General features: G+C 43.7%; 2 protein-coding genes across 2 annotated transcripts; both read left to right on the plus strand.

Annotated features, from left to right (window-relative positions):
* Positions 1-5,090: 5,090 nt before the first annotated feature.
* On the plus strand, positions 5,091-24,441 carry LOC137554780 (leukotriene B4 receptor 2-like). The gene is made up of 3 exons (XM_068271524.1): positions 5,091-5,267; positions 5,347-5,419; positions 22,811-24,441. The coding sequence occupies exon 3, from the start codon at positions 22,828-22,830 to the stop codon at positions 23,911-23,913; it is 1,086 nt and encodes a 361-aa protein (XP_068127625.1). The 5' UTR covers positions 5,091-5,267; positions 5,347-5,419; positions 22,811-22,827; the 3' UTR covers positions 23,914-24,441.
* Positions 24,442-31,803: 7,362 nt separating this feature from the next.
* LOC137521778 (leukotriene B4 receptor 1-like) lies at positions 31,804-97,245 on the plus strand. Its single transcript, XM_068241507.1, has 3 exons — positions 31,804-31,923; positions 59,414-59,535; positions 95,947-97,245. Exons 2-3 carry the CDS (start codon positions 59,524-59,526, stop codon positions 96,979-96,981), a joined length of 1,047 nt encoding a protein of 348 aa, XP_068097608.1. The 5' UTR covers positions 31,804-31,923; positions 59,414-59,523; the 3' UTR covers positions 96,982-97,245.
* The last annotated feature ends 46,934 nt before the right edge of the window (positions 97,246-144,179 follow it).

Below are 144,179 nucleotides of genomic sequence, written 5' to 3' on the forward strand. Positions count from 1 at the left end.
CTTAAAAAATACTTTTGTTTTAGAATAAAAGTACAATCCAGCCTGCTGTAGCTTGTATTTGTGGGAATTTTCAAACCACAAACACACAGTAGGCTGCAAATAAATAAGCAGTAGCTAGCTAAGCTCTCTCTAGTCCTATCACATCCGCTAACTCTTCCCAACAGAGGCTGGTGTGTCAGAGAGCTAGTCTTATACTCAGAGGGCTGTCTGTTGTCTGATTATATGAATCCTGGGTCAATTGTGCTGCTAAGAATCATGGGAGGCCTAATATGGGTAGAGAAGACATTACTTTTTTTATCAATTTTTGAATTTTCATGCTAAGCACATGTCGAATATAGCAGGTATTTTCGAAATGTAGTATTTGGGTGAAAATATCGTACTTTCCCTTTAAATTTCGCTATTAGGCGAAAACGCGAACATTTCCAATCATTTTCACGAAAATTTAGCGAAATCAAAACTAGGATTTTTGATGCAAAAATTTGCAAGCAACACTGTCAAGGATTCACACCGGGGTGACAGGTGAGACTTTAACACTGCACATGGGCATAGGAGGGACAGACATACACTTGAGGGGACACCAGCTGGGGGTTCCTCAGTCATTGGGATATGGAACACTATTACCATCATGCACCCAATCGAGCCCTTACAACTGAGATTTTATCACCTCTTACCTGCCTTAACTTTTGTCCTGAGTTTTTCACAGGATATATTTTCACACTTTTACACCCCCAACAAACAAGAAAATACTCAAAATGAGCTATATATTACTGTTGGCCTTCTTTCTAGTATTTTTCAATTGTTCGGTGCTAAAACGTTTTCATCTTCTAAGATTACAAAAATGTTAAGAATGTTCTTCTGGTAGAAAACTCAGGAGAAAGACCAAAATGCAACTCGATTTTTCTCCTGAGTTTTCTCCCAGGAGATAATTTTTCAACTTAAAGTAAGTTCTTTTTAAAATAATTTCTAAGCACTTTGAATTTTAAAAAAAGTACCAAAACTAGGTGTAAAGGTACTATCAAAGTTGTTTTGATTATGTTCTTGCTTGCTGGTGGTTTAAAGGACAGTATATTAACAAGGTTTGAAAATCTCACCTAGGAGAAAGCACAGGAGAAAAAGTCTATTGCTTGTGGGCCAGGGTAATTGAATAGGGTTCGAGGGTTTACAAAGCAACTTTTCAGCACCTTGCAATTGAAAAAAGTGCCAAAAAAAGGTTTAAAAAAAGTACTATCAAACTTATTTTGAGTATTTTATTGCTTGCAGGTGGCTTAAAAATATCTCCTGTTAGAAAACTCAAGAGAAGATGTAATTTAAGAGGCGAATATATATGTAAAGTACAAAATATTTTAGGCAAAGTATGAAATGTCTGTTTCTGTTACGTACTTTGCCTAGGCATTCTATAGAATGCCTAAGACAGGTTCGGGCAAAAGTGCGAAATGTCTGGGTTTTTAGTTACGCACTCTCTCTCTCCTCTCCTGTTATGTCTGCATCTCTCTCTTTCTCTTCCTTACTTTAGTTTTTTTTTCAGTAGTGCTCTCTTGTCTGTGCCTCTGCTTTGCTTTGTCAGTCTCACCAATGAAAAAAAATTAAATATTAAATTTTAAATTTTAATATTAAATATTTAATTAAAAATTAAAGTCTCTTCTTTAGTCTATGGGCTTGATTCACAACGCGGTGATAACTCAGTTATCACGCCTAAAAGACTTTAGACGTGATAAGCCGTGCAAAGCTAAGTTATCACCGATTTTTGCTGCTCTTCGCGCGAAGCTCCCGCGCGCAAAGTTTTGCGTGCGCAAACGCACAGGCGCGCGCGCAAAGTCCCATAGGGTTCAATGGGCGCTACGGAAAGTTTTGCGCGCTGAAAATTCGCGCGAGTTTCTTCTTATCATGCCTAAAGTGAGTTTAGGCGTGATAAGGGGCTTTTCACAGGCGTGCAAACACTTTGCACCGCTTTGTGAATCAAGCCCTATGCCTCTATTTTCTCACAAAAAAAATCATGCTTATTTCTTGCTGCAAGTAAGAGGATTATATCATGACTCTAAACTTTTTTTTTTTTTTTTGCTGCATCATGGCCTTCCCTCACTAGCCTTCAGCTGCCAAAACCCAACTGCCGTTCCCCCCCTTCCTGCACATGATGTCCAGCTTTTTCCTCTTTCCTGCTCATGGGCTCTCTCCTGGCAGCACCTGAAGGCTCCTTCACAGCAGCACTTTCCACATACAGTAAATATCAACATGCATGCACCCATCATCACTAGCCTCACTGACAGCGTAGGTATTGCAGCTGTTACAGTCAAAGAAAAAAAAAAAAAGCAGGCATTCTGTAGAGAATCGGGTATTCTACACTTTGCCTAGGCAAAGTACGTAACGAAACAGACATTTCGTACTTTGCCTAATCGCTTCAGGCATTCTATAGAATGCCTGATTGCGTACTTTGCCTGTAAAATATATATTATCTAATGAATTATCTTGTTTGGCCCATATTCAATTAACTTTTACTACTAAGTTTTCTCCTACATTATATTTTCATACCTTATCTGTAAATTGCATTTTAAGCCTCCAGCAAGCAAGAAAATACTCAAAATATTTTTGACAGTACTTTTTCATCTACTTTTTCATTTAATTTTCATTTCTCCTAGGAGAAATCTTAGTAGAAAGAAAGTGAATTGAATAAGGGCCTATCTGTTCATCTCCTGACCCCTCCTTAAAGAGACTCTGTAACAAATTGTTTATCTTTATTTCTTCTATGCTATAAGTTCCTATGCCTTTTCTAATGTGGTCTGGCTTACTGCAGCTTTTCCTAATTGCACAGTAGCTGTGTTATCTCTGTTATATGATCTAATCTTCTCTCTATAGTCGGCACAGTCAGGCTGAGGCAGTCAGACTGGAATGTGCAGGGCTGCTTGTGATTAGCTAGAAGCTGTACACACCCCCTGCAGGCTCTGTGTGACTAACACACTCTGCTTAGCTGAGCCTATTAGAAGCTGGTTAGTTTGTTTGTAAACACTGCCTAAAACTGGCAATTACAAGCCAGGTTTGCAGCAGAGAATGGCAGAAACAGCACAGAGGGGACCAGGAGCACATAATGAATAGAATGGTATGCTTTTTATTGTAAGAATTTCAGAGTACAGATTCTCTTTAAAGCTGAGGTGAAAGTAAGTAAAGGTGCGTACACACGCCGGACTGGAGGCAACGGCGGGTCCATCGTTACCTCCCGCTGGGTGGGCGTGCCAACGACAGTCCGGCGTGTGTACGCACTGTCGGCGGACTGATACGGCTGCTTCTGAGCGATCCGCTGGGCAGATCGCTCAGAAGCAGCCGTATCAGTCCGCTGACAGTGCGTACACACGCCGGACTGTCGTTGGCACGCCCACCCAGCGGGAGGTAACGACGGACCCGTCGTTGCCTCCAGTCCGGCGTGTGTGTACGCACCTTAAGTAATGCTGGGGATTATCTTATCTTCCGCACGTTTGTTTTATCTTTTTCCATTCACCTCTATCAGGAATCGAGCGGCAAAAAGATTGAACGGAGATCGGACATGTCGGAAATGATCTATCTAATTATCTATCTGCCGCAGAAACGACCCGTGTATTCCCAGCCAGGGCCGGTTTAATGCTTGATACACACCATGCGTTTCCGCGTCGAATGCGTCCGTCAATACGCGTCGATTCAATTAATTCCGAGCATTTCCGAACGCATTTCGATGTATTTTAGGTCGATTGCCATGCAAAGTACGGCAAATCGACCTAACAATCCATCGAAGCTTGAATCGGACATGTCGGAAATAATCGAATTGATGCGTATCGACGGACGCATCGAACGCGGAAACGCATGGTGTGTATCCAGCATCAGCAACAATGGGGCCCCAGGGCAAAATAAACCTGCCCCCCCCCCCCCCAACAGATACCCCGGAGCAAAAATTGGCATTAAGGGACCTTTTTTGCAGCTGGTATAGTCAGGGTTTGAGGCCCCAATCGGTCGGAGCGCCACATTCTGGCTACCCCAGCCTGCATGGGGGACAAGGGGTTAAAAAGTTTCAGGAGGGGGGACCCCATATAATTTTTTTTTAAAATTCCCACACTCTAAACATCAAAAGAAAATTGTAAAAATAGGAAGAAAATGCCAGGGATCTTCATACAGCCATATTGCGGCTGTATAGCGATCCCTGGCCAAAGCGCTGCGGCTGCATATGGGCCCCCCGGAAACCCCGTCAGGAAATGTATTGCTCTTTCTTTTGATGCATGTAAAATTACACTACCGTTAGGTTTGCTACTAAAAGTGACATTTACCGCATTTAAAAGTATACTTTTTTCCTTCGAAACTTTAAAATCGATTTTCTCAAAAACTATAAGGTCTTTTTGAAAAATTGTTTTTCCTCTTATTCCCAATGACCTCCTTAACATATCCTGCAAATTTAGGGTTTCTAGAATTTAAGGTGGATTTGCTATTAACCATTAAAGTCGGCTGGTTTTTAAATGTGTATTTTTTTTCCTTTAAAACTTTAAAATCAATTTTCTCAAAAACTATAAGGTCGATTTGAATTTTTTTTCCTCTTGTAGCCACTGGGGGCCCCTACAAGCTCTGGGGCCCTGGGGCAGCTGCCTCCTTTGCCTCTATGGTAGCGCCGGCCCTGTTCCCAGCATAATGTAACATCATTCATGAGATAAGTTTGGTGAATCAATCCCATATCCTGTTGTGAAACTTCTTATACACTATTTAGTGTTTCTCTTTGTCTATAGCCTTGGTCTAACTCTATTCACATGAAAAGCAGCACTTTATTAATCAGCTGAAAGGAATGGTGTTTCAGGCACTGTGTCCTCCCCAGTGTTCTATAAAAGTATTTTGTTTTATCAACGTCATTCAGCCATCCGAACGTCAGGGAGTGACATAGATAAGAGGGCTGGAAGCTGTGGCAAAGGAAATCATGGTGAAGACTGAAATAGAAAACATGCATATGTTTAAATTAAAGTAAACACATGTTGCAATAAAAAGAAATGCCTATGCTTGTGTTCTCAGAGACTCTGGGATGAATCTGAAGAGATTACTGTTGTATGGCTTGTAGTGAGAGGTGATTGGAAACATTCTTCTCCAGGCTAAGTATGAGCTGGGCGTGACTCTTATCCAGCATGTCTTAACTGGAGAGGAGGAAGGATAAACCAACAGGGAGTAACTCATGGGCTGCAGACCAAGAAAGAGACAGCCAAGGCAGACAAGTATTGAGATGAGACTAAGAAGTACACAGCAATAAGACATACACGCAATGAATAGGAAGAGTAAGTCTGCTTATATGTTTGTATAAAGCTTTATTTAATCCCAGTTTTCCGTACTATCCAGTACTCTGTTTTATTACAGTGAGAGCGAAATACCACAGGACGATGGTCTCTATCACTTCAGTCTGCACAGCTTGAGGCTACCTCAATACCAGGTGGGTATGCATGTGTGCTGAATTCTCTTTTGATTTGGGAGTGGAAGCTAGGGGACATGTGACAGCACTTATGTCAGCCTCAGCATGTGGTCTTCAGAGGATTGTGAAATAGCTAGGATGCAGGGAGTGGAATAGTGCCTAATGCGCCAATATGCATGTCTGTTACTCAATAATGTATTAGGTCTGTCTCTATGACTGTGTCTACCTTTTAAACGTAAACCGAAGAGCTACAAAAAAATGTAATTTGTATATCTATGCAAACTGCATTTGCATCTGTGAATGCAGAAACAAAACTCAACAGGCAAACCAAATTGACAGAAATCATGCCGCTGCTTGTCTCATCTTATCAGTGGTGACACTGACTTGCTGTGCGCATCACGTGGTGTGCTAGTGTTTTAAAAACATGCACAAATCAAATTCTGTCATTCGCACTAACAAAGTATGGCTTACTGCTGTGATCAATGTAAAACACTTACCGGTATGTATTTGGGAATAATTGATGAGATCATGGTTTAGGAAATTAAGCGAAATATGTTGGCCAATAAATTATAGCAAATGACTGATAAATCTCAACAAATGAATGTGGGCCCTTTTCCACTAGCTGCATTTGCTATCACTTTTTCAGATCACCACAATTCACCGTGATTTGCTTCTTGAAAAAGCACCCGAATAATCAACACACTGATTTTCATTTTCCACCTGTGTGCTTAGATTTTTGGCAGGTCGCAAAAGCAATTTATGCTGCATTTTCTGTGTGATTGCGATCGGCCCATATTAGTTTTTTTTTTTTGTATAACGCCAGTAAAAGCAAGCTTTTTTAAATGATGAAAATCGCAGTTAGTATTGAAGCGCATTTGTGCCTCTGATCGATCACAGTTTCACTAGTACAGTACACAGTACAATCCCAAAGCACAGCAAGCCTATAGTATATAAAGCATACAAAACAATTCTGAATTTCAGGTCATAAATTCCAGCATACTCTCTTCACAGAAACCTAGGCAAGATTATTAGGAGAGGTCTTATCTAGAGATAGCCCGAATGGTTTGCCGGCGAACGGTTTCCGGGGGAACTTCCGTGGTTCGCGATCGCGGAGAACCGCAAACTTTTCCGGAAGTTCGGTTCGCCCCCATAATGCACCATTAGAGTCAACTTTGACCCTCTACATCACAGTCAGCAGGCACATTGTAGCCAATCAGGCTACGCTCCCTCCTAGAGCCACTCCCACCCTTATAAAAGGCAGGCAGTGTCAGGCATTGGACTCACTCGTGTGCCTGCAGTAATTAGAGAAGGGAGAGCTGCTGCAGACAGAGCAGACTCTCATAGGGAAAGATTAGTTAGGCTCTTGTAGGCTTCTTAGCTTGCTCCTTGCTGATTCTTATTGCTAAAAAAGAAAACACCCCACAACACAACAGCTCTTTTGAGAGCTAATCTTTTTCTTGTGATCTATTTTTTTGTGTTTTTTTTTTTGTTTTTGTGTGTCCCACTGACACTTGTGCTGCATAGACAGCCTTGCTAATTCATACTGTGTGTGTGCCACTGCCAGCCAGGCCCAGCACATTCAGTGACTACCTGTGTGTGTGACAGGCAGCTGCACATTGTAATACCCAGTACTGCATATACCTACCTACCTGTTGTTCACAGTGCACCCACCTACCTACGTGAGCGCACGCAGTGTCACTGTGTCTGTCCAGTACCTGTTTGTGTGTGTGTGTGACAGGTGCACATTGTAATACCCAGTACTGCATATACCTACCTACCTGTTGTTCACAGTGCACCCACCTACCTACGTGAGTTGAGCGCACGCAGTGTCACTGTGCCTGTCCGCTACCTCTCTGTGTGTGACAGGTGCACATTTTAAAACTCATTACTGCATATACGTACCTACCTGTTCACAGTGCACCCACCTATCTATGTGAGCTGAGCGCACGCAGTGTCACTGTGCCTGTCCGCTACCTGTCTGTGTGTGACAGGTGCACATTGTAATACCAATCACTGCATATACCTAACTGTTGTGTTCAGTGCACTCACCTACTTACGTGAGTGCACGCAGTGTGATATACCACTCCGTGCATACCTGTTAACTGCACCTGTGTGACTGCACATTGATTTAGTCAAGTCAGTGCATACCTTTCACTTCATCCCCCCCAATATGGACACAATGGACAAAACAGGCAGAGGTAGAGGCAGACCCAGAGGAAGACAACCCGGCATGTCTGTGCGAGGTCATGTTGATGCGATTTTGTGCGGCCCTCGACCAAAGTACAGTGCTCAGAAGAAGGCATTTCCCATCAAATCCCAAAATTATCAGGACGTGGTTGACTATTTAACACAGAACACCTCATCTTCCGCAGCCGCTGGTGGCTCATCTTCCACAGCGCTACAACAAGCACCACATCCATTGCATTTGACACTTCGCAGGAGTTAATTGGTGGGGAATTAACTGATTCATAGCCATTACTGTTACAACCAGATGAAGGCGCTAAGCAAGTTACACCACCCCATATGTCTAAATTAGGCGGTGACACAATGGACGTAACGTGTGAAGATGATGAAGTACCTGCTGTTGGTGCAGTTTTTGAGGTGTCCGAGGCAAGCAAAGCTGGGCAGGATGATTATGATGATGACGATGATACGGATCCTACGTATGTTCCCAATAGAGGAAATGAACAGGAGGACAGTTCAGAAGGGGAGTCAGAGAGGAGTAGGAGGAGACGAGCTGCTGAAAGAAGCAGGGGGAGCTCATCGTCAGAAACAGCTGGTGGCAGTGTCCAGCGCCATGTATCGCACCTATGGACAGCCAGCCAACATGCCCTTCAACGTCAGCTGCTGATGCCACCATAGTGCCATCACCCCAGGGGGGCTCAGCGGTTTGGATTTTTTTTCATGTGTCTGCCTTCAGATTGGAGCAATGCCATCTGTTGTCTCTGCCTCCAAAAATTGAGCCGTGGAAAAGCCAACACATTTACGTAGGGACAAGTGCCTTACGAAGGCACATGGAGAAAAGGCACACACTGCAATGGGAAGAGCATATTGTTATTTTTGGTCACTACCTCGGGACGTGCATGCCATGCCTGCTGCCTTCCTTGGATGTGTGGTAGCCGTTCCTGCATCTTTGCCCACAGCGTGCCTGCTGCCTTACTTGGATGTGTGGTGGTGGTAGCCATTTCTTAGACTCCAACTCCGGACCAGAATCGAATCAGGTTTCCCCGGCCATTACCCGTGGTCACTCGCAATGGCAGACTTGCCCTCCATAAAAGATTCTCGTTGCAGGTACTGAACAGCAAGCAGAACAAGTACTGTATATTCCTGCGTATAAGACTACTTTTTAACCCTTGAAAATCTTTTGAAAAGTTGGGGGTCGTCTTATACGTCGGGTGTCATTGATGCCGGGTGATACGCCCTGTCCTGTTACCGCCTCTCAGATCTCCCTGCTGAGGGAGCGCAATCTATTCTTCCATACCACTCTGATAAACAGGTAGACAAGGAGAGCTGACCAGTCTACTTAAGGAGAGTTGACCAATGCAACAAGTCAATTGACTGTATACTGTTATATACTAGGTAACACATACAGTACAGCACCAGTATCTGTTCATACACAGCACCAGTACATGATTTTTTACATTTTTATTTTAATTTGGTGTGCGTTGGAAGAGGGGTAGTCTTATACGGTGAGCGTATCCCAAACTCTATATTTTAACTGGAAAAGTTGGGGGGTCGTCCTATACGCCCAGTCGTCTTATACGCCGGAATATACGGTATTTAAAAAAATAGATGTAAGCTTTAACAATGGTAGAGAAAGTACTGTTGAAAGTTGATAAGGCAGTCAGACATTACCTGACATCACTGAGTGAGGAAGAGCAATCTCGCCATGGTGCACACCAGCTGTTTGCGGTGCGTTACACAGTGAGTTTGGTGTGTCAGTGTGAAGCAGTACTCTAATTACACTCCCTGATTGATGTATACACCTGCAAGATGTTTTAAAGCACGTTAGGCCTGCAATTTAGCATTCAATGGGCTTGATTCACAAAGCTGTGCTAACTGTTAGCACGCCTGTGAAAACCCCCTTAGCACGTCTAAACAAGCTTTTCGCGCATAAAACTTTACGCGCGCAAAACTTTATGCGCGTAAAACTTTACGCGCGTACTGCACAGAGCGAAGGGCGCTCCGCGCGAAGTGCCCATTAAAGCCTATGGCATGGTTTTTTAAACCTATTTTTTTTTAATCATGTAGCTAGCCTAGCACTAGCTACATGATACCCTCCTCCCTACCGATCCCCACCCACCCTTCCGATTGCCGCCGGTGCCTATGCCGTCAGGAGATCCCGTTCTAAACGGGATTTCCGTAAAACTTTGCGCGCGTAAACCGTTGCGCGCGCAAAGTTAGCACACGATCTGATTGAGAAATCCGGTGCTAACCTACTTAGCACCCTGGTTAGCGTGTCTAAAGACTTAAGACGTGCTAAGTAGGTTAGCACCGCTTTGTGAATCAAGCCCAATGTGATTTCTGCCCTTAAAACGCTGCTTTGCGTCACATCCAGATTTTTCCCCGGGACTTTTGGCGTCTATCCCACTCCGCCATGCCCCCCTCCAGATGTTAGACCCCTTGAAACATCTTATCCATCACTTTTGTGGCCAGCATACATTTTTCTAGTTTTCAAAGTTCGCCTCCCCATTGAAGTCTATTGTGGTTCGCGAAAGTTTGCGCAAACTTGCGCGGGAGGTTCGCGAACCGAAAATCGGATGTTCGGGCCATCTCTAGTCTTATTTCTGTTTTTGCTTCTACCTGTGCTGCTGTAGAGAGCTTATAAACCATGAAAATACTACAGCTAGACAGTTATGTATTTGTACAATATTAAATTTTAAACACACTTAAGTCTAAGCACAATAACACTAAGCTTCTTGCACTATGAGGGTCTGTGACTTTCAGGGAAGATAAGAAATACAAGTCACTGACTGAGAAGATTAACCTCCCTGGCGTTTTAATTATACGCAGCCGCAAGGCTGCGCATGGTTTTTTAAACCTATTTTTTTTTAATCATGTAGCTAGCCTAGCACTAGCTACATGATACCCTCCTCCCTACCGATCCCCACCCACCCTTCCGATTGCCGCCGGTGCCTATGCCGTCAGGAGATCCCGTTCTAAACGGGATTTCCTTTAAGGCTTTCCCCGTCGCCATGGCGACGAACGGAATGATGTCATCGACGTTGTGTCATCATAGGGAGTCCCGATCCACCCCTCAGTGCTGCCTGGCACCCCTAGCGTCGGGTAGCGGCGGATCGGCAGCGAGCGCAGCAAACGCGCAGCTAGCAAAGTGCTAGCTGCGTGTTTGAAAAAAAAAATTATTCAAATCGGCCCAGCAGGGCCTGGGGGAGGTTAATGATGAAATATTTAAAGTAGAACATATGTATTAGCTATCATATACCAACTTGTCAAGTGAGAAGTGTGGAGAGATGTCATCGTTTATCACCAGTTTATTGCAGATTCTGGCTTTATTGCTGATCTTGTTATGCTACTTTCTCAGTAACTAGCCTGTAGCAGTTATGCAGAAGATCAAGTATTTAGAGACTAATCTATATACTTGATCTACATACTTATCTATCACAGCTAGTTAAATTAGTACTTTTAGAGGGTGTTTACTTTAAGCACTTCTGAAGACTCTTAACAGTTAAAATTGTTGAGTTTTTTCTCATTACATTTTTATATGAAATCCAGACCAGGGGCGTTCCCATGTGTTTTGCAGAATGATTTTTTCAGATAAATGTTGCGCAACGCTAACATTTTTGATACTAGCATTGTCTGGGAACTGAAAATCATTCCATATAGCTTGTTGAGGCTTAAGATCAGACAGACAGTCTATTATTACATACCATTCTTATCAACCCTTCCAATTGTCCAGCAGGTATTTAATCCAATATTAACTACAAAACAAACGAAAAAACGAACATCATGGTTTCAGGTACAGCCAGACCAAATATTCTATTGGACATCATAGAAACAGGGTCAAAATGATACCTTTTTTTCAAAACCTGTCAGATTTATAACATCTACAGTAAGTGACAGGGACGTAGGGAAAATACATTTTTAGTGCATCTAGGACACATGTATTTTAAATGTTAAATTTTTTCATGATAGTAGTCCTTTAAAGCAAACCTAAACTGAAAATAAACGTATGAGATAATTAATTCCACGTGTAGTATTAATGATAAGTAGAACATCAGTAATATAGAACAGAGTCTCATATTTTTCATTTTCAGTTTAAAATCTGAATTGTTTACACTGAATTCTAAGCCGTAGTCATGATGTAATGACCCTTTGAACTTTCCAGCACTGTTATCAGCAGTGTGTCCTCATCCAAACAAAAGTGTGTTGCCTTCTACTTACTTTTCAGGGCATAGAGTTGTATATAACTTGCTTTTTACTGGCTCATTTTCTCATTTGCATAGATAGTAAAATCAATACTAGTTGCAATTCTGTAAACAGAAAGTTTTCTAGGATTCTGCTAAGTAAGATATTAGATGATTTCTTTTGTGTTTGGTACTAGGCCGCATTTATTTTAGATTTTACAATATTTCGGTACAGTGATCCTTTGCCAAGTTAGTCATGTGATTTGAAGTAGTTCTGCTCAAGCTATTCAAACTGCAAAGGAAGTAGAGAGAGACTGAACTCTCTGTGGACACTGCAGCCAATAGCTATGGGGGTCTGGGGTGCAGAAAGTGGCTGGTTTGACCACTTGAGGGCCGCAGTGTTAAAACACCCTAAAGACCAGGCCATTTTTCTGTAAACAGACTACTGCAGCTTTAAGGCCTCGCTGCAGGGCCGCACAACACAGCACACAAGTGATTTCTCCGCCCCCTTCAGCCTATGAGAGCCGATCCATCTCATGTGTCCCAGGGGGACAGCCATGTCACACGGCTGTCCCCAGTACAGCGCTGCCTTAGATTGCAGTGCTGTAAAGCCTAATTAGACGACGAGCGGTGATCGCCGCTGAGAGACTGAGGGCGGAGCAGAGCTCCGCCTTCCAAGCGGTGATGCGCACGCATCGGAGCACGTGATCTCCTGCTAGCCCCATTGACAGCCGTTCACACCCTGGGACTGCCGCCGCGTTCACGCCAATCGGCTTGGATCGGTCGGAAAGTAGTTAAAGGTTCTGAACCAGATGTAAGTTATTTTATATCAGCTAAGTAGAAGATTCTAAAAAGAAAAAAAAAAATAAGCTCTGGAATTGAATACCTGCAGAAGATTAGGAAACTGTTTGTGCCAGGAGTTGGGTTTTAAACGGTACCCAAGGTGATATGTGACATGATGAGATAAAGGTGTATGTACAGGGCCAAACATATTAATAACTAGGCAGTGTTCCTTTTTTTCTGCCTGAAAGAGTTAACCTTTAGGCATGTAAGTGACAGTTTCTCTCTTGTAGGAACCTTGCTGGACTATAGCATAATCCTTGCTGATAAGCAATTACAACCACAAAACATTTTCAAGCAAAGAACAACTACAGTACATGGGATAGATTAAAAAAATGGTCAATAGTTCATATATTTTAGCAGCTGGGAGGAGGTTAGGCATAATATGTATTGCTGGAACATATAATTGTGTGCTGGAGCTCTTTGGAGAACATAAGTGATACTGAAGACCTTTCAGAGAAAAGAAAAGCGTGTGTGTGTGTATGTGTGTGTGTGTGTGTGTGTGTGTGTGTGTGTGTGTGTGTGTGTGTGTGTGTGTGTGTGTGTGTGTGTGTGTGTGTGTGTGTGTGTGTGTGTGTGTGTGTGTGTGTGTAAAGGGGCGGGGGCATAAACAGGGAGATACAAATGCATAAATATATACAAATGTTTTAATAGTTAGTCAAATAGAGAAAGCAAGCCATACCGGTAGGCAATGGACCGACCAAAAAAGTTCCCCCCAAAACAGTGGATGTTAAAATATCATAGGACATTCAGATTTCCTTGCCATGGCTGTGAAGCAAAGTGATAGGTGGATTGTGAGAGTTGAAAGCCTAGGCTACCAAAAGCACAAAATTGCATCCAATTTGTACGCACAGAATCCTGGGTCCAGAGATGCATTTAGGTGAAATGGGACCCTTGACAAGCAACTACGTTGGGCTCACCCTTGATGGCAACTTGGTTTATTTGATAAGATTTAGTGGTGGCTACTAGTGTCAACCAGGCCACTAGTCTCTCTCTAGGCCCTAGGCATTTGCCTAAGGTGCCTTGTGGATGATCCAGCTCTGCCATATCACACCAGAGAGCGGTGAAGCAGAAATATCTGATGTTGCCACTATTTGGTCATTTGGATATAATGTTTTACCTATTTTTTTAAACTCCTCTTTGTACACTCCCTGTTTGCGCATGCTCCTGTAGTTATTACTGCTGACAAACTTTATGGCCGCAGTACATTTTTTTTTAATAAACACTGTAATCCATCTGCAGTCTCAAAAGAGTGAGTGGGACGCATGAACATATTCAGTACAGACTATCCCAGCTTAATCTGTGCAGAGAGCCTCAAGAGAACATGGTTTCTGTACATAATAGTGGCACTGTGGGTTGGGCAGGATGCAATCATATCCTGCCCAGAGATCACATTTACCACATCAAACTAAGCTGAAGGATCACAGTTTGCAATCCTTTGGCTTAAAGCAAATCTGAAGTGAAAATAAATATGTGTAGTACAGATCACAAATAGAACACAGGTAGCAAAGAGAAAGTCTTCCATTTTTTCCGGTACAGGAAGAGTTAAAACACTCGAGTTGTTATCTATGCAAAAGTGTTTCTCTGAGCTATTCCCCCACCTTGTTCAAACTCAGTCCTGTTTTCTATACAGCTTAAACAGCCAAGAAACAGTGAGAGGCAGCTTGAGATAAGGTTTTACTGCAGGAAAGTTTTAAGAGTCATTAGCTCTGTTCTGTTTTACAGTCTAAAATATAGAGTGTGGTTTCTAAACTGCAAGGGCTTGATTCACAAAAGGGTGCTAACCTAGTTAGCACGCCTAAAAGCCCCTTAGCACGCCTAAAGCCCTTTAGGGCGTGCAAAGTTTAGCGTGGTAAGTTAGCGCACCGGGTGCACCATTTCGGGCGCACCCAGTGCGACGTTTCATGCACACTGTGCAGAGCTAAACTTTGCACACTGGCGTGCTAACACTTAGCACGCTTTTGTGAATCAAGCCTATGTTTTTCGCGCACCATGCAGCGCTAAACTTTGCGCGCGATCAATAAAAGCTTTGGGCATGCTAACTACTTAGCACCTAGTTAGCATGCCCAAACCTTTTAGGCGTGCTAACAGAGTTAGCACCCTTTTGTGAATCGAGACCCAAATATGACAGAATGATGCAATGCTATAAATAAAGCTGAAAATAAAAATACGATGTTCTATTAATTATCCGTACTATACATACAATTCATTATCTCATAAGATTATTTTCGCTTTAGGGTCACTATTTAAACATATGTATTTTACGTTTTAAAATATGGTGGTTAACCAAAAATGGTTGTTTTAAAACCTCCTATTTGTGCACTAATTAGGGCAAATAGGATGTTTAATAATGTAGGTTTATGTGGCTGAAATGCATGCTCCCACACGTGCGCGCACACGGGGGCACGCGCATGCTAGTTTTAATCTCTCAATAGCGGGGGTTTGAAGTGGTTAAACAACATATAGCATGAAAAAGATCTCAGCAGATATCTGGAACAGCAGTGCAGAAATCAGGGGACTCTTGAACAGACAGGAAACTGTCACCTGAAACAATCATGAATGATCGTTTTGAGCTGCAAAAGTGTATTGGTGTATGTAGCTTTACTTCATCATGGAAAATCCTGATAAAGATGAGCAGTCATTGCTATATGACTGCTCTCCGATATCGTATAGGCTGGCTTGGCGGCAAACGTACACCTAGCATACAAGGACACCAGGTTTGGCACAATCATCAGTGACAGTACATTGCTACTTATATGAAGGGGAACTAAAGTGGACCTGAACTCTTGCACATAGAAGTAGGAACAGTCACTGTGGGGGAACCACGGAAGCTTGTGTGACAAAGACGATACCAGGAGCAAAATAGTGCAGTATCGTAGGATAAAATTAGCTCAATATAAGGCCCCGTTCACACTTGCGTTTTGGCATGCAAACGGACCGGATACAGATCGTATCAGGACCTGATCCGGATTGGAACCGTATGGTTCCGATCTGGATCCGATCCGAATGCGGTCCGCTTGCATCAGGACTGCTTCAGGCTGCCATCCGGATCCGTGGGGGGGAAAAAAAAAACAACAACAAAATACCTTAAAATTTTTTGGGGTCTGCAGAAGGTGCACCTGGTGCACCTGTAGAATCAGGTCCTCCGCTGTAGGCCTCACCTCCACCTCCGACATACTGCCAAAACAGCTCCAGCATGTGTGTCACTGCTGCTCCACTCCAGATATGCTGGGCCCATGTGTCCCCATCCGAAATAGCCGCTATAAATCCTCATAGGAAGTGGGGTAGAACGTCCGGTGTTGTCTCCAGTGTGTTCTGTGCTTCCGTTTCCCATTGGTTTTCCATATCCGGATGGTGCAGTCAGGCTCCGGTCCGGGTGCGTGGGCCGGACCAAAAAATAGCGCATGTTGGAAAAGTGTCCGGAGTCCGGATCCGGTCCGGCTCCGTACTGTACGGAACGGACACGTGTGAACGTCCGCATAGCCTTTGCATTGCTATGCGGAACGTATGTTCCGTTTGTACAGTATACGGTCCGGATCCGATCAGGCGGATCCGGACAGGGAATGCTAATGTGAACCGGGCCTTACAAGAGTAGTTATACTCACAAAGGTGGGTTACAGAACCTGCAACCACCGTATATCGCCTACGGGGAAAACACGGTCCCTGCTCGGTACTCCGAGTCCTGCCGGGACCAGTTGGTCGCTCTCCTGGGGTCCTTATTAGCTGTGGATGGCAACACACTAGTGGGAAGGACACCTCCAAAGAAGTTGTAAGGGGCAATGAAGGAGGGTGGAGGCGCCCAAAATAAATATCTCTCAGAGTATACGGTAAATACAGAAATAAATACATGAGGTATCTTACTTCTCCCGTTGAACCAACCCAGAAAAACAAGGGTTTAGATCAGGTAAGGTTTATTCAAGCACAATTAAAGAAGACAACACGTTTCTCGGGTCTCTGCCCGCTTCCTCGGGTATACTCTAAGAGATATTTATTTTTGGCCGCCTCCACCCTTCTTCATTAAACTCTTGCACAGGACAGAAGGAAAACATGGAAAACATAGAAATGCACCCTGTATGTATTTAGAGAATTGAACCTGTCTAATTCCCCCTCATTTGTGAATAATCTAACTGTAATGTGATCTCTCAGTTTCAGCTCAGGAATCTCCTCTGCCATGGCAGAGCGACTAATTTGTAAACACAGGATGTTAACTCTTTGTCTGTTTCCATGAAAGCAGGAAGTAGACACACAGCAGATTTATTGAAGGATTTTTATCAGCTGTAACAAATATTATTTAAAAAAAAAAGTTATTATCCTGTTGCTCATCTTTTAGAGCAGAGAGGAAGTTCTGGGTTCAGGTCCTCTTTAACATGGAATACATTAAACACATGTGGTGAAATAAGACCCGAGTTTGTTGAAAGTAATTTGTTACTAGGGAACAACAGAGATTCTCATTGCTGATCTTGTTAGGAAGATGCTAGTTACATGTTCTGTTTTTTTTTATACAATAAAAAATTAGAATTTTCATTGTATGACAAAGACAGAGTAAGAACATATACAAGGTTGGTTTACTCAAAACACTGACAAAACAGTTGGCCCTAATTGCATATTTTGACATAAACACAGCAACAAGCGAGTCTTATAAAATCATTGAAAGGAAACGCAGTCAAATGAGGCAACACTACAGGGATTTCAAACTCACACAATACCAGACCCAGATAGTTACTATACCAACCTTTCTGAGCTATCCGTGAAAGGTTGGGCCTGTAATCTTCTACATTCTAACCAAGGTTCAAAGACTTGTATATATCTAAGCATCCAGTACAATACTGGTTATTCTTTTATTTTGCATGGTCATAAGAATCTTATCCAGTATCATTCCTGTTGGAAGGTCCTGCTTTCTTCATTTTAGAGAGATGTACCAGCTGACCTGAGTAGACATGCATCTTATGGCCCATACTCACGGGTTACAATTGTCGCCGCAACCACGTGGCGCGCGCGTGTTGCTGCGACAGGTCGCCCGTGAGTATGGTGCGCGCACCCCGAACCGTCGCTCGTCGCTGCTGTCGCCAGGCGATAGGCGCGGTCAATCGCCCGGCGACAGTTGCTGCCGCAACTTCGCCGCAACTGCCGCTAGTCCGCGTGTGTATGCGGACTAGCGACAGCAACCTCATAACCGATACACGGAGCTTCCGGGGGGAGGGACATCGGCGACAGCTTCCGTCGCATCACTCGTCCCTCTTCCGCAGTGTGTATGCGGAGGGACCTGGCGACGAGCTGTCGCCGAACTGTTGCCCGCACCCTCCCGTGTGCCAGCCACCAGCTACATTTGTAGCTGGTGTGTATGGGTCATTAGGAAGGTCAAAGTGAGGTTAGAATGGGTAACCTACATGGTTAATGGTTAGCAGAAAACAATGGGTCTGATCCAATTCACTTTTTCTTCTAAGTTTTCCCCTAGGAGTTAATAAATGCCTAAAGTAAATAAAAAATGCTAGTTCAACTTGCCTTGGGATTCTTCCAGACTAGCCCCTCGAAGCCCTCCTAGTCCTTCACTATCATGCCTCACCTCTATGTTCAGCAGCAGTGCCCTTCTGAGAACTGGCTGACTCAGCATTTGCGGCCCCAGCTGTGCATCCCCTTGAGCGTTCTATGCATGCGCAGTAGCAATTTTTTATGCTGTGCAAGTACAGAATGCTCTTGTCCATGGGTCTGTCAGAAAGACACTGCAGCTGAAGAGAGGATCGCAGAATGATGGTGAGTGCACAGAAGTATTGCAGGGGGCTGGAAGTTTTATCACTTTACATTCCCTAATCTAAAGACATCCACAGCTATAATTACTAGGTAAATCCCAGGAGAGTTGATCCAGGGATTTATCTGACTGACATCTGGAGTCAGGAAGAATCTTTTTCCTTGTAAGGCTAATTGGCCCAGGTCTTGTAAGGTTTCTAGTCCTCACCTGGATCAACTGGGATATGTGTGGGTTCAGGATGGTGGGTTTTTTGTTTTGTTTGTTTTTTTCCCTTCTAGTTGAACTTGATGGACGGATGTTCTTATTTAACCAAACTAACTATAACTTTTGCACACTGCAATTTAAAAAGTAACAAAAGTAGGTCAAAAAGTACTGTAAAAATTAGCATTTTCTTGTTTTCTGGTGGTTTAAAGGGCATTTTATTTATAATGTGTAAATATTACCTAGGAGAAAACTTAGGAGAACAAGTGATTTACATCCATACAAGTTACATTTTCAGAGGAGACTATGTACAGTAAACCTATTGCTGACAGGGTAATTAAATAAAAAAAAATTATTTGATCTACTCTTTCTTGGTTATGTTTCTTTAAAGTTACCTGAGATGTAAAATACTGCAGCATTTATACCTGCCTAGGGGGTGTTGGTTAAGGTTAGGCATCGATAGTGGGAGGGAACAGTGTGAGAATAGGCTTGTTTAGCTATAGTAAAATATTGGTATTTAATACGGATATTTTACTATCGTTTTTTTCACTTTAATAGTAAAATGTCAGTAAATTTGCAGATATTCTACTATCAGGACTAGTGCTGTGCTGACGGGTAGAAAACCAACCGAATCCGTGATTCTAATGAAGCTTAACTGTGGTAGGTGTGTGCATGGGGGACAGGGGGTTAATTACCCAGATGACCGTGCGCTTCTATGCGTATCAGACGTTCACACGCATCCAATGGGACGCATTCCATTAATCTATACCACGAACTTCCTCCTTCCGGCCTAATGCCCCATGCACACACCTGCCGCAATTAAGCTTCATAAGAATCACGGATTCAAATAATTTTCTACCCATGAGCCCATCTCTAATCAGGACTACTGGGCACCCAAATTTGCAGGCTAATTTTTTTACAGATGTCTCCCCTGCTTTTCCGTTGTCTTGCTGTGATCTCCTGTAAATTGGCCAGTTGCGCTTTGTCACGCATGGGTGTACTACTGCGCAGGTGCAGGGAGCTCCCGGCAATAGGAATAGTGTTGGGCGAACACCTGGATGTTCGGGTTCAGGAAAGTTCGCCGAACATGGCCGCGATGTTCGGCATGTTCGGGCCGAACCCCGAACTCCCCGAACATCCCGCTTTTGGGGGCCCTATGGGGTCGCAGGCATAAGGGGGGAGCATGCCCCGATCGCGGGGGGGGGGCGGAAATTCCCCCCACCCCCTCCGCTAGCGCTCCTCCCTCTGCCCGCTTCCCCATACAAAAGTTTAAGGAAGTAAAACAGTACTGGTGGTAGTGGGTGGCTGGCAGTGGGCGGCACTATGAAGTGAGTGACTGAGGAGGAGGAGTCCGGAGAGTGACGCGTTGAGGGAGGCCGGGCAGCGGGCGGTTCAGCAGTAGTACCGTACTACTGCTGAACCGCCCGCTGCCCGGCCTCCCTCAACTTTTGTATGGGGAAGCGGGCAGAGGGGGGAGCGCTAGCGGAGGGGGTGGGGGAAATTTCTGACCCCCCCGCGATCGGGGCATGCTCCCCCCTTATGCCTGCGACCCCATAGGGGGGCAGTATTCGGCCGAACAGGGCCCTGTTCGGCGGCCATTTAGTAGTTCGGGGAGAACCCGAACTTAAAAGGCCGAACACCATCAGGTGTTCGGCCGAACGCGAACATCACCCGAACAGGGTGATGTTCTGCAGAACCCGAACAGTGGCGAACACTGTTCGCCCAACACTAAATAGGAGCACGATGGGGGGCATACTAGTGTTCCGGATTATGAACGATTCCGAATCTCCTTCGTGAGTCGAATCATCCAAATCATCAAAATGAGTGATTCGGATCGCAAAAGGGGTGGAGCCAGGAGCAGCACGCCCCCCTCTCAGCGGGCAGCGGGGTCCTGGAAGCAGAGCAGAGATGGATCGCTCTGTTGCCGTGACGTACATGCGCAGTGGAGCGCAGTTGGCCAATTCACCAAAGCTGACCATGGGACAACGGTGCAATCCGGGAGTACAGAGAAGGAGCCCTTGGCCTGCATGGGGCTGGGGGAATCTCCAGGTAAGTATGAATGCATCAGTAGTTTACGTCTCAGGGGACTTCAGCCTAAACAAACATACTGTCATTAAGTTACATTAGTTACTGTATGTTAATTAAAATAGATAGGTAATATACCCCTATTTTTCGGATCATAAGACGCACTTTTTCTCCCCCAAAAGTTGGGGGGAAAAGTCAGTGAGTCTTATAGTCCGAATACTAAAATTTGGACCAGCACCAATGTGTCCTCCGTCTCCCTGTGTATTCTACCTGGTGTCTGTTCCTCTGTGTCCTCGATCCCGCTGTGTATCCTGTGCCCGTGTCCTTTCTCCCGCTGGGTATGCTGTGTCAGTGTCTGCTGTGTATTGCCCACCGTCTGTCTCCTGCCTTCTTTGTGTCCGTGTCCTTTGTTCCTTGTCACGCTGTCCAATGTCCGTGGTGTTTTGCCCGCTTACCGCTGTCTGTCTCTTGCCCTATGTCCCCGAGCGCAGACCTGTTTGTCCATACTCAGCTACAGCACATCGCTCCGATGAAGAGGAAGCAGCCATCTACCAATCAGGTGAGGAGGCGCTGCCCCAAACCGCCAATCATGGCAGCTCACTGCTCCTGCTCCCTTCTTAATAGAAAGCGATGGACACGCGGGCGGGAGCAGGGCTCCATCATTGGGGCCAATCACTGCACTCCCTCAGTTGCAGGGTTTGCAGCGATTAGCCCCAGTGATGTCACTCTGGTCCCGCCCTCAAGACCGTGGAGATGACTGCTTCTTCTTCATCGGAGCGGTGTACCGTAGTTAAGTATGGACAAAGGGGTCTGCACTCGGGGACATAGGGCAAGGGACCGACAGCGGTCAGTGGACAAAACACCACGAATCTGGATACGTACGCAGCATGACAACAAGGAACAAAGGACACGGACAGGAAGTCAGGAGACAAACGGCGGGCAATACACAGCAGGCACAGGATACAGGGCACGATCGAGGACACAGAGGGACAGACACCAGGTAGAATGCTGCATTCGGGGACATAGAAAGGGGGAGAGAGAGCAGGGGACAGACAGCGGGCAATACAGCACGGACACAGGATACACAGTGAAACGAAGTACACGGACACAAAGAAGGCAAGAGAAAGACAGTGGGCAATATACAGCAGACATGTACACAGGATACAGAGCCAGGATACACAGCGGGATGGAGGACAGGGGTAGAGAGTACACAGCAGAAAAGACTTGTAGCAATAATGTATGGGATCATATGGGACAGAGGACACAGTAAGAAGGAGATGGGGACACTGGACACAGGGATAGGGGACAAAGGAGGGCACAATAGGTACTTGGAAGGTACAAGGAGGACATAATTGGGGGGAGGAAGGTCTATAAGACACCCTTGCACTATAGATGCACCAGGTTTAGAATATATATTTTTCCCTGGTTTTTGCCCTCTAAACCTAGGTGCGTCTTATAGTCCGGAGCGTCTTATAGTCCGAAAAATACGGTAATCTCTCACCCACCGTGTTGTAAAAGAACAGGCATATGTTTGCAATTTCATGGGAGCAGCCATCTTTTTGGTTGAAAGGAGGTGACAGGGAGCACCAACTGTCCTGTGTACTGATCACCCCTCCCAGCTGCGTGCCCTGGGCTTCAAATCTCAAATTCAAAATAAAATTAAAAAAAAATTGTGCCAAAACAGCAGAAGGAGAAGAACAACAACATCAAAAATCCCATCATGCTTTGCACAGCATCAAGGGAAAAATGCCCCGGCAGTTTTCTTCTGAGCAGCTAAAAATGCTTGGATAAAAAAAAACAAAGTTCTGATGTTGTTAAACTGTTAAATAAACACCAAGGGCTTGATTCACAAAGCAGTGATAACTGTTATCACGCTGTGAAAAGTGCTTCGCGTGAAAGTTCATGTGAAAACGGTTATCGCACGCAAAAAAATCACGTTTGTGCGATAACGCGAATTTTCGTGCGTTAACCTTCCGCGTTCACGTGATACATTTGCATTATCATGCGAACGTTAACGCGCAAATTTTTGCGCGCAGTAACCTTTTTTTTGCGTGGCAAAACGCGCGCAAAGCACTTTTTCACAGCCGTGATAACAGTTATCACTGCTTTGTGAATCAAGCCCCAAGTATTTTCAGTTCTGCTGAGTAGATTTTTAGTCTGGAGGTTCACTTTTAGAACTGAAATCTAACATTACTTGCTTTTTTCACCCTTTCATTTTCTTTCTACTCCATTTAGGTGGATCTGTTTCAAAGATGAACATTTGCGTTAATAATTATGGAAATGACACCATTCTCAGCTCTTCGGCTTCCCGCATCCCTGGTGCAATCTTTTTGGGACTGGCAGCCTGTTTGGGTTTACCTGGGAATGCCTTCATTATTTGGAGTATTTTATGGAAAATGAAAGGCCGGGAAAAATCGGTGACCTGCATCCTGATCTTGAACTTGGCAGTGGCTGATGGGACAATACTTCTTCTCACTCCATTTTTTATAATATTTTTGGCTTTGAAAACCTGGATGTTTGGAAGAGCAATCTGTAAAATTGCCTATTACCTCTGTTGCCTTAACATGTACGCCAGCATCTTTATTATTGCACTAATGAGCATGGATCGCTTCTTCGCTGTCTTTCGCCCATACCTGGCTCAGTCTCTTCGGAGAAGGGACATGGTGTTAAAGGTCCTTCTAGTCATATGGCTTCTAGCAGGTTCTTTGGCTCTTCCAGCTTTTGCCTTCAGAGAGGTGATAGAAAACAAGGACATGAATGCCACAATATGCGAACCTTGCCATGCCACCCGAGCAGAGGCAATCTTTCATTATTCCTTTGAGACGTTAGTGGCGTTCATACTTCCTTTTCCTGTGGTATGTTTTAGCTACATGCTGGTGTTACAGAAGTTGAAATCAAGTCGCTTTGGACAACGGTCACGGATTGAGAAACTGATTGCTGTCATTTTAGTGACATTTGCCATCCTGTGGCTTCCCTACCATGTGCTTAATATCATCCAGGTCACAGCCAATCTTACCTCGGGAAATATATCTGATACACTGGCAAAAATAGCTAAAAAAAGCAGAGCTGGAGCCACTGCTTTAGCATTCTTCAGTGCCTGTGTCAACCCTCTACTTTATGCCTTTGCTGCCTCTGATCTGTTTAAGGTATTTGGAGTGGGATTTGTAGCAAAGCTACTGGAGGGAACAGTGGCCGAAATACAAAAACGAGTTAAATCACAACGTGACCTTGTAAAAGGACTCGTCAGAGTTGGTAGCCGAGGTGAATCTGTGGACCTTGAGATGAGGAATGGTGTAAAGTTAGGGACTTTAAATGGTGACTACGAATATAACTGCTAGTAAAAGCATTTGCAGAGTTGAGGGACAAACAATGATAAATGTACATATTACATAGCTCCCCTTAGTGATCAGAAGTGGCACTGCACACATACTGTATATTCTATTTCTATGACTCAATACGACAGACTACACAGCAAGCTCATGGTGAGTCTGAACTCCTAGGAGTGTGTAAGGGGCTACAAAGGACCAAAAAGCCCTCTTCATTAATATGATATTCATCTGTTTGAAAAGAACAATTTTGAGGAAATCAGTGACAAATAAGACATCAGTCATAAAGGAAAGAAGAGTGCCAAACTCATTGATACACATTTCATAGAAGTCATCTGAACTGGATCTTGGATTGAAAACTTTATTTTAATTTTCCTTTTTTTTTGTATAATCATATGCCAGAGAGTTTATCCTTGGATTGAATCATTTCATCCTTCTCTCTTTCACAGACTTGAAAAAACGTACCGGAAAAGTTGGTAAACATGATCGGCAGCTTAAAATATTATAAAATAAAATATGCAATAAATGTTAAAATCATAACACAGTGGTAACATTTTGATGTCAGAAATTATATTGATTTCACAAACATTTATTTTCATATATCAATCTGGTATTCTTTAAATATGTGTAACCTAAACTAAGCTGTAAACTAATTTGAATCAAGCTAGACCAGGTCAAGGTTCCAATAGATGATTTTATGCCACATACCAGCAAGAACTTCACAACACATAGCTTCTCTGTTTACATCTGTTCCTGCCCAACTGGAGAGTAGAAGCTAATAGTCTTCGAGTCAGGGCTGGATTTTAAATAAGGCACTGTAGGCACGTGCCTAAAAGCGCCTTTTGTGGGAGAGGCGGCCCCTCTGGTGCCTAGGAGGAGGTGGAGATAGCTACCCCCATGCCTGTGGGTGTACGCTCTAGGGGAAGGGATGTAACTACAGGAGAACAGTCCCTGTGACTGCTGGAGGGCACAGTGCTTTAAGGGGACCTCAACTAGTAATTTACTCCCTCCGATAAAGGGGTCCATCCTTCACATCAGATGTATTTGTGGCTACACTTGGTATGGGTGTAAAGATTATGATGGCCACCCTTGTTTTATGACCCTTGCAAGATGGGCCCCCAAGGCTGTGCAGGTCACCAGAGGTAGGCAAAGAAAAGGGTGTGACCATTGGGGAGACCCATCAATTTTTTTTGCTGGGGGCCAAATGATTTGTAGCTATGCCCCTGACCAGAGGGGTAGGGTTTGTGTGCATTTTATGGTGGAATCTGGGAGCCCCTTTTAAAGCGGAGCTGTAAATACAATTTAAGCACAGTGTTCCACTTACCTGGGGCTTCTGCAAGCCCCCAGCAGCCGCCGTGTCCCACGCCGGTCCTGCCCGAGCTGCCGTTCTCCCGCCTCCAGCTCCGTTCCATTCCTAAACTTCAAAGTTGACGCCAGCGCAGCCCTGCCAAGCGTATCCTTTCTTCGCGTTCCCCTCTGCAGTAGCAGGGGACGCGAAGAAAGGATACGCGTGGCCAGAGCCGCGCAGGCGCAGTGGCCCGGCGGCGAAACCGAAACTAGCTGGCGCGGGAGAACGGCGGCTTGGGCAGGACCGGCGCGGTGCAGGACGCCTGCTGGGGGCTTGGGAAAACCCCAGGTAAGTGAAACAGCGTACTTAGATTTTGAAAAATGCAAAGGAGAGAACCGAGAGCCAAATATAGTGTAGTATGTTTTGTCAAATGGAAAGAGTTAAAATAACAATAAGAAATATACTCACAAGTCAGGGTTACCACTAAGGCAACCACTGATGGTGCAGGTGGGGAGAATTATAACCTGACCCCACTCAGGTTTAAGAAGTCGCTCTCTGTAGACAGGAAAAAACGGGGATATACCCCTCCACCAAGGGTGGACTAGATCAATGAAGGAAAAGGAGTAACAGAGGCGCCAGATTAGTGTAAAATGTTTAAAAACCGCTTAAAAGGAGGGGGGTTGGTGGTTACCGCCCTCAGGTAAAGAGTGACCAGCCAATGAGTCATATATAAATGAACAATGAAATTTATTTTAAAATCTCCAGGCAAGCAACGCGTTTCACGGGTCCAAAACCCGCTTCATCAGGTAATCAATTTGGAGACATACATGACTGTGTCAGTGGAAGGAAAAGCGCCTACTGTGTGACACATATATATGACTCATTGGCTGGTCACTCTTTACCTGAGGGCGGTAACCACCAACCCCCCTCCTTTTAAGCGGTTTTTAAACATTTTACACTAATCTGGCGCCTCTGTTACTCCTTTTCCTTCAGCGTACTTAGATTGTATTTACAGTTCCGCTTTAAGATCAAGGGAGCAGCCAGATGTCCCTGCCCCAAAAGGGGAAATGGGTATAGAGTAATAAAAAAACACACTACACAATATACATTGTGCCAGCAATCTTTCCATTTTTGGTACACATGTATACATACAGTAAATAATTCATTTTATGGTATAAATATGTCTTTTTCTTTGCACTCATGTCCTCCGAATAATGGTTTCATGGTACTGGCACAAGTCTTAAAGAAAACCAGGGGCTTGATTCACAAAGCAGTGCTAACTGTTAGCACGCCTGTGAAAACCCCCTTAGCACGTCTAAACCAGCTTTTCGCGCGCAAAACTTTATGCGCGTAAAAATGCGCAAAATGCCCATTAAAGCCTATGGGACTTTGCGCGCGATCTGATTGAGAAATCCGGTGCTAACCTACTTAGCACTCTGGTTAACACGTCTAAAGACTTTAGACGTGCTAAGTAGGTTAGCACCGCTTTGTGAATCAAGCCCCTGTTGTGAGAGGCATATGGAGTCTGCCAAATGTATTTCCCTTTAAGCCAGTTGCATGGCAGTCCTGCTGATCTTTCATGTATTTCAGTATTGTCTGAGTCACACACCCGAAACAAACATGCAGCTAATCTTGTCACATCTTGTCACAAACATCTGATTTGCATGCTTGTTCAGGGTCTATGACTAAAAGTGTTAGAGGCAGAGGATCAACTGGTATTGTTTAAAATTAAATAAATATGCCAGCCTCCATATCCTTCTCACTTCAGGTTCCATTTAAAGGACACTGAAGTGAAAAGAATATGGAAGCTGCCATATTTATTTCCTTTTAAACAATACCAGTTGTCTGGCAGCCCTGCTGGTCTATTTGGCTGCAGTAGTGTTTGAATAACACCAGAAACAAGCATGCAGCTAATCTTGTTAGATCTGATAATAATGTCAGAAACACATGCTCTGTATATGCTTGTTTAGGGTCTAGGGCTAAAGGTATTAGAGACTGAGGATCATCAGGATAGCCCGGTAACTGGTATTGTTGGTTGTTTGAACTTTATTATAATTGCACTATAATTGCATTGCCAGTTGGAGTTTAGTGATAAAATAACAAGCAACCATTTGTGAAGTGACTGGAAAGCAATTGAAGGGAATGTGTAATGAGAGGGATACGGAGACTGAAATCTCCATTCCCTTATGCTTGGTGTGATTTGCCTTCTTAAAACAGAAGGAAACTTGCAATAATTCAGCTTTAAGTGAACATTTGTGGTTACCCACAACGCACCTCTACTGAATATGCAAACTATCTCTTTATGCCCCTGTAAGCTAGGTTAACATCCAGAACCGCTGGTGTATAGCAAGCTTATAGCTTCAAACTTTACACAGCCACATCAACCCCACATGTATGTTTCTCACCAGGCTGTTAAGTTGACTTTCTTTCCTCCAGGCTGACCACACCCTTCTGGTCCAAGTGAATTTGCTGGTAAATCTGATTTCAATAAGTCACAAAGAGCTCTGCTAGTTGCACTGTTCACACAGAAGGTGAACATGACTAGTTTGCCAAGTTGGATTCCTGAGAAACAAGTATTCTGAATATTTTTGTATGGACTAGTTATTTGAAGTGATTGTAATTGAAATCTTGAGTGAAATTAAACCAGACCTTGTTATGTATTCAGAATCCATACTATGCTAGTGATTAAGCTATGATATGATTGTTCTAATTTAGTTTCCTTCACACCCCTCTACCAATTCTGTATGGGCTCACATGACACATGGGCAGGGCCGGATTTAGGGCAAGGCCCCCTAGGCACCACAGGAGCAAGGGCACCAAAGCAACAGTCTAAACAGGTGCAAGCTTGCAAATGCTGCAATGCAGGGAGATCAGGTGAGACAGTACTCTGCTGCCAGCGGCCTGTGCAGCGGCCACCTTGCTCTCTGTGCACGTTTGCATTGCGGCCGGAGGCTATGGACTTGGGCAGCATTGAGACGGAAAGGAAGAGGACGCTTCTGCACTGGAGATGAGCGGAGAAATGAGTGACACTGATGACTGCTGCGGTGTGAAGGCGAGCTGGCTACCTATACTGACGGGGGTTCCGAAAAGCAGGGATTAAGGGAGTGATCTGGCTACCTATACTGGAGGGAAGGGGGAGGGGTCATCTCACTACCTATACTGAAGGGGGCGGCTGGTGACAGTGGCCTTGGGCGGTAAAGAGTACAGATCCAGCCCTGACAATGGGGTATGATGTAGACCTCACACATCGGTGGGCAAACAATGAGCTTGCTGCAGGAGGTTTGTCGCTCAAAGCAGAAAAGATTTAAGATGAAATATAGCAGCAACATAGCAAGTTTGACCCAGCGCTGATGATCATCTGGCTTTTCAGTAAGATTTGGGGGGGGGGGGGCTAGCATCCACCAAGGCCCCCAGACTTTCTCCAGGCCCTAGGCAACTGTGGATGGTCTAGCTCTGGCTCAAACATACAGCATGCATGCAGGGATGGTGACACGCTTTATCTCCACTGATGATCTGCATTCTTTTTGTTGGGGGGGGGGGGGGAGACGTCAGGGCTCCCAGCATACCTGACTCTGATATCGGCGTGGGGGATCACACCAGCTTACCGGGATGGGAGCCTAATTCTGATATAAGGTGGTGGTGATATTTGCTATCAGGTTGTTCTTATGTATTACATAGATGAGCTGAAAAACAGATTAGGGAAGATATTTTGTGAGAAGCATTTGTGAACCAACCACATGGTGAGGTTGATAAGAGATGTGGTTATGTGATTGCCGTCATGTGCTGGCCACTTTATTAAACATACCCTAAGTGCTTGCTGTGGCTGTGTGCTCTGATGTATGCAATAGCATAAATTCTACTTCATTCATTCTCACTATTTTGTGATATGACTCAGATGAGGTATGCAAACTGAAAAACAATTATTAGAAAATACAGTCAGGTTTGCCAGATCACTTAAAGCGGTATGGTCACCATAAAAATCTAATTTCAACAGCAACTGGTCTAAATGTATTAAGTGATAAAGATGCTAATCCTGCATTCAAAACTTGCAGAACTTTTTCTGCTGTTATGATTTGGAGTTATCACATACTTAAAGAGGAACTCCAGTAAAAATAATGTAGTAAAAAAAGTGCTTCATTTTTTACAATAATTATGTATAAATGATTTAGTCAGTGTTTGCTCATTGTAAAATCTTTCCTCTCCCCGATTTACATTCTGACATTTATTACATGGTGACATTTTTACTGTGGGCAGGTGATGTAGCTGCTCCTAGCTGTTTTGGCTGTTAGAGACAGCTGTAAACAGCTATTTCCTGTCTGTGAACCTTGTTACATTGTAACAAACTGCCAAAAGTACCGTGGTCCCAGAGCTTTTTGTGGGAGGGGTTTCAGCACAAAATCAGTCATACAGCGCCCCCTGATGGTCTGTTTGTGAAAAGCAATATATTTCTCATGTAAAAGGGGGTATCAGCTACTGATTGGGATAAAGTTCAATTCTTGGTTGGAGTTTCTCTTTAAGGAGCACTGGCCCTTTAATAGTGAGTGCCAAATAGTTGAATGCTGAGAGTTCTTTTTATCTATAATATATTCCTCCTCTTCCATTTATTTACCTTCCTAGCTTCTTATCTGAAACACCTTTGCTCACTTGTGTTTACAAGCAAGGCTGAGGTGACTCAGCAATTGGAGTAGAAAAGAAAAAAAAACAGTGCAGTTCCTAGTATACAACTCAGTGGGAGTGTCTGAAGACTGGGAGGAGGGCAGCTAATGAATACACAATGAGCAAGAGAAGGGAGGGGGGAAAACAAGAGTCAGGGAGGATATGATGTCAGCATTAGCTTGGCAAAATGGCCACATGATTTTTTGCTTTTCCTTTATAAAATTCACAGGAATCATTACGTGGATAGCACAATACATCTATTATGTAAGTAGAAGTAGTATTTATCTACTTATATATGTGTTTCTTATTTCAAGGTTAGCATGGGTGTCGCTTGTTCTTTAAGGTCCTACTCTACCCCAAATATCTTTTTTTTTAATTGAAAAGAGAAAAACTTGAAGTAGAGTAGGGAAAGGTGTCTGTGATCCTATGAGTTGCAAAATTGCTTTTACATTTTTAATAACTTAATAAACTATTGAAGCAGCTTTTTTCGTTTTTTTTTTATTTATTTTTTTTACCCGAAAAGAAGTACTGACAGCTTTGCTAAAACTTCCAGGAAAAATGTTTCTTTGTTTTTCCCTGTGTTGCTCTTGAGGTGATTCCCCCTCAGTTTTTGTCGTTTGTGGCACCAATGAGAACAAAAGGAAGTGAGTTAAATTCTTTACAATATACTGTCGGCTCAGAAAGCGATAAGAAAACCTGGCATGGGAACGCTACCTTCTTGATTGTATCAAGATCCCAAACAGAAGGGTCATAAGAAAGGAGTAAGGCCTCAAGATCTTCCCCGTTCTCAAACATGCTCCAGCTCAGGCAACGGTTAGTAAATATGCCCCTTAAAGAGAACCTGTAACAAAAAAAGTTCCCCTGGGAGGTATTCAGTTTCAACGAGCAAGCAGGGGCGTAGCAATAGCCATAGCAGCTGCTATAGGGCCCTGGAGCTGAGGGGGCCCAGGTGGTACTTGATGGATTCACTTAACTTTCTTTTGTTCCTCCACTCTCTGACTATTAGTACCCATGGACTATATGCAGTGTAAATTACACGGGTATGTAAATTGTAAATTAACTCATATCCATAGGATGGGGCAAGTGACAGAGTTAAAGAGCCAATATCTGAGGGCCCAATGAAAGTTTTGTTACGGGGCCCGATAATCTCTAGCTATGCCACTGAAATCTATTTCTGTGCCAGATAACCAGTCAATATAAGGCAATTTTCGGCTCAGCTCAGTGTGGATAGCAGCTGAAGCAAAGCAATCCACCCAACACCAGTTACAAGGAGAAGAAGAAAAAAAGAGAATTGTAAAATTCTGGTCACATGCTTACACACAGGTTACAGTGTCAGTAATGGAATATTCTTTCTTGCTGATGTGTTTCCTGGAGATGATGATTAATTTATTTTTATTGGAATCATTTCCCCTATAGCCTAGTAACTATCTGCCTCTACCTGTCTGCTCCACATTCCTCTCTTGGACAATAGCATGGAAAAAGCCCGATTTCCAGTAAATCCTGCCAGAATTCACAGTGTCAGCTTATTTAATCAGTGAGGTGTTGTGGAAGCGGCGCTCGTGACTGGAGATGAACTGTTGCTCTGCGTCTCACTGTACAGCGTAACATTAACAGAAAACCATTGTTAAAGTTGTGTCTTATCCGACTGGTTTGAACACAGGCAAGACACTATTATATCTTTGCTTATCACAGATTACTCAGTCATCAGTAGAGGGTGCTACAGGCTTGAACAAGCACAGTTGGAAAACAGAGAGTTATTTGAAAAAAAAAAGGTACAACAAATAAATAAAACACAACAGGGGCTGAGCATCATCAAATAATGCTTAGCATGAGTTGTAGAAGAGAATTATAAGATTAAAGCTAGTTAGAAAAACTCCTCAAAATTACTAAGTTCCCTTGAAGCTTTGGGAAAAGTAGTGTATTAATGCTCACTGGAATAGGAGGGAGGGCGGAGTGGGGAGCAATGTGTACGTTTCTGATTGCTGACTATCAGCAGGGCACGGCTAGTCGTGTTTTTGGCTCACCATACAGGGATCTCTTCAAACACTACAGACGTTACAGGACATATTGCCAAAACAGTAAGTATACCTGATACATAACATTCTTAGTTCCTGTGCCATGATGACAATAGCATGTTTCATAGACAGTATGCTAGATAAGGGGAGGTTGAGTAAGCGTGTATTGTTTTGCCTTCCTTGCTCTTTCACAACTTTTAAGCAATATCTTGCAGTAATCTTGACATGTGGTGTGCACTTTTTCTACAACCCCTTGCTGGCAACACATCTGTTGCTTGTAAAAAAAAAAAAACTTGCAGAAGGAAATTACTTCAAACTAACAAAGGTGTGATCTACACAGATGAATGTGAATAGATATTAATAAGTGCTATAGATTAAACATTAAATAGAACGTATGACTAATTATTTGGAAACAGAAAAAAGAGTGACTAAGAAGTACTGTAGGCTTTTCTGTAATATTTCTAAATTTAAACGTTCCAGTAAAGTTGCCCAATTTCCATGTTCTTCATTTTTTGTTTTTTTCCCTTTATATTGAATATATCCTTTAATATCTGACAGATAATATAATTCAGTGGGACAAAGAATATGTGAAGTGCAAAGTACAAAGCTCAGGAGTGTATCAAATTCATACTTTTTCTTTTAATGAATTAAGTCATTATCATAAAATCTTCATAATGCTTGCTTACATTCTTACATACAGTAATAACAACAAAACATTTGTGAAGCGCTTTTCTTCCATAGGACCTAAAGCTACAGGAGCTCAGGAATATAATTTATATCTTACAAAATGATGCAAAAACTGTCAATATCAATTTTAAAGTGTCTAATCCTTACTCCTGGAGATTAATAGGTTTTTGACCGACGTGAATAGGAGCTTTGGCTTTTATTTCACAAAAGTATATGTTTTCTTAATGTGAAAATCGTGCATCTCAGCAGGGATTTTAAAATGTCTGTAGTGCTAGGCAACAATGGTAAAAGAAATGATTTTTGTATATAGATCTCAGTATAGCCCTCTCCCTCCTGCAGCCTCAAGCATTGTACTGCTCACCACAGTACAAAGCTATAGAGCCTTGCTTGTGTGACACAAAGATAAAAGTGGAACACTTGAGAGCCCCTGATAGTGTAGTATATTAGTACAGAATATTTGGTGAAATGTTACTCACAAAGCTGGGTTAACACTAGGCAACTACTATGACAGCAGGTGGGAGACTCTGAACCTGACCCCACTCGGCTTAAGATGTCCCTCTCTGTAGATGATAAAAACAGGGGGGGGGGGGGGGGGGGTAACACCACCCACCAAGGGTAAAGTGGACTACTAGTGTAGCCCTTTTCAGGGGACAAAGTGTTTTTTGTTATTTATTTAACATGTGTATTTATGTTCGCGTCAGCAGCAAAATTTTGCCTGCTGCTAACATAGGACTTGGTAACGGGCAGATTTAAATAGGCGCATAGAGACAGTGCATGTGGACATATCGTCGCATGCACTCTTGCAGGTCGCCTAGGAACCAGGTACACAAAGCGGGGAAACTTCTAGAGGGAGTGCGAGCGACATTGCGAGCGGCAGCGCGAGGGGGAAAGTGCGCGACAGGAGCATTTCCTCACAGAAAGTGTGCAGTTAGGCGGTGGAGAGCGAGGGGAGAGGAGGCACACCATGCAGCAGCAGCAGTTACCTCAGGGTGGCAGAGGCGATCCGGTGTGTTGGCTAGCAGCTATCCAGGTGCAGAGAGGACACCATTTATAAAGAGGAATGGTATAGGCAACAGCTGGGAAGCAGAAAAGGGACAGAGAAGCAGATCCAAATGTAACGCAGCAAGTCAGAAGTGACAGATGAGTATGAGTATTGCTACTTGAAAGTGCCACAGTCAGTAATCAGAGCAAAAGTAAGAAGGACAAAGAGAGAAAGAATTCATTGACAGATGGAACGTGACAGTTAAAGACAGAAATTATGAAACATTTTTCTCTGATTAGAGTGGCGAACCAGGTCTGCCTGTCTAGTATGAACTTAAGGAAACAGTAACCTTTGAAATGATGAACAGTTTAATTATACATTATAACACTGTTTATGTCTGAGAAACTAAGACTGTGTCCAGGTTACATCCCAGTATATCTTGAACTATGTTGCCATAAATTGCCTGGCCTCCTTGCGAAACCCTCAGTTGAGGTGTAGCTCAGCCGCCAACTGTTAGTTTGTTTCTGAGACACTTTTTCTGTTGAACAGTGTCAAACCCTCAGCCCTATGCTAATTGTAGCCAGTCAGTAAAGTTGATATACTTTCATAGATGCTCTGCCAGAATGAAAATCCTATTAAAGAAAAGAGAGAGAGAAATCTACCACAAGGGAACCTATCAGTAAGACACAACATTGTTTTGGTTACTTACCAATAAAAGGAGAGATTGTGTAGCTGAGTCACCGTGGAAACTGTTGAAGGAGAGGAACTACAGTTAATAGAGGGTAGCATCCAATAAAGAGGAGACGTCACCCAGTTGTTTAAATCCAGTTGTTATACTGGAATCCAGTTGTTCTGTGGAACGTCATCTTATGTGGAATCTAAGCAAAGCAAGGAGGAGCCTGTGTTACCCGACTTGAATATAATTGATTCCTAATTTATTTTATTTATTTATTTATTTTATTTCTCTTATGTTATTTATTTTATATTTATTTTGTTAGTTTTTTATTTTCATTTCACACAAGATGGAGCTTCTATGAACTCACCATACTCCTAACGGAATACCTTGGGGTGTCTTCTTTCTAAAATGGGGTCATTTGTGGGGTTCCTATACTGCCCTGGCATTTTAGGGGCCCTAAACCGTGAGGAGTAGTCTTGAAACCAAATGTCGCAAAATGACCTGTGAAATCCTAAAGGTACTCATTGGACTTTGGGCCCCTTAGCGCACTTAGGGTGCAAAAAAATGCCACACATGTGGTACCGTCGTACTCGGGAGAAGTAGTATAATGTGTTTTGTGGTGTATTTTTACACATACCCATGCTGAGTGGGAGAAATATCTCTGTAAATGACAATTGTTTGATTTTTTTTTACACACAATTGTCCATTTACAGAGAGATTTCTCCCACCCAGCATGGGTATGTATAAAAATACACCCCAAAACACATTATACTACTTCTTCTGAGTACGGCGATACCACATGTGTGATACTTTTTTGCAACCTAGGTGCTAAGGTGTTAGGCCCCTTAGGTGCTAAGGGGCCTAACGTCCTATTCACAGGTCATTTTGAGGCATTCGAATTCTAGACTACTCCTCACGGTTTAGGGCCCCTAAAATGCCAGGGCAGTATAGGAACCCTACAAGTGACCCCATTTTAGAAAGAAGACACCCCAAGGTATTCTGTTAGGAGTATGGTGAGTTCATAGAAGATTTTTTTTTTGTCACAAGTTAGCGGAAAATGACACTTTGTGAAAAAAAAACAATACAAATCAATTTCCGCTAACTTGTGACAAAAAATAAAATCTTCTATGAACTCATCATACACCTAACAGAATACCTTGGGGTGTCTTCTTTCTAAAATGGGGTCACTTGTGGGGTTCCTATACTGCCCTGGCATTTTAGGGGCCCTAAACCGTGAGGAGTAGTCTGGAAACCAAATGCCGCAAAATGACCCTTGAAATCCTAAAGGTACTCATTGGACTTTGGGCCCCTCAGCGCAGTTAGGGTGCAAAAAAGTGTCACACATGTGGTATCGCTGTACTCAGGAGAAGTAGTATAATTTGTTTTGTGGTGTATTTTTACATATAACCATGCTGGGTGGGAGAAATATCTCTGTAAATGACACATTTTTGATTTTTTTTTAAACACAATTGTCCATTTACAGAGAGATTTCTCCCACCCAGCATGGGTATGTGTAAAAATACACCACAAAACACATTATACTACTTCTCCTGAGTACGGCGTTATCCCACATGTGTGACACTTTTTTGCAGCCTAGGTGCGCTAAGGGGCCCAACGTCCTATTCACAGGTCATTTTGAGGCATTTGTTTTCTAGACTACTCCTCACAGTTTAGGGCCCCTAAAATGCCAGGGCAGTATAGGAACCCCACAAGTGACCCCATTTTAGAAAGAAGACACCCCAAGGTAATCTGTTAGGTGTATGGTGAGTTCATAGAAGATTTTATTTTTTGTCACAAGTTAGTGAAAAATGACACTTTGTGAAAAAAACAATAAAAATCAATTTCCGCTAACTGTTGACAAAAAATAAAATCTTCTATGAACTCATCATACACCTAACAGAATACCTTGGGGTGTCTTTTTTCTAAAATGGGGTCACTTGTGGGGTTCCTATACTGCCCTGGCATTTTACGGGCCCAAAACCGTGAGTAGTCGGGAAACCAAATTTCTCAAAATGACTGTTCAGGGGTATGAGCATCTGCAAATTTTGATGACAGGTGGTCTATGAGGGGGCAAATTTTGTGGAACCGGTCATAAGCAGGGTGGCCTCTTAGATGACAGGTTGTATTGGGCCTGATCTGATGGATAGGAGTGCTAGGGGGGTGACAGGAGGTGATTGATGGGTGTCTCAGGGGGTGGTTAGAGGGGAAATAGATACAATCAATGCACTGGGGAGGTGATCGGAAGGGGGTCTGAGGGTTTGGTCGAGTGATCAAGAGCCCACACGGGGCAATAGGGCCTGATCTGATGGGTAGGTGTGCTAGGGGGTGACAGGTGGTGACAGGAGGTGATTGATGGGTGTCTCAAGGTGTGATTAGAGGGGGGAAATAGATGCAAGCAATGCCCTGGCGAGGTGATCAGGGCTGGGGTCTAAGGGCGTTCTGAGGGTGTGGGCGGGTGATTGGGTGCCATAGGGGCAGATTAGGGTCTAATCTGATGGGTATCAGTGACAGGGGGTGATTGATGGGTAATTAGTGGGTGTTTAGGGTAGAGAACAGATGTAAACACTGCACTTGGGAGGTGATCTGACATCGGATCTGCGGGCGATCTATTGGTGTGGGTGGGTGATCAGATTGCCCGCAAGGGGCAGGTTAGGGGCTGATTGATGGGTGGCAGTGACAGGGGGTGATTGATGGGTGGCAGTGACAGGGGGTGATTGATGGGTGATTGACAGGTGATTGACAGGTGATCAGTGGGTTATTACAGGGAAGAAGAGATGTAAATATTGCACTGGCGAATTGATAAGGGGTGTCTGAGGGCAATCTGAGCGTGTAGGCGGGTGATTGGGTGCCCGCAAGGGGCAGATTAGGGTCTGATCTGATGGGTAACAGTGACAGGTGGTGATAGGGGGTGATTGATGGGTGATTGATGGGTAATTAGTGGGTGTTTAGAGGAGAGAACAGATGTAAACACTGCACTTGGGAGGTGATCTGATGTCGGATCTGCGGGCGATTTATTGGTGTGGGTGGGTGATCAGATTGCCCGCAAGGGGCAGGTTAGGGGCTGATTGATGGGTGGCAGTGACAGGGGGTGATTGATGGGTGATTGATGGGTGATTGACAGGTGATTGACAGGTGATTGGCAGGTGATCAGGGGGGATAGATGCATACAGTACACAGGGGGGAGGGGGTCTGGGGTGGGGTCTGGGGAGAATCTGAGGGGTGGGGGGTGATCAGGAGGGAACAGGGGGCACTTTAGGGTTAAAAAAAAATAGCGTTTTTAGATAGTGACAGGGAGTGATTGATGGGTGATTAGGGGGGTGATTGGGTGCAACCAGGGGTCTGGGGGGTGGGCAGGGGGGGGGTCTGAGGGGTGCTGCGGGCGATCAGAGGGAAGGGAGGGCAGGATCAGTGTGCTTGGTGCAGACTAGGGTGGCTGCAGCCTGCCCTGGTGGTCCCTCGGACACTGGGACCACCAGGGCAGGAGGCAGCCAGTATAATAGGCTTTGTATACATTACAAAGCCTTTTATACACTATCCGTGCGGCGATCCGGGTGCTAGTAACCCGCCGGCGCTTCCGAACGGCCGGCGGGTTACAGCGCGGGGGCGGAGCCAGTCGCCAGTGGCTGATCGCGTCACGAATGATGCGATCGCCGCATAACCACGCCCGCCGCCGCCACCGCCGATGGGCGTATTGCGGTCGTTTGGGCCCAGCCCTTGCCGCCGCCCATCGGCTTAAGGCGGTCGGCAAGTGGTTAAAGTAAGCCAGAGATGAAGCACCCTCATGTATTTTACCATATATATCAGTGGGAACATTAGAGAAAACACCTACCCTGCTCTCTGTTTCATCCTTCACTGCTCAGCCTGCTTGTTGTCAGCCCTGATAAAATCCCTGACTGAGCATTCAGTTTGGCTTTGCTCAGGAATCATTATAGCTGAGTCTGTCTTTTCTGATGTCTTTTCAAGCCCAAACCTGCCCCCTTCTAGCTCTGCTATGATATATATGGTAAAATAAATGAGGGTGTTTTGTCTCTGGTGCACTTTACATGTCAGAAGGCCAATCATGAAAAATACTCTACAAATGATGGATAATCAGTGGAGTGAGCAAAGAATGTGGTGGGTGGGTTTGGTTTGTTAACAACCCGACAGCAGCATTTTGTAGTAACTGTAGGAGGTTGATTTTCTTTATTTTAAAGGTCCATGTAGAGGTAAAAAATTACACTATACTTACCTTATAGCTCACCCATGTCTCGCAGGTTCTCCTCTGCACAAGGAAATCTCCCATGCACCGGGATGGACTATAATGAAGTTCCAGGTGATACAACTGAAGCGAGTGCATGCTCTAATAATTATTCTAACACTTGTATAGTGCTTTTCTCCTGTTGGACACAAAGCACTCAAGAGCAGCAGCCACTAAGGGCGCGCTCAAGGGGCCACCCTGCAGTGTTAGGAAGTCTTGCCCAAGGACTTCTTACTGAATAGTTACTGTCCCTAGCCAGGATTCGAAACCCTGGTCTCCCACATCAAAGGCAGAGCCGTTAACCAGTACACTATCCAGCCACTATATCACTCCACATCACTGGAGATTGTCATTATAAACAGCCTCGGCAGACAGAGAATTACTGCTGTCTCTTGCTTGGCCCCAATAAAAAAGTTAAACTTTATTTAATAAACATTTCACCCAGACTAAGTCAGCGATGTTATAAACCTCCCCCTCCCAAGCACTTTTAACTCTTTTTCCACATGTAGGCTGGTATTTCTGAGGGAAATGTAAGTTTAGATGCTTGGGGCTCCCCTGAGCAATATATGGTCACCAGGGGCGTAACTAGAAATCACTGGGCCCCCCTGCAAAACTTTGGATGGGCCCCCCAGCTGTCGTTGCTGGAGGGGGAAGCGATAATGGTAGCCCAAGATGAGGGGGAGGGGAGCTGGGCCAAAATCCCAGCTGTTGTTTGTGCCGGCTGCTCCCCCTTCCTGCACTGTGCCCCCTCCTGCCCTAAAAATGGCCCTGGAGGGCCCCAGAGCCAGGGACCCCCTTCAGGCTTTTCCTTCTAAGGGCCCCTCTGTGGCTGCATCCCTTGCCGGGGCTATTGTTACGCCCCTGATGGTCACCACATGGTCTATATGATTAGAAGGTACCATACAAACGGGTAGGAGCAAAGCCTTCCCCCTTCACAGAACCCCGTTTTTAATATTATTTACAAGGGGATCATCCCCATCTTTTGCTCAGGTAGGTGGAGGGGGGGGGGGGGGTAACTACTGCCACCTGTGTGATGATTGCCCTCAGATTTATGGTGGAATATGAGAGCCCCCTTTCAGTGGCGTAACTAAGGGGATTGGGGCCCTGGTGTGAGTTTTACATGGGACCCCAAGCACTCCAACCAAGGACAGCTACAGTGTCAGAGAGGTGTAATCAGAGTGAGAAAATAGCTTGTTACCGGTTACCACTATTCAATGCACACATAGAGGTGTTCATTATCAGCATGGCACCAATACAAAGCTAACAAGGTGGATGAAGGAAGGCCCTTAGTGGGCCACTCTGGCCCAAGGGCCCCCAGTGCGATCACAACCTCTGCATCCACTATTGCTACGCCACTGTCTCCTTTAATAATATAGGGGGTCAACAAAAATCTCCCCACCCCCAAAGTAGAATGAGTGTAGGTATACGTTAGTACCCCTTACACAATTCTACAAATAATTAAAAGTCAAATAAAGAAATACTGAAAAAAATACTTAATGTAAATAAAAACTATTTTTTTTTTTTTTATGATCCCAGCCATACCATATCCACAGAAGAACACACACATCTCACATGTCTCACATCAGTATCCTCAGAAATGCAGTTCCTCAGAAGGGGACAAAGAGACCCCATCTGCTAGAATAGGAGACCAGGATCCCTACACTGAGTCTAAGGGGAGAAGGGAAGGGGAGAAATATGCCAGAATTCAGGCAGAGTGGAATCTGATAATTTTTGCTCATCCATATTTAACAATTTCCTTTCAATCAGACCATGCTGTTAAAGAGGAGCTGCCAGCCATACTAGCTCAGAAAAAAAACATATACAGTATAAGTAGATAAATACTTGCTCTACTTACATAACACATTGCACTGTCCACGTTTTGATTTTAGCGATTTTTCTACAGTAAAAAAGAAAAATTCTTTCTTAGCATTTCCCATATTAACTATGGCTATTTTGGAGCCAATCCTGACGTAATTTCCTCCCTTACTTTCCTCTGCCTGATTTGCCCGCCCTTCACTATAGAAAGTGCATTGTCTCAGCATGAGAAATATTGGCCAATCAGAGAGGAACAGAGGTGTGGGAGGTGAAAACAGGAGGGAAAGAGGCTTCAGCCAATCAGGCTGCATTAGTTAAGTCTGAAGGGAAATAGAGATGCAAAAAAGGACAACCCAGCATGCCCTGCAACTTCCTTTTTGTGTACCAAATTTTGTGTGTACCAAATAAGAGTCAGGTAAACTGAGCAATGATCATTTATCAACAAGAAAAGTAATAGTGATTTTAACTTTTGGATTGCCTGGTTAGCAACCCTATTACTTGTTTACCAGATAAAAATAAAGAATTGATTTTTTATTTTATGCCAGACAGTTACACTTAAAGGTGTTTCTATTTATCTGATATTACCTCTGTGAGGTGCCTGGCTCTTCTACTGACCACATATACTATTGCTCTGTTATTATTGCCTGATGAAGCGGGATAAAACCTGCGAAACTCGTTGCATATTTGGAGTTCATAAATAAAATATATTGACTGTCTTTACTACAGTGTGTCTACTTGGAGGAGGTAAGTCCACCACTACCTCCTCTATTTACCAAGCATTTGGTTTTTTAGGCTCATTTAGCTTTCTTTAATGCTTTTGGCGCTTCTGTTCTCCTGCCTAATTCTCACGGTAGTCGCGTGCACAGATGATGCAAAGCCTTTACCTCCGAAACTTCACTGCACATGACATGGTGTATCACATTGAAAGTCCATACTCACAACCTCCCAGTGTCTTTCTGCATTTAAGCGGGAGCTAAGCTCTGGGCCCAGTATCAGCACAGATGCCCGACATCTCATGTCACCTCACTCGCGCTCCTCGCTGTGGTTGTCTCACGCTGTTCCGGTGCAGTCCGTGGCTTGGCCTGGCTGTGTTGTTGGTGAGCGCTCACGTGTGCCAGCTAAGCCACGCCCACTGACACATTTCACCCCGCCCACAAAGCCAAAAGGAGAAAGGACTCATTGCAGCAATAGAAACTTTTATTCTCATTCACTATATGTCATAATTCCAGGTGTGGCTACCTAACATGGCACATTCATAGGCAAAGTTTAAGCTTTGTCTATCTTTTCCTCTTCATGAAATCCTCATCTGTTGCAAAAAGATTTTAAACAATCAACAGTGATCTTTTTTCATTCATTTTGCCTTTCATGCCAGCCATATCACATAATAGATTTTGTCCTCTTCACCATATCCGTGTTATTCCAAAAAATAAACCATATTCAAGTCCAAATTCAGACCATCTGGGATTCTAGTCCGCAGACGGTAGATCCACATTGCTTCAATCTTACACAGATCATTTTCAATATCACCTCCTCTATTGGACACTTTTTGCTTGATTATACCCTTTTAGCAGCCACACCCAGTTATGTAAGATAACTAGGGGCACGGCTGCTGCAGCCGGCTATACTCAGGTTGCCTCCCACACTGTAAATGCAAAGAGGTGGAGAGAGCGATTGATATTTACTTGATCCCGACGCATGATCAGTTCTCCTCTTCCACCAGCAAGCGGTGCTTTAATGCTTACATCATCCTCTGGGTCCCAATCACATGATATGACGTGATCAGGACCCGATGAAGGATGTCACTGTTACAGTGCCACTTGGTGGTGAAAGAGGACAGCCATTCCTGCGTCTAGATGAGGTAAATATCAAGCGCTCCCTCTGCGTGGTGCCGCAGCGCACGGAACAAAAATAAAAGACAGAAAGACAGGGAAAAGGTTAACTATGCATTAGCTATAAATGCTGTAGGTTGGAAGATAGACCAGTTAGATCAGACATTGAGAAGATGTTGCCAAGTTTGTCATTATTTGTAGATGGTATACTCGGATTCTCACAAGATGGGTTGCAGAGATTGTCCGTTGTGCGAAACGAATGGCTTGTTTTACTTCATCCTTTGCAGTCACTAGTGATGGAAAGGAACACTTCCTCTTGTGGAATATTGCTTGTTAGTTAGTTAGTTCGTTTTAGCCGAAGATCTAGGAAATGTTTGCCTTTGGTGACTGCACTTGAACTAGGTACTGACAACGTCCCTGTTCTGTTAGAGAACTGTACAGGTCCCTTATCAGATCATGCTGCGTGCATGGACATCAATCAGCTATGTGATGTGAGTTTTGGGGCACTACATCCAATCTTAGCCATGCAACCATATACATTAACAGGACACTAATTTGTTTGGTTGTACCAAATGTTTGGTTACACATGAGCATCTTTTATCCAGTGTTGCTATTTTCGATTTTGAGGAAATATTCATGAAAATACATAGTATTTTTATAATCTGGTCAAAGAAAATATTTTTTTTCCAAAAATTCATGAGTAACGCAAAAATCATTATTTTTTTACCGCAAAATGTGCAAAAAGCGCAACATTTGTTTCTATTTAGCAACATTTGCAAAAAATGTGAAAAATTTCAGAAACTAATTACACAATGTTTTTTGATGGTATTTTCGCTCGAAAGACAAATTTTACATTAACCTATTTTGGTTTCTGGACGTAGAAACTACGTCCAGAAACCATGTGCGCTACCGCGCGCCCCCGCGGCCGATCGCGCGCGTGCACGCGCACTCCCGGCCGCGGATTCGGTAGTCAGGGAATCAATGTATCGGACTATGAAGTCCGATCACTGATTCCTCTCCCCCGCTGAAAAAGCGACAGCTTCTCTCGGAAGCTGCGCCTTTTCTGGCCATTCACTGCCTGATGCGCCACTCTAAGCGTGTGTTACGCTTAGAGTGACGTCATGTAAACAAACTCATTGCCGCCATCTTGTGGCCAAAAAGTAATACTACACCTGAAAATAAAAATGAATTAAAATCAACACACATTTACATTATAAATCTATTGTTTACCCCCCACCCTCCCAAAACTACCCAAATAAAATGTTTACTATAAATAAAAAAAACCATTACATTAAAAAAAAAAAAACATGTAAATATTTACCTAAGGGTCTAAACTTTTTAAATATCAATGTAAAGATGAAATATTTCTATATTTTTTTTATTTTAAACTTGTTAATAGTGATGGATGCAAAATGGAAAAAATGCACCTTTATTTCCAAATAAAATATTGTCGCCATACATTGTGATAGGGACATAATTTTAACGGTGTAATAACCGGGACATATGGGCATATACAATACGTGAGTTTTAATTATGGAGGCATGTATTATTTTAAAACTATAATGGCTGAAAACTGAGAAATAATGAATTTTTCCATTTTTTTCTTATTCTTCCTGTTAAAATGCGTTTACAGTAAAGTGGCTCTTAGCAAAATGTACCCCCCAAAGAAAGCCTAATTGGTGGCGGAAAAAACAAGATATAGATCAGTTCATTGTGATAAGTAGTGATAAAGTTATAGGCTAATGAATGGGAGGTGAACATTTCTCTCGTGAAAACCACGGAACCTGAATGGGTTAATTTCGTGACAGTAATACAAAAGGAATATCTGCATTTTCACTCATATCACTGCAAGGGTGTAGCAATAGCCATAGCAGCTGCTGTGGGGCCCTGGAGCAGAGGGGGCCCATGCAGTACTTAGATTGACCTTTTTTATCTCTCCTTGCACTAAGAAGTTGAATTCTGCCAGGAAAACTTTTATTGCTGTAATTTGAGGTTATAATTTGTGGTTTACTATCGACAGAAGCAGTCACTTCCATGCCCCGCCCCCAAAATTAATTCTTTCTGGCAGCAAAATAAAACAAGTAAAACATCCTGGTTATTAATACGCTTTGCACTGCACATACACCTGTTTATCTCATCATGTCATATGTTGCCTTGGGTACTCTTAAATGTATTCACCAATAACTTTCTTGTGCTCCTCCACTCTCAAACTTTGTCTCAGTGCCCACTGATTATGTGCAGTATTGATTACATGAGAATCTAGGCTGCCCAATTAACTCACATCCATAGGGTGGGGGCAGGTGGCATTGCTGAAGCATGCCTACAACTGAGGGCCCCAGGAAAGTTTTGCTATGGGGCCCCATGATCTCTAGCTACGTAACTGTATCACTGTTTTTATGCGTGTTTTTATGCGTGTTCAAATGGAGTGATGTCTTAGTAGTACCATTACTTTTACTTTTTTTACTCTGACATTTTGCATCTGCTGAACCCTTAATTAATGGCTCACTGCCTTCTGCTGCAATGGGAAAACAATGTGCACTCCACTGTTTTAGAGAATTGTTTATATTAATATAAACTTCCATGTGCTTGGTTGGCTAACATTCCTCCTCTCACTGGATTCTGGGGATGTGTTGTCTAATTTAGAACCATAATAGTCACTTTTCTGACATTCTGCTCCCATGGTTGGATCTATTCCCACCACCCTGTCCTCTACTAATCTATTTTTGGTGATTAGTGTTTAATCATAAATTTAGTATTTTCATTCTGTTTTTATTTTTCACAGAATATTGTTTCTTGATTTAAAAAAAAGACTCTGAGTGATCTTAAAATGGGCATACTACTTGCTTTATGTAACTGAATAAACTTTAAGGGCTTGTTCACGCTAAGGGGGGATTCGCCTTTTTTTAAGCACTGACGATTTTAAAAAAATCGCCCCAAAAGCTCTTGTGTAATGATCCCCTATGAGAGTGTTCACATCTGAGCTGTTTGATTCCGATCCGCTCACAAAAGCGCTGCCTGTACCATTTTTGGGGCGATTTGCCTCAATGGAAGGTATAGAGAAATCGCAAAACGCTTGAAAAATCGCTTTGTATAGCGTTTACCCCAGCGCTTTTAAGAATAAATACATTGGGCTTGATTCTCTAAAGAATGCCAACTGTTAGCGCACCCATGCTAAATAGTTAGCACGCGAAGTGCCATGCGTGTAACTCGCGCAAAGATACGCGCACGGCACTTCGCATGCTATTTAGCATGGGTGTGCTAACAGTTAGCACTCTTTAGTGAATCAAGCCCAATGTATTTATTCTTTTCTGGGTCAAAGAGTTCACTTCCTGACTTGCATCAGGAATTGAACAAACAAATCGCTCTGCAAAAGCGCTTAGAAAGGCACTTTACAAAAAAATCGAAGCGTGCAGGTAAGCGTTGGCATTAGCGATTTTGATTTTAGATGTGAACAAAGCCTTACAGGGATATTTTTTGTTTCTATTTCAAGCTATCATGAAGCCTTGCATGATAGCATAAAATAATGAGAATATTTTCATATACAGGATCTTCTCAAAAAATTAGCATATTGTGATAAAGTTCATTATTTTCTGTAATGTACTGATAAACATTAGACATTCATATATTTTAGATTCAAATACACACAACTGAAGTAGTTCAAGCCTTTTATTGTTTTAATATTGATGATTTTGGCATACAGCTCATGATAACCCCAAATTCCTATCTCAAAAAATTAGCATATTTCATCCGACCAATAAAAGAAAAGTGTTTTTAAAACAAAAAAAGTCAACCTTCAAATAATTATGTTCAGTTATGCACTCAATACTTGGTCGGGAATCCTTTTGCAGAAATGACTGCTTCAATGCGGCGTGGCATGGAGGCAATCAGCCTGTGGCACTGCTCAGGTGTTATGGAGCGTCTGCACCCTCATTACCAGCCGTGCAGACTTGAAATCAGGAGTGCTACCCCTCGGGCAACCTGGTCCGAGCGAACTCTGCTGTCCGCCTCCATCATGATGCCCCTCAGTTTTTCTCAGCCTTCTCTCTCTACTTTCGTGGACAATCGGTAGCACCTGTCTTGTTGGGAGCGTGTCGCTGTGTAGCGTCCAGTGCCGGAAATGGCAGCGCTCATATCAGCTCTCAGGCTGCTCCTCCAGTCCCACTCTTTTCTGTTCCTGCTATCAATGTATGCTTTGCTATGTTTGTATTATGTTAACTGTACGTGTATGCTGTAATGCTCTGTTTGTATTATGTTAACTGTACGTGTATGCTGTAATGCTCTCTGTTTTGCATTTTGTTTTTTACTGTTTATATGTATGCTTAACTGTATGCAATGCTGTACTCTGCTTAATTGTACACACAAGCTGTAATGTTGTCCTATGTATGCTTGTCCCCTGTCTATGTATGTACCATGCTTATCCGTATGCTGTTTCTTGTCTTTTTCATCGACGACTCTGTATGGCCAAAACCAATTCCGGGTACAACCCACTGTTGTACTTGGCGATAATAAATTCTGATTCTGGTTCTGATTCTGATTCTGGAGGCCCAGGATGCTTCGATAGTGGCGTTAAGCTCATCCAGAGTGTTGCGTCTTGCGTCTCTCAACTTTCTCTTCACAATATCCCACAGATTCTCTATGGGGTTCAGGTCAGGAGAGTTGGCAGGCCAATTGAGCACAGTAATACCATGGTCAGTAAACCATTTACCAGTGGTTTTGGCACTGTGAGCAGGTGCCAGGTCATGCTGAAAAAAGAAATCTTCATCTCCATAAAGCTTTTCAGCAGATGAAAGCATGAACCCGCTTTTGAACCAGAAACAGCGGCAGAAGCGCCTGACCTGGGCTACAGAGAAGCAGCACTGGACTGTTGCTCAGTGGTCCAAAGTACTTTTTTTCGGATGAAAGCAACTTTTACATGTCATTCAGAAATCAAGGTGCCAGAGTCTGGAGGAAGACTGGGGAGAAGGAAATTCCAAAATGCCTGAAGTCCAGTGTCAAGTACCCACAGTCAGTGATGGCCTGGGGTGCCATGTCAGCTGCTGGTGTTGGTCCACTGTGTTTTTTTTTTCAAGGGCAGGGTCAATGTAGCCAGGTATCAGGAGATTTTGGAGCACTTCATGCTTCTATCTGCTGAAAAGCTTTATGGAGATGAAGATTTCATTTTTCAGCACGACCTTGCACCTGCTCACAGTGCCAAAACCACTGGTAAATGGTTCACTGACCATGGTATTACTGTGCTCAATTGGCCTGCCAACTCTCCTGACCTGAACCCCATAGAGAATCTGTGGGATTTTGTGAAGAGAAAGTTGAGAGACGCAAGACCCAACACTCTGGATGAGCTTAAGGCCGCTATCAAAGCATCCTGGGCCTCCATAACACCTGAGCAGTGCCACAGGCTGATTGCCTCCATGCCCCGCCGCAGTGAAGCAGTCATTTCTGCAAAAGGATTCCCGACCAAGTATTGAGTGCATAACTGAACATAATTATTTGAAGGTTGACTTTTTTTGTTTTAAAAACACTTTTCTTTTATTGGTCGGATGAAATATGCTAATTTTTTGAGATAGGAATTTTGGATTTTAATGAGCTGTATGCCAAAATCATTAATATTAAAACAATAAAAGGCTTGAACTACTTCAGTTGTGTGTATTTGAATCTAAAATATATGAAAGTCTAATGTTTAGCAGTACATTACAGAAAATAATCAACTTTATCACAATATGCTAATTTTTTGAGAAGATCCTGTATATTTAGGAAGCTTTCACCCATTATGCCTAGCATATAGAAAAGTATAGAAATAGGGAAGTTTCAATTTGTGTGAGAGGAATTACAAAATTGCGCTTCAAAAAAAGGTTATCATTTCATGACATTCCCAAAACACATGGTAGAAATTACTAGGAATTGTTTTGCTTTTGAAGCATAGATCATTCTGTTTCCAACTTATCTAGTACAGTCTAACGGTTATGTAAAATGTGTGTGATGTAATATATTGAAGGACAACTGTAGCGAGAGAGATTTAGAGGCTGCCGTATTTATTTCCTTTTAAACAATACCAGTTGCCTGGCAGCCCTGCTGATCTATTTTGGCTGCAGTAGTGTCTGAATAACTCCGGAAACAAGCATGCAGCTATTCTTGTCAGTTCTGACAATAATGTCAGAAACACCTGATCTGCTGCAGGCTTGTTCAGGGTCTATGGCTAAAAATAATAGAGGATAAACAGGATAACCAGGGAAGTGGTCTTGCATAAAAGGAAATAAATATAGCAGCCTCCATATACCTCTTACTACAATTATCCTTTAACTTTTACTATTCTGTCCCTGAAGGCTATAACACAATTTGTATACTGTAGCTAAAAGTAATAATTTACTTCCACTCATCATAAAGTAAATCGGGAGCATCTCCCTCCCACTTAGTAAATGTTTTGCAAGTGCTCTGAGGGCCCATTCACACTTGCTGATCACAAAACGCTGGCGATTTTGCTAGCGTTTTGCTCTGGCGTTTTTTGTCGATTAACGCCCCAAAAAAAAAATCACCATTCACACCTGGTGATTTTTTCGCGATCACGTTTAGCGCTTCTACAGCACTGAAACGCGATCGCCGGGAAATCACCTGAAAATGGTGCAGGCTACGCGTTTGCGTTTAGTGTTTTGGGGCGACTTGCGGCGATTAGCGCAAATCGCCCAAATGAGAACGGGCCCATAGACTTTTATTACCCTAGCACTTTGAAAAGCGCTAGCGTTTGAGCGTTTTGCAGAAATCACCGTCAAAACGCTCAAGTGTGAATGGGCCCTTATGCTGCTGCAGAGGTTAAGATTAGATGGGATTCATTTTGTATGGTCCTTAGTAAATACATTTCCTTTATGATGGTCCTTTTTGCTGATGAGGGTGGGTTCCAAATTGTTTTACTGAGGCATGTTTGAGTTGTCTCTACTGTAGACACCAGTGGTATGGGGATGTGGAACGCTGTGTCTTTTCAAAGGATTTAAAGATAACACCATCATAGAGGATGTGTACAGTGCTGCTCAGAGCGTATATCAAAAAAGGGCGCCTGGAAAAAAGGGCGCGGGGTGTAGCCGAAATTAGAAGTTTGAATGCAAAACCGTATTTTTCGTTTAAGAGGTTATAAACGATAATTTAGTGCTAAATACGTTAAATAAACGGAAATGAAATGGCAAAATACCGTCTATAACAGTAAATGAATTCTGAAATGAAACGTCAAATAGCGTCTATAGCAAAAACGATATTTACACTTATATTAAGCATAGTACTAGAATGGTAGGTTTTACAGGTATTTTACTACAATTATACCTAACTTTAGGGTCACAGATATCTCTCCTTATCCCTATCTCTCACACCTAGACCCCCCTTTGTGTAAATACACATAATGTAATAAATTGTATATATTACATATATTGGACTATAACTATACCTAACCTTACTCTCATACAGAGCCCTCCCTGTACCTATCCCTAACCCCTAGACCCCCCTGGTGGTGCCTAAACCTAAGACTCCCCTGGTGGTGCCTAAACCTAAGACCCCCCTGGTGGTGCCTAAACCTAAGACTCCCCTGGTGGTGCCTAAACCTAAGACCCCCCTGTTGGTGCCTAAAACTAAGACCCCCCTGTTGGTGCCTAAACCTAAGACCCCCCTGTTGGCGCCTAAACCTAAGACCCCCCTGGTGGTGCCTAAACCTAAGACTCCCCTGGTGATGCCTAAACCTAAGACCCCCCTGTTGGTGCCTAAACCTAAGACTCCCCTGGTGGTGCCTAAACCTAAGACCCCCCTGGTGGTGCCTAAACCTAAGACCCCCCTGGTGGTGCCTAAACCTAAGACCCCCCTGTTGGTGCCTAAACCTAAGACTCCCCTGGTGGTGCCTAAACCTAAGACCCCCCTGTTGGTGCCTAAACCTAAGACTCCCCTGGTGGTGCCTAAACCTAAGACCCCCCTGTTGGTGCCTAAACCTAAGACTCCCCTGGTGGTGCCTAAACCTAAGACCCCCCTGTTGGTGCCTAAACCTAAGACTCCCCTTCTGGTGCCTAAACCTAAGACCCCCCTGTTGGTGCCTAAACCTAAGACTCCCCTGGTGGTGCCTAAACCTAAGACCCCCCTGGTGGTGCCTAAACCTAAGACTCCCCTTCTGGTGCCTAAACCTAAGACCCCCCTGGTGGTGCCTAAACCTAAGACTCCCCTGGTGGTGCCTAAACCTAAGACCCCCCTGTTGGTGCCTAAACCTAAGACTCCCCTTCTGGTGCCTAAACCTAAGACCCCCCTGGTGGTGCCTAAAACTAACCACCACCCTGGTCCTAACTCTCCCTGTACCTATCCCTAACCCCTAGACCCCCTAGTAATGCCTAAACCTAACCATCCCCACTGCACAAAACACGCTAAACACATATAAACAATAATATATTTAATCCTTAAAATACTTCACTCCAAATAACATGAATAAAATAATTTATATATTTGTAATAGAATAACTAGCCTTAAAATCACGTAGAAATCTTAAAATAACAGTAATTTGTAATAGAATAACTAGCCTTAAAATCACGTAGAAATCTTAAAATAACAGTAATATTTAAAGCGATATTTTAGTAACTATAATCAACGCATTAGAAGTGTAAAAACAAAGTTAATACCATAAGCGATGTATTTCTAACACAATCAGCTTTAGAAACGTTATTTAAGCATTATACATATGAAAACGAATTTTAAATGATAAAAGAAGTGTAAACGAAATTTTAGTTGTTATAGTTTTATAAGCGCATTTTTAAAACGAAAAAACTAGTTAAAACCCATATAAGCGAAATTTACAAACGAAAAAATAAGTATACTACAAAGTCTAAACGAACTTGTAAACGATATTTGTTATAAACTTTATCCTGTAAACGAAAACCTTTGTTAACACGATCCCTGTAACCGCTATTTCTCGTGCGCCCTTTTTTCCTGTCGGGCGCCGAATAGCCGATATTTTGCATTGCAGTCTATGGCGGCGCCCTTTTTGTCCACTATCCCTGTGCGCCCTTTTTTACTAGTTCCGCTGCTCAGATACCCCTTTTCAAAATCCGGATTCGATTCCGATCCGGATACCCAGATATCTGATCCGGGTCGGATATCCGAGTTCAAACTTTTGCGATCCGAATCGGATATACAACCTCAGTATCCGGGGTATCCGGCCGCATTCGGATATCCGGATAGCAAAACCAGAAGTGGCCTTTAAATTGCTTTTAAAATGTTTTTTAGGGTAAATGAGGCATGTAGCATCATTTTTTTAAAAAAGAGAAACACTAATTGATGATGTGGGGACTTAAAATTCCCCCCCCCCCCAAAAAAAAAATGGCTGTCAATTAACATCAGGACTAGGCTCCAGACAGCGGTCGTGCAGCTCACATTGTGTCCAAAGTCCAACCGCACAACTGGGACATGAGTGTTTTCAGCCCAGACACCTCCAAAAAAATATGCAGCAATTGTGTTTTGGGTTAAATATGGGTGGAATCAGCAAAGCAGCAGTGGCCTGTGGCACCTTGGCGGACCTGGCGGTGTGAGCAGCAAAGGCAGCAGGAGCAGGGCAATGCAGCAGCAGCAGCAGGTGTAACATCAAAACAAAAAGGTGTAACGTCTGCCAGGAGCATGGCGGATGTGGCACTTGGCAGTGGCACTTTGCACTTGGCACGTGGCACTTTGCACGTGGCACTTTGCACTTGGCACTTTGCACATGGCACTTTGCAAAGTGCCACATGCAAAGTGCCAAGTGCAAAATGCCAAGTGCCACGTGCAAAGTGTCAAGTGCCAAGTGCCACGTGCAAAGTGCCAAGTGACACGTGCAAAGTGCAAAGTGCCAAGTGCCACATGCTAGGGCTTCTGCTGGGAGCTGGGAGCCCTCTGATTGGCTCAATGATGTCAGGGACGTCATCTCCTTAGTTACAGTATCTGGATCCGGATATCCGCGGATATCTGGGTATGCAACCAACTATCCGCGGTTTGCTATCCGGATTTGGGCCCAGGTATCCGGAATCCGAATCCGGCTGGATAGCTGAAAAAAGTTTGGATATCCGGTTTACCCGGATATCCGGAATCTGGGTGAGCAGCCCTGGATGTGTATATATGTCCCCCAAAGCCTCACAAATTTTAAGATGTATGAAATTATAATTCTGGAAATTGATTATTTTCCCAAGTAGGACAGTTTGGTGAGGTTTCAATGGGCTCGATTCACAAAACAGTGCTAACTCAGTTAACACGCATAAAAGTTATGGGCGTGCTAACTAGGGTGTTAAGCAGTTAGCATGCCCAAAGCTTTTATTGATCGCGCGCAAAGTTTAGTGCTGCATGGTACGCGAAACACATAAGGCTTGATTCACAAAAGCATGCTAAGTGTTAGCACACCAGTGAAAAGCTGCTTATCACGTGCAAACTGCCTCTTCATGCGCTAAAGTTTTATGCGCACTACTTCACATGCATAATCAGCCGCTTTGCGTGCTAAGTAGTGTGATAAGCATACTTTGCATGCGAAGCAGCTGATTTTGCACGTGAAGTAGTGTGCGTAAAACTTTACACACGCAAACTTTTACGCGCGCTAAAATAGCACGCGAACAGTAACAAAGCAGTAACAAAACTTTTAGGTGTGCTAACTGTGTTAGCACCGTTTAGTGAATCAAGCCCACAGAGTGTGCGTGTGTATGTAAGGAAAGAAGGGAGGAATCTGCAAGTAGGTCAAAACAGCCCTAAGGAGAACCATAGCATAAGCATGGTTTGGTATGTAAAACTGTAGTAGATGTTCAGGTTGCTTGCTCAGTGAACAGGGGGAGTAACTACGAGATCTAAAGGAAAAAGAATAGATGTCTCCAAATTTAATTTTAAACCAGTGTGCTCTCAAAATTGGTGAACTATTTGGGGGAGTTCATATAATGTTGCAGGGGGGGGCAGCAAATGAAATGAGGAGATGGTCTGAAAAAAGTGAAACTTGCTCTTCTATTAGGCTTATTTTTCAAATTTGAAAAGTTGTTGGTTGCCTCCTGAATTTGGTTTAATTATTAAAATGAAGATACGTGAGGTGAGTGGGCAGTATGCGCTTCTTGGGCTTGATTCACAAAGCGGTGCTAACTGTTAGCATGCCTGTGAAAACCCCCTTAGCACGTCTAAACAAGCTTTTCGCGCATAAAACTTTACGCGCGCAAAACTTTATGCGAAGTGCCCATTAAAGCCTATGGGACTTAGCGCACATAAAACTTTACGCGCGTAAAACTTTGCGAGCGCAAAGTTAGCGCGCGATCTGATTGAGAAGTCCGGTGCTAACCTACTTAGCACCCTGGTTAGCGCGTCTAAAGACTTTAGACGTGCTAAGTAGGTTAGCACCGCTTTGTGAATCAAGCCCCTTGTGTTTTGGGAAATATGAGTAATTATAATTATTTATCTGTATTTTGGTTCCACAGAGAATAATTTGTGAGATTTGCATCAAAACAGTTCTTTCTACACTGTCAACAGGAAGGGTCATTTCATGGTGTCAAAGGCATTATGTCCATCAAAAGCCAGGATTACTGTATGGCCTGAATTATGGTACAGAAATTGTATATTAGTAAAAACAATCTGTGTAATTTAGCTCTATTAGACCTGAGCAGCCCAGTATAAAACAGGATTAGTTAATTTTAATAAGCTTAATAAGTTGTCTGGCTGGCAGGAAGGGACAGATCAGAGCTGTATCCATTACAGGGGGCCAAGCCACCACCAATTAATTATATTAATCATGAGAAAACAGAGCAAAGAAGTCAGGCAGTCACCACCACCAGATACTGTTGAGAGGTGGAGACACTTTAATTAAAAAGCAAAACTGTCTCAGCCACATGGCTGTACGGGATGAGGAGTTGGGCTCTGGAGGCAGTGATATTCACGCAGAGTTCAGTGGAAGCCACGGCACTCAATCCCTTCGACCTTTACTATTTCATACTGTCAGGGGGTCTGTCTGTCAATGGGGTCTGTCATGGGGATCTCATCTTCCAATATGGAGATACTGACTAGTTATGTTAGGTGTTAGAAATACCTGCCTAATTTTTTATTTTAAATACAGGCTATCTTGATGTTACTTAGAGACATATTGTGCCTAGTTGCCTTTCTTTTTTTGGAGAACATTTAAAGAGAACCCGATTTTTTATAAATCATAATAGGACACAGAGGCAGGTTCTGTGCACAATGACATGCCTCTCTGTCCTTCTAGTGCCTGTGCCAGCCCCCCCCCCCCCCCCCCCGGGCTCTGCTGTCCCCCCTTAAAAATAGTGCCAGGCTAGCGACAATCTGCTCGTCGCTAGCCTTACTGTATGTTTACCTTGTATTTGTCAATCAGTGTGCTCCTCCCCAGCTTCATGGCTCCCACTAGTTCAATATTATAGAGAATGGAGCTAGGCACATCCAGTACAAAAAACAGCCAAATTTATTGAAAAAAACTTTAAAATCAGAGGTACAGATGAAGCACCCCATAGGTGGGTGCGAAACGGCTGTTGACCTCTGAACATGCTGTAACCCTCTCTCGTATCTTGATGGTCTGTACCTCTGATTTTAAAGTTTTTTTCAATAAATTTGGCAATTTTTTGTACTGGATGTGCCTAGCTCCATTCTCTATAATATTGGACTAATGTCTTCTGCTTGCTGAGCTGAGAGCACTCTCGTGGGTTACACAGGCAGATCCTGTGCACCACTTCACTCTATGGGCCTTATTCACTATTCGGTGCTAACCCAGTTAGCATGCCCAGCAGCTTTGGGCGTGCTAACCGCGGTGCTCAGTAGTTAGCACCAAGGAAAGTTAATCAGCTCGCACGCAAAGTCCCGCGCACAAAACTTTGCACGCGAAATGTTGCATCCCTGTGCGACGAAAATGGCGCACCTGATGCGACTATAAGGGGTGCGACCTTAACATCGCATAGTGCAATGGTAAGGTCGCACCCAACGCACCCTTATAGTCGCATCAGGTGCGCTGTTTTTGTCACACAGCGGTGCAAAGTCCGGTGCATGCGCAAAGTTTTGTGCATAGGACTTTGCGTGCGAGTACTAGTTAGCGTGCACAAAGTGTTTTAAGGCATGAAAAGGGCGTACGTTAAAAAGGGGCGATGGGAAAAAAGGGCGCCGGGTTTTTAACGATAAACATGGATTACGTTTAAAAATGTATTTCGTTTAAAAGTAATGTTTTTAAACGTTATAAATCATTAAATAATGTGTATTAAATCGGCAATTGTAAAAACGTTAATCTTTCGTTTAAATAATGAAACGCATAATAACGTTTAAAAAAAAAATTACTAAGTAACCCTCCCTGTACCTACCCCTAACCCCTAGACCCCCCTGTTGATGCCTAAACCTAAGACCCCCCCTGTTGGTGCCTAAGTAACCCTCCCTGTACCTACCCCTAACCCCTAGACCCCCCTGTTAGTGCCTAAACCTAAGACCCCCCTGTTGGTGCCTAAACCTAAGACCCACCTGTTAGTGCCTAAACCTAAGACCCCCCTGTTGGTGCCTAAACCTAAGACCCCCCTGTTGGTGCCTAAACCTAAGACCCCCTGTTGGTGCCTAAACCTAAGACCCCCCTGTTGGTGCCTAAACCTAAGACCCCCCTTTTGGTGCCTAAACCTAAGACCCCCTGTTGGTGCCTAAACCTAAGACCCCCCTGTTGGTGCCTAAACCTAAGACCCCCCTGTTGGTGCCTAAACCTAAGACCCCCCTGTTATTTTTTTCGTTTAAAAATAATGTTAAAAAAAAGTAATGTTTTTCGTTTAAAAATAATGTTTGGAAAAAATATTGTACTGGTTTTCGTTTAAAAATAATATTTAAACATGTATAAATCATTAAATAATGTGTAATCATGAGAAACAGTAATAAAACATTAAGTCTCCGGGCGCCGCTTTTAAAACGTTAGTTTTCTCCGGCGCCCTTTTTTCCTACCAGGCGCCCATTAAACGATATTTATTATAGAAGTGAATGGCGGCGCCCGATTTGTCCACTAGCCTCAGGCGCCCGAATTTACTGTTTCCATGAAAAGGGGCTTCTCACAAGCGTGCTAACAGTTAGCACCGCTTTGTGAATCAAGCACCATAATCTGCGTTTCATGGCTCCCATCTGTCAGCAACCGGCCCCATGGCACGCCTGCAGGAACAGTTCCCGACTGGTGGTTTTGACCAGATTGAGAGGGGAAGCAGCCTTATTCAAGCTAACACAAGGCTGTCACCCCTCAGTAACGCTTCTCACTGCCACCACTAGCTGCTGCTAGACACTTCAACACTTCCCACTCTGCTGTGGAGTGGTCTGCACTCAGTCCAGCGTTTTCATATTTGGGTCAGCTTCGCGCTTAGGCCAAATATGGGAATGCCACACACACAATACAATCACACAGTAGCAAGGCACAATCAGGCACTTAACTTGTAATGCAAATTACACTGCAGTCTCTTCCCAGACTATGAGTTTTTGCTAGTACATCAGAAGTCAAACTTATTAAATAAATATTTAATATTCCAGAAAAAAGTGGAGCAGTGCAGAAAGGTAAATATACAAGAGATTTACAAAAAACAAAGGAAAAATTACAAAGACACACAAGACAGTTTGCAAAACATAAAAAGACGAATCAAAACAGAAATTGAACTTTTACCAGTGCAAAGGTCCAACTTGGCCGTGGAAGGACACGAATTCTGATTGGATCAGGATCGTCTCTACCTGTCACTACCTTCAGGAGAAAATGATTTGTGACTGTCCTAGGCCGACTTATATAGTCCGATTTGTAGCCTGGGGGTACAAGTCCAGATATAATTTAATTTCCCAGATTGTGACACCACCGTTCACTGAGCCCTCTGTAAAATCTTTGCTTGCTGTGATACAAATTTTGAGTTTTCCTGTTAGCCTTTGAAGTTTCCAGACGCAGTCAATCTGATTGTTTTTTGAGAACAACAGGTAGCTGTTTACATAAATAGACTTCAAAGCAATGCAACATTTTTCAGCAGATTCAAGACAAAAGGGTGGGTCGTTACCTAATTACCTGTTTCCTTGTTGGAGGCCACAGTGTCCAGAGGAAACTGAATGCCAATGTACTTTACACTGCCATACAGACAATCAAATTAGCAGCTTCCTTCAGCCTGGTGGCAATTATTTCCAAAGCCAGCCGGCTTCTGAACATACATACACATCTGAAATAGTGCACAGCAGATAGAAAAATGAAAAATGTGGCTTCTGTATTATATGCAATATCACAAATGCCTGCTATGTTATGACACCACCTCTGTCCCCTCGCTCCCCGCCTCTGTAAGCTTCCTCCAATCGGAAGCTAAGCCGCGACCCAGTAGTACTTCCTGGGTTGCGGCTTAGCAATGAAGAATGCAAAGGAATGCTGTAGTGCTGTCTTGCAAGGCAACTCCCTGCTTCTAGTGCTGGAGGAGATGAATGGGTAATAGGCCACCAGTGGTCATGTGTCCACAAACTCCATCACCCTAAAAGAAAACAAGCTTTTTATTACTCAGTTATAGTTGTCTTGCTGATGTATTCAGGATTTTGAAGAGAATATTGGAGGAGTTGGGTAAATATCTATTTATATTTATGCAATGTGATCCAGGTAGAGGTCCTCTTTTCTCAATATTCTTCACCTTTTTGTGATGACAGTGGTTTCACAAAAAAAGTCCCTCATTGTGGGAAAAGAGGTTTGAGACTTACCCAAGGCACTAGCTGCATAGAGTTTGCAGGTTCTCCCTGTAATTGCTTCCACATTCTGAAACCATGCTATTTGGTTTGTAGGCTTCCACCAAAAAATTGGTCCTAAATTTTGGCAGAGGAATTTTGCAGACACAGAGTGCAACAAGACTGGGGTGGCTTACTTAGTCCACTCCTATTCAGCCACTACTGATCTGCTTTGTGTACTATGGGCTTGATTCACTAAAGCGTGCTAAGTGTTAGCACCTCAGTGAAAAGTCCTTTAGCACGTGTAAAGTGCCAAATGTTTGCACGCGCAAAGCAAAACATTGCACCGGTGTGCGCGAAACGTCGCACCAGTCACGTGCAAAATAGCCTGACAAGCGTACTTTGCACGCGAACGGTGGGACGTTTCGTGTGCAATGGTGCAACGTTTTCGCCGCTCCAAATAGCACACGATCAGTATCAGCTTTGCCCGTGCAAACTACGTAGGACCCTAGTTTGCACATGCAAAGCTTTTATGCGTGCTAACTGTGTTGGCACGCTTTAATGAATCAAGGCCAGTGGGAGAAAAATGCTTTACAAATGTTAATGTTAGATCATTCATTTATTTTGCATTTTGCTTAAGGACAGCCTATAATCTTCCCAGAATTTCCACAGAGTAGTAGGTTACGACTAAAGAATACTTGTTAGCTCGCAGAAAGCATGGGCACTCTCATTCCACAATTCACATTGATGCCAGCCATGTATCGAGTGGAACAATGGGGAATGCTTTTTTTCTCAGTAACAGTGGAGCCTCACTTTAAAGAGACACTGAAGCGGAAAAAAAATGATGATATAATGATTTGTATGTGTACTACAGCTAAGAAAAAACACATTAGCAACAGAGACATAAGTCCAATATTGTTTCCAGTAAAGGAAGAGCTAAGAAACTCCAGTTGGTTTTTATGCAAATTAGCCATTGAGCTCCACGACTTTCAAAGTCGCAGAGAACTCTGCCAGACACTTGAGATAAGCTTTAAAAAAGACTATAGGCCTCAATTCACTAAGATCATGCTGGAGATAATAAGGCAAGAGAAAACTTACCTCCACACAGTGAGAGTGTTATCTTATCTCTTCATTCCTTAATTTACCTCCTCTGTAGTTAATTTACCTCCTCTGTAGTTATTTTCACACGCAGTTAATGAACAGCCTGTCTTTAACTCTGGAGTTATTTTAAGGATTGAAGAGTTAACTTAAAGACAGAAGAGTTAACATTAGGTTTGCCTGAGGTAAAATGTTTCCTGAATACTACATGCCTTATCACCATGGTAACAACTCTAGAAGAGTTATTAAAGACAGGAGATAAGCTTAGTGAATTGAGGCCATATCTTTTTTTTCCCTCTGCAGGGAAGATTTTCCAGAGCAAGCTAGTGAACTTTTGAACCCATTTAGAATGCTGGTTAGTGTCTAAACTGCAAATATTAGATAATGATGCAATGGTATAAAAAAAACACTATATAACTGAAAATAAAAATATTACAATATTTTCTTTGCTACTAAAATTCTAGTAATTATCCGTATTACACAACCAATGCATTATATCATAAAAAAAAATTGCTTCAGTGTCTCTTTAAGTCCTTTGAGCTTTTACTTTTGTATGTGACATGACTTTACTACTATCACATCTCTTCCTTTTATTTTGACAGATCTGAGATGAAAAGACACACATTGTAAAGTGACAGGCTACACTTGTGTACACTCTTGTCTACTGAGTAACCCACCAGAACCTCCCTATTCATCAGTGTACAAAAGCATCATGTCAGAACCAGTAAGTAAAGGCAATTGTGGAACGGTAAAAACTATTTTAAAAAATAATGCTAAATGTTGAACCAGCAAATTACCGTAACCACATATATGTTTTCAGTGGTCTAATTCTGACACCTGGGGCTTGATTCACAAAAGAGTGCTAACTATTAGCACGGCCGTTTTCGCGCGAATGTTCACGTTTTTGGGCGATCGTGAATTTTCGTGCACAATTAAAAGTTTTCACGCACAAACGTGAATTTTTGTGCGAAATTGTTATCGTTTTTGCGTGAAAATTCGTGTTTGCGCGCGAAACTGATAACAATTTAGCGCCAAATGGTTAATTGCGATCGCGCTAAACAGCAAAAATTTGCGCGAAAACGGCCGTGCTAACAGTTAGCACTCTTTTGTGAATTAAGCCCCTGGTGTATTGTATTGCGAGCAACACAGTGGCACATCCTAAAAACATACAAATAAGTCAACTGGTTACAATCAAATTGACCTTACACTGGAGGCCCAAAACTTAACCAATCTGCCTGTATCCAGATCAATCCTAATAACTTCAAGTATTTCCCTGTCACAGACAGGGTGAGACAGGGATGTCTTCTGCCCCTCTATCTATTCAATTTTGCTCTGGAACTCCAGCTTCAGTTTATACAAATGGACCTCTATATACATGACTTGGTGGTTAACCGCACTGAACTAAAGATACTGGTTTTGCAGATGATCTCTTATTGACTTTCAGACCCTGGAAGTTCAATAGAGACAACTGACAACCTGTGAAGTGGATTTGTTCAAAATTTAGAATCAACCCTAATAAAATAGAGGTTTTAAATCTTGGATGTTCTCCCAGTACAGAATGGCATATTAAGTCATTCTGGAACTACAACTGGCGAGTGAAAAGTATCAGGTATTTCGGAAATAGGATTTGTAGAAATTTAGATTTGCTGTAATGACTTCCTGGTTTAACACATGATCATGACCTGCAAATCAGAGCCTTACAAATCGGGTCCAGTTAAAAATGGCGCGTATGAAAAATGGCGCATGGTGATGCCGCTGTTATTTTTTTGCTGCTTATTGTTATTTAACAATAAACTATAAACATTAATAAACATTATTTAATGTTTAGCTATAACATGTTGTAAGTTCTTCTCAGTGTTGCCTGCTGTTAATCTCATTAAAAGAGAACCTCAAAGCTGCCGTGTCAGATATCAGCCAGATGACAGAGGCTACAAATACAAATGCCAGGGCTCTGCCACTGCCTTGAAAGTACTTTCTTACCCTGTGCATGATGCTCCTGGCTGGTGGCTGGCAGGCAGTGCCCGCAGTCTTGTTGTGCTGGAAGTGGTCAAGCAGCCGATCCCGTGTGGGTGACCCAGCTTACTGCTGCCTGCGTGGCATTCCGGCTCCTGCTGCTGCGCTCTCCTCCTGCCGGCATCATCCCCGTGCTGTGCCAACCATCCTTACCCTGGGATCTGCTTTTCCTAGACAGCAGAGAGGTGGCAGGGCTAACGTGTCTGCTCTTCACCCATCCACTCCTCACGGTCGATTAATTAACGTTAAAGGCAATAAAATGATAATTAGCGATATGCCGCTTAACAATTGAACCTTTTAATTACTTTTTCCTCTGTGCGCCATAATTAGATATTGATATTGCAAAATAACGTTAAGGCTATGTTTTCAATGCGGCGCCATTTTTAAATATCAGTGCTGCTAATTTTTCTCTGACCTGTACAAATCTACCAGCATGCTTTGCCATCCTTTTCTCCTAAGCATTGCCATCCCTACTCATGAGCCTGCCACAAGACCTCTAGCTGTGTAATCTCCAGAAAGAGAAACTTAAATTTGGGCATCTGATCGCCAATAAACATAAATTATTAGTATAATTGATTTATATAGCACCATCATGGTATCCTCTATATCCCTTCTATATCCCTAGCCTGTCCCCAGACTAATTTATACAGGTGAATCGAGAAATCTTAGAATTGTTTTTCTTGTGAAATTCCCAAAAAGTTTGATGTGTCACATGACCCTCTTCCTATTGAAAAAAACAAAAGTTGGATTAAAAATGGCCGACTTCAAAATGGCCACCATGGTCACCACCCATCTTGAAAAGTTTCCCCCCTCACATATACTAATGTGCCAAAAACAGGACGTTAATATCACAACCATTCCCATTTTAACCTCTAGCCGACCACGTCCCGCCAATGGGCGTGGCCGCGGCGGCAGCCCCAGGACCGCCTGAAGCCGATCGGCGTAAAGTCCTGGGGCTCTGTTTTGCAGAAGATTGCGCGCAGGCTGCGCATGCATCTCCTGTTTGGTGCGGAGCGAAGCTCCGCCTTCAGTCTCCGTGTGTATTTACATGTACAGCGCTGCGATCAGCAGCAGCGCTGTACTGGGGACAGCCATGTGACACAGCTGTCCCTCGGGGGGACAAGACAGAGAGCGATCGGCTCTCATAGGCAGAAACCTATGACAGCCGATCGCCAGGATTGGCCGGCTGGGGGGAGGAAGGGGTTTTAGTAAAAAAAAAAGAAAAGAAAATGACAATATTTATTATAAAAATAATAAAGTAAATATTTGTTTAAAAAAAATAAACACTGTGGGGGGGATCAGACCCCACCAACAGAGAGCTCAGGCAGCGATTGGCCAGGCTGCGCAAGGGGTATGCAGCGGGTAGCGGCGCATCGGCGGCGGCAATCACAACAAACACGCAGCTAGCAAAGTGCTAGCTGCGTGTTGGAAAAAATAATTATGCAAATCGGCCCAGCAGGGCCTGAGAAATCCTCCGCGGCGGCTTACCCCGTGTCCAGCACGGGGTTACCGCTAAGGAGGTTAAGTAAAAAATAGCCTGGTCACTAGGGGGTTTAACACCAGGGTCCTCAAGAGGTTAATAAGGTGTATCCATATAAATGGACCACCCTGTACAATAATGTTAAACCCGGGTAGTCTCAAAATATAAAATGGGCATAATGGTAAAGCATGCATTAGCTATTCTCTATGTTATATGTTTATTGTGCATGTTAAAATTATTTTTACACTGCTTCTAAGATACAGTAATTGCTTGCAACACATTAACCACTTAACGACCGCCTAACACCGATAGGCGGCGGCTGGTCGTAAGTGGGTTTCTATGGAAACGGACGCTCATTCGAGCGGCTGTTTCCTGTCAGTTCACGGAGGGTGTCTCCGTGAACAGCCTGCGAGCCTCCGATCGCGGCTTGCAGGCTAAATGTAAACACCTGGGGAAGTAATCCCGTTGTTTACGTTGCATGGCGCTGCTGTCGCCGCAGTGCCGTAAAGGAGATCCCTGACCTCTGATTGGCCGGGGATCGCTGGCATCTGATAGGCCGAAGCCTATCAGAGGCGGTACAGGACGGATCGCTGTCCTGTACCACCTATTCTGAGGAGGAGAGGGAGGGAAGGAGAGGGAGGGGGAATAGCGCTGCAGAGGGGGGCTTTGAGGAGCCCCCCCGCTCGGCAGTAGGCAACGGCGGCGATCAGACCCCCCCAGCAGGACATCCCCCTAGTGGGAAAAAAAAAGGGGGGGGGGAGTCTGATTGCCCTGCCTGTTATCTGATCTGTGCTGCGGGCTGAAGAGCCCACGCAGCACAGATCATCCAAAACGAGCCTGGTCCTTAAGTGGTTAATTCCACAATGTAGTTTCAGGCTTCTTTTACACTGCAAATCGCAAATCCGTTTTATGATTTTCATTGGATGCCAGCAGCACAAGAAGAATAACACAGAAAAAAATCACAGCATGTAGGACTTTTTTTAATCACATCAAAAATCAGAAACGCATGTAAAATCGCTTCAAAATCGGAATTGCATGTAGTGTTAAAGAGCCCTTAGAAATGAACCTTCGTAAAAGTGGCATCAACAGTCCCTGTTTCCTTATACAAGCCGCAATCACACTCAGACATGACACAAGGTGACTCTTTGCTGCCAGGTTGCTGCACCACATGTCAAGCGTTGACACAGGAGGGGCTTGATTCACAAAACGGTGCTAACTGTTAGCACGCTGTGAAAAGTGCTTCCCGCGAAATTTCGCGTGATAATATTTAAATATTGAAAAATTCACGTTTTAACGCGCGAATGCAAATTTTTGCACGCGATAACCGTTTTTTGTGCAAAATCTGTTTTGCACGAAAAAAAAAAACACGCTAAAACGCGCTAAAAGCCATGCTAACAGCTGTGCTAACAGTTAGCACGGCTTTGTGAATCAAACCAGAGGAGTTATGAAGGCTTCTGTTTGGTTGTATTACATTTCAGCTGGTCCTAAAAGGTGCAAAAACTGGCAGATCCATTCAGTCTTAAATGTGTCAGAGCCCTCGCAGGGTCACAGTGGAGGAATCAATATATTATATAGCACTATTAAAGGGACTCCGGCTACCTAGATGACGCGAGGCGGCCAACGTGATGAAGTCAGACGTGACGTATGCGGAAGAGAGAGCCCGACACTCGGCCAGTGTCGTCTGGAGCCGCCCGGAAGCCGCTGGGCAGCCATCTCTGGGAGAAGACCTGAGAGAAGAGCCAGGACGCAGTCGTGGGACCTCCCGACCTACACTGGGCTGCAGAAAGCCCAAGGTGAGTACCATTTTCATTTTTTTTTAGCTCGGAGTCCCTTCAAGTTGATGTTATTAACAGTTCAGTAAATACGATTTTTTAAAAGTCCTGACCTTTACATTAAATCACAGCCCACTCAATAAAAAGTCATACAAGTTCCACATACAAGTTCCTCCTTGAATTCATCCACATTCTTCCCCACCCAGCAATGTCACTTCTCCTTCAATAGTTTGCAACCACAGATCACGTCATATGCCCAGAACTTTACAGAGGGAATCAGATAAGTTCAGAGAACAGAACAGATTGAAACACATAGAGAGATCACTGCACTTGTCTGTTCACCCGAGCGGCCACAGATGCTGTGTCTTCCCATTCACTCTGACGTCACCCTCCTCTGTTAGATGCCTCCTTCACCACTCCAGTTTGCGATATTACTGTAATGCTCTAGCTAGATCTTAAACTCCCTTTGCTTGGAAAAAGAAGTACTCCTACAGTGGAATACTTTAATTTTCGTTAAATTTAAAACATGTTAAAATGTAATAACTATTACAAATTACAGTACTACGTTAAGGAAGTGCTTGTTTTTCTTTGAGAAACACTTTTCTGCATCATTAACAAGATATCTAAAACTGGCATCAAAGAAGTGAGAAAGGAGGCAGAGCTGTTACAGCTGGGAGCTACGTGATCAGCAATTGAGAACAGGAAGAGCAGATAGGCACAGTGGTGAGTCTCTTTATCCATTTATGTCTATTTCAATCTGCTAACAGAGGACAGCAAGTGTAAAGTAAAGAAAATGAGTTGTGACACAATAAATAGATCTCTGCTATATTTCACCAAGGTTGTAGGTTGTATTACCATTATGATGTACTCAAAGCAAAGCACTTAATTTGGTTGCATTGGCTCTCAATTCACTCCCAATTTGCTTGCCACTACCATAGAATGCAATGTTATACTGCGGCTATGGGGTGCCAAGGTGTTTAGTTTTCAGCATGACAGCAGTGACTCCCAGCAAGCGGAAGTGCGATGGCAGTACTGATCGGCAAAAGCAATGATAGTTAAGCAGCATGAGTGTAGTGGTAGGAAGGTTAGTTTTATGCTTAGTGGCACAATGCATAGTGTTAGGTGCAGCGGTAGTTGGCATAATGGTAGGAAGATAAGTGTAAAAGTCATATTAGAAGGATTAGTGTTGGTTGTAGTGGTAGTAGACGTATTAGTGTTAGATGGGGTTAGTGTTAAGTGTAGTGGTAGTAGGAGGGTTAGTGTCAGGTGTGGTGGTAGTAGAAGCGTTAGTGTTAGGTGTAGTAGCAGTAGAAGGGTTAGCGTAAGGTGTATTGGTAGTAGAAGGATAAGTGTTAGGTGTAGTGGAAGTAAGAGGGTTAGTGATAGGTGTAGTGGTAGTAGGAGGGTTAGTGTTAGGTGTTGCTGCAGTAGGAGGGTTAGTGTTAGGTGTAGTGATAGTAGATGAGTTAGTGTTAGGTGTAGTGATAGTAAAACGGTTAGTGATAGGTTTGGTGGTAGTAAGAGAGCTAGTGTTGGGTGTAGCAGTAGTTGAAGGGTTAGTGTTAGGTGTACTGGTAGTAGAAGGGTTAGTGTTAGTTGTAGTGGTAGTAGGAGGGTTAGTGTTAGGTGTAGCGGTTGGAGGGTAAGTGATAGGTGTAGTGGTAGTAGGAGGGTTAGTGTTAGGTGTTGCTGCAGTAGGAGGGTAAGTGTTAGGTGTAGCGGCAGTAGGAGGGATAGTGTTAGGTGTAGCTGTAGTAGGAGGGCTAGTGTTGGGTGTAGCAGTAGTTGAAGGGTTAGTGTTAGGTCTACTGATAGTAGAAGGGTTAGTGTTAGTTGTACTGGTAGAAGAAGGATTAGTGTTAGGTGTAGGGGTAGGAGGGTAAGTGTTAGGTCTAGTGGCAGTAGTAGTGTTAGTGTTAGTGTTAGGTCTAGTGGTAGTAGAAGGGTTAGTGTTAGGTCTACTGATAGTAGAAGGGTTAGTGTTAGTTGTAGTGGTAGAAGGAGGATTAGTGTTAGGTGTAGTGGTAGGAGAAGTGTTAGTGTTAGGTCTAGTGGTAGTAGAAGGGTTAGTGTTAGGTGTAGTGGTAGTAGGAGGGTTAGTGTTAGGTTTAGGGGTAGTAGGAAGTTTAGTAGAAGGGTTGCTCCAGCTCCCCTCCGTCCAGCAAACCCCTGCTGCCACACCTTTCACTCCCAGTATTTTGGTAGCTTCTAGCCTCCTCCAGCACATTCTTTATGTGGAAACTGTCATACTTGAGATATATATCATGGTGTCAAGAAAGGTAATATCCTTGTGAGAGTAGCTTAGCTCCTGTTTGATTGCGGGATGGAAGGCGTTAAAGTTCCTATGGAATTGCGGAAGATCCTCCTCCCTTACAGACCACATGATTAAAAGATTGTCTTTAAAACAGAAGTAGGCCATGGGCTTGATTTGACATGTATCAAGATATTCCTCTTCAATTTTCACCATGAAGAGATTTGCATACTGTGGTGCAAATTGTGAACCCATTGCCACACCCATCTGCTGTAGATAGAGCTCCTGTCCAAAAATAAAATAATTATGGGTGAGAATGAATCTCTGGCTGTATACGTATGCCCAGACCTTGAAGATATTTATGACAGACCATAATACCATAAACATGGTAGGTGTTGGTGTACTGTACAGAGACTATGGGCTTGATTCACTAAACTGTAATAACTCAAATATCACACCTTATGAAAAGATATCACACCTTATGAAAAGATATTACACCTTATCAAAGTTATCACACCTTATGGGAAGATTTCACACTTTATCAAAGTTATCAAACCTTATGGAAAGATATCACACCTTTTTAAAGTTATCACACCTTATCAACGTTAACACGCCTTATCAAAGTAACAAAGCAAGCACTACGAACCCGCAGGGGCTCAGAGCAGGACGGGTGCCATTGCTAATTAGCAGGCATAAGTTTGTAGTGCTCGCTATGCTATTCTGATCAGGCGTGTTGACTTTGATAAGGTGTGATAACTTTGATAAGGTGTGATATCTTTTCATAAGATGTGATATCTTTTCATAAGGTGATATCTTTGATAAGGTGTGATATTTGAGTTATCATGGTTTAGTGAATCAAGCCCTATATGTCCATAGTGGCAAGAATATGTAAAATCCACAAAGATCAGCACATTCAATAGATAATGCAAATCTTCTTGCTTTTTATTGCAAAGGACATCAATAAAGTGTAAAATGTCAAAGCCCTTAAAAGCCAGTTATCTGAACGTATCCTTTTATAACCCATTTATCCCAGTTCTCTCCTTTTTTGAACTTGTCTGATTTGACCATGTCTAATTTCCTCCATAAACTTGTGGGTATATGAAGTTATTGTACATTGCATTATATTGAAGGAGAAGTGACATTGCTGGAATTGGTAGAGTGTGGATGAATTAAAGGAGGAACTTCTAATTGATACAAGGGATTTTTTTATTTTGTGGAATGCAGTTGTATATGTAAGGTATAGTGAAAAAAATCTGTAGATCATTTTATTTGAGATGCTGTAGGTGGCGCTGTGTACAGATATGGTAGTACTCGGTTTACCAATGAGATAGGTACTGTAGATTTGTTCTTAACCTAAATGTGTATGTAAGTCGGAAATCCAGTGTACCCCTTTGTGTCACCCCTGTCTCTCTTTGTCTCCTCTGCACTTCCAGTGTCCCCCTGTGTCACCACTGCCTTCAGTGTTCCCCTCTGTATCCCGTGCCTTATCTGTGTCTACACTGTCTCCCTCTGTCCCACCTCTGTCCCCCTGGGCCTCCAGTATACCCCTCTATGCAGGGCCGGATTTGTATATTTCACCGCCCAAGGCCCGCTGTCATGGGGCTCCTGTGTCTCTGTGTACTCCAATTTATCCTTAGCGTTCAGCCCCCGCTGAGAGAAATCCACCAGACACTGACTCAGATGCGAATATCAAGGATTTATTTGTGACCTTAACAATGGCCACTGGTAACTTCCTCAACCAGTAACACTTTTAACACAAATTTACACTTTCCTTGCACATCACAGGTGAAACATACAATCTTCTCCTCTTCACAGCCGGTGCACCGGCAAAAACTGCGGGATAAAAGGTCAGGTTACTTAAACACATTTATACATAAATTGAGCTATAACAGGTCTTCTTTTACAATCATGAACCACTTTTCAACAGTACCATTCACCGAGGTATAGGGGCTTGGGTAGGGACAGATCTACTGAGCAATTCAGTTCCTATACAGTCTCAGTCCCTTGCTGCCAAGTCCAAGCTATATTGTTCAGCACAACTGGGTGTTGGGGACCCTCTTTAATATGGCACTGAAGCAATTTCCACAGTTCGTTGAATGGTATATGGCATCCAAAATGATGTTCAATTTTACTCAGAAAATCTCTCAGACTCTTGTTCTATCTACTGTACTTTTCAAATTACGGTATCTCTTAGGCACCACTTTCTTTGATGGGGATTCCCAAAATAATAAACAAAAATAAAGAAAGAATCAACTGATCAAAAAGGGGTTAGAGAAATAAAAAGAAAAGAAAAGAAATGACAAAATTGACCAATGCACCCAGCTATACCATCAATATCTCACTTTTCCAAAATCACTCTTTTCTTATGCTATTTTGAACTCTATACTGAATAAGCTCTAATTTTTGGTATTTGCGAAACTTGTATCTCCAACTTTGTTGACAATTTATCTCTGTCAGATGTCATTCTGCTTCGTAAATAACTGAAGAACAAATCAACTGATGAACTGATGACTTATGAACTGAAGCAGGTTGACAGGCAAATGTCTCTGAGTCAGGATCACTGCTAACGGCTGAGCTATATTAGCTCTGAGGGGGCTATCAGAGACTATTCACTTTTCTGGGGACAAAATTTACTCACACTTAATATACTTGGTTACAGTCTCTGTTTCTTTGGCAGTGCAGTATTATCTTGCATTATTAAACTGATTATCATCACAATGTCACTGTTTCTTTAAGGCTTTATCAGACAGGCAGATTTTAGTCACACCACTTTCATCAGAATATGCCTTTCAGTATGCTGGGGTTAACTGTCACTATTCTCAGACAACCTCCACTGAACTCTGGCCCTTTTCTGATCACAACCTGCAGCTTGAAGCTGGCGCAAGGCCTATACTCAACTGGCCTGACAGGATCTCTCTCCTCCTGTGCTCACCTGGATCTTGCCTGCTGTCTCCTCACACGGTCTTCGGTCACTGCTTTGAGCTCTGTCACTCACTGCCCCCACTCTGCTGGTGGTCTGGTTGCTGCCGCCGGGCCCCTGCTCTGCCTCATGGGGTGACTGCTACTGCTGCTCTGCTGGCCTCTGCCTCCCTCGCTCACCGCCAATGACTGACTGACTGACTCCAGAGCGCGATGTGAGGACAACTGATTTTGACCAGTTCCCTCAGGCTGTGTCTCGCATGCTCTGCCCTACTGCGCCTGTGCTGTGTCTCGCTCTGCTCGCGCAGGGCTTCTGGAACATTCCTCTCTTTGTATATGTGGTCGCCTAGCAACCTAGTCTATGCGACTATCTGGGCACCCAGGCCTCTCTCTATGCGCCGTTTTGATTCCACAATGCTAATTCTAAGGCGAATTTTAGCCTAACATGCTAAGTTTACCTTACACATGTAAATACACCTCCACGTTACACTACCCTCTTTTAGACGGTTACACTTGTTTCTTCTGTCCTCCTGTGCCTCTTCCTATTCCCCCTCTTTGCCTTCTCCTGTGCCCTTGAGCCTCCTGATGTCCTCTTGTGCCTCTCTGTGCATCTTCCTGTCCTGCCATCCTGTATTACTGATCCCCATGCCACCAGGGCCTCCTCTCATCTCTGAAGATGTCTGATGCCACTCTGGGAGGCACTCTGCAGTCTGCATCCCTGATGCCTTGCAATTTGATTATAAGAAAGATCAAAACTAGCAGAAACAAAATAAAACAAAAAATGACAATAAGCTCACCATTCTTAATACTCCTGTCTACTGCTTTTTCTTAGGGACAGTGTGAAACGGCTATGTTTTATGGGCACATAAAACCTATGTTAGCGGCTATATACCAATATACAGCAATATGTAGCTATAGTAAGGAAAATTACCCTAAAAGCAGGTATCCTGAATAATTTACTGCATTCTACTATATGTTCATACAGTGTCTTTTTAAGTGAGGCCCCTTTAAAAGGTATTTAAAGTCTGAATGCACATTTCCTTTCCATTTATTCAGGAAACACATTTCCGGTATTAAAACTAAATCATTTCTGTCTAAAGATGACACTATGGTTGGCGTCTCATATGCATCACAGAATTATTTACACACGTATGCTCAAAAGCTTACTCAGGCAAGCTCAAGAGTTTGTTCCCACATGCACATATCTGCCAGTCCTGACCTCAGCTTAAGTACTGATTTTGTTTTTCTTCACAATGCAGCCTCACCTGTTCCCATAGCTCCCAACTGTCCCTTTTTCAGAGGGACAGTCCCTCTTTGGGAGCCCTGTCCCTCTGTCCCTCTTTCCTCCTCATTTGTCCCTCTTTCAGGACTATGTCCCTCTTTTTTTGTAAATATATATATTTCTCTACTAAAAAATGTGTTTAACTGACTCTAAACTAATTTTAAAATGTTACTATGAAGAAAAACGAAACAGGATAGAAAGTACCAGTGTGGTTTGAATTATAAAACAACATATTTTTCTTAGGAAATCTTTATGGTATGTGTGACTAGGGGTGTGATGGGGGCGTGATCTGGGGTTTGGCAGGGGTGTGGCTTAAGTGTCTCTCTTTCTGATCTCAAAATGTTGGGAGGTATGCCTGTTCCCAGAGCCAGTTCTAGACTGTCTGCTGCCTGAAGCAAACTTTTGAGGACTTGGAATGATCACACACCAGCAGACAATTTGCACTGTGCATTGTAGCTGCAGTGGGACAAAAATGCTCTCAGTATGAGTAGGTAGGTAGCCAGGGAATCAGTTGAAAAGGGCACCTGAGCCATCTGTATTAAAAGGGGCCTCCAGGGACTTCAATGTTATTTCTGTAAATCTCAGCTACAAGGTGGTGAAACGGGCGCCTGAATTTTCATTTCGGCTACAAGGTTTTCAATTTGGCTACAAAAGTGCACCCCTTTGCAGATGAGATTTTTGATTCGGCTACAAGGTTTTTAATTTCGCCTACAAAAGGGCCCCCTTTTATAGCCAAGATGTTTGATTTGGCTACAAGGTTTGGCTACAAGGTTTTTGATTCAGCTACAAAAGGGCGCCCTTTTATAGCCAAGATTTTTTATTCGGCTACAAGGTTTGGCTACAAGGTTTTTGATTGGTCTACAAAAGGACGCCCTTTTATAGCAGAGATTTTTGATTCAGCTACAAGTTTGGCTGCAAGGTTTTTGATTGGGCTACAAAAGGGTGCCCTTTTATAGCAGAGATTTTTGATTCGGCTACAAGGTTTGGCTAAAATGTTTTTGATTGGGCTACAAAAGGGTGCCCTTTTATAGCTGAGATTTTTGATTCGGCTACAAGGTTTGGCTACAAGGTTTTTGATTGGGCTACAAAAGGGCACCCTTTTATAGCCAAGATTTTTGATTCGGCTACAAGGTTTTTGATTGGGCTACAAAAGAGTGCCCTTTTATAGCCGAGAATTTTGATTCGGCTATCCAGGTACAGGTGCCCCCAGTATAAAAAGCCAGGTATAAGTGCCTCCAGTATATAAAGCCAGGTATAAGCTCCCCTAGTATAAATAACCAAGTATAATTGCCCTCAGTATAGCTAGCCAGGTATAGGTGCCCCCAGAATAGGTAGATGCATAGGTGGCCCGGTATAGGGAGCCAAGTATAGGTGCCCCCAGTATAAGAAGACAAGTATAGAGTCCCCTAATATAGAAAGCCAGATAAGGGTGTCCCCAATATAAGTAGCCCGGTATAGGCGTCTCCAATATAGGAAGCCAGGTATAGGTGCCATCAGTATAGGTAGACAGGTATGAGTGACCCCAGTATAGGTAGCCAGGTATAGATGCCCCCAGTATAGGTAGTCAAGTATAGGTGTCCCCAGTATAGGAAGCTAGGCATAGGTGTCCCCAATATATTGCCATGCACTGATGAGGATCAAACAATCCGAAACAGTCTGTATGCATGTTGGATTATTATGGCTCTGTACAATTTAACAAGCTGACACATCATTGCATTCCAGCGGTTTTGGAGGTGTGTTTAGCTTCTAAGGGTACAATGGTTAATTTGCATATATTCAGCAGTGGTGCTCTGGGAGACATCTCGAGCTCACTCCAACCTGAATTATCGCAAATTCTTTCTGTTTTAGGAAAGCAAATTTTTGTTTTTCTTAACATCTTAGTAAGGGGGCTTTTAGGACCATTGTAGTCCCTTACACACTCCAATGAGTTCTGGGTCACCATGAGCTTGCTGGTTAGTCTGTACCTCTCGGTTTACAAGCCCTACTCCATAGAGCCAAATTAATCCATGCCATGCACTGATGAGGATCAAACAATCCGAAACAGTCTGTATGCATGTTGGATTATTATGGCTCTGTACAATTTAACAAGCTGACACATCATTGCATTCCAGCGGTTCTGGAGGTGTGTTTAGCTTCTAAGGGTACAATGGTTAATTTGCATATATTCAGCAGTGGTGCTCTGGGAGACATCTCGAGCTCACTCCAACCTGAATTATCGCAAATTCTTTCTGTTTTAGGAAAGCAAATTTTTGTTTTTCTTAACATCTTAGTAAGGGGGCTTTTAGGACCATTGTAGTCCCTTACACACTCCAATGAGTTCTGGGTCACCATGAGCTTGCTGGTTAGTCTGTACCTCTCGGTTTACAAGCCCTACTCCATAGAGCCAAATTAATCCATGCCATGCACTGATGAGGATCAAACAATCCGAAACAGTCTGTATGCATGTTGGATTATTATGGCTCTGTACAATTTAACAAGCTGACACATCATTGCATTCCAGCGGTTCTGGAGGTGTGTTTAGCTTCTAAGGGTACAATGGTTAATTTGCATATATTCAGCAGTGGTGCTCTGGGAGACATCTCGAGCTCACTCCAACCTGAATTATCGCAAATTCTTTCTGTTTTAGGAAAGCAAATTTTTGTTTTTCTTAACATCTTAGTAAGGGGGCTTTTAGGACCATTGTAGTCCCTTACACACTCCAATGAGTTCTGGGTCACCATGAGCTTGCTGGTTAGTCTGTACCAATATAGGTAGCTAGGTATAGATGCCACTGGGTAAGAGGAGGTGGGTGACACTGCAGGGAGGGGGGCCGACATAATTCCTCCTTCCATCTCCATGGGCCCCGCATCTGTCCCCCCTGCTGACCCCCCTGTAGAGTGGTGCAGCGGTGTGGTTTGTAATTAACTCACCTGCTCGCTCGCTCCCTAAATGCGATGCGTCCTCTTCAGCAGCCGGCTGGAGCGGGCATCAATGATGCTGGCTCTAAAAGGAGGGGGTGGACTGAATCCTGCAGCGTTCGCCTCTTGAGATGCCTGGCGCACATGAGGAATAGCCGCTGCGGCAGCTTGATTATTGGGCTCCTGTGTGGATGAGGCGTTTTTCAATATTACCATATGGGGGTGGCTACTATGGCTCGGAGTGTTGCTAATTTGCATGTTAGGGGTGAGTTCCCCATTACATCTGCCTGCTACTGCTGGGCTGTGATAGGCTGTGATAGGCTGAATCCTGATTAGCTGCTCTTTGAGCTAGGGGGGTATTTATTCAAGCATGTTTGTCTGGTTCACATTGATGTTATGCTGCACGGCTTGAAAAAGGGTGCGTAGCCTGAAACAGCGGGGCTGTCGCTGTATTCAGACAATATCATGTTTTTATGATTCAATAAAGAGCTATTTATTATATGGTTTCATCAATTGCGCTCCCCTCTTCTCACCCCACCCCGCATAACGCTGGGAAAAGAGCTGGGTATTCCAAGAAGCGCAGTTGCTGTCTGTAGGGCTAGGCAGCCTTACAACAAGGTGAGCGTGCCATTTGTTGGTCAACTGTCACGGATGCTGTGGTGACCCCATAATTCAAGCTGCACAATCGGACCCAATAGGGTGTTGGTCCCGACTTTTTTCATTTCAAACGGATCGCACTATGTGTTTGTTTTCCTCTTTTTCATGTGAACTGTGTCATTAACGGAAAAATCCCCTGGATCACCTGGACTTGGATGGTGGACAGTGAAGGACGTATTAAAGGGAACTGTTTGTACAAATAAATGTTCTGGGAAGGGGTAGCGCACTCCATAAGCCAATAGTTTTCTAAAGAGCTATTTATACAGACGGTGCTGACTCGCTTGTGGATTAGGACCTCCCAATATTATAACACCCTCAGTAGGATGTTGCCATGGATTGATATAAGGGCTATACCCCTAATAGGACAGAGTCACCTTCTAATGAAATGACTCACAAATTAGAAGTGGAAGTGCAATTAGCCAGAAGTTAACACAAATTAGCAAACAAAGTTTTTGCATTGTGAGCAAACTATGTCTACAGTTCCACTTCCCTTCTTTCAAGGCACTGGAAGTTAATTTACCCATTTCCTGCAAGTATTTACTATAAACACCATGGCAATCAGCTACACAAAAACAAAAGCATGCGATTGCAGAAGCAGCCACTGAAGAGCTTTTGCTTCTTACACACTACAAGGAATACGTTGCGGTGCAATTATTTCTCAATCACACCACAACATTGCGGAAAAGTCGCATTGTACATTGATGCTGCAGTGCATCTGTACACATACGGTACCAACAGTGATGAGCGAAAATGCCAATATTTTTTTTGAATACATTTTCACAAAAAAAAATTTAAATTCAATTTTCAAGCAAAACTTCCATTGAAAACAAATTTTAAAATGTTCTGCTTTTTTGCGCATTTCAAGAATCGTTGCAGTAAAAATATAAATTTTTCAGGTTTTCGTGGTACAAATTTTTGCAGTAAAAATATCATTTTATGCATTTTCATGCTTTTCACCAATTTTTGTGGTAAAATTGGCACCCAGGAGGACTACTGGAAGGAAAGAAACACCCTAAACCGCAAGCTGAGATTTGTCAAATAGTATTATGCGGATAGGCATAACCTCTGCTCAAATGACCAGAGGCGTATCTGGGTAATAGAGCACCTATGGAAAACACTGACATTGCACTCCCTTTAGCGATGTATGGGCAGTTCGACCAGGAGACAGATCTCTCAGTCTCTCTGATCAAGTCTGATCAGAGAGAGATCTGTTGTTTGCCCATACACGGCCCAGGCCGATTCCCAATCACTTTCAGTATGATCTATGAGAAATTAGATGAAGTGAATAATTAGTTAATTGGCTAGTTGGTTAGTTAAGCTACTATATAAACTTAATAAGAATGCATATTAAATAGTTTAGATAATAAAAGTTCTAAGTGAACATAACATGGGCTTGATTCACAAAAGAGTGCTAACTGTTAGCACGGCCGTTAAAAAGCGGAATCGGAAATGCATGCAGTGTGCAAGAGGCCTTAGCACCATTTTGTGAATCAAGCCCAATGGGCGCAAACCTGGGCGTTAGGTGGTTTGCACCCAAACATTGAATAAAGCCCCGCTCAGTGTGCGCGCAGCGCACATCATGGGTAATAGTGCGCATTGCGACGATAACGTCGCACCCACTGCTCTGTAAACGAAAACGGCGCATCGGGTGCCCTAAAGAAGCGCATTGATGCGCCGTTTCGGGGGCACCAGATGCGCCGTTTTTGACGCACCAGGTGTAACATTTACAGGGCAGCGGGTGCAACTTTATCGTCGCACAGCACACTATTACCCACAAGCGGGGCTGTATGTGAAGTAACTTTGCGCCACTGTTAGTGCGCGCAAAGCTACTTAGGGGGCACAAAGTGGCTTTTCACAGCGGCGCTAACACTTAGCGCTGCTTAGTGAATCAAGCCCATGGTGTTATTTAAAATAATAATAGGAATAATGGTTGCTATAAATTGTACAACAGTTGATATAAGTTGATTGTAAGCTTGCAAAGGCAGTGCTCTCTCCTCTTTTGTGTCTTGGAAATCATTATACATTTTATTCATCATGTTATTTTATCACTGTTATTACCAATTCTGTATTTTGTATTCTGTATGTTGTATCATTTTGTATTTTTGTCTCTAAATATGTATCTTGTATATTGGTGTACACCATTGTCTGTATTATTATGTACCTCATGTTCGTTTCTTACTTTGTACAGCGCCACGGAACATGTTGGCGCATTATAAATCAATAATTATAATATTAATATAAATTAAATTAAACTAAAAGTCTAATACAAACAAAGAGGACAATTGATATGATTTAATATTGTTATAATGAAATTCATATACTAAAAAGGTGATCTATTAACCTCTTGAGGACTGCAGTGCTAAACCCCCCTAGTTACCAGGCCATTTTTAGTGAAATGTGCCACTGCAGCTTTAAGACTAAGCTGCAGATCCGCACAACACAGCACACCAGTGATTTCCCCCCACCTTTTTTCCCCACTAACAGAGCTCTCTGTTGGTGGGGTCTGATCGCCCCCAGATTGTTTATTTTTTGTTTTTATAAATATTTTTGTTATTGTTTTTTATGAAAAACAGTATAGGCTTGATTCACAAAGCAGTGCTAACCTACTTAGCACGTCTAAAGTCTTTAGACGTGCTAACCAGGGTTCTAAGTAGGTTAGCACCGAATTATCTGATTCAGAAATTCGGTGCTAACCTACTTAGCACCCTGGTTAGCACGTCTAAAGACTTTAGACGTGCTAAGTAGGTTAGCACCGCTTTGTGAATCAAGCCCTATGTCTCTTTAAACCTATTCCCTACCTCCCTCCCTCCCTCCCCACAGCCAGCCAATTATGGCGATTGGCTGTCATAGGCTTCTGCCTATGAGAGCCGATCGCTCTCCAGTGTCCCAGGGGGACAGCCGTGTCACACGGCTGTCCCCAGTACAGCGCTGCTGACGATCGCATCGCTGTACATGTAAATAGACGGCGATCACGCCGTCTAACAGTCTCCCGAGCGGCAATAGCCGCTCGGAGACTGAAGGCGGGGTGGAACTCTGCCCCCCAAGCAGGAGATGCGCGCGCAGCCTGCGCGCGATCTCCTGCATTAGCTGGCCCCAGGACTTTACGCCAATCGGCGTGACGCGGTAGGAAACAGGTTAAATAGATGTTATAAGCTATTCATCTTGATATAAAGTGTAGAGAGGATATGGTTAACTGACTGGCAATGCAGAAAAAGTGCATTAGTGACGTGTTTGCAAAAGATGACATCTGGCTTTGATCCTAGTGTAACCTGCAATAACAATGACAGCTAAGGGTGCAACAGTGACAACAGTGACGTGTTAACAATTAGTGCCAGAGCAGATCAGTACATAATAAATAACATTAGAAAGCATATTGATGTTCACTAGGAACTTTGCTTATCTAATATATTTAATAAGCATTTTATCAAATCAACTGAAAATTGATGCTGCAATAAGCATGCCCGATCGATGAGTCGTTTGATTTTGGTCCAAAATTGTCCAAATTTATTGATTGAGCACAATCTCTGGAAATTCTCTGGACGATGTGGTTGATTGGGTGTGTGGCGGCAATGGAAAGTAATATCGCAATGAGCGACAAACACGACGGAACCCCTGGCCGCTATCCCCCCAAATGTTAATGTGCCCCCCGGTGCCTGTGCATTAAAATCTCACCTGTTACAGCTGCTGCACGAGTGTCCCGCTGCTCCAGTTTCCCCATTCGCTCCCCGTGTGGCTGCTGTGGCAGATGCAATGTCACAAGGTGAATCCCGAGATTCCATTCTGAAATCGGGAATTGGGCTGAGGTGTACAGGCAACCAACAGATCTCTCTGTGATCAGATTCAATCAGAGAGAGACCTGTCTCTTGGTCATTCCACCCATACATTGCTAGATGTATGGGCACCTCAGGGGCAAACCCAGGATTTTAAAAGGGGGGGATTCCTGAAAGTTCTCCCTCAGCCACGCACAATTTAGTATAATAATATGATAGGACATAATGCTGGGTACACATAATGCAATTTCCCGTCCTACTAACAGGATCTGACAATTATTTCCTAAATGTCCGATCTGCTCCCGATTAACAAAGGGATCGATCAGGAGCAGTTTGGATACAGATAGTAATGAGGACAGCCGACATTGCTAATGAAGGGAGCAGGAGCACAGGGCTATGCTCATACCTGACTCTGTTAAGTTCCCCAAAGCTGCTCTATGCTCTGTACACACACTGCTGCTCTATGCTCTGTACACACACTGCTGCTCCATGCTCTGTACACACACTGCTGCTCCATGCTCTGTACACACGTTGCTGCTCCATGCTCTGTACACACGCTGCTGCTACATACAAAGTCAACTGTAACAGGGAAAGAAAGGGGGAAGTCCTGTGAGCTGCAGGATACCTGCAGATATTCTGGTGTCTCAACTTGTGCCTTTCCCCAGACACTGCACCGGCCCTGGTCTGAGGGGGGATTCTGGGCAGCTGTAACCCCCCTGCGTTTGCCTATGCACCTTTATCTTCAATCCACATGTACCGTATTTTAAGCTTTGGTTTTCTGAAAATGACAATTAATAGATGACTTTACCTGGATATTGATTAAGTGATCCATTCCTTTATATTAATAATATTTTATTAAACATTTATTACAATTATTTGGTAATTAAGGTATTTTGTCAGTTCTGTAAATAATCATGCAAATTTTTAACCATTTTGGATTATTATGTACTCTTTTATTATTGTTTAATGTAATATCGATTTCTAAATAACCTACTTTTATGTATTTAGGTATCATGATATATGAATTGTGTACAGATAGTCCCCGGTTAACGAACGAGATAGGGACTGCCCACTCGTTCTTAACCTGAATCTGTCCGTAAGTCGGGACTACCTGTTCTGGCCCGCTGAAAAAGAAGAATATGGGCAGCGGAAGGTAAATAGAGGCCTACTCACCTGATCCTCGGCGGTAGAAGTTGCCCTCGTGGTGCTCGCAAGGTCCGCAGCCCGTCCTCTCGCTTCCTCCATTGTTTCCCGGCAGCTCCTGGCTTCACATGCGGCGCATAATGACGTAATCAGGAAGAGCCCCCTAGTGGCGGCGCTTCCTAATTGCGCCGCATGTGAAGCCAGGAGCCGCCGGGGAACAATGGAGGAAGCGAGAGGACGGGCTGCGGACCTTCCGGGCACCACGAGGGCAACTTCTACCACCGAGGATCAGGTGAGTAGGCCTCTATTTACCTTCCGCTGCCCATATTCTTCTTTTTCAGCGAGCCAGAACAGGTAGTCCCCGGCGGGCGTGACGTCATGCGACGGGGCGATGGTCGCGGCATTCGTATCGGCGGGTCGTTCGTAAGTCGGGCGTTCGTAACCCGGGGACTACCTGTAAATATTTCCTGGTATGAGATAGTTTCAGTCGAAATAGGTTAGACAGATTGAGAGTGCTTATATTTATGCATTTGATTTATGTCTCACTTTTTTGTGGTTTTATTGACCTGATGAAGTGGGAAATTCATGAGAAATGCTTTGTCTGGCCCTACTTTTGTGCAATAAACTTTTAGTAAATTCAGTTGAGTTACATTTACTACATTGGTTGTTTACCTTCTATGGGTGAGGTAAGCCAGCTTTTGGGTGCCTCCATCTTCCACTTATTGATATAGTAGATTATTTTGCAGCAGCCCTTTGTGGGTTGTCATTTGTTATAACATTAACCCTCCTGGCTTTCCGGAAGAGAAGAAAGAGAGGCACCGTACCTATGGACATCACATAGGCGGTATGCAGTGGGGGTTAGGTGAGGCCTGACAGCCGTTTCGCGTACTAACGCGTCATCAGTTAGTGCCTCTGATGACGCGTTAGTACGCGAAACGGCTGTCAGGCCTCACCTAACCCCCACTGCATACCGCCTATGTGATGTCCATTGGAGCCCAATAAAGGTGTAACATAGGTACGGTGCCTCTCTTTCTTCTCTTCCGGAAAACTGTTACTGCACCTGAGCAGCACGTACCCTATAGCACCAGTGGCTCCAGCCCACCTGCCGCGTCTAGTGCCAAGTCTTTTGTCTTTTGCCTGTACAATTAACCCTCCTGGCGGTTTGCTAAAAAATCGCCAGGGGGCAGCAAATCTTTTTTTTTTATTTTATTTTTTTTTTCATGTAGCGAGACAAAGTCTCGCTACATGATAGCCGCTGCTCAGCGGCATCCCCCCAGCCCCTCCGATCGCCGCCGGCGATCGGTGATCAGGAGATCCCGTTCAAAGAACGGGATCTCCTGGAGGGCTTCCCCCGTCGCCATGGCGACGGGGCGGGATGACGTCACCGACGTCATCGACGTCGTGACGTCAAAGGGGATTCCTATCCACCCCATAGAGCTGCCTGGCACTGATTGGCCAGGCAGCGCACGGGGTCTGGGGGGGGGGGGGGCGGCTGCGGCGCGACGGATAGCGGCGGATCGGCGGGTAGCGGCGGCGATCGGGCACTGCACGCAGCTAGCAAAGTGCTAGCTGCGTGCAGCAAAAAAAAAATTATGCAAATCGGCCCAGCGGGGCCTGAGCGGTGCCTTCCGGCGGCATAGCCCGAGCTCAGCTCGGGCTTACCGCCAGGAAGGTTAATGGTGTGTTATAGCAAATGGCCTGAAATTGCCTTTGTGTCACCCCTGCTACTGTCATTACATTTCTCTCCACAGTTTTCAGCAGGGAAGGTAATCCAAAGGAACTGGAATTTGAGAATGGACCACAAATTGTATAATTGAAGTTTTAATCTTTTCTGCAAGAGAAAAATATTGTGCATAGGAAAGCATCCGTATATTATCCCCAAGCAAATGGGGAGATTCAACAGAAGTCTTGAAGAAGCTCTTTTGACTGCAAATCTTAGTTGTAAATGTTGGAAAGTTTTTACCACCGAGTTCTTTTATGTTTACAGAGTAATGGCACAAGCAACTATACAAGCATTGACAGTTAAGCTGTTACATGGCAGACATACTGTATGTGCACTAAATGTCATGTGGTTGACATACTACTTATCATGCTGGTGCGTGACGAGGTAACGTATAGCTAAATATACAATGACAGTACAATGCGCAGTCTTAGACCGGTCAGAACTTGTGCACAAGTTTCACAATGTCGAGGTAAAAAGTCGTTAAGCTTAATTGTAGTCAAATTCGAGCAGAGTCATACAAGTGTTTCAGATGTCAGTCGTATTACAAGGATCGGGCAGTAACAGAGTCAGGGACAGGCCGAGTCGGTAACGTAAATCATAATATTTATTACTATTTTTGTATTATTATTTTTTTTTACAAGCCCTCCCTTCCCCCAGGCGGCCAATCACCACAATCGGCTGTCATAGGCGTCTGCCTATGACAGCCAATCGCTCTCTTGTCCCCCAGGGGGACAGCCGTGTCCCACGGCTGTTCCCAGTACAGCACTGCTGCTGATCGAAGCGCTGTACATGTAATTACACGGCGGTTTCGCCGTGTAACAGTCTTCCGAGCGGCGATCGCCGCTCGGAGACTGAAGACGGAGCTCTGCTCCACCCACCAAGCAGGAGATGCGCGCACAGCCTGTGCGCGATCGCCTGCAAACTGCTGCCCCCCCATCGGCGTGACGTGGTCGGTAAGCAGTTACATACAGATCCTAAAACCCCAGAAACCACCCCCAATTAGTGATTTCACCTGTGACATCACTTTCCGTCATCCCTAACCCTCCTCCTGAGCCTATAAGGCTCACTCAAACTCGCGCGTGCGCGGTGCGACCTTTGGGTCGCGCGCAAGCGGAAGACACCGCCGGAGGGATGCTGGGGATGCCACCAGAGGACGTCTGCTGCGAAGTCCCGCCGCTCGCCCGAACCACGCCGGAGATGCTGCGGGACCTGCCACCGGAAGGTAAGAATGTTACATTACCCCCCCCCCTCCCGAGGAGTGGTCTCCGAACACTCATTACTGGGTTTATCAGGAAATTTTAGATGAAAATCATTAATCAACAGGTCGGCATGAATTTGAAGGGCTAGAAGCCAACATATTTCCTCAGGGCCATATCCTTTCCAGTCTACTAGATACTGCAAGGAACCTCAAACTTTTCTAGAATCTAAAATGTTCTCCACTTCGTATTCAGTTTCTCCATCCACCTCAACTGGAGGAGGAGGAGCTGAAGGTATGATGGTATTAGCAGCTGGTTTCAGCGAGAGACATGGAATGACTTAACCCATCTCATAGACTGGGGAAGTGTCACTCTACAGTGTAAACTACATTATTCATCTTTTCCTGAATGGGATAGGGACCAATAAATCTAGGGCCCAATTTAGCTGAAAGCTGATGCAGAGGAATATTGCGGGTAGATACCCACACCATATCCTCAGGAGAAAACTCAAACTCAGGAGATTGTGGGCATCAGCATACAATTTCTGACGGGACCCTGCATCCTTCAAGTTTAGCTGCACCTGAGGCCAAATTTGTTGAATGTGAGTGCTCCATTCCTCTAAAGCTGGAAAAGAGGAGTTGGTAGATGGGAAACAAGTAAATTTGGGGTTTTGACCAGTCACAATCCAAAATGGAGATAATTTGGTGAAAGTGTTGGGTAGATTATTAAATGCAAATTCAGCGAATGGCAAAAATTCTGACCATGCTTCTTGACAGTCTGAAACAAAACATCGAAGGTACTGTTCATTGATTGGTTTTCTCTGTCTGCCCATTAGTCTCGGGGTGAAACGCACAACTTGATGCCCACCAGTTCACAAAAAGCATGCCAGAACCAAGAAACAAATTGTACCCCCTGTCCGATACAATGTTCTCAGGGATTTCATGTAAGCGGAATATATGTTTAATGAAAAGTCTCGCCAATTCCTGAGCAGAGGGTAACCCGTGGAGCAGCACAAAATGTGCCATCTTACTGAACCTGTCCACAACCACCCAAAACACCTTCTTCCCATCAGAAAATCCACTATAAAATCTATCAAGGGATGAGACCAGGGTCTGGATGGGATAGGTAAAGGCATGAGATGACTCCGGGGGGGCAGTCCTGGACACTTTACTTCTAGCACAAATAGGACAGGCTGCAACAAAATCCTTACAATCCTTACTGATTGAGGGCCACCATACATGGCATGATAGCAGATTCAATGTTTTAACCTTCCCAGGGTGTCCTGCCAGTTTAGAATCATGAAACATCTGTAGTGTCTGTAAATGTAAATGTAAAGGTACAAAATAAAGACCCGGGGATGTCTCCTGGGGCCTGTCTTGTTGAAACGATTGTAACATCTCAACTAAATCTGAAAATTCCCTCCTTAGGAGAAGCTTCCCGGGAAGCTACGGGTTCAAAGGTTCTAGATAAAGCATCGGCCTTTACATTCTTGGTTCCAGGTTTATAGGTAATTACAAAATTGAACCGAGTGAAAAATAGGGCCCATCAAGCCTGTCTGTAAAGTAGTTAACTTGCATAGTATTGCTTTGTGTTATAATTGAATATTAGTATATTTGACATTTGTTTAACCTTTTGGGGACCACCTATTTGAGATCCTACATCGCACTTGTGGCTGTTCTAGCCTGATGCAGGGTAGGATCTATACCGCCCGCCGTTTCTGCTCCAGACGCGATCGCGCGCACCCGAGAGGAGAGATTACGCTGTCATATGACAGCTGACATCTCCCTTCAGTGATCAGAAGCCATTGGGTATGGCTTCTGATCACGTGATCACTATGATCGCCACCGGATCATAGTGATCACTGTGACAGCTGCGGTGGAAGGGTGGGGAAAAGAGGATCCACTCACCTCCCTTACGTTCCCACGACGATCGGCGCTCCCTTCCGCTATGGCCAGCATCCCCTCTCGCTCTGAAGTCAGTGCCGGGTCCCGGCTTGATGACATCGTCAAGCCGCGACCTGGAACTGAGAGGAGTGCCGGCCGGACTGGAGGGGTCTACTCAGTGGCGTAGCTATGGAGCTCGGGGCCCTGGTGCAAGTTTAACAATGGGGCCCCCCAAGAACTCTATACATAACACTTGATACAGCGCAACAAAACCTGCCAAGGTCATTTACAGTATTAGAGGTGCAAGAAGGGGGTGGGGAACAAATTGTTAATGATTACTACTATTCAGAGCATCTTTAGAAGTGATTATTACCAGCACAGGACCAATAAACAGCTTATACTTTGGTGTAGGAAGGGCCCCATGGGGCCCCTTTTGCCCAAGGGCCCCGATGCGGTTGCTACCTCTGCAACCCCTATTGCTACGCCCCTGGGTCTACTGCGGCTCATTGCTGGAGCCTGGGAGTTGAGTAAAGGTTGCCAGGTACAGGGGGGGACACCTGGCCACACAGGGGACACACAGCCCAGTAAGCCCTAATAGGGATCTGGCTGCCTGACACCCCCAAACACGCCCCCCCATGCAAAAACGCCTGATCCTTAAGGGAGGTTAAGCGGCCGGTCCCCAAAGTGTTAAAGAAGCTTTTGTAATAAGAGGGGAATATGTGGTGTTCATTCATCTGACCTTTAGTTGGCACTGTTATACTTGTTTAAAGACAAGCTGTCAGCCATACTATCTCAGAAAAAAATGAAAACCACATATAAGTAGATGCATACTTGCTCTACTTACATAACATATGTATTGCACTGTCCACGTTTTGATTTAAGTGATTTTTCTACAGTAAAAAAAGAGAAAATCCTTCTTAGCATTTCTCATTTTAACTGTGGCTTTTTTGAAGCCAATCCTGATGTAATGTCCTCCCTTACTCTCCTCTGCCTGATTGTGTATGCATAGCCTGCCCTTCACTATAGAAAGTGCATTGTCTCAGGATGAGAAATATTGGCCAATCAGAAAGGAACAGAGGTGTGGGAGGTAAAAACAGGAGGGAAAGAGGCTTCAACTAATCAGGCTGCATTAGTTCAGTCTGAGGTGAAGTAGAGAAGCAAAAAAGGACAACCTAGCATGCTCTGCAACTTCCTTTTTGTGTACCAAATTGTGTGTGTACCAAATAAGAGTGGGGTTGGTAAACTGGGGAATGATCATTTATCAACAAGAAAAGTAATAGTGATTTAAACTTTTGGATTGCCTGGTTAGCATCCTTATTACTTGTTTACCAGATAAAAATAAATAATTGTTTTTTTATTTTATGCCCGACAGTTACACTTTAATGCATAATATCTATACTGTTGAGGGTCATTGGTTCCTGTTCTGCTCTGGCTAATGACACCGAGAAAAGTCAGGGCTGTATTTAGGGTTTGGGCTCCCCTAGGCACCCCAAACCTATGGCGCCCACCCCCCGCAGGAGAATGTTGGCGGCGCGCGAAGCGCGCTGCGGCGAAAAGTGGGCGTGGCCACAGAATGCAGTGGGCGTGTCCATAACACAGTGGGTGTGACCAATTAAAATTTTCTAGTAAGAGTGCAGCCCAAAGTCGGTGGGGCCATGTTTTCTCCCCGGGTATGAGTAAAGTGACCCTAAAAAAGCAAGTAGGAAATGCGCCCCCCCCCCCCAAACACACATTAGCCAGTGTTCTCTCGCACAAAATAGTGGTAGGTATTAGATTGTGAGCTCCCCTGAGAAAAGTCTGTAACATGACTATGTTCTCTGCAAAGTTCTGCAGAAGATGCCGTGCTATATAAATACATAAGAATATGGTAGGGCATTCGACTATGGCAGGATTAGATTGTAAGCTCCTCAGAGGATAGTCAGTGACATGACTATGTACTCTGTGAAGTACTGCTGAAGATGGCAGTACAATATAGTACAGTAGTATGGCAGCATGGTGCAATAGTGGTTAGCGCTCTCGCCTTGCAGCGCTGGGTTCCCGGTTCAAATCCCAGCCAGGTCAACATCTGCAAGGAGTTTGTATGTGCTCCCTGTGTCTGTGTGGGTTTCCTTAAGACACTCTGGTTTCCTCCCACATCCCAATAACATACGATACAGATAAGTTAATTGGCTTCCCCCTAAAAATTGGCCCTAGACTACGATACTTACATACACATATGACTATGGTAGGGATTAGATTGTGAGCTCCTCTGTGGGACAGTTAGTGACAAAACAATACATACTCTGTACAGCGCTGCATAATATGTTGGCGCTATATAAATAATTAGTATAAGTACAGTATAAAGTAGCCAGGTCTATAGGTGTCCAAATGTAGACATACTATAGGTGTCCCCAGTATAGATAGCCAGGTCTATAGGTATTCCCAGTTTAGGTAGTAGTCAGGGGCATAACTAGAAATCACTAAGCCCCCTTGTGAAAATTTGGATGCCCCCCCCCCCCCCATAGGTGCCAAATAATCATAATGGGGCGTTTCCCCATAAAATAATCATAAATGCAGCAATGTTTCACCATAAAATAGTCGCAATGTGAGCAGCATTTCACCATAAAATAATCGCAATGAGTGCAACATTTCAGCAGAGAATTATCGCAATGTGGGCAACATTTCAGCAGAGAATTATCGCAATGTGGGCAACATTTCACCAGAAAATAATCGCAATGAGTGCAACATTTCAGCAGAGAATAATCGCAATGAGTGCAACATTTCAGCAGAGAATTATCGCAATGTAGGCAACATTTCACCAGAAAATAATCGCAATGAGTGCAACATTTCAGCAGAGAATAATCGCAATGTGGGCAACATTTCACCAGAAAATAATCGCAATGTGGGCAACATTTCACCAGAAAATAATCGCAATGTGGGCAACATTTCAGGAGAAAATAATCGCAATGTGGGCAACATTTCAGGAGAAAATAATCGCAATGAGTGCAACATTTCAGCAGAGAATAATCGCAATGAGTGCAACATTTCAGCAGAGAATAATCGCAATGTGGGCAACATTTCACCAGAAAATAATCGCAATGTGGGCAACATTTCACCAGAAAATAATCGCAATGAGTGCAACATTTCAGGAGAAAATAATCGCAATGAGTGCAACATTTCAGCAGAGAATAATCGCAATGAGTGCAACATTTCAGCAAAAAATAAACACAATGTGGGCAGCATTTCAGCAGTAAATCACACAGTGGGCAGCATAACACCAGTGGGCTGGCTGAGTACCTGGCTGGGCGAGTGGGCAGTGGGCTGGCTGGGTAGCTGGGTGAGAAAGCAGTGGGCTGGCTGGGTACTTGGCTGGGCGAGCGGGCAGTGGGTCAGGTACCTGGCTGGGCGAGCGTGCAGGCTGGGTGAGCAGGCAGTGGGATGGCTGGGTACCTGGCTGGGCGAGCGGGCAGTGGGCAGGCTGGGTACCTGGCTGGGCGTGTGGGCAGGCTGGGTGGCTGGGCAAGCGGGCAGGCTGGGTACCTGGCTGGGCATGCGGGCTGGCTGGGTACCTGGCTGGGCATGCGGGCTGGCTGGGTACCTGGCTGGGCATGCGGGCTGGCTGGGTACCTGGCTGGGCATGCGGGCTGGCTGGGTACCTGGCTGGGCATGCTGGCAGTGGGCTGGCTGGGTACCTGGCTGGGCATGCGGGCTGGCTGGGTACCTGGCTGGGCATGCGGGCTGGCTGGGTACCTGGTTGGGCATGCGGGCTGGCTGGGTACCTGGCTGGGCATGCGGGCTGGCTGGGTACCTGGCTGGGCATGCGGGCTGGCTGGGTACCTGGCTGGGCATGCGGGCTGGCTGGGTACCTGGCTGGGCATGCGGGCTGGCTGGTTGGGCATGCGGGCTGGGTACCTGGCGGGGCATGCGGGCTGGCTGGTTGGGCATGCGGGCTGGGTACCTGGCGGGGCATGCGGGCTGGCTACCTGGCTGGGCATGCGGGCTGGCTACCTGGCTGGGCATGCGGGCTGGCTACCTGGCGGGGCATGCGGGCTGGCTACCTGGCTGGGCATGCGGGCTGGCTACCTGGCTGGGCATGTGGGCAGCAGGCTGGCTGGGCATGTGGTGGGCAGGGGGCTCAGGGCTGACTGGGTACCTGGCAGGGCTGGGCAGCTGGGCCCCAGCGGCTCCTTCGCGTGTGTCCCGACTCCCGGGCTTTTCATGACTCGCCCCCGGCCTCCAGCAGAGTAAGTGACTGTGGCAGCGGTTGGTCAGGACGTGATCCTGAACTCTGCACTCCGCCGCCTGGTCTGGTGACGTCACTAGAGCAGGCGGCGGCATGCAGAGTTCAGGATCTCGTCCTGGCCGGCCGCTACCACTCTGCTGGAGGGCGGGGGTGAGCGAGTTCCCCTCGATCTGTCGGTGCGCTCTCCGCCGCTCCCCCCAACCCCCCCCCCACCCCAAAAAAAAAAAAAAAGGTAAAAAAAAAAATAAGAAATTTAAAATGAAAAAAAAAAAAAAAAAAAAGAATAAATGAACTACAGGTGGCCGCCCCCCCCGAGGACCCGCCCATGGCACCGGCCCACGGGTGCCTCTTAATAGATACGTCCATGAGAAAAGTCCCTGTTATGTAGAGAGTTGGAGAATCCTGTAAATAAACCAAGATTCAGTTATCCTGCCTGCGTTATTATTGAACATGACAAAAGGCGATTTCTCTGGAAAAAATATTAGAATTGTGTGAATAATGGCATGGTCACCTATTCATCTGGACTAACAATTAAACATTTAGGAGGGTGAGTTATTGCTGTGACAGTGGTCTTTGCCTCACATGTTACTATGAGGCATTATATTTAGCACTGTGACATTTGCCTAACATATTAGAATTTATCATCTTTCTTTATAAGGTAATGTATTAAGCTAAGTGACATTTACTACACATTATTGTTACTGTGTGACTGTAAGCTATGATGGCTGTTGTTTTTGCCACATGGTTATTACACCAATCATTTTCAATGCTTGTGTTCAGTCTTTCTACACTATTGCCACTATTTTGCAGCGGTTACATTTTATTTTTTTAAGTGGCCCGTGTCTCCTTTGTAGATTTACATTCTTTACTTAGACATTTTAAGGACCAAGTATTATAGAATGTGTTTTTTATCAGTGTTCTTATAGTTCTGCATAGAGTTTGCGTTTAATTTGCATGGAATTCAGAATTGTTGCATCTCATTGATCCTCTCTCTACCTGCTCCCTTAAAATAACACAATACACATAGACCAGGGATCAGAAGCAGATAAATGACCTTGCCATGACCTGCAGCTAGAATCAAAAAGGTAAATCAGTTAGTAAATACATATATGTTATCATTTCAGAATGAAATCCAAAAATCATTGGAAAATAGTATAACCTTGAAATGATAATACATTTAAAACAATAGCTGCTCTGGAGTGCAATATGGTAGGGCAGTCATGTTTATTCTCTATGCAAATTATAGAACTGGTAGATTATAATTATCCCATTTGCATGTCCAAATCAGAAACTACATTTTAGGCCGTGCTGCAAAAAGTTAATAAACAAAGTATCCACCTCTGCCTTTAGCCGGCCCAACCCTGCCATTTGGAGGTTTAAAAGGAACCTGCCATATTTATTTCCTTTTAAACAATGACAATTGCCTGGTAGTCCTGCTTATGTTTCTGATTATTATTGTCTGAATGACACACCTGGAACAAGCATGCTGGAAATCCAGTCAGACTTGAGTCAGAAACATCTGATCTGCATGCTTGTTTAGGGTCTAATGCTAAATGTATTAAGAGGACAGCCACGCAATGTGCATTGTTTAAAAGGAAATAAACATGTCAGCCTCCACATGTCTCTCACTTCAGGTTCCCTTTAAAAGAGATTTGAATGCTCTGGATAATTGCTTTTGGATGTAAAGCTTATAATATAATGCTTGTTTGCTTTGCTGTAGCATAATATTTTACAAAGAGCCCAGGTGACTCATGTCTAGTGACCTTTACAGTTTGTGTTCCCACATGCCTCTCCTGTCCTAGGGTTAGATAGCAGCAATTGGTATTTCCTCTTCTTTGCATGATGCCCAAAGTGTATGTTGGCTGGCTACAGTACACCAGACTGTTGCTCAGTAGCTCAAGTGGTTTGCTGATTAGCTGGGATGTAATGATGAAGAAACACAGATCTTATCTGCATATGGCAAGCATATGGCACATAATAATTGGCTGGCATTTCAGATTAACAGAGACACTGCAAATCGTGTGCTTTCCCATCCTCCTCATCTACATGCATGGTGGGCAAATCTCCAAGGTGCCTGCATGACTTAAGCCTGTCTCTTCTCCATACACCTCCATCAGGTTACCTGCAGGCTTAATTGATTCCTTGATGTATTGCATTTGTGTGGAAAAAATATATATATCGATTTTGGATTGCAAAATTGCTCATGACAATTTTTAGATTTAGATTTTACCATAATGTTCAGGGTACAGGGTCAAATCCTGGATTTAATAATTGAAAATGCATATCAACACAATCGTGGGAGGACCAAGGACCAAGATAAAACTTGAGGTTTAAGGTTCTTTTCAAAGATTAGGTGAAAACATAGTTTTTATTAATTATTCATTGTCATGATTTCATGTCATGGACTTGACATTGTAGTCTAACTAGCTTATTCCACTTAAAGTGAAACTGAAAGCAAATCTTATCCTGTATTTATACTTACCTGGGGCTTCCTCCTGTCCCATGTGGTCTGTGGAGTCCCTCGCCATACTCCTCCACCCCTATATTCTGCCGCTATCTAGCCAGGTAAACGGGCCAGCCGCATGCATTTATGCCCCTTCAGCACATGCGGGCCTCAGCCAGGCACGCCCCCCTCCCCCCATTACGCTCCCACGTCTGAGAGCTTTCTGCGGGGGTGCGACAGGACGGGAAGCGCATGAGCGGCCGAGCCACACATGCACTGAAGAGCTTGGTTGGCCCGATTACTGGGCCTGGTAGTGGCAGAATGGAGGGGCCAAGGAGGACGGTGAGGGACTCCATGGACCTCATGGGGCGGGAGGAAGCCCGAGGTAAGTATAAATACAGGATAAGCTTTGATCTCAGGTTCACTTTAAGTGGTATAAACATATAATACAAGTAAAACGGAAAAAGTATTAACTTGAAAGCTGTTGAATGCTGTATATAAGTAAAGTCTGGTTCAGCCAACTAATTTCAGATGCCACATAATTCATTCACTATGGTCCACCTGTGTGCAGTCAAAGGGCTCGATTCACAAAAGGGTGCTAACTCAGTTAGCACACCTAAAAGCTTTGGGCGTGATAACTATGGTGCTAAGCAGTTAGCGCGCCCAAAGCTTTTGTTAATTATGCGCAAAGTTTAGCGTGACATTTTAGGCGCACCTCGTGCGTCGTTTTGATCGTCCTAAAGGGCTTTAGGCGTGCTAACGGGTTTTTAGGCATGCTAACTAAGTTAGCACCCTTTTGTGAATCAAGCCCAAAGTGTTACATGATTTATCACAAGTCCATATATGCAATTCTCTTTTTCTCCCAAGTTTTTTCCCAGATGATATTTTCCCACCTTATCAGTAAAATGCCTTTTAAGCCAACAGCAAGAAAGAAAATACTCAGAATAATTTTGACAGGACTTTTTCACCTACTTTTTAGCACTTTTTCAGTTGCAAAGTGCTAAAAATTTATTTTAAACAAAAGATGAAAAATTATCTCTTAAGAGAAAACTTAGGGAAAAAAGTGTCATGAGCACTTCTAAGGGCCATAGGGCTTGATTCACTGAAGCATGCAACACGTTAACACGCCAGTGAAAAGTCACTTTGCACGTGCTAACATGCTTTGCACGTGCTAACTAGGGTGCTAAGTAGTTTGCATGTGCAAACTACGGTGCTAAGTAGTTTGCACGTGCTAACCATGGTGCTAAGTAGTTTGTTCGTGCAAACTACTTAGCACCCTAGTTTGCACGTGCAAAGCTTTTAGGCGTGATAACTGAGTTATCACGCTTTTGTGAATCCAACCCATAGTGTTTGTATAAATGTCTGTATAAATAAACCTGTTCTGAAAGGCTCTGCACGGCCACCAAGCCAAGAACATGTATACCATGGGACACACCAGATAGGTCAGATACAAAGCTGTGGAGAAGCGTAGAGCAGAGTTGGGCTATAAAAAGTTTTTAAAAAATACCAAATTTTCATGATCCCATATAGAATTATTAACACCATTACTACACAATGAAAAAAGTACCACCACTACAAAACTTACAAGAGAAGCCCGTCCATCATGTTTTCACTTCCTGCTGTGACACCTGCTGTTTTCCCAACTACCATCTCCACCTGTGTACCACTGCTTTCACACCTATCATTCCCTTATGCCACCTGCTGCTTTTGCTCTTGGAAGCAACCATATCATGTGTATCCTCGCTGCCACCCCACTCCCCCATTGTTCTGTGCCCTCAACTGCTCAGTCCCCTTTTGTCACCCTATGTGCAGTTTCTTCTGCCCCATCCCTCACTTCTCTCGTTTCTCTATGTGTGCCTCCTTATTTCTTCTTTCAGATCACATATGTGTGACCTGCTCCTGTGATCCATTTCACCTCATTTTTGTGCCTCCTACTGCCTCCCATCCACCTTTTCTTGTGTGCCCTCTGCTACTTACCTTCCTGTTAATTGGTACTTTCCTTCCTGTTAATTACAACTTCCCTTTATTTTAATTTCCCTCCATGTGCAACACACCGCCCTCTCCTCTATTCGGCCTTCTGTTGCTTCCTCTTATCCCATTCTGCTCCCACTGCTTACTCTATAGTGTGCACCCACCCACCTCAATGGCTACCCCATATTTCTACGTTTATGCCATTCTTATGAATCCCCCCTGCTGCTCTCATCCCCTTATTAGTCTCCTGTGTCCATTTCTATTCATCATAAGTGTCCCCTACTGCGATCATCCCCTTGTGGTCCCTCCTTATACCCCATCCCTCCCATCCATAATCGCCTACCACCACTGCATGTCATGTCTTTAGTAGGTAGCTGCCCGATTGGGCTAGCTGGTACAGCACTCCACGCTGGTCAACCTACAAACGAGTGGTGCTCATTCAGATTCCAGATAATACGAACTTTTTCAGCTATCCGACCTCGGATCTGGATTCCGGATTTCTGTGTAAACCCGAAAAGCACTACGAGGATATTTATCCGCAATCCGGATATCCGTCGGATATCCGAATCCAGATACTGTAACTAAGGAGATGACGTCCATGACGTCATTGAGCCAATCAGAGGGCTCCCAGCCTAAGCCCTAGCAACCAATCACAGAAGGGAACCCTGACCAGCCCCTCCTGACCTCATTGAGCCAATCAGAGGGCTCCCAGCTTAAGCCCTAGCACCCAATCACAGAAGGGAACCCTGGCCAGCCCCCCCTGTATATTAAGGAGGGGTGCCATGATGAGAAATCTCATCCTTGCTTGTGACTGCTCACTGAGAGACATGTTCCAGTGCTGCTGGCCTAGCAAGTGCTGTATACAGTGATAAACCTAAAGCTGTTCAGTGATTAACACCTTCACTATCACTACACTATTGTTCTATTGTTTATTAGGTAGCTAGCTTTGCTTTCATTCAGTGACAGTCAGAGTGTGTTCTGCAGGTCTGCAGCAGCTGCTATAGGTCCTGTCCTGTGTGTGTGTTATGCACAGATAAGGCCAGCTGCTGGCCTGCTAATAGCCTTAGTTACAATATAGGTTAGGGAATAGGATTGCTATGTTATTGTGTAGTTAGTACTGCAGTCAGTGCTAGTTAGTTAGTTAGTTAGTTAGAGTAGTACTACTGTGTTAGCTTACTACAGAACTGCTGTGCTGAGCAGTGTCAGTGTGACAGTTAGTGTGCACTAGTGTCTTCTCCTCTGCTGTTTGTCACTCCGTGCTGATTTGCTTTAAAGTCGAAACCCCGATTTTAATAAAGTACAAGTACCCCACATCATGTGGCTGAAGCAAGCTGGCGCTGACAGTGGTCAGGCTCGGAGCACCAGAACCCCTTCTGCCACTCCTGCCGACACTGAGACATGTTCAGGCAGCCAGTCCTCAGTGGCCTCCTCTGCTCCCTACACCGCTTCCCGTGCAAGGAAAAAACTCCGCTAGACCCTGTTGGGCGAGTCTTTCCCTGTTGTTGGCAAGAGGGGGACATGAAGTGGCTGGGAATCACTATGCCTGCCTTACCACCCTTTACCCCCACCACCACAACCTCCTGGCTCCTCCTGATTAACTATTACTAACTAAGCCGCCTGGTTCACAATTTTTTTTACAGCCGTGGTACCACCAACGTTACATGGCACGTGGCACTTGGCGCGTGCCACGTGACAAGTGCCACGTGCCAATTGCCACGTGCCACGTCCAGCAAGCTCCTGGCACATGTTACACCTGCTGCATTGCCCTGCTCCTGCTGCCTGTGCTGCTCCCACCGCCAGGGTGCCACAGGCAACTGATACCACCTATATTTAGCCAAAAACACAATTGCTGCATCATTTGTTGGAGGTGTCCGGCCTGAAAACTGTCATGTCCCAGTGGTGCGGTTGGACTTTGGACACAATGGGCTTGATTCACAAAGCGGTGCTAACCTACTTAGCACGTCTAAAGTCTTTAGACGTGCTAACCAGGGTGCTAAGTAGGTTAGCACCGGATTTCTCAATCAGATCGCGCGCTAACTTTGCGCGCGTAAAGTGTTACGCGCGCAAAGTGCTATGCGCGCTAAGTCCCATAGGCTTTAATGGGCACTTCACGCGGAGCGCCCTGCGCTCTGTGCAGTGCGCGCGTAAACTTTTACGCGCATAAAGTTTAGACGTGCTAAGGGGGTTTTCACAGGCGTGCTAACAGTCAGCACTGCTTTGTGAATCAAGCCCAATGTGGGCTGCACGACCGCTGTCTGGAACCTAGTCCTGATGTTAATTTACACCCAATTTTTATTTTTTTTGGGGGGGGGGGGGATTTTAAGTCCCCACATAATCAATTAGTGTTTCCTTTTAAAAAAACATGATGCTACATGCCTCATTTACCCTAAAAAAAGTTTTAGAAGCAATTTAAAGGCCAATTCCGGTTTTCTATTCGGATATACGAATCCGCCTGGATATCCCGGATAATGCGTTCGGATATGTGCATGTACGCAGATATCAGAAAGTTCGGATTCGGATATCTGGGTATCCGGATCCGAATCAATTCGAATTTTGAAAAAGGGTATCTGAGCAGCACTGCTACAAACCACACCAACACATGGGTGCAGCAGACATGCAGTGATTCCAATGCTTTTCTGCCGCCTGTGTGAGCATAGTCATACTGTCACCACTACACTCAGTATGTGGAATAAGAGCCAAAGCTTTCTGTAGCATCTGAAGAAAAATAGTTATGCTGATGATCGACCATTACTGGTCCATACCTGATAAGAGGCGTTAGGGCACATTCACACAGAATAAAATGTAAATTTCTTCTTAGTACTGTGTTGGACTAATTTAACACTGATGAGACATTGGAAGAGGGAGCCTATAGCATTCTAGCATAAATAGCCTTCCTTGCAAAGTCCAGCTGCTCGAGGCTGATGGGCTGATGCTCCCAATCAACAAAAGCTGAATTCATATAATTCCAAAGAGCTTACATTACATCTTAAGTGAGGCCATTATATCCCCTTATACAGATTATCAGTCAGGGCAGTCCAGTGCTGCTAATCCATTCATACAATTATGTCTTTTCAAAATCCATTACAACGTAATCCCATTTTTGGCAGCCTGCCACATGCAAAGCAAGGGTAGGAACAAAGTTGCTTTTTCATATCTCAGTTTTTGAAGTTCCATACTATGGGCTTGATTCACAAAAGAGTGGTAACTGTCAGCACAGCCATTTTCGCGCGAACTTTAATGATTTCGCGCGATAATTCGCGTTTGCCCTCGAAACCATTGAATTGCGCGCAACAAATCACGATCGCGCGCAAACGCGAAAATTCGCGCGAAAATGGCCGTGCTGACAGTTAGCACTCTTTTGTGAATCAAGCCCTATGTGTGTGAATAGAAAAAAAGAGACCATTTGCTGCAGAGGAAGGGCTCTTATTTTCCTTGTATTATTTATTTCAGTCACTCTATTAAATCTATGCTTTCATCATAACAATTTACATTTGTTTCTTTTCCCATATGCAGTACGCAGGATTTGGACAAGTAACTCCTGGAAGTTCTTCCTTCACAAATGCAACTACGCATGGAGGTGCTCCTCATGGCTACTCCCCGGGCCTCAGCATCGCCGTCCTCTCAGTGGCCTTCATCATTGGTTTCCCAGGCAACACCTTTGTCATCTGGACCATTGTGAGATGCATGAAGAAATGCTCCGTCACCTGCCTCCTTATCCTGCATTTGGCCATTGCGGACATCATTGTCATTCTCACAGCACCTGTATTCCTTCATCTCCTATCCACTGGCAGCTGGGCATTTGGCAATATTATTTGTAAAATCTGTCATTATATTAGCTGCCTGAGTATGTATGCCAGCATCCTCCTTATCACCTCTATGAGCATAGACAGATATTTTGCTGTGGCCAGACCCATGTCTTGTCTAACCATTAGAACAAAAATAGTTTTTAGCAAAATAATTGTTGCTATCTGGGTGTTCGCATGTTTGTTAGCCATTCCTATGCCAATATACCGAGCAGTTGAAACAATTAACACTAAGCAGCAGTGTAAACATATTCACAGTTCTCCCGGAGACATTATTTTTCAGTATATGTTTGAGACTATGACAGGCTTCACCATCCCATTCACCATCATCCTGTCCTGTTACGTCTACATTGGACTGAGGCTACGTAGTGCTAAGTTTCAAAGCAAACAAAAGACAAGCTGGCTGGTCGTCATGATTATAGTGATGTTTGCCCTGTTTTGGCTTCCTTACCATGTGGTCAATATGATAGAGGTGTCAGGTGAAGTGTTCTCATCAGACAAGATAAGACGTACCGCTCGCATTGCCAGACCAAATGTGACAGCTCTTGCTTTCGTCAGCAGTAGTGTAAACCCGATTCTGTATGTGTTTGCCGGTAGTAGCTTCATTAGGACAGCTGGGGTGGAATTCATGGCCAAGCTGTTTGAAGGGGCTGGCTCTGAATTTGGCACTCTTAGGAAGGTTTCCCAGGCTTTCAGACAAAAAAGTCAAGAGGAACCAATTGCTTTGGGAAATACCAATAAGTAAAATATAAGATACCTCATTTGATTGTACAGAGTGATGCTGAATAAGGACTCCTTTCCACTGTCTGTGTTTTGAACCCATTTTTGGATCACGCACGATTTGCCGATAGTAAGGGCACCGCGATTAACATGGTAATTGTGGTGTACTTATTCCACTGGTGTAATGCAATTATGTTGTAGACGTGGCACACCTTTCCCCAAGTCCGGGTGCTGCAACCTGTGGATGCTGAGCCCAAACATCCGACAGTATCATAAGCAGGCAAAAAGGTCCAGGTCAGCACACCGTTAGAAGATGCAAGTTTCTTCAATTTATTGCTTCATTAGCACATGAATATGACAATTGTTTCGGGGCCACAGCGGGTCCCCTTCTTCAGATAGTGCAAACAAACAACTATCTGAAGAAGGGGACCCGCTGTGGCCCCGAAACAATTGTCATATTCATGTGCTAATGAAGCAATAAATTGAAGAAACTTGCATCTTCTAACGGTGTGCTGACCTGGACCTTTTTGCCTGCTTATTCCACTGGTGTGATCCATTTTGTGACCAAGCCCAAACATACTACACTGAACATTTTTCCTGCATAAAATTGTGTAAGTAAGTAATGATCCTGGCTGCTAAAAGTGTACATCAGCTTTAATTGATATACTGCTCTTCATACAGCATACATAGCAAATGTGGTCAGTTAGTGACAAGACAATAAACTCTGTACAGTGCTGCGTAATATGTTGGCGCTATATAAAAACTTGAATAAATAAATAAATATACACAATAAGTACATGCCCTTCACCACAGTGAGGCTGTGGGGCAGTGTTAGGAGCGGACCTGCCATGAAGTCACCTGAATCACGTGATTAAGGTGGCAAAATCTAGGGGGCGCCGCTTGGACAAACAGTTTGGGTCACCTGGCGCCTGCCACCTGGGGGGGATTCTCCAAACTTTGCTTCAGGCAGCAGAAGTTCTAGAACTGGCCATGGGCAGTGTGAGACCAGAGCAACCTGCCTGACGGCTGTCTCATGCCCTGTACATCTTCTGAGGCTCCATGGCCACATCCACAGCGAGGGTGGGTTTCTCTGCTCCCACACTGCTCCACAGCCTCACCGTGGTGATGGCATGTGGCTTATTGTGTATATGACCTTACATGCTACTATGTACACTGTATGAAGAGCCGGATCTATCAAAGCTGATGTACACTTTTAGCTGTGGTCCCGACATTTTGTGTTACTTTCTACAATTTTGTGCAGACTGCTGTCATTCACCCACAGCACACTGTATGTAGCAATGCTCTCACAACATTGTAACTAACTCAGGAATCACAACGTGCCTGCAACTTTATCTTGGAGAAACATTTCAACAACAAAACATTTTTCCTGCATTGCAATTTTGGTCAAATCTTTCTTTTTCTGATGGATATTGCAAATGCAATTGTGAAAGTGCAAATATTGGAAACATGAGATGATCAAAATATGCACAGTGTTAAAAGGGACAATTGTGATTACAGTGTATTTTTTATGCCAATCCAATTTTCAGTTGGAAAGAGGCCTAAATAAAGCATTACCTTCATTTTGACACTTTACTGGTCTGCCAGTTATTTTTTGAGTACTTCAGGGTCCAGGCACTTTAATAGCTCTCCCAACCTGCACTAAGTATCAGAACCTCAAAAATAAAGGATCAAAAACCTAATGAAATACAGAATGAGACCCTAAAATGATGCTTGGCAAGTTTGCAGAGGGGAGGGTATCACATAAGAGGGGCACACTGGAAATAATATACACATAGCAAAACTACTTTATCCACTGACAGCTATGTTAAAGTTAAAGTTAGTACAAGAGCACTGAATTGCTCTCAGACTGTTTCCTATATCTATATATTTACACAGAACTTCTAAAAGAAAATGTTTTAAAATGATGATATAAATAACTATAGTGTAAAGGATGTAACTCATATTAGTAGTTATTTAAAGTACAAAAGTTTTTTTGATCTGGTATTGTAAACCCTATATCCAGAAACAGATCAAAATGTATAATCTAACAGCTCAGTAGCGAGAGCTCAAATGTTACCTTCTGTGGTTACACCAAGACATCTGCAGTTAAACAAATTAGTTGAATTTAGATCACATGACCGGAAGCAACATATTATAGGGACGGGAAAGCCTGGTATGCACCTTCAATTATAAATGGCCAATCCGATTGACCACTTGTACCACCTCCATGTAGTATGAGTGTTTGCCTACACAATCTGCTCATAGTTTTTAATATCTGAACTGAAGGTGTTTTACCATGCTTAAAGAATTAAGAATGATCCAAATGGCAAACGCGTGAACTAATGTTTGCAGACATGCATATTCACCAACCTGCACATCCCAATGTAAACGTGGGTTTGCCAATGAACCATACTGCAAGTTTTTCTGGCCGGCTATCCCTGTGCCTTCATTTAAATGGTGTACCAGCTCACTTACCTCTAAAGGGAGACAGGCTGATGTCACCATAGAGAGAGCTGGATGGTTGGGTTGTATGGGCACGGTGTAGGAGAGCAGCCCTGTGATTGGCTGTAACAAGCAGAGGGCTGCTCTCCTACACTCCACCCATCCAGCCCTCCCATTTCTCAGTGCATTGCTGTTTCTCAGGTTTCATACAGGTGAGTGAGAAGGGGCAGAGGTTATTGGGAGGCATGGACTGTAATGGGCAAAATTCAGGGGAATGTCAAACCCCTGAGCATTTGGGCACAGCAAAGTCTGCAAAAATAAGTTTGCAAATACACCATCACTGTGGAACAACAAACATCAGCCAAATCACAGTCACTTATTAGTAGCTGTAGGTACAATGGGCTTGATTCACAAAAGCGTGATAAGCGTGATAACTCAGTTATCACGCCTAAAAGCTCAGTTATCACGCCTAAAAGCTTTGCACGTGCTAACTAGGGTGCTAAGTAGTTTGCATCCTACTTTACACCCTAGTTTGCAGGTGCAAACTAGAGTGAAAACTACTTAGCACCCTAGTTTGCATGTGCAAAGCTTTTAGGCGTGATAACTCAGTTATCACCCTTCTGTGAATCAAGCCCCATATCTGCTGCATGAGTTCACTGGATTTGCTTTGCCCTTTGTTTGAATCATTTTAATGTCTACAAATGAGTCCATTTAAATCTGCATTAAAGCACAACTGTCGCAAAAAAATTTAAATATTTAAAATAGACACACATAAAATGTAGATATCTTCCAAAGTAAAATATACTATAAATTACTTTACTTCTATGTCAATGTCACTTACAGCAGGTACTGAAAATCTAACAAAGTTTTGACTAGTCCATCTTTTTATGGGGATTCTCAGGTACTTCTTTATTTACAAGAGCATTTACTGAACAGCAATGAAAGGCGGTTGCTCAGTCCAGCTGCCAAAAAAATTGTGCAAACAAGTGGGGAGTCGCCCAGCATCTTTGTATAAATCCTTTTCCAGGGAGTGCTTTTGTAAAGAATAAAGGTAATATTGAAAATCTCCATGAGGAGATGGGCTAGTCCAAAAAACAGTCAGATCTGTCAGATTTTTACCGAATACTGTAAATGACAGTAAACTGGAAAAAATTATTTATTGCATTTTACTCTAGGGGAAATGTACATATTATATGTATGTATTTTGAATGTTATGTTTTTTTTGCAATAAGGGTTTTCATAATTGTATTCCTCTGACAGTTACAAAGAATGCTCATTGACTTAGAGTAGCATTTCAAGGTCAAACTATATATTTTAATACATTGCTAGTCTGCTGTTCCTTAATTATGTGAAGGTTCCTCTTCCTCTCTCAAGATTGTTCATCTCTTATTTTAAACTTTTAAGTTGTGTACAGCTCTCTGTACTGTTGTGTTGTTGCTTTATAAATAAATGATAATAATGTTCATTTGAGAGGTATCATTCACTTAATGTTTTACTTATCTGAGCTTGTCCAGTGATGTTTGTACAAGATGTTCAGGCATCTCCACTGGGTAGTGGTCAGTCGGTGTCAATCACCAGAATTTCTTGCGGAAGCAAAAAAGTAGAGAAGTGAGTTCACAAGTGAATGCTCATTGGTCAAGTCTTTGTTAAGAAAATGCAGCTTTCTTTTGGAAAGTGATGAAAGGGCTTGGAAACTCATTTGGCTGAGGTGTCCCCACTGCAGAGATGTACCCTGACTCCCTGGGACCTCAGTGCCTTTAATACGTTAATACTGATCGAGAGCAAACAAATAAAAACTACATCTGGGTTTTGGCCTCTACCCCTCTAAAAAGCTTTATTTGTTAATGCTGTTAATGTTTCTGTCCCTGCTAGGTATATCAAAGCCATAGCATAGCAGCCCATAAGGTGTGATGTTTTTGCACATACATGAGGCAGGTTATCCCTAATCCTAATTTTTATATTTTGCATTCCATGTTCGGACACCTGTCACTTGTATTTAGATAGAGAAGTGAGCAGTAGAGCTCAGGGAGGGAGTTTGACATGTAAAGGAATTTCCGAAAGTGTTTTGCGGAGATGGGTTGCATAGTGCAGCTTTTTTGCAGCCTTGGTCTCCGTGCAGATATAGCGGGAGATGTTTCCAGACACTGCATACATTGTACTGTATATGCCTGTAAATTGTCATATCCTGGTAAAGCTACAGTATGGTGGAAGGCTAAGAAAGGTACTATTGTTCAGGAACGTCTAGGGCTGGGAGGGCCCCAGCAACATTAGCTGTGAAATCCCGGGAGATTCTAAACACTTTCCACTCTGTATTAACCATTCATGTAGCTCAAAAGTCTCAGTCGGAAAGTCCTACATGGAGACATTCTGTTGGGAGATATTCTGTTGCCATACTATCAGTTTCTAAGATTCATAGCAAGTTAGGATAGGCCAGATTGGACCAGGTCCAATTACTATAAACTACTACCTGCATTTTCTCACACTTAACAAGCCATTTTTGAAGACATCCCATATTTTTACTATTTATTTTTTAACTCTCCTGCTCTTTTCTAAACAAACCACTCTGCTGTACATTCTCAAACACTTGTTAAAGAGAATCTGAAGTGAAAATAAACTTATGATATTATGAATTGCATGTGTAGAACAGCTAAGAAATAGAACATTAGTAGCAAAGAACAGAGTCTCATATTGTTTCCAGTACAGGAAGAGATAAGAAACTTCAGTTGTTATCTATGCAAAAGAGCTTCTCTGACCCAACTTGGGTTGAAGACAGTCCTATTTTCTGAAGCACTTATACATCAAAGAAACGGTGAGGCACAGCTTCAGATAAAGTTTTACTGCAGGGGAGTTGAAAGGGTCATTAGCTCTGCTCTGTTTCATATTTTAAGTTACAGTGTGGTTTGTAATTGCAAATACGACAGAGAGATGCAAAGTTATAATAAAAAAGCTACTGTATATAACTGAAAATAAAATTATGAGACTCTTTTCTGTGCTACGAATGTTCTACTAATTATCTGTATTACACATACAATTCATGATGTCATGGGGTTTTTTCACTTCAGTTTCACTTTAAAGTTTTGAAACAGTTGTAAGGGAAAGGACTTGTTGTATAGTTGTGGGTAAACAATACATCCCACTTTATCTTACCATGTCGGGAAGGCAAAAAGAGTTACTAACCACCCTAGGGAGGAGGCATCAATTTCCCAACACAGATTATCAGCAAGTGGCTGTAACCTTCGAAATAAAACACTGATCTCAACACAAGATTGCAATCACAGACAGTGATGAATCCCCATATAGACACACTGCTTCAGGGCCGGTTCAAGTAGCAATTGAGCCCTAGGGCAAAATTAGCCTGGGGGCCCCCCAACAGACACCCCCCGACCAAAAAGAGTCATTAGAGGCCCTTTGTTGCAGCCAAACTTCCCTCCTGGGCCCCTGAGCTGGCTGCTGACCCTCCCCCAATCACCTCCCAACTTAACAGACTCTGCAGAGTCCCTGGGGAGCAACAGTTAAGATGGGGAGGGACAAAACTTGGGGGCCCCTACAGGCTCTGGGGCCCTGGGGCAATTGCCCATTTTTTCCTATGGTAGCTCCGGCCCTGCACTGCTTGACTCTCTGCCTAACAGCCTGCTGTGCTTTATAGAGACGGAAAGAGGGAGGACAAGCAGGGGTAAGTTGCAGTGGGAAACATCTAGCCAGCATGTGTAATTAGTAAAGATTGGTCTATAGACATCAGGGGACACAGCAAGAAACACTTACAAACAACCTATTGGACAAATAAATTCTAAGGTGTGTACAAGCCTTAAAGAACCACTATCTAAACAAATGGTAACATTTCAAAACATGCAAACATGTACAAATAAGATGTACATTAGTCCCAGAGTAAATGCACTATAAATTACTTTTCCTATGTTGCTGTCACTTGGGACTAGTCCATCTCCTCATGGAGGATTCTCAATATTTTGATTATTCTTTACAAAAGCAATCCCTGTAAAGGAACCATACAAAGATGCCAGCCGATCTCCCTACTCATGTGCATAACATTTTGGCAGTTAGGCTAATCAATTTCCATTTAGTATGTGCACCTGAAAATAAAGAAAACCCGAGAATTCTTTATAAGAAGATGGACTAGTCCAAAACATGTCAGATCTGTCAGATTTTAACTACCTACTGTAAGTAACAGCAACAAAGGAGAAAATAAACTTATGGTGCATTTTAATCTGTAACAAATGTACAGGGTATACATTTGCATATATATAAATTTTAAAAATGTTTGCAAAAGTGTACAGTGATTGTTGTCCACTAGGATTGGGATCTGATTCCTCGAGTGACAGTTCTGGGCTCAGCGCTGTACTTGGCCAAGATGATTGGGCACTTCGGATCTTTTGGTGACGCATTGGTGTGTGTGGGGGAGGGGGGGGGGATTGTGGTTGTACATATTCTAGTTTCTTGGCAGAGATGACCCCAACCAGCTGGCCCTGCCAAGATTAGTATAGCATGCATAAAAAGCTTTAATCTTTGAGATTACTTTGTTATATTGTCTTTAATGATTGTTGTTTGTATCCACTTCCACATGTCCTGCGACTTTTAGTAAACATGCTGAATAAATGATCTGCTGTTGTTTCATTAAGTCTATTTATACATTTATCAAGAGTGGTTTTCACAATCCTGTCACAGAAGCTTTAGGGTACTCCTCCCACCTCTCCACAAGTCTCCACGACTCCTCTATGCAAATCCGTCAACTGGCCCCCGATCCTATCCAGAATCAGCTTCAAGATCCTATGCCTGGCCTACAAATTTATACACAAATTTTGACTGACTAACATCTCTTGTCTAATCTGCTCCTCCAATTACATCCTCCACACCATATATCTTGCACTTTCATGTGCGACTACAGGACTTCACTAAAGCTGCCCCCATCCTGTGGAACTCTCTCCCACTGCCCTTGCCCACTCCTTTAGCATTTTCGAACATGCCATCAAAACTCACCACTTCAAGAAGGCCTACCCCACCTCACTGACTCCCTAACTCTCCCCGCCTGGAAGCTCTCAATGCAACCCCCCTCCTATCGAGTCAACACTCCTCCCTCTAGTAAGCCTTTGGTAGGGCCCTCCTTCCTTGTGTATCATACTTGATTATGCATCTTGCCCACAAGATAATGTGAACTTGAATTACTAGTACTATTGCCCCAGTGCATGATCTGGCATTGTGTTTCTTATTGCTTATTACTTGCCCGTCACTCCTATTATCATTGGCTGTAATCCTATGTATTGTACAGCACTGCATAATATGTTGTCGCTATATAAATGCAATAAATAATAATGCTTTCATGACACCTTGCATTGCATCAGACAATATACTCCCACTGCAAACATAATATGAATAAACTGTAATAGTACAAAATGCATGTAAAGAAAACAGATTGGCAGTGCTCTGAACCAAGCAGCACCTGACACACTGGCAGCATAGGGCTGTTAAGAACACATTGGCCTCTATTCATAAAGCATTCCTGCATGCGGTAATGCTCAAAACAGCTGACTTTACCGACCATTTAGCAAAGTGTCCATTCATAAAAGCTGTTATCGCATGAAAAGCTGACATTCCTGAGAAGTGCGGGAAATTACCACCTTATGCTGTGATTATCACAACACATGTCACTAGATGTCAATTCATAAAGATTAGAGCAAGCGGAATGGGAACGGAGAATACCGACTGTTTAGAAAAGGAGATAAGCCAGTGATAGCAGGCAAGATAACAGCCAAGCTAATGGGGACAGACCTCCCAGGCAGCAGTAGTGAGAGCAGAACAAAAAAAAGGCATCCCAGAATACCCAGGCTGTGTTTTTTAACCCCTTGGGTACCTGTTTTCAGATAAATTTCACATCAAAAAGCCTGCATGTGTAACATTTCTTGAAGTTCTTCTAAGCTGCGGCAATTAAATAGATTGTTTAGAAAGACTAATAGACAGATTCAATGAAGATTCAGGGCAAGGAGAGGCAGTTTTAAAAAAAAAAATGCACATCTAAAGGGAAGTTGGGGCTGCCTCCTTTATAGTAACTGTCTCTGCACAGAGAAAATGTATCAACTCAGCCAGCAGCACCGCTAGTTTAGTGCGGGAATTCCCTGACCTTTTATCGCAAGTGTAAACTTTTTATGAATTAGCACACAAAAGTCGAAAATACCGATGCAGTGTTTTCCCTCCAAGATTTTTTTTTCGGCAAATGTTTTATGAATAGAGCCCATTGTGCTCACACTGCTTACGCAGGTGCTGAAAACTTATTAGACTCTTGGTCAACTTCCTTATAGGAGATTACACTGTAACTTCATCAGAAACATCATGCAATACATGTTAGCAGGGACACCGTGTGCAGGTTGCCTCATGTCCCCAACCTAACCTAAGTTTAAAAATGACCCAATGCTTTGGGAACATTCATGCAAAGTGACTTGGGAGCTTAAAGAGGAACGTTAACCTTGGATTGAACTTAATCCCAATCAGTAGCTGATACCACCTTTCCCATGAGAAATCTTTGCCTTTTCTTGAATAATTCATCAGGGACATTTGTAGAGCTGATATTGTGGTGATGTCAGGGGACTGCCTTTTTCTCTACAATAATGGAGAATACCTTTAAAGGACAACTGAAGTGAGATGAATATGGAGGCTGCCATATGTAGTTCCTCTTAAAAAATATCAGTTGCCTGGCAGCCTTGTTGGTCTATTTGACTGCAGTAGTGTCTGAATCACACCAGAAACAAGCATGCAGCTAATCTTGTCAGATCTGACAATAATGTCAGAACCAGCGGATCTGCTGCATGCTTGTTCAGGGTCTATGGCTGAAAGCATTAGAGACAGAGGATCAGCAGGACAGCCAGGCAACTGGAATTGCTTAAAAGGAAATAAATATGGCAGCCTCCATCTACCTCTCACATCAGTTGTCCTTTAACCCTTACAGTGTTAAAATTGAAAAAGGGAACTGGCAAAAAATTTAAGTAGGACTGGTAATATACATACAGGTTTATTGCATCATGCTGAAGGGACTGGCTCTTTCTCAGCAATATTGGAGTTTCATTTTAAATGTAACCTCTGCTCAGTAGCGTTGGTATATTACACAGCTGATATTATTTCTATAAGTAGATGTGAGGAAAGGTAAATAACATAGTAACATGATTAGTCCAGTCTTCTGCTGCTTGCAGATATAATCCGACGCCCAAGGGGCTCGATTCAAAAAGCCAGTGGCGTAACAATAGGGGTTGCAGAGGTAGCCACCGCATCTGGGCCAGAGGGGCCCTCCCTCAACTGCAGTACTAGCTCTTTATTGGTCCTGTGGTGGTAATAATCACTTCTATAGATGCTTTGAATGATAATAATCATTAACGAGTTGCTCCCAATGCCCTTCTTGCACCTCTGACACTGTGGTTGTCCTTGGCAGGTTTTGGTGTGTTGTATAAATTGTTATGTATAAAGTGCTGGGGAGCCCCATGTATCACTCCCTCGCACCGGGGCCCCTAGCTCCTGAGCTAAGCCTCTGCACAAAGCCGTGCTAAATGCTATCATGGCTGTGATAAGCTTAGTGTGCGGGTTAGCGCGCGTACAGGTTTGCACGCATAATAATAAAGGTTTGCACGCATTAACGTTCGCCATTCACGTGCTAACCCATATGTTACCGCGTGAGCGGGAAAGTTTATGCGTGCAAACCTGTACACGTGCTAACCCGCGCACTAAGCTTATCACGGCTGTGATAGCATTTAGCACGGCTTTGTGAATCGAGCCCAAGATGTGGCTGCTGTGTTGCTGTGAAATATATGGGCAGCCCAATGTGTTTGCATGAATTTCCTCCAGGCACTTTGGTTTCCTCTCATGTCCCCCAATAGGTCAATTGGCTCTCCCCCAAAAATTGTCCTTAGACTGCAATAGGTACATAAGACAACAACTGACTATGGTAGGGATTTGATTGTCAGCTCATCTGAGGTAAAGTTTGTGACAGGACTATAGGGCAGTCATACCACACTAGAGCCAACTAATTTCTAGGGCCCATGCAGCTACATTGCAGTCTTCATATCTAGAGCTGAGCAGGAGAGGAGGTGGAGACAAGCCAGCAGTAGGACACACACATGCAAATAGTGTGCTCCTGCAGCTGCTATGACACGCAGCCAGAGACCAGAGCACAGGTGTCCAACACAAGGCCGGCGGGCCGAATGCGTTCCTCTTTGCCATTTTATGTGGCCCTCAATGAGCACCACACACACACACATTTGCATACACATACCTTTCCCACTGGCACTATCTCTCCACATAGCAGAGTAGCAGAGCAGTAAAAGCAATACGTCGTGCCTCTTCAGTTCCCTATCACGTGACATGCATATAAAGCATACAGTATGTCTAGAGAAAACCCAAATATTAAACTGCTCCACTGTGCTGGTCTACAGAAGGGGGAGGAGCACAGGATCATCTAGGCCCATAAACTCCACCCCCATGGTCACTCTAATTACGCCACTTTATTTGAGACTGTTCAATAAATGTTAAATCTTAATAAACAATTTAGCCCGTGACTGTGTTTTACATTTTGTCCCCTTACGTGATTGAGTTTGACACCCCTGGACCAGAGGAATGTGGCAGAAGGACAAGAGGAGGAAACTAGCCTCAGAAGGGAGGGGAAGAAGAGGAGTGGAGCTCAGCCTGAGACTGGACAGGGAGGAGAGAGGAGCCTGAGGCTGGAGGAGAAAAAGAGAAGTGCTGACACAGGAAGGAGGAGAGGAGAGACAAGCCTCTGAGTATGTGGTGAGTAATTCTGAAATTCTATAGTACTGGGGCTTACCTCTTGCTCTGACTGAGGCCTGTCTGTAAGCAGTTTCCAGGTAGGGGTAGCTTATCGAGACGCTACGCCCGATAACCATGGCAATGGCGTTCGCGTGAGCGCCGTTGTACATGATGCGTGAGCAGCCGTTGGTCCGCTTCCCCTTGCTGTGCTCACTGGATGATGTGTCTCGATAACAAGCTTCAGAAGACAGAGCTCTCTGCAACTTTGAAAGTCGTAGAGCTCAATGGCTCTTTTGCATAGATAACAACTGGAGTTTCTTAACTCTTCCAGTATTGGAAACAATATTAGACTTATGTCTATGCTCCTAATGTTTTATTTCTTAGCTGTACTACACATACAAATCATTGTATCATATTTTTTTTCCCTTCAGTGTCTCTTTAAGGTGCACACCTGCACTTACAGTGTTACCCTTCAGGATTAATCTTGATCTACAGTAACACTTCTGTGGATCAAGTGCTATACACACAGGGATTCTCTGATATGGAGAGTATCCCATGTGTTGCTATGCAGAGGGAAGGTGGGGCCAATGTTGCTTATATGGAGGAGTGCTTCCTGCGGCCAGGGTAATAACTTTCTATAGAAAACATGAAATTATGAAATTTCGCATTAAACGTGAATTTGCGCCAAAGTGCAAAATTACGTTATGGAAATTACGCGAATGGAATTCCGAATTTCAGTTTGTATGGCAATTACGCAATTACATACCCTACCAGCAAAATTCAGATCTTACGAACAGCTGGTGGATGTATGTGCTCGCTGCCACTGGAGACTTTCTGATCCACCAATCACGCGGGGGACGCTGCTCCAGAACCGCCAATCACCGCTGCTCATTTCTCTGCTCCGTCTGCTAATTGGATGCGATGGTCTCGGAGACGGGAACATTGGGTCCAATTAGCAGCAATATGAAAATAGTAAAAAAAACATACAGTGTGTCCCCCTTTCCTGAAGAGGAGCATTCTGGTAAAGGTCAACACCTCTGCATTTAGAGCATCATAATCAAAAATAAAGCAAAAACATTTGATTGTAGCTGGGATCTAAACTAATAAATCCATGCTAAGTGTGGATTCCATATGAAATAGATTATTTGCACAGCAGCAAATTTTGTTAAGAGAACAAAGTTTAGAACTCAGAACTCGTTTTTTCTTCCTTGCCGACTGTCTGAGGCAGAGGCGTAGCTAGGGCTTTCAGGGCCCTCGGACAAAGACTATTAATGCGCACGCTATGCGCGCCGCAGGAGGGACCTGCGGCGCGCATAGCGTGCCGTGACAAAAAAAGGGGCATGGTCAGAATGTGGGCGTGGTAATGGGTGGGGCCAAATATACATGACCTTAGCAGTGTTGTAAAAGGTCTGCCAGGGAAGTTTAAGCTCTGCCATAGTATTTCCCCCCAAAATACATGTAATCTGACAGCATTTCACCAAAATATATGTAATTTGGCAGAGGTTCCTCCAAAATACAGATAATATGGCAATGGTTCCCCAAAATAGACATAATCTGGCATCAGTGGTTCCCCCAACATACATATAATCTAGCAGCTGTTCCACAAAATACAATTAATCTGGCAGCAGCGGTTCCCCATAAATACAGTTAATCTAGCAGCAGTTCCCCCAAAATAGGTGCCCTCAGTATAGGTAACCAGGTCTATAGGTGTCCCCAGTGAAAGTAACCAGGCCTATAGGTGTCCCAAGAATAGGTAGCCAGATGTATATATGTCCCCTAGTATATGTAGACAGGAGTATATGTGCCCAGTATATGTAGCCAGGGGTATATGTGCCCAGTATATGTAGCCAGGGGTATAGGTGTCCCCAGTATATGTAGCCAGGGGTATATGTCCCCAGTATATGTAGCCACGGGTATATGTGCCCAGTATATGTAGCCAGGTGTATATGTGCCCAGTATATGTAGCCAGGGGTATAGGTGTCCCCAGTATATGTAGCCAGGGGTATATGTCCCCAGTATATGTAGCCACGGGTATATGTCCCCAGTATACGTAGCCAGGGGTATATGTCCCCAGTATATGTAGCCGGGGTATATGTGCCCAATATATGTAGCCAGAGGTATAGGTGTCCCCAGTATATGTAGCCAGGGGTATATGTCCCCAGTATATGTAGCCAGGTGTATAGATTTCCCCAGTATATGTAGCCAGGGTATAGGTGTTCACAGTATATGTAGCCAGGGGTATATGTCCCCAGTATATGTAGCCAGGTGTATATGCCCCCAGTATATGTAGCCAGGGGTATAGTAGTCCCCAGAGTAGGTAGTTAGGTGTACCCCCAGCGGAATTCAGGAGCACAGAGAAGAGGGAGAGCGATAGGCACAGCGGTGGGGAAGGGGGACGTATCCCCCTCTTTTCCTCACCTTAGGGCCCCTCCCTCGCTCCCCCCTCCAGATATGAGTGGCAGGCGGGAGGCAGAACACTTACTCTATTCCCGGCGTGTAGAAAGATCTGTGCTCCACAACTCTGGTCTAGTCTAGACCAGAGTAGCAGCGCACAGATCTATCTACTCCGCCGCATAGAAAGATCTGTGCTCCGCTACTCTGGTCTAGACCAGAGTAGCGGCACACAGATCTATCCACTCCGCCGCAAATAGAGTAAGTGTTCTCCCTTCCGCCACTCATATCTGGAGGGGGGAGCAAGGGAGGGGGAGCCCTAAGGTGAGGGAAGGGGGGAGACGTCCCCCCTTCTCCACTGCTGTGCCTACCGCTTCCCCTTCTCTGCCCTCCCGCTGGGGGGTAATAAATAAATATAAATAAATAAATAAATAAACCTCAGGTTACGGCTGGGCGCCCCTAGGGACCCAGCGCCCGGGGGCACATGTCCTACCCCGCCCACTCCAAGCTACGCCCCTGGTCTGAGGTTTCCTGATTTCCTGTCTGAATGACAGGAAGTTTGACATGAATTCAGGTTTTGGCTGGAGATCTGCCTTAATAAATTACACAACATCAACCCATTTCAAGATATTCTCTCTAAACTCTAATTAGTTTCCACCATCCTGTCAATTCTCAGAACGTGCTGCCCATGGCAATTGTCCAAATTGTGTATTTATGCGCACATCCTCTGAGACACAGACAGTACAATAACAGAAAGATACTGCAGAATCCTCAGCAAAGAAAGGAAACATAAGGGTGGCTCTGATAATGATAATATAATTGTGAATGTTTAGTTACAGACTTATTATTTTACTTTAGTAAAAACGTCTGTACACTTCCTATTTTCCTAGATGGAAAGAGTCACGGCTATTAGCTGGGCTACAGTGGCAGCCCTCTGACATTAAGATGCCAGCCTTTCCTGCAAGTGCCTGACTGCCATGGTGCCACTAAACAAAGAGAGCTGTTAATGTCCCACCAGAGGGCTCTGCATTTACTGGACTAGGATAAGGAAGTTAGGGGCGTGGTGGAGTTCTATAAATGAATAGGTGTAAACAATGTTCTTAGGCCGTTAGTAACTTTTATATAATATTGCTGGATAACATTTTAGCAACTGTGTAAAATGACTAAGGGCTCGTTTCCACTAGGGATGATTCTAACCGATTTCAGCCACACAGATCCAGATCCAGAATCACACCCTAATGAAATAGGCTGCTTCCGAATTCACGTGCGTGAAAAAAAAAAATGGAAGCACTGCTTCAGAACTCCATTTGAATGCCATAGGCATGCATGGCATGGCTACAGGGATCCAGGTGCATAATCACACTGCACAAGTGCCGTCAGATGCCCTTCCGACACTAGTGATACCTGGACTAACAGGAACAGTCAAAACAATATACCGGTATATCCTGGTGTCAGGTATTTGTCCCAAACCTCTACATTACGGGTACTAGTTAGTGGTAAAAGTGAAAAAATCACTATATGTAAAGCAAAGAGAAAAAATATTTAAATAGTAAAGATATCTGTCACCTACAGTATATTACCAATGAAAAAATATAGCTGCCCCTTAGTTACTGAAATAACCAACTGAGCACATTTCATATCATATTCTTAAAAATATAGTAGGAAATGAAGCCACAGTAATATCATTCATCCTGCTGAGTGCAGATTATTGGAATATATTGAGATAATAACATTCAGCTGATTCAAACAGGTTTGATTGCAGGCAGCTGTGCTGAATCTAAAACTCATTATATTCTTATCCATACCATGCGTGTGAAGTAATCCCACCAAACATTTGTGAAGATTTTTATTTCTCCAGGTCATGGTAGGTTCAATGAAAAGTTAAACAGCTTCAAAGCCCTTTTCAATGTAGAAGACTAGTGATGGTCATGTCTAGAAGGACTCATGGAGCAGCAGGTGATCAGTTTGGTCAGATAATGTAAGCCTCTGATTTGCTAGTCACGATCATGTGCTAAAGCAGGATGTAATCATGGAAAATCAGAGCTTTGCAAATCTATCAGCTGATCAAAAAAATCACGTTTCTTCGGTTCTCATGACCATCACTATAGAAAACATTTCATCACTACTATGGAGTGAATTATTTATAAGTGGAGATTCCTAGTCATGTTATAAGTACAAATCATTCACCTTCTTCAGCCAATCTAGCAGACGTCCTGTGCCCGGGCTGGGAGAAAACAATCCTCCAGTCCCTCGCCACGGCTCGCTTCCGTTTTTTGTGCCTTTAATGTCACGGGGCACTGCGCCTGTGCAGTCCTGGCCGCACGTGTCCTCGCTCCCACTTACGTCGCCGGGAGCGTACTATGCCTGCGCCAGACGCTCCCGGTAACATGAGTAGGAGCAAGGCTGCATGCAGCCAGAGCTGCACAGGTGCAGTGGCCTGTGACATTAAAGTCCCAAAAAAACAGAAGCGAGCTGTGGCAGGGGACCGGAGGATCATTTTCTCCTGGCCCGGGCACAGGACATCTGCGGGGGGCCGGTAGAAGCCCCAGGTAAGTTAAACTCTTTTTTTTTGGGACCTTACAGTACTCCTTTAAGTTCCTTACAGAAGGTATGTTCTGTCTATGAAGGATCTAGGCAAACGAGATAAAACAGCATTGTATATTGAGTACAGATTGCATGTATGGTTGTTTCAGTTTGACATACAGTAAATGGCATTCTTTATCCTCCATTGTGAGAGTATAAAAATATAATTCTTATTATTGCATATTTATATAGATGACATCTTTTTTATATATTTACATAGTGTACAAATAGTCATGTACCTAATTTTCCTTAAAGCGGTATAAAACTCTGACATAATATTCAATAAAAACATGTTCCCTACTTTTTGTATCCCATACAGTTATCATATTTGCTTTTGTGCATAAGTATTATTATTCATATAGAAATTACAAGTTTCCAAAGTACAATTTTTTTGCTCTGAGAGCTGACCTTGCATTTTATTCATAACTGATTTATTCATATTATAATGTCCCAGGAATGATTTCTGAGTATCTGTCTGTGTTCTAAGGTACATACACACATCTGATTTTTTCCAATCGTTTGGACGTCAAATCGGGTGTGTGTATAAACGGTTGTTAAGCTGATAAGGCTTAGCGGATCCGTCAAAATCAGCCTTATCAGCCAAACGACCATTTGTACACACGCCCAATCAGATGTGTGTATGTACCTTTAGAGTGTCTGAATAGCCAGAGAATGTTTTCATTCCTCACTTGATACAATTAAGTAAACACAAGATAATGCTATCTCCAGTTCAGATGCATCCAGCTTTCCCTGTAGGGAGCTTGTAAGTCCTGTGTTTAACTAGTTGAATGCTGTTCTAGTAAAAAAAAATTGGTGGTAGTGTAAAATATGCTGTAAATAATCGTTTAGAGCAAAGAAGAAATGCTGGGTTTCATACCACTTTAAGAGGAGCTCACAAGCTAATCCCTACCATAGTCAGTCACTGTTTTATGTTCTATTGCATGCTAAGAAAACATTTTTGGGTAGCGCATATTAAGCTCAGATGTGGGAGGAAACCCACACAAACATGAGTTGGGCATAGCAAAAGTGCCCTCCCGTACACACTACTGTCACTCATACCAATGACAAAGGTCAAGTGCCAAGGGTCGAGAAACTGCTTTTTTCATATGCAATAAACCAAGTGTATTACCTGTGACTATACTGGATTTCTTGTGCAGCCACCAACAGTTTGCATATTCTGCACTATTGTGTCTGCTCTATTTGCTGTAATCTGCCTCGTAGAATGCAGAACAGGAAGTCATCAGACTTTCTAGAGAGCTGCGCTACAGTCGCAGCACTGTACTGAGGGAAGCCCAGGAACAGTGCTCTGCAATTCACACCACAGTGCTCAACAGGAAAGGTGACAGATAACCGTCACCAAGAGCAGGGGACAAACTTGTCAGTCGCTTGTACTCCTTTGCATACCTTTATTGTTTAAAGTTTAAAAGGTTAAAAAGTACACAACAGGAACCCTTGAATTTGCAAATTGCATATAATGTAATATATATAAGATTGTTCCCTGATGACGGCGGAAAGCCAAAACCGGTAGGAACTGGAGACTGGGCATTTACCGAGTGTGCTACACTTATCCTGTGTGTGAATGTATTACACTATATGCGATTTGCAACTGGTCCCTGTTGTAAGGGCCCACGATGTCAGTTTACGTATAGTTTTTAACCTTTTAAACTTTAAACAATAAAAGTATGCAAAGGAGTACAAGCGACTGACAAGTTTGTCCCCTGCTCTTGGTGACGGTTATCTGTCACCTTTCCTGTTGAGCACTGTGGTGTGAATTGCAGAGCACTGTTCCTGGGCTGCCTAGCAGCGCTGAGGATTGTCATTAAATGTTGGGAAGACCATTGATGGAATTGGTTGCCTAAGCTGCTGGTAGATTTGCTATTCTAGGAGAAAAAGTATTGAGAGAGAGCCTGTATTTATATTTCAACAGTGACTGTACTGAGAGTCACAGGAGAGTTATACCATGCTCCGAACACTTCAAGAGAGACAGATGAGCCATGGAGGAATGACTACACTGACTTATTAATAGAAAATGAACACTCTCTTTTGAAACACTTATTACACAACTCACTAGAATGGTAAGATACCGTTGGCTAGTGACTGTTCATGATTTTTTACAAAATGTCCTGAACCACCGTGTTGTTTTATGAAAATCAAGAGGATTCAGTTTTTAACTTTCTTGGAAATTGGTACCTCCTTGGAGATCTTCTATTGTGGATACCTTTGTGTTGTAACTACACCCTGAATTCCCCTCACCACCGTGCTGCCCCCACAAGCTTCAGCTAGAAAATGTACGAATTACAGAAATCATTTACACCTTAACCCCAGATGTTGAATGTAGGGTTCAATACCTTGCAGCTTACACCTGTGCTTTGAAGTAAGAAGTCATAAAGCTAGTTTGCTCTTACAAAAGAAACAAAAGGTATAAAGCCATTGAGATCTTACACAAGGAACAAAAGCTTAAAGGAATAGCTTAATGGTTGGGTGAAAGAGACCCGGAATACCATTGAGGTGCTGATGTAGTAACTAGTAAGCCAACACTTTTAAAAATAGCTTGTCATATATTCCCTAGTGATACTGCAAAAGTGGTGCTAGAGTTTATAGAACATGACAAACTAGACAAGCACAACAAGAACCAGGAGTAACAAATCAACAAATTCATTGCCTTACTACTGCAGACCATAACAACAACCACAACAAAACAAAACAGGCTTGCTAACATGGAAAATGGGCAAGTGGATGAGGATCTTTCAGAGATGGAAGACCCATATAAGGGGTTACATTTTTCTCTGACACCCCAACAGTGAATTTAATCACAGTCATAGAATCAGCCATGAATAACAACCTAATAACAGATGAGTCTTACAAAATACAAAAGCACCTCCATCCCATTGGCCATGCAGGAAAAGAAAGCTGTACAATTGCTCAGCTGGGACCTACACATCACCACCCTGCTAGCAGACAAAGGAAAGTGCACTGCAGAAATTAACACATCTTAGTAACACTTCAGGGTGATCATGCTGCTCAATGATCCAAACACATATAAATCACTAAGAAGATACCCCATGTGCAGATACAAGGCACTGATTACTTGTAAAGTAAAAAACATATTTTCCAGGCCTTCTACCACTGCCTCTACCCTGCAGAAGTTATACAGTGCTAATATATAATCCTAAAAATACACAATGTAGGGGTCCCCCTCAAACCTACTGTTAGCAATATCAGTTCAGTGACATACACAGTGGCGTAGCTATGAAGCTATGGGCCCGAGTGCGAGTTTTACATTGCCCCCCCCCCCCCCCAATCACTCTATATGTAACACTTGATAAGGCACAACAAAACCTTCCAAGGTCATCCACAGTGTTAGAGGTGCAAGAAGGGGATGGGGAACAGTTTGTTAATGATTACCACTATTCAAAGTATCTATAGAAGTGATTATTACCACCACAGGACCAATAAACAGCTAATACTATGGTTGATGAAGGGCCCCATGTGCTCGCTACCTCTGCAACCCCTATTGCTACGCCACTGGACATACAACATTTCCAATTATAGACAATCTACCCAAATAGACAAATGTCTCCTTTTGGTTCCCCAATGCCTACTGAAACTCAAGCTTTAGTTGATTGCTCTTATGGAGATAAAGAATTACAAAAAAGCTCTTTATTAAATAATTGCTATAAAATATTTGTGCATCAGTACTGCCAACAGAATGAAGTCATTTAAGACCACAAGTCATTTAAACCCATGGTGGCACCGTTCTCAATGAGTGTAAGAGTTGTGCCACCATGCTTTTAAATGATTTCATTTTGTTATTATATGTAATTTTGTCTTCTTAAAACAGAAAGTATTTGCAATAATTTAGCTTTAAAGAGGAACTCCAGTGAAAATAATGTAATAAAAAAGTGCTTCATTTTTACAATAATTATGTATAAATGATTTAGTCAGTGTTTGCCCATTGTAAAATCTTTTAAATCCCTGATTTACATTCTGACATTTATCACATGGTGACATTTTACTGCTGGAAGGTGATGTAGCTGCTGCTTGCTGTTTTTAGCATTTGGAAACAGCTATAAACAGCTATTTACCACAATGCAACAAGGTTCACAGACAAGAAACTGCCAGGAGTACCATGGTCCTCAGAATTTCTTGTGGGAGGGGTTTCACCACAGTATCAGCCATGCAAAGCCCCTGATGATCCATTTGTGAAAAGGAATAGATTTTTTTTCATGTAAAAGGGAGTATTGGCTACTGATTGGGATGAAGTTCAATTCTTGGTCACGGTTTCTCTTTAAGCGAGCAACTGTGGTTTCCCATGATTCATCACTCCGGAATATGCAAATCATCACTTTATGCCCCTGAAAGAAAGGCTGCACATCCAGAACCATTGCTTTTTGGTCTCTTTTAGTCCTTTATACTTTCCTAGTGGTTCTGGGTCACCATGAGGCTGCCTGGGTATTCTTCTGTTATTATATGTATTGTTGCGTTTGAAGTGTTGCATTTGAAGTAAGTGAAAAGTTACAATCCCACTTTACTATTAGCAGTGCCAATGTCATAGAGTACTTGTGATATTCACAGCTGAAATATACTAGTCTGAAAGAAAGCATTCCAGAGGAACATACACAAATGTCATGATTCCACAAATATAAAGAGACATGGGCCCATATGCAATTCACTTTTTCACCTGAGTTATCTCCTAGGAGATCATTATTCATCTTCTCTTTAAACTAACTTTTCAGCATTTTACAATTGGAAATGTACCCAAAAGTTGGTGAAAAGGTACGATTAAATTTATTTTGAGTATTTTCTTGCTTGTTTTTGGCTTAAAAGGCTTTTTATGACAAACTGTAAAAATATCACCTAGGAGAAAACTCAGAAGAAAACATGAATTGCATATGGGCCATGGGCCCTTACTCAATTAACTTTTTTCCTAAGTTTTCTCCCAAGAGATATTACATTGTATCAACAAGATACATTGTAAGCCACCAGCAATCAAGAGAACATTCAAAATAATATACTGGTATTGCTTTTTGCCTACTTTTTAGTACTTTTTTCAAATGCATATTGCTGTAAAGTTAATTTGTAGAGAAAATGAAAAATTATCTCCTTGGAGAAACCTCAGGAGAAAAGTTAATTGCGTATGGGCCATGGTGTGAATCATAGGAGGCATTACAAGATGGGAACTGCTGCTATTCCAGAGTAACATCTTCCAAAGGAAAAGGGATGATTCTCCAGACTTTTGGAATAATATTCTGTAGACAAGTATCTCAAAAGCAGAACTGTTTGGACAACAACAGATCCAATATCACTGGTGAAAAACAAATCATTTACAGCATTCCACAGTAAGAAAACCACAAGCAGTCACATAGTACAGAAGTGTGAATTTTGCAGCAAGAGGGGAGCACAATTCCAGTGATCCACAGTCAATTCAAGGAAGACACAGAAATGCTGCCATCCATCGACAAAACACTGTATTTTATTGGATAAACAAGTTTTAATTTTTAAACTTCATTGTAAGCATCCTCTTGTGATTTACCTCACTTGCTCTCTCGGTCCCTGGATACCCTCTGCATGCTGATAACTGCAGGTCTACTGAGCCTTGCAGTCCCACTGTGAGTTCTGGGTGCCAGTCCGGTGAAAAAGCTGACTGATGAGACTCTAGCCAGAGTGTAAACAACACAAGCACAAATCTGCTGATCCTGCAGTATTACATTTTCAGCCACCGAAGGAGGTGAGAGTTATTTGAAGTAAATGTGACTCTCGCTTTTGACGCTTTTACACACACGCCTCTGTCCTCTGCTTATTCTCCTTCCCCAGTGTGGGGATACTGTGCTGCACAAGAAGGCCCAGAAGAATTGCCTTCATTTTTATTTTATTTTTTAAGGCTAATAGGATGGTTGTTTTTTTTTAAACATATATTTATTGTTGCAGTGTCAAAAACCAAAAAGGTAACAAGCATAGACACATTGCACAATGATCATAAAAAACTGGCCACAATATCCATACAGTACAGATCCATAATAACTATGATTGTATAACAAAGAACTGTACATCCATAGCTTTCAAATCCTAGACCCTCAAAGCAATATCACAGTCAGAATTAGCTCAAGCTAATTGTTGGAGAGACTCAATGATCTAGTCCTCGAAGGGTGCAGTAAATTAAAGTCTGGAAACTCCCCTCCAGGCCCCAATACTCGTAATTGTCCCACCCACTGAGAACCCAGACCATAGAAAATGGATGTGAAAGTGTGGATCCATACCAACCAAATTATCTTAATATAGTGCTTCAACAAAACCAAACAAGAACATAAAAAAAATAAAAAAAGCAAGCAACATACAGTAACACCAGCCAACTGCCATGTTCCTTCCTTAGGCCCGGTTCAAATTAGCGTTTTTTTGCGGACCGGAACGTATACAGTACAAATGGAATGGATGTGAAAGGATCCAATGTTAACCTATGGATCCATTCACATGCGTCCGTTGGATGGGGGCATGGGCCGACGCGAATCTAGCGACGGGAGTGTGAGGGGAGGGTGCAGCAGCCGGGTGGGTGGGCTAGGGAGGCTTTATACATACCTTATCTTCATGGGCAGCCAGTAAAGGCTTCCGCTTTCTTATGCGTCATGTGACTACATGACGCGTCATGTGACTAGTCACATGACGCGCTGTGTAGTCACAGCGGAAGAGGAGGAAGCCTCTACCGCCGGCTGCCTATGAAGATAAGGAATGTATTGCCGAGTGAAAACGGATCCAATCAATCATTGATCAGATCCGTTTTCACTAATATGAACAGGGCCACGGACGAGCCATCCGGATCCGGTGAAGCGGAGACCGGATCTGCTCACCGGATCTGTTTGGTTCAAAACACAGATGTGAACCGGGCCTTACTGTACCCCCCCCCCCCCCCCCCCGGTCCCATAGTTAAACCTCCTAGATAAACCACTTTCTGCTTAAGATACCACTCCGTGCCCTCTAATGGTGTCATGAGACCAACAATTTGGTCCCTATTGAAATACTTTTCTTTTTTTTTTTTTTACTCAAGTTTTTATTGAGAAGTAGTAGTGTATAACAATACAAAAGGCACAGTGAGCAAATAGTAAAAAACGTCCATGTACAATTAGTATAAAGAATAGTGCAAAATATGACATCTATACACTGTGATTATAAACTTACTGAGCTTAAGTCCAGAGCAACATACAGATAGCTTCCATTACTTATCATAGGGTAGAGAGATTATAGGTAGTGTTGGGCGAACACCTGGATGTTCGGGTTCGGGCCGAACAGGCCGAACATGGGCCAGATGTTCGGCATGTTCGGCCCGAACCCCGAACTCAATGGAAGTCAATGGGACCCCCGAACATGCCCCTATGGGGTCGCAGGCATAAGGGGGGAGCATGCCCTGATCGCGGGGGGGGGGGGGTCGGAAATTCCCCCCACCCCCTCCGCTAGCGCTCCCCCCTCTGCCCGCTTCCCCATAAAAAAAGTTTTCTGAAAGTTAATAGTCATCACGTAGAGGATGTGAGGTCAGAGAAAGGGCGGAAGTACCACAAGGGTACTACCGCTGAACCGCCTGCTGCCCAGCCTCAACGCGTCCTAGTCGGACTCCTCATCCTCACTCACACCACTGCCAGCCAGCCACTGCAGCCAGCCACCGGCACTATTAACTTTCAGAAAACTTTTATTATGGGGAAGCGGGCAGAGGGGGGAGCGCTAGCGGAGCGGGTGGGGGGAATTTCCGATCCCCCCCCCCCGCGATTGGGGCATGCTCCCCCCTTATGCCTGCGACCCCATAGGGGGGCCATATTCGGGCGAACAGGGCCCTGTTCGGCGGGCATTGAGTAGTTCGGGCGAACCCGAACTGAAAAGGCCGAACACCATCAGGTGTTCAGCCGAACTCGAACATCACCCGAACAGGGTGATGTTCTGCAGAACCCGAACAGTAGCGAACACTGTTCGCCCAACACTAATTATAGGGACCAGTGGTCCCCAAACATATCATCTCTCTCAATAATGTATACTCTGGGATAGTAAAATACCCAGAGAACTTCCCAAGGATTTTTACCTTTTGAACATAGAACAAGAGAGAAAAATAAAGATAGAGATAGAAAAGAAAAAGAAGAAGAAATAGAAGACAGAAAGGAAGAAAAGAAAAGAGTCTGAGCCATCCTTTTTCCTATTTAAGTTTTTATATCTAAAGGGCACTACCAGTTTTGCAATCATCTCTAAACAGACTTCATCCCAAATAAAGAGGAGACCTTTCCCATACCTTGTTAAATCTGAAGACATTATCTGATAATTGAGCAGAAAGATATTCTAGTTTATAAACTTTCGCAACCCTTGCCAAAAACTCTTGTTTTGTTGGACATTTGGGGTCTTTCCAATGATATGCAATCAAACATCTTGCTGCTGTCAGGTAATAATTCACCAATCCTTGGATATGTGTTCTAGTTTTTGGAATAGGTTTGCCCAAAACACATATCCAAGGATCCCCAGGAATCTCTACGTCTATCTGCGTATGTATGGTATCTTATATCATATCCCAATATTGTTGTATTTTGGGGCAGTCCCAAAACAAATGGAACATTGAACCAACTTGACCACAGGCTCGCCAACATAAAGGTGAAACAGAATGATAACATTTATGCAAACGTTCAGGAGTTCTATACCACAACATTAAGATTTTATAAATGTTCTCCTTAGTGGCTACGCAGAGTGATGTTTTAGTTATGTTCGACCAGATCTTAGACCACTCCTCTAGAGAAGTGGTAGTTTTACACTTAGCGTCCCAGTATTTCATATAACTTAGTTGAAAGTCCGGTGAGTCCTTGGTTGGGTTATTAAGCCAGGAATACAACTGAGAAATGATGCCTTTGGATGTAGGGCCCATCTCCCATATACGATCAAATTCCGATTTACCCGGAAATATCAAAGAAGGTGAGATTGTATGAAGAAAACTTCTTATTTGTTGGTATTGCAGAAAATGTGAGTCCTCCAGGTGAAGGCGATCCTTCAAGATTTCAAAAGAATAAAATTGATTTGTAAACGGATCCAACAGATCCTCCACCCAAAGAACCTGATTTGCTTTCCAGTTTAGGAAAGATTTCTCTGGCATTCCTGGAAGAAACTGTGGATTACCAAAAATTGGTTGAAGACTTGTGTCCTTAGGGAGTAAGGTCATAGATCTGCATAGATAGTTCCAGAGCTTTACGTTGACTGTAATAGATGTGAGAATCTTGGTGCCAGGAGGAACTGGTTTATTCCCAAAAAATAGAGCAGAACTAGGGTGCCAGGGTGCAAATTGCATAAATTCCATCTGAGCCCAAGGTGCATGAAGTGTTTTTGATCCCCAAGCTAACATTTGTCTGATTTGACATGCAATATAATAATTATATATATTCGGCACAGACAGTCCCCCAAATTGCCTTTGGAGCATGAGAATGCGACTGTTATAATTTAAGTAGGCCTCAGTTATTTGGACTGAGTTAGTCAAAAAGGCTTGATGAGCAGACCTGTCCTTTAAGGGGATTTTCTCTGAAGAGAGAAAATCTGCAGTTCTGTCAGCAGAACTAGAACATACCAAGAAGCTGTTCTGAACAAGGCCGCGGGTCTCTCTGACCTGGGCATGTACCACCACCAGAACAGAAAACATTGGCCATGTTTACAAAACATCCACATTCCTGTAAGTAAAGGAAAGGTGACATTAAATATTAATCGAGTAGGCGTGTAGGATGACACCACGAGTAGGGTCCACCAATAAACTGGTTTAGGGGGTGGCGAAGGTGATGTCATATTTAACTCTTTCCTAGTCGCTATTAAAGGTTGAGGGAGCTATGAGAGCTCACTTCTGCTCTTGACTTTCACGCTAGCTCGCCAGGCTGACTGGGACTTCTAAGCATGTTATTCCTTTCTGTAATCGGATATAATGTATGCTGTACATAGTTAGTCTAGATGTAACATAGAGTAGATACAAGAAGACCTGGGTATCTTCAGTAGGATAGATACTCAAGTAGCTGTAACGCAACATGGAAGTCTGCTTTGCCAGGAGATGAATGTATCTATCTGTATTCCTGTTTCCTGAATAAATAACGTAAACATTGGAAAAAGCCTGAGGAAGTCTATATCCAGTTTGCGGTGTGGAGAGTCAAGTGATCTCACAGTCTGTGAGACGATGGTGTCGAAGCAAGGTGATAAGAACAGGTTCTAACAGTGGTGCCGTGAACCCAGCTGCGCTGCCTAGCAGAAAAGGCAGGCAAGGACCGGGCCAGATGTCAGTCCATTATCCGGGACTTCCACAGCAAAACTAGCGGAATAGACGGGAGCAGACGGTAAAGCTTATCAAGCTGATACTGATAAGCTGGTGTGGGAAGTGTGCATTGCGTGAGCCAAGCAAGCACATGGGCTGCGATTCGAGAATCAGCGGCGAAACTCTTGGACGTTACACTGTGACTGCATTGTGCACTGTAGTCACCAGCCGAAAGAATGGGTCGGACGGAAGCACTCCGAGGCCAGCTTGCAACTCGCTGCGGGAGATGTCGATCCACTGAGCCAGTCCTGTGTGGGGACGGAGATATGACAGTGATTAAACGCTCAGAAGGTTCCGGAGTCCATGGAAGTTTCACAGGTGAAGTTGCGGGAATGCTGATGGATCGCCAAGAATCTGCTGCTCAGGCAAGTTTGTTTACGTTGTTGTATGGCGTTTTGGCGTTATCTGTGTTGTATTTGGTGTTAATGTGTACATTCTGTGTTAATTGCAGCATGGTGGCTGCGGGCTTCTCATCTCTCCCATGCATGGTGGGAGGGGGGAGTCTGGTTTTTTTTTTTTTTTCTCTTCAGTTTCAAGCTTCCTGTGTTGTATATTTACGGAGTGGTTATCTCTGCATTTGTCTCAAGCATGTTTGTGCTGGAAAGCAGTTTTTTTCCTCTCTTCTCTTCTCTCCATGTCTCTACAGAGGCTGGGAAGAATGTCCAGATAGAGCAGGGGGGGGGGTCCCCCGCGGCAGAGGGAAACCAGCAGGGTTAGTGGTGGACAGGGGAGAGAGGTAGCAGAGTAGACAGGAGAGAAGTAATTTTTTCCTTCGGTGAGCTGGCGTTTTTTCCCGGGCCCGATCAGGGTGTTTTTTTTCCCTCTCTGTCCATAATGGAAAGCGTAGAGAGATAAGTAGGCTTATCTCGTCCCAGTCAGAGCTGCTTCAAAGGCTTTAAATGTCGGTATCTGTTATGTTGTTTCGCCAGCTCGTCTGTTGTTCGTCTCAGTAATAGCGCTGTAATAGTTCTGAGTTATGGCTGAGATAAGCTGCAGATGAGTTGTGGAGAGAGGGGATAGAGGGAGAGAGATTCCTACGTCTCTGGGGATCCGTATGTCTGATTGCAGTTCGGATTACAGCTGAGACGTGAAGGAATGCTGAGGCTGATTTTTGTGCACTGTGGATAGATGCTGTGTGTGACTAGGCATGTTTGTTTGTATTTTGTTCTCTCTCCTAGGTCTATAGGAACGAGAGGCTGCTATGGGAGCAGCCATCTTGGCTGGCAGTCCAGGACTCAAAATGGCGGCAGTGGAGAGAGCCCGCCCCCGTGAGTCATGGCCCCCACACGTCATGGCAGGGGGGAGGAGGGGCTGGGGGGATCCACGTCACGTCAGGCTGTGCTCGCGGCTCCGGGCAGCAGCTGAAAGGAAGGGGGGTAGAAATACAGAGACGTTCTCCTGTGTGTCTCGGTTCTCAAAGTATTTCCCCAGAGTTTTTCCCAGAGTCCATGGACAGGAATGCCAGAATAGGAAGTGTTTCCCAGCTCGGTGCAGGGACACACGTAGCAGTGCAGGTCAGGAAAGTGTCTGTACTGTGTTGCTTATGGGAATCTTCCTGTAAGTGGGGCACCTTAATGGGTGGTGCAGCATGAGTTCCCAATAGAGTATAGGGGGGGACAGTGCATCAGGGGGGTGCCGGAGGTGGAAAAAAAGGGAGTTGACCAATACGGGTTTCCGTCGCCGCTGATGCAGAGCGGTAACGTTTTTTCCGGTTTTTGTCGTGGACAGGGCCAGAGCTTGACTGAGAGGTCTATGCTGGGCTGTTTTTTTTGTGCGGTTTTTTTTTTGGTTGGTCAAATATGTTTTTTCCAGCTCCTGTCAATTGTAGCACAAAGAACAAGGACTGACAGCAGTTCATGGGGCAATTATACAGATGATAGAATTGCCGTTTACAGAGTGACAGTGTATCAGTAAGGTGTTTGCCAGGTGACTACCTCCCAAGTGGGCATTCAGGGATCTGCATACAGGCATGTGACACTGGTATGCTTAGCCCTGCACCCTGTGTAGTTTAAGTGCAAAGCGCTCCTTCCTACAGGGAGGCAGCCGTTTTTTTGTGAAGTCTGGGGGTAGTGGCACGGCAAACATTGATCAGAGGGTACAACACACAGAACTTCTAGCAGAGCTGGTATCGCGATGAAGTTCTAGACAAGTAAATGCGATAATGAGTAAGAGCATTGCAGGCTCACCTGCAAAGCAGCAACAGGTGTGGCATCCGTAATCTGTGCATGCGACGGCCGCGCATGGACAGATAGGGGGGGGATGTGGAGTGAGCTGCAATGAGGTGAGAGCTTCCAAAGGGGAAGCGAGCTTCCAAAGGTGAAGTCCTCGGGAGCATATTTTAAACAGGTAAGTACTGAGGATAGTACTGAGGTAGGGGGGTGAAGTTTAACTCCAATCTACCAATAAGAGTAAACAGAGTTCATGAGAACCATAAAGCAACGAGATCAATTACGATATATATTGATCAATCTAAAGTGTAAAGAGTACAAGCCGCAGGGCGAATCCCAAATCATTAATAAGAATTGATTTGTTTGTATTTCGATTTCAGGTGTTTGGCAATATGGATTTGAGACAGATGCCGTGCTGGCAGCAAAGCTGGAGATGTCAGTCGGATAAGCGAAAGGTTCCAGATGCCAATCTAAGCTTGGAGGAACACGAGATTCCTGAAATCGGAAAGAGACTAAAACACGAGATTCCTGAAATTGGAAAGAGACTAAACCACGAGATTCCTGAAATCGGAAAGAGACTAACAAAACTGTCGGAGCAAAGCATAATGCAAAGTGCTAATGTTTTTCTTTCCCAGGGTGGTGCTTTTATAATGAAGTGTACCATGCTGATGGTGATCCTAGGTTGCCATTCCGTCCTAGGAGAACGAAGAGAGGACATTCTCATGTATAATAAGGGGTTAATGAGAATGCAAGGCCCAAGCATGTTAATGTTGGGTGACAAAGGTACTGATCCTTTCACACCTCCCTCTGATTGGCACAGATGGACCAAGCAGGGATGGAGGGAAAGAGCACTTGTGCCAGGAGAAAACAAATTTCATGGCACAATGTGGGTGAAAGGTCTGAAGGGTCAAGTGTGCGGGCAGTGGGAATTTAATGGCAGTGTAAATCTGCTATTGAATGCCACACTCCCAGAATCAATGCACCGATCCAAAGGTTTGTTAAAAGGTACATTGCAGTACAATGGGTACATGCAAAAGGTGGAGTATGTGATTCAGGGGTACCTTGTCTTGGTTATGCAGAGTGAGATGGTTCCAGATTGGAGAGGAACGAGTAGGAGGCGTCAATTCTCTTACCAGAGAGACGCAGGGGACAACATCACACTCTGGAGCTACCAACAGAGAGTGCCTCTGAAACAACTATACACACGTAAAGGCTGGAAAGCCAAGGGTGGGTGGTTCTCGAAACAAGAAGTAACAATTGAGATCAAGCCACATTTCCAGGTGACAAAGAGGGTGGGGAGAGCGGTCCCGGGGGAGGGAAAGCCAACACAGGGAACCCCATCCACACTACACAGGTCACAACAGGGGACGATATTACACAGTCCATATGCAGCAGCTTATCCTCATGATAGTTGGGTAAGTGAAGAGGTACTCTTAATCGAAAGATTGCAGAGAGTACAGTCTTCCCGACCTCAGGTACATATTGTGCCTCAGGACGTAAGGGGGGAAGAGGTCCAATCAGGACAGCTGGGGACATATTTTGTCAGCGAGAGATTGGACAAGGGGAGGTATAGTAACTTTTCTGGAGAAGGATCTTTTGCATGGCATCCTCGAGATGTTTGGGTGAACAAATGGAAACGGTGCAACATTCCTTTAGGCACCGCCACTTCCTTAGTTCCCACCTCAACACATGTCTTACACCAGGACCTGAGAGGTCAACCTTTTTTGGTGCTAGACGGGGAGGTGAAGCAAGTAGAGTTGTCCTCATGCGGGCAATTCTTGCAGAAGTATCTGCGTTGGCCGGGGCAAGCCAAATTTAGTGAAGAAGCCTGCGGGTTCAATAACGCAGACTGCGAGGCTACCATTCAAAAGATCCACCCTGAAGCCAAACCAATAGTTCCGGTGGCTGAAGGAAGGGTTTGGTTTTTTAACATAAGGTCTAATGATACATTCAAGGTATATTCTCATAATTGTTCCGATAAGGGGGATTTTCCAAGGGGAACATATTGTGTGAGTGGAGATCCCATATGGATCCTGTCATCCAGGCTGGATGACGTTGTTTCTCAAATTGTTAAGAGAACTCTAAAGGTCAAAGTTTCACGAGTAGTTCCCGTCCTGAAAGAGAACACGACATGGGACGAAGGGGAACAGGGTTTGATCCAAGACGACCACATTTTGTTACAAAGGTTAAACAAACAGTACACTAAGTTAGAGGTAAGATTTCACCATGATACAGGTGATCTTAACGAGGTAGAACACAAAAATGAGCAGGTGAGTTCCAGTCTGCCCTGGTGGACAAAGGTTCCGGTGATGTTCCAGGGACACTCGGACGGGGCATCTGCAGTTCCAAAGTTCTTTCTACACCCACTGGTCGTCTGGATGGGGATGACAATCTTGGGAATCATTATACAGGTGAGGTTGCGGGTTAAAATTACGTAAAATAAATTAACCTGGTCCAGAGATTGGTACCTCATAAACAATCTCCGGAACCAATAGTTTAAATTAAGGGATATACAGGGTTACGGGTATAGGTTTAGTAGTACCTAGGAGCTGATTGTATAAAGGCGCTCTTTTAGAAGGCACCTGGCACTGCTCCGTTTTGTAACAACCAAACGAGTTTCACTTTTCTGTGGTCATGCAAGTTTGTGAGTGATACGCAAGTGACGCAAATGCTGAGCATGTGGTATTGAGGGACTTAGAAGTAGGGCATCCCCAGAGAGCCTGGTTACAGGAAGACCAAGAGGTCTTGCTCTCTCTCTTCCAGGGGTGACCGCCTAGAGCAGAGAAGTTGTGTGAGCACGAACATCGGAAAGTGAAACATAAAAGAAAAGAAACCAGGTACTGGGAGGTTCAGACGCTGGGATCTGCGGGTCAAGCCGTTTTAGGGGGGATTGTTATAATTTAAGTAGGCCTCAGTTATTTGGACTGAGTTAGTCAAAAAGGCTTGATGAGCAGACCTGTCCTTTAAGGGGATTTTCTCTGAAGAGAGAAAATCTGCAGTTCTGTCAGCAGAACTAGAACATACCAAGAAGCTGTTCTGAACAAGGCCGCGGGTCTCTCTGACCTGGGCATGTACCACCACCAGAACAGAAAACATTGGCCATGTTTACAAAACATCCACATTCCTGTAAGTAAAGGAAAGGTGACATTAAATATTAATCGAGTAGGCGTGTAGGATGACACCACGAGTAGGGTCCACCAATAAACTGGTTTAGGGGGTGGCGAAGGTGATGTGATATTTAACTCTTTCCTAGTCGCTATTAAAGGTTGAGGGAGCTATGAGAGCTCACTTCTGCTCTTGACTTTCACGCTAGCTCGCCAGGCTGACTGGGACTTCTAAGCATGTTATTCCTTTCTGTAATCGGATATAATGTATGCTGTACATAGTTAGTCTAGATGTAACATAGAGTAGATACAAGAAGACCTGGGTATCTTCAGTAGGATAGATACTCAAGTAGCTGTAACGCAACATGGAAGTCTGCTTTGCCAGGAGATGAATGTATCTATCTGTATTCCTGTTTCCTGAATAAATAACGTAAACATTGGAAAAAGCCTGAGGAAGTCTATATCCGGTTTGCGGTGTGGAGAGTCAAGTGATCTCACAGTCTGTAAGACGATGGTGTCGAAGCAAGGTGATAAGAACAGGTTCTAACAGCGACGTGCAATTCTTGGAGGTCTGTGATGCCAAATAAAGTGGAATAGTTTCTTTTGCAAAGGTTGAAAAAGGGAGCGTGGGATCCATAGAGGCATAACCGACATTAAATAAACCAATTTAGGAAGGGAATTCATTTTAAATGAAGTCATCCTATCAATCCAAGATATATGATACGAGTCCCATTTAGATAGATCTCTATTAATTCTTAGAATCATTGGAACAATATTCAGCTGTACTGCCTCATTCATTTGTCGAGGGATCAACACCCCTAAATATTTTAGAGAGTCTGCTTGTAATTTATAAGCATAATTATCTCTCAATGATAACTGTTCAGAGGGAGATAAATAAAAAGACATCACTTCTGATTTTGAATCGTTGATTTTATAATTTGAGTACAAACCGAACTCTCGTAGTTCTTTTTGCAAAATGGGCAAAGATAACAGGGGTTTGGATAATGATAATAACACATCATCTGCAAACAATGAAAGTTTGTAATTAAATTCCCCATGACATATTCCCGATATATCAGGGTTGCCCCTTATCCTAGCAGCCAATGGCTCTATAGATAATGCAAATAATAAAGGGGACAAGGGGCAACCCTGACGTGTTCCGTTAGTTATAGAAAAATAATTGTGAGGATTAGAATATGGGAGTTTGAGAGCAACTTTAGGGGATGAGTACAGCTTGAATATTACATTAAAAAAGATACCAGAGAATCCCATTTGGGTCAAACATTGATACAAAAAAGGCCAACTCAAGTGGTCAAAAGCCTTTTCTGCATCAAGGCTGAGTAACACTGATGGTAATCGCTTATGGTTGATAATGTCAACAATGTTAAATGCTCTTCTGATATTGTCTCCTGCGTACCTCCCCCTAATAAAGCCTACCTGGTCCGGATGGATCAATACCGGCATAAGAATTGAGAGTCTATTAGCCAGAATGTTTGTAAACATTTTTAAATCTACATTTAAAAGGGAAATGGGTCTATAACTCCTATAATCCAAAGGGTCCTTTTGGGGCTTGGGGATAACAACCATATGCGATTGTAAAAAGGAAGGGGGGATTTGTTCAGATAATAAAAATGCATTATATAAGCCTAACAATTTTGGAATGAGAACATCTGCATATTTTTTATAGTATGCCCCCGAAAATCCATCCGGACCAGGCTCCTTGTGTCGTTTATGAGTCTTTAAGACCAATAATATCTCCTCTCTGTTGATGGGCATATGAAGGGATGAGGCTTGGGTCTCGGATAACCTGGAGAGGCCACAACTCCTTAAATATTTTTGAATTTTGTTGAGGGATGGAGCTGAGGAAGAATTTGAGTCATGTAAATTATAAATAGAGGTAAAATATTTTTTAAAGGTATCTGCAATTATACGTAGATCATATTGAGTGATCCCTTTTTCATCTTTAAGAGCAAAAACAGCATTTCTAGCTTTCATGTCCCTCAGTTTTTTTGCGAATAATGTATGAGCTTTATTTCCTTTTTTGTAAAATAGTTGGCGTGTAAACAAAATAGATCTTTCTACTCTTTTAAATTGGACATCTGAAAGTTCTTTTCGGGTATCCTGCAATTGACTGTATATTTCTGGAGAAGGTTTTTTTTTAAATCTTTCTTCCAGTGCTGTCAACTTAGTAAATAAATTATCAATAATTAGCTGTGATTCTCTTTTACGTTTAGAAGCTAAAGCTATAATTTTCCCTCTGATTGTGGCCTTATGTGCCTCCCATAAAATTGCTTGGGAACTAACTGATCCCTCATTATGAGTGAAAAACTCCTGAATAGCTTCCAGTATCTCTAAGGAAATGGAGTCATCAGTGAGCAAACTATTATTGAGCTTCCATGGCGAGGGGATTTGTATATTATGAGCTAAATGAAGGTCAATATCAAGAGGAGCATGATCTGACCAAGATATGGGGCCAATATGTAGATAATAATGTAGGAGAAATAAAGAAATAGTCTATTCTGGTAAATGTACCATGATTGTGAGAATAAAATGTATAATCCATATCCAGAATATTGAGGACTCTCCAGGCGTCCCAAAACCTATAGTGCTTTAATAAGTCTCTGAATATTTGAGAGGATTTGCATATATCCGAGAAATTTAACGGGAGAGTAGTTGATTTCCTGTCCCTGGTAGGAGAACAAACCATATTAAAATCCCCACCTATTATAACATTAGAACAGTTAAAGGAGATTTTCCTAAAAACGTTATCAATAAAAGCAACTTGACCTTCGTTTGGAGCATACACTGATGCAATAAGAAATATTGTCCCGTGCAGTGAACCCTTTATAATAATAAACCTTCCTCCTGGATCACTATATGTATCAGACACTACAAATGGGCAATTATGTCTAACCAAGATCGCAACTCCAGCTTTTTTAGTTGAAGCATTCGCTAGAAAAGATAGTGGATAATTTCTACTCTTAAAATGGCCAGGGCCTAATCTTGAAAATCTGGTTTCCTGAAGTAATACGAAATCCGCTTTAGAACGCTCCAGGTCTCTTAAAGTAAGATATCTTTTACGTATTGAATTGAGACCTTTTGCGTTCAACGTCATTTTCTAACATTAAAATGCAAATATGTCTGATATCACAGTGATCCAAGAGGAAACCAAATCCCAAATACATGTCCAGTACTTTCTGAAAACTAGGGTAGCTCAGACTCTTATAAATAGAAAAAAGAGAGAAAGAGGAAATTGAAAAAAAATAAAAAAAAGAAATCTAGTAAAGAAAAAAGAAAGAAGAAAAAATATAAAAGAAACCCCACCGAAAAATGGTGGGTAGCCCCACTTGCAGTTGGCTGTGTGGTTAGAAATCCTAAAAGAGGTAATATCAATACCTGCAAATGGTGCAAAAACTTATAGTCAATGGGATGTAACACTGCATCCCATGGGGTATGACCCACTTCATACCCTTGTTGAGGGAACATGGAACACTTACCCTAACAGCAGGACCATAACCCAGACACTCCCCAGCCAGGATCAGTTAGAATTCTAATAAACTTAACCTAATCCGTAAACCTTCTATAAGCATATACAAACATATATAAAAAATTATGGAGAAGCTGGCACCCTAGCTGAGTCTCTCTGCTCTTTAGGAGAGGAAACAACAGGAGAAAGTAAGGGAGGATTATCTTCATCCTGAGAAGGATCTTTTTCTGGACTTTTCGGGAGAGTGAGCCCCAGTCCTTTAAAGAGTCCGCAGGATCCGATATTGCATGATAAACACCATCTTGCACTACAATTAACTTGAAGGGGTAGCCCCATCTGTATAGAATCCCTTTATCCCGGAGGAGTGTAGTGACTGGGAAAAGTTTGCGACGTTTCGCCAATGTGATGGGAGATATGTCACTCAGAATTTGAATTTTTGTGTCCAAAAACACATAAGATTGCAGATTTCTGGTGGCCAATACAATGATTTCCTTCGCTTCATAATAATGAAACCGCACTATGATATCTTGCAGTAACGGAGCGCCGACCGGTCTAGGGCCTAGTGCGCGGTGGGCCCTGTCAAGCCTCCACATTTCCTTCGGGGTTTCCTGGGAGAGGGATACACAGAGATCAGTTACATACTGTTTGATGTCCTGCGGCCGAACTGAGTCCGGGACTCCTCGTAATCTCAAATTTTGCCTTCTGTCACGGTTCTCCTGGTCCTCCAGCGACCGGTGTAGTATGGAAACAGAGTCTGTCAGCTTGCTGTTTTCTGCCTCCAAATAATCACATCACTGCTGGAGTGTCGTCACCTCCTTTTCTAAGATGGCGGTGCGGGAAAGAACCAAGGTAACATCTGCTTTTAATTCCGCGAAAGCGTCTGTAATCGTGTCCTTCATTGATTTAGATAGCTTATCGTGAAGATCCGCTAAACATCCCTCCAGCACCCCTTTTGTGATGTATCCCGAAACAGGATCCGTCTGTATATTCTTAGACGCCATCTTGGGGCGGGGAGGCTGATCAGGCTTCACAAGGAAACGATCAAGAGTATTGTTGGCTCCACGCTTCTTCCCCCTCTTTTTGCCCATAAAACGGTGGCGGATCACTTCCCCAGACAATCGATGCTTACTCCGGGTGCCAGCAATGAAGATTAGACGGTGTAAGAACATTTAGATCTGAGCTTACATGCGGAGCTCCCAGGCTAGGCTGCCATCTTGGATCGCGCCGCGCATGCGCTCCTTGAAATACTTTTCTACATAGACACTCCACGTTTTGAAGAATTTTTGTATAGATTTATATTTGTGTTTTCCGAGTTAAGCCTCTCCATGTGTAAGAGATAGGCCATCAGACTATGGACCAGAGAAAAGAGACAGGAGGTTTTCATCCAACCAATGTTTTAACACTGCTTTTTTTAGCAACCAGGAAAAGCAAATGTTTAAATTTAGTCATTATTGGAGCATCATCTGTATCATCCAGGGCCAGACTATGAAACAAACAAAGTAAAAGCTCTCTGTCGCTCAGCTCGAGGGACAGTCCGACTTGCCATAAAGAACAAGTGACACCCATGCTAACCTAGAAATAAAAAAACACATATATAAGTAGATAAATACTAGTTCTACTTACAAAACAGATGTATTGCACTGTCCACATTATGATTCCTGTGAATTGTATGAAGGAAAAGCAGAGAATCCTATTCTAGGCAGTTTCCATCTTTGTTACCTTTGACCTCCTGACATCATTTCCTCCCTCACTCTTTTTCTCCTCTTGCTAATTGTGTATTTGTTACCCGCCCTCCTCCCAGAGTCTTCAGACACTCCCACTGAGGTCTATACTAGGAAGTGCACTGTCTTATCTCATTAGAAGGAGGGAGAACTAAAGGGAAGAGGAGGAATATATTATAGATAAAAGGACCCCCAGCATGCAACTGTTTAGCAATGGCAATTAAAGGGCCAGTGATCCTAAGGTTTGTCCAAAAGTTTTGAAAGTTTTGAATGCAGGAGTAGCATATTTATCACTTAATACACTCAGACCAGTTGCTGTTGAAATTTGATTTTTATGGTGACAATCCCACTTTAAAACAAACATGTTTAATTGTATGGTACCAGAAAAATATACAACAGTTCAATATCACTATATGTTTCACTGATGACAAAAATAACAAATGACAAGAATAAAAAAAGAAGTGAGTAAGAAGTGCTGGTTAGTAAAAGCAGAAAAGAAAATGAGTGTGTCCTCTTCCCTTTAAAGAGACACTGAAGCGAAAAAAAAATATATGATATAATGAATTGGTTGTGTACTATGAATAATTTCTAGAAGATTAGCAGCAAAGAAAATATTCTCATACTTTTATTTTCAGGTACAGTATATAGTGTTTTTTCTAACATTGCATTATTCTATAATATGTGCAGATTACACAACACTCAGCATTCAAAATTATTCTTTCAGACCAGTCTGTGAAGTAATGACCTCTCCTCTAGCAGAGAAAAAGTAAACAGTTTACTTATAGTTGAGATAATAAAAGTCAGATAACAGCCCTCTCCACGACTAACTTAGTCGGAGAGCTTAATGGCTTGTTTGCATAGAGATAACAACTGGAGTTTCTCAACTCTTCCTGTACTGGAAACAATTAGACTGATGTATCTGATCTTAATGTTTTATTTCTTAGCTGTACTACACATACAAATCATAATATCATCATTTTTTTTTTCGCTTCAGTGTCTCTTTAAAGAATGCAAAGTCTATTAGCAAAGGGTTGTGGCTCAGAAACACAGCACTATACATTCCCAGCACTGGTTGGTACAGAACTTTTTGGGCAAATCCCCATGCTTAGTGGAGTGCCCCAGTAATAGCAGTGAGGGTTATGGTGCAATACGATAATCCTGCATTTTAAGTAATCTGATAATCAATAAAAGCACACACAGGAGGTTGTAATATTTTATTGTGAAGTATTTGAAATTCTCCAAGACTTTTGTCTTCATTAGCAGCCTCTCTTGCAGTTATAGCTCCTGTTTTTATGATCAAAGGCTTCTTGCTGCATTGCTTGAAAACTTCTATCTTGTTTGAAGAGTTCCTGGAGAAGGTCCATTCTCTTCAAACTCTTCTGCTTGACTACCAGTTGGCCACCAGTAGTGTTGGGCGAACATCTAGATGTTCGGGTTCGGGCCGAACAGGCCGAACATGGCCGCGATGTTCGGGTGTTCGAGCCGAACTCCGAACATAATGGAAATCAATTGGGACCCGAACTTTCGTGCTTTGTAAAGCCTCCTTACATGCTACATACCCCAAATTTACAGGGTATGTGCACCTTGAGAGTGGGTACAAGAGGAAAAATTTTTTAGCAAAAAGAGCTTATAGTTTTTGAGAAAATCTATTTTAAAGTTTCAAAGGGAAAACTGTCTTTTAAATGCGGGAAATGTCTGTTTTCTTTGCACAGGTAACATGCTTTTTGTCGGCATGCAGTCATAAATGTAATACAGATAAGAGGTTCCAGGAAAAGGGACCGGTAACGCTAACCCAGCAGCAGCACACGTGATGGAACAGGAGGAGGGCGGCGCAGGAGGAGAAGGCCACGCTTTGAGACACAACAACCCAGGCCTTGCATGAGGACAAGAAGCATGCGGATAGCAATTTGCATTTTGTCGCCATGCAGTCATAAATGTAATACAGATGAGAGGTTCAATAAACAATAAACAGTAATTGGTGTTGTCCAGAATGCGCACAATGCGTGGGTCGCGTTCAATGCAGTCCTAGGCCGAAGAGGTCATAGCCTAGGGTCACAAAAACCTGTTTATTTGGGCAATTTCAATGGTGGCGAGTCTGACGTACATAAATCGCAGCAATGGCCGTTAGCAACGTCTGAATCTCACGAAATGTCTCATGCAGGTAGAAGACATATTGTTAGACTTGGGCTCCAAAGATGGGTTCCCTACATCTCTGCAAACCAGAGTTACAGGGCTCCAAATTTGGTAAAATCCCCCATAGGCTTTCATTGGGCCTCCTATTTACAGTTCCAAAATCTCACATCTTTTCAAAGGGCAATTGCTCAGCAGTGGCAAATTTTCTAGCATTGTAGGGACCCTTAGGGGGAACATGACTGGTGAGTTTCGGGCCCCTAGGCCAAAGAGGTCATAGCCTAGGGTCACAAAAACCTGTTTATTTGGGCAATTTCAATGGTAGTTATGCTGACGTACATAAATCTCAGCCATGGCCGTTAGCAACGTCTGAATTTCACGAAATGTCTCATGCAGGTAGAAGACATATTGTTAGACTTGGATTCCAAAGATGGGGTCCCTACATCTCTGCAAACCAGAGTTACAGGGCTCCAAATTTGGTAAAATCCCCCATAGGCTTTCATTGCCTCCCTATTTCACTTTCCAAAATCTCACATCTTTTCAAAGGGCAATTGCTCAGCAGTGGCAAATTTTCTAGCATTGTAGGGACCCTTAGGGGGAACATGACTGGTGAGTTTCGGGCCCCTAGGCCAAAGAGGTCATAGCCTAGGGTCAAAAAAACCTGTTTATTTGGGCAATTTCAATGGTAGTTATGCTGACGTACATAAATCTCAGCCAGGGCCGTTAGCAACGTCTGAATTTCACGAAATGTCTCATGCAGGTAGAAGACATATTGTTAGACTTGGATTCCAAAGATGGGGTCCCTACATCTCTGCAAACCAGAGTTACAGGGGTGCAAAATTGGTAAAATCCCCCATAGGCTTTCATTGCCTCCCTATTTCACTTTCCAAAATCTCACATCTTTTCAAAGGGCAATTGCTCAGCAGTGGCAAATTTTCTAGCATTGTAGGGACCCTTAGGGGGAACATGACTGGTGAGTTTCGGGCCCCTAGGCCAAAGAGGTCATAGCCTAGGGTCACAAAAACCTGTTTATTTGGGCAATTTCAATGGTAGTTATGCTGACGTACATAAATCTCAGCCATGGCCGTTAGCAACGTCTGAATTTCACGAAATGTCTCATGCAGGTAAAAGACATATTGTTAGACTTGGATTCCAAAGATGGGGTCCCTACATCTCTGCAAACCAGAGTTACAGGGGTGCAAAATTGGTAAAATCCCCCATAGGCTTTCATTGCCTCCCTATTTCACTTTCCAAAATCTCACATCTTTTCAAAGGGCAATTGCTCAGCAGTGGCAAATTTTCTAGCATTGTAGGGACCCTTAGGGGGAACATGACTGGTGAGTTTCGGGCCCCTAGGCCAAAGAGGTCATAGCCTAGGGTCACAAAAACCTGTTTATTTGGGCAATTTCAATGGTAGTTATGCTGACGTATATAAATCTCAGCCATGGCTGTTAGCAACGTCTGAATTTCACGAAATGTCTCATGCAGGTAGAAGACATATTGTTAGACTTGGATTCCAAAGATGGGGTCCCTACATCTCTGCAAACCAGAGTTACAGGGCTCCAAACTTGGTAAAATCCCCCATAGGCTTTCATTGGGCCTCCTATTTACAGTTCCAAAATCTCACATCTTTTCAAAAGGCAATTGCTCAGCAGTGGCAAATTTTCCAGCATTGTAGGGACCCTTAGGGGGGAACATGACTGGTGAGTTTTGGGCCCCTAGGCCAAAGAGGTCATAGCCTAGGGTCACAAAAACCTGTTTATTTGGGTAATTTCAATGGTAGTTATGCTGACGTACATAAATCTCAGCCATGGCCGTTAGCAACGTCTGAATTTCACGAAATGTCTCATGCAGGTAGAAGACATATTGTTAGACTTGGATTCCAAAGATGGTGTCCCTACATCTCTGCAAACCAGAGTTACAGGGGTGCAAAATTGGTAAAATTCCCCTAAGGCTTTCATTGCCTCCCTATTTCACTTTCCAAAATCTCACATCTTTTCAAAGGGCAATTGCTCAGCAGTGGCAAATTTTCTAGCATTGTAGGGACCCTTAGGGGGAACATGACTGGTGAGTTTTGGGCCCCTAGGCCGAAGAGGTCATAGCCTAGGGTCACAAAAACCTGTTTATTTGGGCTATTTCAATGGTGGCGAGTCTGCCGTACATAAATCGCAGCAATGGCCGTTAGCAACGTCTGAATCTCACGAAATGTCTCATGCAGGTAGAAGACATATTGTTAGACTTGGATTCCAAAGATGGGGTCTCTACATCTCTGCAAACCAGAGTTACAGGGCTCCAAAATTGGTAAAATCCCCCATAGGCTTTCATTGGGCCTATTATTTACCGTTCCAAAATCTCACACCATTTCAAAGGGCAATGGCTCAGCAGTGGCAAAACTCACCAGTCATGATCCCCCTAAGAGTCCCTACAATGCTAGAAAATTTGGTACTGCTGAGCCATTGCCCTTTGAAAAGATGTGAGATTTTGGAAAGTGAAATAGGGAGGCAATGAAAGCCTATGGGGGATTTTACCAATTTTGCACCCCTGTAACTCTGGTTTGCAGAGATGTAGGGACCCCATCTTTGGAATCCAAGTCTAACAATATGTCTTCTACCTGCATGAGACATTTCGTGAAATTCAGACGTTGCTAACGGCCATGGCTGAGATTTATGTACGTCAGCATCACTACCATTGAAATAGCCCAAATAAACAGGTTTTTGTGACCCTAGGCTATGACCTCTTCGGCCTAGGGGCCCAAAACTCACCAGTCATGTTCCCCCTAAGGGTCCCTACAATGCTAGAAAATTTGCCACTGCTGAGCAATTGCCCTTTGAAAAGATGTGAGATTTTGGAAAGTGAAATAGGGAGGCAATGAAAGCCTATGGGGGATTTTACCAATTTTGGACCCCTGTAACTCTGGTTTGCAGAGATGTAGGGACCCCATCTTTGGAATCCAAGTCTAACAATATGTCTTCTACCTGCAATTCAGACGTTGCTAACGGCCATGGCTGAGATTTATGTACGTCAGCATCACTACCATTGAAATTGCCCAAATAAACAGGTTTTTGTGACCCTAGGCTATGACCTCTTCGGCCTAGGACTGCATTGAACGCGACCCACGCATTGTGCGCATTCTGGACAACACCAATTACTGTTTATTGTTTATTGAACCTCTCATCTGTATTACATTTATGACTGCATGGCGACAAAATGCAAATTGCTATCCGCACGCTTCTTGTCCTCATGCAAGGCCTGGGTTGTTGTGTCTCAAAGCGTGGCCTTCTCCTCCTGCGCCGCCCTCCTCCTGTTCCATCACGTATGCTGCTGCTGGGTTAGCGTTACCGGTCCCTTTTCCTGGAACCTCTTATCTGTATTACATTTATGACTGCATGCCGACAAAAAGCATGTTACCTGTGCAAAGAAAACAGACATTTCCCGCATTTAAAAGACAGTTTTCCCTTTGAAACTTTAAAATCGATTTTCTCAAAAACTATAAGCTCTTTTTGCTAAAAAAAATTTTCCTCTTGTACCCACTCCCAAGGTGCACATACCCTGTAAATTTGGGGTATGTAGCATGTAAGGAGGCTTTACAAAGCACAAAAGTTCGGGTCCCCATTGACTTCCATTATGTTCGGAGTTCGGGTCGAACACCCGAACATCGCGGCCATGTTCGGCCTGTTCGGCCCGAACCCGAACATCTAGATGTTCGCCCAACACTAGTGAAAGCCTGTGGTCCAAATTTCTGCATTTAAAAACTATTGTGCATACCCTGTAGTAATTACAAAATTTTCCTAGGAATTCCATTCTATCATGCTCCACATGAATCTTCTATTAAGGGAATCAAAACTTTTCTCAAATCCTATAAATGTCAAGTACAGTGTAGTTCTCCATTCTGCACTTTGATCTGTAATTATTCTTTAGGTGTTAATGAGATCAACACAGCTACTTCGATGTTAGCAGACTCCACAATCATTGATCTTGTCTTATTCCTTTCTGAATTTGTCTGTCCACTTCTCTATATTCCAGTTGTGCTTTTGCTTTTTGTTGTCTTGTTTGGCTTTGATTGACTTTATTTTTAAGCTGTTTCCTAGTTTTGTTTTATCTTTTCCCACATATCTTGGGCTATCCATTCTTTCTTCAAGGGTTCTCTAGACCCTTTTCTTAGTTTCTAAATAATTTTTGACATGATTCAGCTGTTTCAACATCCATACCTTCTATTGGTAATTAACCAAGTGCCTGAAAAGGCTTTCTCAACTCTATTTTAAACTCTTGCTTTTTATTGAGGTCTTTCAATATGTGTTTCTAATTGCTTTATGGAAAGCCTCCATGCTGCCAATATTTTGTACCTCGTTATCACAAGGTGAAAGACACTACCAATATCTGCGCCTCTTCTATTACATTTCTCAGGGATCTGCTGAATTTCTTGCTTATTGCAAAGTGGTCAAAGTGGTTCTCTGAGTGATGGTCTGGAAAAACCCCTCTAACTTTATGACATCTTTTATGAACAGTGGCGTTCTGATAATAGAGTGCAAGGGGGTGTGGTGCTCTGGGTGCAGGTCGGGAGGGGGTGTCAAAAAGGCCAGTAGCAGTATTTACATTTGTGCCAAGACGGCAGTCCGATTCTGAGCTGCCCCAATCAGTGCGCACTAGAGATGGGAAGTCCGGATCTTTTCAAGGTTTCGGATGATTCGAATCGGATCATTGAAAAGATCCGGATCTTTGATCAGAATCTTTGAATCATTTTACTAGGGAAGCAGACTGGGGGTGAAATAACTAGCAGGACTTTCCCTGCACTGTGCATTCTGTTCAAGCCTGGCTGCTAGTGTTGGGTGAACACCTAGATGTTCGGGTTCGCGAACGTTCGCCGAACATCGCCGCGATGTTCGGGTGTTCGCGCCGAACTCCGAACATAATGGAAGTCAATGGGGACCCGAACTTTCGTGCTTTGTAAAGCTTCCTTACATGCTACATACCCCAAATTAGCAAGATATGTGCACCTTGGGAGTGGGTACAAGAGGAAAAAAAATATTTGAAAAAGAGCTTATAGTTTTTGAGAAAATTGATTGTAAAGTTTCAAAGGAAAAACTGTCTTTTAAATGTGGAAAATGTCATGTTTCTTTGCACAGGTAACATGCTTTTTTTCGCCATGCAGTCATAAATGTAATACAGAGAAGAGGTTCCAGGAAAAGGGACCGGTAACGCTAACCCAGCACCAGCAGCAGCACACGTGATGGAACAGGAGGAGGCGCAGGAGGAGAAGGCCACGCTTTGAGACACAACAACCCAGGCCTTGCATGAGGACAAGAAGCGTGCGGATAGCATGCTTTGTACCGCCATGCAGTCATAAATGTAATAAAGATAAGTGGTTCAATAAACAGGGACCACGCGGCAACGCTAACCCAGCAGCAGCAGACGTGATGGAACAGGAGGAGGCGCAGGAGGAGAAGGCCACGCTTTGTGAGACACAACAACCCAGGCCTTGCATGAGGACAAGAAGCGTGCGGATAGCATGCTTTGTACCGCCATGCAGTCATAAATGTAATAAAGATAAGAGGTTCCATAAACAGGGACCGGCAACGCTAAGCCAGCAGCAGCAGCAGCACACGTGATGGAACAGGAGGAGGCGCAGGAGGAGAAGGCCACGCTTTGAGACACAACAACCCAGGCCTTGCATGAGGACAAGAAGCGTGCGGATAGCATGCTTTGTACCGCCATGCAGTCATAAATGTAATAAAGATAAGTGGTTCAATAAACAGGGACCACGCGGCAACGCTAACCCAGCAGCAGCAGACGTGATGGAACAGGAGGAGGCGCAGGAGGAGAAGGCCACGCTTTGTGAGACACAACAACCCAGGCCTTGCATGAGGACAAGAAGCGTGCGGATAGCATGCTTTGTACCGCCATGCAGTCATAAATGTAATAAAGATAAGTGGTTCAATAAACAGGGACCACGCGGCAACGCTAACCCAGCAGCAGCAGACGTGATGGAACAGGAGCAGGCGCAGGAGGAGAAGGCCATGCTTTTTGAGACACAACAACCCAGGCCTTGCATGAGGACAAAAAGCGTGCGGATAGCATGCTTTGTACCGCCATGCAGTCATAAATGTAATAAAGATAAGAGGTTCCATAAACAGGGACCGGCAACGCTAACCCAGCAGCAGCAGCAGCACACGTGATGGAACAGGAGCAGGCGCAGGAGGAGAAGGCCATGCTTTTTGAGACACAACAACCCAGGCCTTGCATGAGGACAAAAAGCGTGCGGATATAGCAGCAATGCTTTTTTCCGCCATGCAGTCATAAATGTAATACAGATGAGAGGTTCAATAAACAGGGACCGGAAACGCTAAACCATCCCAGATGTTCATTGGTCATGTTACTTGGTTGGGGTCCTGGAGTGTTGCGTAGTCGTTTCCAATCCAGGATTGATTCATTTTAATTTGAGTCAGACGGTCTGCATTTTCTGTGGAGAGGCACAGAGTCACAGAGTGGCAGTACACAGAGTGGCAGTACACACAATGCTATATAGTCTGGCTGAGCGGTGTACACAGAGTGGCAGTAAACAATGCTATATATAGTGTGGCTGAGCGAGGTACACAGTGGCAGTAAACAATGCTATATATAGTGTGGCTGAGCGAGCGGTGTACTACTGTTCCCAGCAGCGACACACAATGACTGGGGGGGGACCCTGGCTAGCGTGGCTGGAGAGCGAACTACCCTGCCTGCCTACCCAAAGCTAAACCCACAGAGAAATGGCGGAGATATGACGTGGTTCGGGTATTTATTTACCCGAACCACGTGACCGTTCAGCCAATCAGAGCGCGTTCGGGTCCGAAACACGTGACCCGTTCGGCCAATCACAGCGCTAGTCGAACGTTCGGGGAACGTTCGGCCATGCGCTCTTAGTTCGGCCATATGGCCGAACAGTTTGGCCGAGCACCATCAGGTGTTCGGCCGAACCCGAACATCACCCGAACAGGGTGATGTTCTGCAGAACCCGAACAGTGGCGAACACTGTTCGCCCAACACTCCTGGCTGCTAGTATAGCAAGCTATGTGTCAACTTCACTGATATATTTTACTTTTAGTTCTGTTTTAAAACATGATATGTAGACTCGTGCAGGATGATAATATAACCTTTCCCCACCATGCTATGTTTTACACAGCAGGACAGGCTGGTATTTTTAGCTCTCCAGTGTACAGTTTATGATTTGGGCACAGTTTTATAAGTTCTCACCCAGGACTATCATTCATAATTCTGTGTTTTTAGACTCACACTGCCAGGCCCAGGCTGATGACTTCTAGCTGTAACCTCTGTGCTCTCCTTTATTCTCCCTCCTTCAGCCTAACGGACCAGCAGCACTGCAGCAGCCACAGTTCAATTCTCTGAGTGCTGCTTCAGGCGCTTCAGTTGCCTGTGTCTGACAGTCCTCCTCCATGCTTCTGCCTGAAAGCCTTTTGGTATGCAGCGGGGGAGGAGATAATTGGTCAGCAATGATAACGTAGGGCCAGGAAAGATCAGCAGCCACTCAAACAGTGCTCCAGGTGATCTACCTGAGCAACTAGATAGCAGAAGAAAGTGACAGCCAGTCCCAGTCTCAGCAGCCAGTAGCCCCGGGACCCAGGCAAGTTCCATTCATCCACCTCTCTGTACTTCTTCTTCGGGCATGGGCGGAGCTTCTCAGGGCCAGGGGGCGGAGCTTCATTTGCACTGCAAAAAGGGTCATTTATAATAAAAATTGCCTGCGCACCCAGAGCCCCTGTCTCTGCACGTGCTCCCGAGTCCCTAACTCTTCACAGCTCAGCAGAAGCTGCAGTTCCTGTTTCTTCCAGCAGATGTCCACTGTGAACCGAATCGTTCATTGTGATGATCCGGATGATTCGACTCACAAAAAATATCCGGATCAAAGATCCGAATCGTTCATGATCCGGACAACACTAGTGCGCACCTCGGACAAAAAACTCTGCTTGTTGCTCTGCCCCTCTCCAGCTGCATCAGCCCAATCAGAAGCCCAAGGGGAAGCTCCCACTTGTTTGAGCCTAAGCACGCTAGTTTAGTGATGGGGAGCTTCTGAAGTGATGAGAGGGAGATGAGTGCAGCACACTCCTGCTGCCACAGCTTCCCTGAATGAGACTTCAGCATCAAC

The sequence above is a fragment of the Hyperolius riggenbachi genome, chromosome 1 (genome assembly GCF_040937935.1).
Source record: "Hyperolius riggenbachi isolate aHypRig1 chromosome 1, aHypRig1.pri, whole genome shotgun sequence".
NCBI classification, from domain to species: domain Eukaryota; kingdom Metazoa; phylum Chordata; class Amphibia; order Anura; family Hyperoliidae; genus Hyperolius; species Hyperolius riggenbachi.

What these genes read in the sequence shown, in the direction of transcription:
- LOC137554780 (XM_068271524.1), top strand. Translation starts at nt 22,828, where the DNA reads ATGAACATTTGCGTTAATAATTATGGAAATGACACCATTCTCAGCTCT.